Source organism: Bombus vancouverensis, chromosome 18 (assembly GCF_051014615.1).
Source record: "Bombus vancouverensis nearcticus chromosome 18, iyBomVanc1_principal, whole genome shotgun sequence".
NCBI classification, from domain to species: domain Eukaryota; kingdom Metazoa; phylum Arthropoda; class Insecta; order Hymenoptera; family Apidae; genus Bombus; species Bombus vancouverensis.
In genome coordinates this window covers 5,225,617-5,333,468 of record NC_134928.1, presented here as the reverse complement: position 1 = coordinate 5,333,468, position 107,852 = coordinate 5,225,617, and the positions used below count along the sequence as shown (strand labels likewise).

At 36.5% G+C, this 107,852-nt stretch overlaps 4 protein-coding genes, 1 long non-coding RNA gene and 1 pseudogene across 15 annotated transcripts; 2 read left to right on the top strand and 4 right to left on the bottom strand.

The window, feature by feature from the left end:
* Positions 1-8,708: 8,708 nt before the first annotated feature.
* Positions 8,709-28,753, bottom strand: LOC143304009 (uncharacterized). 8 transcript variants are annotated; one of them, XR_013060689.1, is made up of 8 exons: positions 28,144-28,753; positions 27,695-27,943; positions 26,430-26,542; positions 25,391-25,529; positions 24,972-25,017; positions 24,808-24,896; positions 24,481-24,702; positions 8,709-24,379 (listed from the first exon to the last, which is right to left on the bottom strand). XR_013060689.1 is itself a non-coding variant. In XM_076626287.1 (7 exons), the coding sequence occupies exons 1-6, from the start codon at positions 27,744-27,746 to the stop codon at positions 24,530-24,532; spliced, it is 480 nt and encodes a 159-aa protein (XP_076482402.1). In that variant the 5' UTR covers positions 27,747-28,753; the 3' UTR covers positions 8,709-24,379; positions 24,481-24,529. The 8 variants fall into 8 exon arrangements, 1 of the variants encoding a protein (XP_076482402.1); XR_013060690.1 differs by having other exon boundaries at positions 28,192-28,753; XR_013060691.1 differs by having other exon boundaries at positions 27,699-28,753.
* A 317-nt stretch (positions 28,754-29,070) lies between these two features.
* On the bottom strand, positions 29,071-53,835 carry LOC143304008 (uncharacterized). 4 transcript variants are annotated; one of them, XM_076626286.1, is made up of 8 exons: positions 51,550-53,835; positions 45,323-45,461; positions 44,904-44,949; positions 44,740-44,828; positions 44,413-44,634; positions 31,284-44,311; positions 31,138-31,209; positions 29,071-31,060 (listed from the first exon to the last, which is right to left on the bottom strand). In XM_076626286.1, exons 1-5 carry the CDS (start codon positions 51,583-51,585, stop codon positions 44,570-44,572), a joined length of 375 nt encoding a protein of 124 aa, XP_076482401.1. In that variant the 5' UTR covers positions 51,586-53,835; the 3' UTR covers positions 29,071-31,060; positions 31,138-31,209; positions 31,284-44,311; positions 44,413-44,569. The 4 variants fall into 4 exon arrangements, with proteins under 4 accessions (XP_076482401.1, XP_076482399.1, XP_076482400.1 ...); XM_076626284.1 differs by lacking the exons at positions 44,413-44,634; positions 44,740-44,828; positions 44,904-44,949; positions 45,323-45,461; positions 51,550-53,835 and having other exon boundaries at positions 31,284-31,743; positions 31,957-34,231; XM_076626285.1 differs by lacking the exons at positions 44,413-44,634; positions 44,740-44,828; positions 44,904-44,949; positions 45,323-45,461; positions 51,550-53,835 and having other exon boundaries at positions 31,284-31,492; positions 31,957-34,231.
* A 4,590-nt stretch (positions 53,836-58,425) lies between these two features.
* LOC143304010 (uncharacterized) lies at positions 58,426-59,816 on the top strand. The gene is made up of 3 exons (XR_013060696.1): positions 58,426-58,756; positions 58,878-59,047; positions 59,178-59,816. It is a non-coding gene; the product is annotated as an uncharacterized LOC143304010 (long non-coding RNA).
* Positions 59,817-60,725: 909 nt separating this feature from the next.
* LOC117160451 (chymotrypsin inhibitor-like) lies at positions 60,726-70,060 on the top strand. Its single transcript, XM_033341176.2, has 4 exons — positions 60,726-60,892; positions 68,245-68,332; positions 69,298-69,395; positions 69,548-70,060. Exons 1-4 carry the CDS (start codon positions 60,845-60,847, stop codon positions 69,626-69,628), a joined length of 315 nt encoding a protein of 104 aa, XP_033197067.2. The 5' UTR covers positions 60,726-60,844; the 3' UTR covers positions 69,629-70,060.
* A 12,861-nt stretch (positions 70,061-82,921) lies between these two features.
* LOC117160453 (U6atac minor spliceosomal RNA) lies at positions 82,922-83,004 on the bottom strand (annotated as a pseudogene).
* An 11,155-nt stretch (positions 83,005-94,159) lies between these two features.
* On the bottom strand, positions 94,160-107,537 carry LOC117160450 (uncharacterized). The gene is made up of 7 exons (XM_033341175.2): positions 107,164-107,537; positions 104,803-105,037; positions 98,912-99,053; positions 98,076-98,387; positions 96,713-96,863; positions 95,882-96,156; positions 94,160-95,280 (listed from the first exon to the last, which is right to left on the bottom strand). The coding sequence occupies exons 2-7, from the start codon at positions 105,009-105,011 to the stop codon at positions 95,068-95,070; spliced, it is 1,302 nt and encodes a 433-aa protein (XP_033197066.1). The 5' UTR covers positions 105,012-105,037; positions 107,164-107,537; the 3' UTR covers positions 94,160-95,067.
* Between the last annotated feature and the right edge of the window lie 315 nt (positions 107,538-107,852).

Here is a 107,852-nt window from a genome sequence, read left to right as displayed (position 1 = left end):
AGTGACAAAATAGTGAAAAATACTGCATCGTCATCACCTCCATAAATACAAATAAGAACAAAAAGAAAATAAAATAAGATAAGACAAAATAAAATTGTATAAAAAGATAGAAGTTACCGATAATGAAGCCAAAAGCAACGAAACGGAACCCACCGTGGACCCAATAAAAAAAGCCATTAAGAGAAAAATAATCACACAAAAAACGGCCAACAAAATCAAGAATAATTTAAGACTTTCCGCTCAAAAGACGCGGAAACTCAACCCACAACCAAACCTGGTTGCCAGGACGAAAAGACTAGTAAACATCCTAGGAAACACAGTTGTAGATTATCACTCCAGCCAAGAAGAAAAGGCCAAAGAAATGAAAAACATGAAGCCCGTAAGAGCAACCTCGCCTCCAGCAATCATAACAAAAAACAGATTCAGTATACTAGAATCTGAACCAGAGCCTCATCCACAACCGGGACCATCAAACTACTCTACTTCGAGCTCAACGCTAGAACAAATAAAAAAGAAAAACGAAACATTAAGAGGCAAAATAGGAAAACACAGTCCCACCATACCACCAAAACAATCAACACTGCAGGGGCGACAGACCCCATCGCACAACCCAGGAGGCCCAGCGCCACCAGCATCGCCAAGGGGGGACCGAGCACCGGACGGACGCCCCACCGGATGCTCCGCGGAGGAACGCACGAGCACCCCACCCACCACAAAAGACAACAGGCCACCACCCATAAACATACTCCTACAAGACCCCAAGGACACGGTAACGCTCATAGAGAAAGTAGCGGGCATCAATCAGTTCCATATTAAAAGAATACACGCAGGTAAACATGCACTCTACCTCCGAAACCTACCCGATTTCCACAAAGCAAAACAAATACTCCTCTCAGCTAACACAACCTTTTACACGTACACACCCAAAACAGAGAAACACCATACATACTTGTTAAAAGGCTTAGACAATAGCTACACCGAAACAGAAATACTCACAGACCTACAAGCCTTGCAAATAGACGACGTAAAATTCACAAAAGTCACACGATTCACGACAAAAAGATCAAGGGAGAACAATATATTGCTCCCAATCTACATAATACAGCTATCCCCCAACAGTAATACAAGCAACCTACTAAAAATAAACTACTTTAACTACTACAAGATAAAATGGGAAAAAATAATAAAAAAAAAGGATGACATAACTCAGTGCCACAAATGCCAGCGAATAGGCCACACAGCGCAAAACTGCAACCTAAACTACCGCTGTGTTAAATGCAGTGAGCCCCATGGCCCAGACGACTGCACAATAAAAAAGGAAAACGCAGTAACCAAAGACAAAATATTCTGCGTCAACTGCAAAAACTATGGACACCCCGCGTCATACAAAGGTTGCCCCAAACTCGTAGAGCTCCGTAAAAAGGTAGCAGATAAAATAAAAAAAGACAAAGAAGCAAAGACACAACGAATTGCCCAAATAAGCCGCAAATACGTCCCAGAACTAAAGTTCTCTGACGTAGTGAAGCAGCAAACAACACTAAATCAAACAACCAAAATCTCCCCACAATCAGCAAACTTAGATCCGCGCTCAAGCCAAAGCCCAATCACAATCGATAACTCCCCCCATCTAAACATTATAAACGTTATCGAAGACTTTAAAAAAGGTATCCTCCAAGCGTTAAAAGAACAACAAATGCAACTAAACGAAATAAAAAACACTCTATTAACACACGAAGAAAGGATCGACGCCATCTTCAGCACTTTCACTAGTACAGACGACGAATAACCAAAACACGCCAAACCAACCATCACAGCAAAAGACAAATAAATTTAACCTAAAACATCTGAAAATAATCGCAATAAATGCTAACTCTCTAATTTCAAACCAAAAAAGATACAGTATGCTAACCCTATTAAATAAAGAAGCCCCCGATATAGTACTCATCTCAGAAACAAAGCTAAACAAAAGACACAATGTACACTTCAAAAACTACTCCATGATAAGACACGACAGACCGAACGCCAGTCAAGGAGGAGGAACAGCGATCCTCATAAAAAACCCTATAAAATACAAAACGATCCTAATTGATAAAATAACACGTTTCAGAACCTTAGAAACAACGATCATAAAAATAAAAATAAGCAATAAGGAAAATTTATTCATCACTGCAGCCTACGCAACCTACGGAAACCAGAAAGAATTTAACTACGAATTCAATAACCTTTTCGAACTCTTGCAGCTCAACAAACCGGAAAACTACTATATAATAGCAGGAGACCTTAACGCAAAACACACAAGCTGGAAAAACGAAATAAACAACACGAGAGGCAACTTCATTAGAAACTGGCTAGACAATAAAAGCATCCACTTCAAAACAAACTTGTACAGCTCCGAGCTACCCTCTTACCCAAAAGGAGGCTCATACCTGGACATATGCCTAGCAGATGCGCGACTAAAATTCCAAAACCTACGTCCAAACAATACCCTAAAAACCTTAGCCTATGACAGTGACCATAACGCCCTAGTATTTCAAATTAACAAAAACACATCTGACTTCCTAACTCTCGAAACCCAGACCGAGACACCCAGGTACAACTACAAAAAGACAGACTGGAAAAAGTTCCAAAACATACTCGAACAAAACTGCGACCTAGAGATCTACAACAACGTCAACCTAACAAACAGACAAATCGACTCATTCCTAGACGAAATAGAAAAACACACACAAATCGCCCTCCAAAAATCCGTGCCAATCATAAAACAAAAAAATTCATGCGAGCCCTATATAAACAATAAAATAAAAGATCTACAGCGAGATAAAAGCTACATACTGTCCAAAATAAACAATATAAAATTTAACTATTCTTACGACAAAAGAGAAGAATTAGAATTCCTAAAGTTCCTACTACACAGAATAAAAGCGCAACTGAAACAAGAATTCGCAATTTCTATAAACCATTACTGGACAAACAAAATAAAAAACATCTCCAAAAACGACTCAGCAAACATGTTCCCACAAATAAATCAAATCTTTAGAGCAAAAGAACAAAACCCCATCCCACCTCTCAAATTGCCCCCAGAAAATGCCTCCCTCATCCAAGAAGCAGGCATAACGATACACAACACCATCAAAGACACCGAGGGTAACTTCATAATAACTAAAACAACAGAAAAACTAGACATTATCGGCACCCACTTTTCCAAAATACATACTCAAAACGAACACATGGGCCGAGAACAACTAAACAGAATTATCATGGCCGAAACAAACAAACTCAAAAATGAAATGGAACTAGATAAAACGCTAAACAAAACAGTCTGCACATTCTCAAACGAAAACACCGCAGACAACCCCAAACAACCAGATCCAGAAATAAACTACTTCACAAATTACAATCAACTAAACACAACCCTCTCCAAACTAAACAACAAAAAATCCTCCGGCTTCGACGGCATCCCAAACATCTTACTCAAGCGCCTACCGAACAAAATAAAATGGTACTACACGGTACTCTTCAACAATGCTCTAAACAACACATACTTCCCCAGAAAATGGAAAAAAGCCAAACTGATAGCTATAACAAAAAAGGATAAAGACGGCTCATCGCCCGCAAACCTACGACCCATAAGTCTCCTCCCCAACATAAGCAAAGTATTCGAAATAATCATAAACAACCCCCTAACCTCCTTCTGCACAAAAAATAACATAATCCCAGAGAATCAATTCGGCTTCCGACACAAACACTCCACAATTCACGCAATAAACAAACTCACGTCGGACATCTGCTGGGCTCTAAACGCAAAAGAACGAGTTGCCGCCTGCTTAATAGACCTCGAAAAAGCCTTCGACACAGTCTGGATCCCAGGTCTCATATACAAACCGATCAAAAAAAAGTTCCCTAAACACCTGATTAAAATAGCCTGGGACATGATCACAAACAGAACATTCGTAATGACTGAAGGTGCACACTCATCAAGCAAAGAATTCTCCATAAAAAACGGTCTACAACAAGGTACAGTGAATTCCCCGTTACTTTTCAGTATTTACAACAGCGACTTACTAAACCTCTTTGAGCTCAATACATCCACCCATAAACGCTCCATAGCCTTCGCAGACGACCTAATCATATACGTAACAGGCCGCAAAACCAAAACTATAAAAACGGAACTCCAAGAACTCTTTGAGAAAATAAACGACTATTACCACGCATGGAAACTAAAAATCAACATAAGTAAATGCGAAACCATACTGTTTAGACCCAAGTCAAGTGAAATCGGCCCAATAGAAAGAGAACACTGCAAAAAATTTCAGATAAGAGAAAAAACAGACAAAGGGGCCCTCATACCACACAAAAATTGCGTAAAATACTTAGGGGTAAACATAGATTACAAATTAAACTACAAGCAGCACACCGAAATTCAACTTACCAAGGCCAATAAAGCATTCTGGAAAATGAAAAAACTATTCCACTCCAAACATCTCGACAGCAAAGTAAAAATTCTATGCTATCAAGCACTAATCAGACCGATCATAACCTACGGCTGCCCAATCTGGTACAACATATCAGCCTCCCAAATGGAAAAAATTCGCATATTCGAAAGAAAATGCATCAGGGCTTGCTTGAGCACTTACAGATCCGAACACAGCGGATTCAAAAAATACGTAAAAAACAAAATAATATACGACCTAGCCAATGTTCACCGCATAGACTGTCACATCCTAAAGCTAATACGAAATCACTTCGCGCAAGCGGCAAAGATAAAAGAAAATAGTTTAATCTTCAGCTGCTTATTTCCAAATGACACATATTACAAAAACACTCTGACAACAGGCTACATCCCGCCGGAAGCTTTCCCATACCTTGACGGAAAAAACTACCTACAAGACCAAAATAACATCCCGATAATTTATCATATAAAGAGAAAAATAGGGACCCAAACTATACCTTACGAGGAAAACCTAGACGGTCAGACCGCAGACACTAGATGGAGATACAACATGGCCCTCCCCCTGAAAGACACCAAAGACAAACATAGAAAAAATTCAAAAAAATATTGGTGGATACTGAACCCATAATAAAATAAGAGAGAAAATCTATTAAACCGATAAAAATCAATTCTGCCCCCGCACAACACAGGTGCAAACATTGAAATCTTCGCAATCCTCCTTCTTTTAAAAGAAACTTATTTATTTAACATCCCCCTCCCCCGCCCCCTCATCCCCCCCTCCCAAACTCCACATCACCCAAAAACATACTACCGAAGCGTCCTGTTTTTGCGACCCAGTTTCCAGGACAATAAAAACAAGTAAAAACAAAATCACATAGAAGCTCCGCTCCTCCAGCGGCTTAAACCAAAAGATATATTCAACACGAAAAATGTAAAGCGTCGACACATATTACAGCATGGCTACGTAGTACCGTTGCGTATCGGTACCTTTGCCTAAGATACCATTATATAAATTCACCGTTTATTGTGAACACTATAATGTATTTATAATTGTATATTGGGTTTTAATAAACAGTTAAAAAAAAAAAAAAAAAAAAAGCACTCGTTCTCGTCCGATCACGAAAGTTAAGCAACGTAGGGCACGGATAGTACTTAGATGGGTGACCGCTTGGGAACTCCGTGTGGTGTTGGCTTTTTTTAATTTTTTCCAATTCTTCCTACTTTTCTTAATAATTTATGGTCATGTACATCGTGTTAAAAATATACTTTTAGTATTACAGCGTATGTCAATGTCGTGGTTATTCGTTATACATTCAAGTACGCTTGTTTGAAAGTCAATAGACTATTGCTGAATCACGTACTACTTATAAATTGTTGTCTAGCACGTAAGTGTAATTTCATGTACATTATACACTAGTACTGTGCGCTATAATTCATGAACTGCACAATAGATTTAACGCACCAATTATCTATGCATCTATTACACTGATTCCTGCAGTAGTTTTTACTTTCCACACTCTATGGCCGCCGTTTGCACAAAACGGCTATTTATATTTATTCCAATTTTTATTCCACGGATGACGATGTAATAAATTTGTTAACATATAGCAAACTCGATACCGAATATTCATTACATACGTCTAATCCATTATGTCATTCGTGGTTTAAGTGAATATTTACTTTCACGTTAAAAAGACAAAGAAGGTGAAACCATACTAATTGCTGTACGTTCTGGTCGTTGTAAAAGATTTTGGATGGAAGAAACATAAACAGCTTGGTTTTCTTTTCCTAATCAAATCCAGTCTCTTTCTATGATAACGCAACGGATATCATAGAAAACAACGGATATAACATAGTTGATTAAATAAACCAGTAACACCATAAATTAGTTATGCGCATAAAGTTCATATTACTTGTCTACCAACCAACCAACCAACCAACCAACCAAACAGCACAAGTTATGTGATATAAATAACCTGATGAGATAATCTTTCAAGCACGAGTCCAAAATCTACAATGGCACAACTTTTCTTCGAAACAGAGACGTCCAGCTGTTTTTTCTACAACCCGTTTTCACTATGAATTCAATGGAACACCGTTTGGCCTAAAAGGTGTAGCCACCTGAGTAAAATTTCATACATTTAGGTGGACGTATGCACATCGTTCATCTTCACGAACATTTATACGTAAAGTCACATACACGTATTGTCTTCATAGTTGTTCGAAAATCGTGTCTCCTTGGCGATGAATTACAGTAGAGTTTTGTACAGTAGTGAATTACTTAGAGAAGACAGCGCAAGCGAAACAGGAAAAGGTGTGAGAGTCGGCTTAATAAGATACATATCGGTCAAACAATGTCGGCCTTTTTCATCCAACGCTTGCATAAAATGCTAACAGTTATTCTTTTCGTAAAACAATATCAATTATTTATTAGCATACTATTTTTATAATCAATTCGTTATATTTTCTGTATGATTGATCGCAATTAATCGGTCGTCATTCCCGTTACTGGGGGGAAATCAACCTACAGGGGCCCTAGCGTTCCCTTTAACACGCCACTAAGTTCGACGGTTGAGTAGTGTAAAATGATCCGAATTCAATCGTCCATGAAAGAATACTAATTATCCATCAGTCAATGGTTAAACCTTATGTTTAATTTTTTTTAATTAAATTTTTACTGACTTTTTTGTGAGATTTTTCTGATTAAAATGAGGCCAAACACGATATAATTTATATCACATTTATATGTATATGTCGGAGATAAAAGGACACCGAAGCCTTCCCTTTGGAATTTGGGAAAACCCCTTAACACATTAATCTAGATTCTACTATAGCCGCAATTAAGCAATTGTCGTTATTCAATCCGATTGTATTTGTTCGAGATTTGTGATAATGAATTTGGGCTCGAGGCGACAATCAGTCGCCGAATGTAGCCGCGGTCAAGGGATGAACGCTTTCTCTAACAGAGGTATAGAGAAATTCTATAGCTCTCCTTAAAAGAAATAATTGTAGCGGCACTCGACAGTAAACATTCCAACGGTTTCTGTCCCGTGGCTCGCCACACGCAGACCCTATTCTCCGGCTAAGATGATTACCAGATGTCGATGCATCTCCACAGTACATGTTCAGCAAGCTTGAGAACCCGTTATAAATTTTAAGATTCAGTTTACTAAAGTCCTTCAAACAGACAAACAGTTTTTGTCCCAACTACGTGAAGATAGGGGAAATGTATTTTTTTCACGAACGACGCTTCCCACTAGCAACCTTCCCTCAAGGGCGGCTAGCATCCTTTTCTCGATACCAACATGGAAATTGACCAATTGACAGCAACGTCAATTTCCCTCACTTTCCGAACAAGGGCTTTTCTCGACGAATCCGATGACCTCGTGTCCTTAGACACACCCCATCACAGTTTTCCTCTGCAGCATCACCCTGACGGAAAGTCATTCTCTCTCGTGATGTCTCAGTAGCGAGTTACATAGTGTCTTTACGCTTGGTGAATATTCTACGTTTTAACAAAAAGTTAGTTTAGTAATACTTGTACCGTAGACAAGCAAGTTGAGTACAACTTGGACTTTGGAAGGAAGCGCATTTTGTTATTCCGCTGACCGCGGATTCGTTATTGAACGTAGGATTATTGTCATTAGCATCTCGAGTATCTAATTACTACGGCTACTTGTCAAATTCTGTAATAATCATATTTGTACTAGTAAATATCTTCTCTGTTACATAACAACAATGGCTAATACAAATGAAGATTCGTTACACGCACCTAACCCTAATCATAATGTGAACCCGAAATATATATGCCAGAAATAATATATATGTCGGAGATGAAAGGAAAGCCGAAGCCTTTCCTTGGAAATTTTGGGAATATCCTCTAGTACTTTAGTCTAGATTTTATTATAGCTGTAATTGTTTAAAATTTGTGATAGCGAGATTGGGTTCGAGGTGACAATTGGTCGCCGAACGTAGCCACGCTCACGAGATAAGCGTTTTGCCTAACGGAGGTCTGGAGTAGTTGTATGGGTTTTCCGAGAAGTGAGATTGTGGCGGCATGCGGCCTCGAGAGCGGGCGCTACGAAACTAAAGGAAGGATTAACAAGGCGAGGGCAACTAATAAATCCAATCAGTATAAAAAAAAATAATAAATGAAACCAGCTAACGGATTGAACGAGTTACGAACCAAACAAATAAACCGGGAAATAAGAATAACTACAAAAGGGGAAATAATTGAAACACCAGATGTATATATATATGCATGTATATATAAATATATTTTAATCAATCAACTTGGAGAGTTACATATAAATATAAACATATATGCTAGACATGTAATGAACTAGTAAATACTAGAGTTAATGCTTATAATACTATGCAACAAATACAATATTATCAATTTATGAAATATAAGTATATACGAAGTTAAGACTTAATAATCAAACGAATACATAAAATATACAATATTGTATTATTAAAGAAATAAAAGTTACATTGTCAGAAACATATATATATGTGTGCGCATTCTATTAAACAGATACATACTTGAAACTAGCCTACATTCCGGTAAAGAATTATAAAATAAGAACTATGTTACGAAACATGCATGTCTGTATATATACATATATAAATTATATTAATGTATGCTCTTTCTACATTATTGATTCAAATCAACAATCTAAGATACATACTTAAAACTAGCCTACGTTCCGGTAAAGAGTTATAAAATAAGAACTACGCTACGAAACATGCATGTCTCTATATAAACATATAAATAATCTATTTTTCTAAACTACTACTAATCTATGTGCATTCTACAATCTAAGATACATACTTAAAACTAGCCTACATACCGGTAAAACATTATAAAATAAGAATTTGATTATGAAACATGCATGTCTCTATATAAACATATAAATAATCTATTTTTCTAAACTAAAACTACTATTAATAATCTACAAAAGAAATAGAACACACAACGCAACACTTGGGACTAAGCGACAACCTGTCGATAGCCCAAACGCTCAAAATAATTAACACCGCAACGATTCGAGGAATTGCATACAGAAATTCTATCATCAAACACAATTATGTAAACACACATTAAACGCACAATAATCTAGAAACAAAACCTTCAATACTATGTTGTCACAATACAAGATATATATGTATATATGAAATCAAATGATTGACACATAACCTCAAATACACAACACTATATCACTAAAGAATCTGAATGAAAATCACTTTGCCAGAAATATATACATATATACGTGTGCGTGTGCGTGTTCTATCTTATTAAAAGAAATTAATATAAAACAAATAATTAACATTTCACTTCGTATGAACACTATACGGGCAAGAGAAATAGGCATATAAATACGTATATACATATATATATATATATGTACGTGTGAGTGCATATGTTTTGTATTATCGAATGCTCTATAAAATAAACTACTCGAAACAATAAATAACGCGATCAAAGAATTACAAAACATTAGCTATACTGAAGTAACACACAACATAAACATATATATATACGTATATTCACACGAGATATACTACTGTCACTTTAAAATAATGTTAATAAATAAATGTTCTGATTGCGGTAGAATAAGGAAAAACGAGCGACAGACGAAAATTTACTTCGATATCAAACAAAACTAAAGACCCGCCACTAAAACTTTACTGATGACATTTATGAGCAGCCATGTTGGATTTATACGCGTCATGGCGACAGGAATATTAGGGATTAATGGAAGTCAGGCGCGAGAAACAAATCATGAAAACACATTGTTAACACTTTTCTTTAATAAATTTTGTGCGCAACTACAAATGTATAAAAAATATATATATATATAAAAGGGGGGCAATATAAAAATAAAAAAATAATATATATAATAAATAATAACAAACGTAAATAACCTAACACTATCAGATTTAAAATATATATATATATATATATACAACACAAAACAAAATATATCAAAAATTAATAACAATAAGGAACATCAAACAGCGAACCAACGAAATTGAAGCAGCTACACTAAATCAAAATCGAAACAAGGAGCTCCGGGATAAAGTTCGCTGAACTCACGCATACACCAATAGCGCACAACAGGGGAAATTCCCTTTCTCCCAGAAGCATGGTGACGAAGATGCGCCTCCAAAACCTCTTCGGGAATTTCATTCGCAAAACGAACTTTCACGCAACGATCAGTATCAACGATTTCAACCAGAGGGGGTTCCCCTCACAGGACTGATAGAAAACTAAGTTGAAATATGGAACTTACATTTTGTCACGTACGATTCCGAGAAGCCCAAAACTGCAACATCCCGATTCCCACGGAAGCGTACCCCCAGCGGACCACCACCCCGTGGGGGATGGCATTATAAATAAGCATAGCAACATAGCGCAGCGTTCATTAGTTTGTTCATAAATCTTGCGATCGTTTGTTATTACGGCTCATCATTCTTTGCGCCCATTACTGCGTTTAGAATTTGTATAAGTATTTTTGCGTTTCGGGGTCTTTAGTTTTTCGGTAAAGAAAAAGGAGTCGCGATTAAATAAAAGAAAATTTTAAGTCCTCATTACGGTATTAATTCAGTTAGCGAGTTACTCAATTTGTATCGAAATAGCTTAATAAAGTAAAGGTTGGTAAAAACCCTATATTCGAGATTAAATAATAAACCCAACAAACCTCGTCGATCACCGAAACACCTGGAGTAATGGCACCCGATAGCACCTTTTCCTCAAGGTAAGAGAATTAATTTTAAAAACTTTCTTCTTCTCTGGTAATCTCGTTGTCCTCGAGAATTGAATTAAAAACCTCCTATCATCGATTTCATTCATTTTCGCGAACGGTTTTAAAGATAGAAACATTGCTTAAATTTTAAACAAAGGTGTTGTCCGTTGTGTCGGCTTGTGCGAACGGTGTTTTCAGCTACTGAAACATCCTCTGATCTTCGCATTCCTCCTCCCATTGTTGGTAAAATATTACCCGTCTTTGAGCAAGGCTTGCGAAATCACACGAGTTCCACGCAGAGAGGATCGTTAGAATCATCCTCGTTAATTAAACTCAAAAGGCAAGAAGATCGTGGCGACAGACTTTATCGTGGTAAATGAATTGAGTTTCGGTCCTAACGACAAACTACTACGGCGGAATTAAAAGAGAAGAAGTCGAACGTAAAAATAAATTTATATAAAACAACGAACAATCTCATATTCCTATCTAATCCAGCAACGCTAAAATATAAATATCCAGCTAATAAAATATATATATATAATAATCTAAGCAATTCTACGTCAAAATAAAAATCCGTCCAACGAGGAAAAATATTCATTGTACCCAGCTTTAATCCTCTCCCGCGCTAGTATCCCTGCGCATAGCAGGTTAGCCGAAAAGTGAAATTCGTTTACCAGTTGCATTAAGCGTCAGTTAACGCTACCCTTTAAACGCAAAAGAAAATAATAAAAATAAAATATTTTGAAATAGTCTTTAGACTACTTCTGGTGGCAGCAACTACCGTATTAATTAATTACCTAAATCGGAATTAAATACACAATAATATCATTTCAACTTATTTCCCTTCAGATTACATACAAACTCAAACTATAAAAAAAAAAAAAATTTTTCAGTAAAATTTAAACTTAAGATTTGATCGATTTAAACAAACAAATTAATACGTAACATTTAGAGTAGTAAATTTTTGGTGCCAGCGGTGGGATCCGCTTCACGGAGGATTAAAGTTGGTTTAAACGATTTGACACGCTCCATAGTAGATTAAAGTTGTCACACCTGTTAATAAAATATATATTTAAAAAACAATGGCGACTGTAGTGGAATCGTTTGACGAAGAAATGGTTTTGACATTGTCGGAAAAGCTTAAAGCATGGGATGCGAACTTTCGCGATATGAGTGCAAAACTCGCCGAATTACAAAGCGGATTATTCGAACTTAAAACGAAACAGGAACCTCAAACACCCAAATCGCCGCCGACAGCGCAACAGGAAACGATCCAGACAGGTGGACATACCCAGCCAATTAAGCTAAAAGACGCGATCGAATCGGTGCCAGTGTTTGACGGATATCGACCATCGGTATTCCATTTTTTAAGAGCTTGTGAGCGCGCGCGAAATATGATTCCCAGATATCAAGAACCTCAATTGGTAAAATTGTTAGTAAATAAGCTTCGTGGACACGCGTTCCTCGCCATCGAAGACACGGAATTAATGAGTTTAAATGATTTCGGAAACAAATTAAAGGATCTATTCGGCCCAAAGAAATCTCTTAATGAATATAAGGGAGAATTAGGAACGATATTTCAACGACCCGGGGAAGATATATTAGATTATATGGATCGCGTTAGAAATCTTAGATTAGCAATAATGGACGGAGAAAGAGGCGACTACGGCATCATATCCCCCGACGTACAACATACTATAGATTGGGAAACGAGAGAAGCTTTCGTTAAAGGACTTCCGAACGAGGTATATGTACGAGTAAAAATAACAGGGTACCATACTTTAGAAGATGCGTATCGTCAAGCCGTTAAAGCAACACACGAATTGAGACAAATAACCGACAGAACGCGACCCCATCGACCGACACCCTCGAACTATTACAGACGCGATAACGCACGTCCCTCGAACACTAATAACAATATCAGAAACAACCGCCAAGATCGAAGATCAGTACCTCCATCGCAGAATTTTCCGAATACTAATAGACAAAATATCATGTGTAACTATTGTAAAAAAACCCGGACATTTAGTGAAGGACTGTTACAAATTTAAAGCCCGAGTAGACGCCGGATTAATCGTACCCTACGCTTCGAGACTGTCGGGAAACCAAACACGTCCTTCGGGAGAATGGGGCGAGCCACGAGGGAACGATACGCCGAATCGCCCGAGAGTACAAGCGGCAATCAGACGACCGGCGCCGACGGCAACAAACAGGACGAGGGCAGCCACCCACGCGAGATCAACTCCACCACCCATAACGAGAGACGGAGCGAACGCAATGCCGACTATAAGATCGAACGAACAGCCACTAAATACTGTGGGGGAGTCATCCCACAACCAAACAAGGCCACAGACAGAGAATCCAGAATCTCAAGACAAAAGGGAAAGAGCGAAGCACAAGCAACCGGCGAAGGAAAATCATCAAGAGTTGAATTCAGATTCGGAAGGCGACCTCTCCGAATTATTTCAGTAAAATTTAACGATTCTCCAACGACCCCAACTGCACGAATAGTTTCCCCAAATCTAAAAACCAAGACGAGTTTATTGTTAGACTCTGGATCGGAAATCAATATTATCAAGAAACCTGCTTTACCCGATTCAGCCATCATCGACGAGAAAGAATCAATTGAAGTGCAAGGAATTACGGCAACGAGCCTGGTCTCCCTAGGGCAGACGGTAATACAGGTCGCGGGCCATCCGGTTATTTTTCACGTAGTCGATGATTCATTACTAATCGATCAAGACGGAATCTTAGGATCCGAATTTTTTGCAGGTTGTAAAGCTCGTTTAGATTATGAAGAAAAACATATCAAATGGGGAAATATTTATATTCCCTTCGACACTAAGGAGAAAATAATTATACCGAAGCGAAGTTCAATAACGTGTTCAATTAATATCGCTAATCCAGAGATAAAAGAGGGATTTATTCCAAGAATCGAGCCGAGCAAGGGAATCTATTTCGGAAATGCAGTTGTGAGGAATCATAAAGGAAAAGGCTATATAAGAGTAATAAATACTACTTCAAGAGATTACGAATTTACAACACCGACGATGGTAATTAAGCAATTTGAAAATCCCTCCCCGCTTCCTAGGACAGCGTGTAATACAGTTTTAAAATCGAAGGAAAGTAGATACGAAAAAATAAATGAGTTACTACGACTCGAACACTTGAACGAAGAAGAAAAGGAAAATGTAAAAAAAATTGATTCGTAACAATCAAGATAGATTTCATATTCCAAGAGATACATTGGAGGCAACTGAAGTTCTGGAACATAGAATAATTACCACAGATAATATACCAATTAATACCAAACAGTATCGATATCCGCCAATACATCGAGAAGAGATAAATCGACAGATTCAAGAATTGCTAGATACGGACGTAGTGGAACCATCAATATCTCCATATAACTCCCCGTTATGGATTGTGCCCAAAAAACCCGATTCGCAAGGAAATAAACGCTGGAGATTAGTTATCGATTATAGAAAATTGACCGATAAAACGATTGGCGATGCCTTCCCATTACCCAACATCACAGAAATATTGGATCAATTAGGAAGTGCAAAATATTTTTCCACGTTTGACTTAGCATCAGGCTTTCACCAGATCCGTATGTCGCAAGAGGACGCCCACAAAACGGCATTTTCGACACCATACGGACATTTTCAATTCAAAAGAATGCCCTTTGGATTAAAAAATGCCCCAGCAACATTTCAACGTTTAATGAACTCGGTATTATCGGGTCTGCAAGGAATAGAACTATTCGTCTATCTGGATGACATAGTGATTTATTCCAGATCTCTCCAGGAACACGAAATTAAATTTAATAAATTAATGGAAAGACTGAGGACAGCCAAGTTACGATTACAACCCGATAAGTGTGAATTTTTACGGCATGAGGTGAATTATTTGGGACATATAATTAGTGAGGATGGCGTGAAACCTGATCCAAAAAAGGTCGAAGCCGTATCAAAATTTCCACGACCAAAGAAGGCGAAAAATATCAAACAATTTCTGGGACTAGCAGGATATTACAGAAGATTTATACCCGATTTCTCCAAGGTCGCGAAACCATTGACACAACTATTAAAGAAAGATACTCCCTTCAAATGGACGGAAAATCAAGAAGATGCATTCAATAATTTAAAAACAGCGTTAATGACGAAACCCATTCTACAATATCCAGACTTTTCTAAACCTTTTAACCTTACCACAGACGCATCAGGATATGCAACAAGCGGTGTACTGAGTCAAGGGCCAATCGGAAAGGATTTGCCGATTGCGTATGCCTCAAGACTATTAAATTCTGCCGAACAAAACTACTCTACTGTCACGGTGGTCGTGAGAACGCAACGAAAGGATGGTTATGCCTCACATACCTTGGTCAGCAAAATGATGGCTAAGCAGTAATAGAAACTGACAAGAGTACCGCTAAACAAAACGAACTAATCGCTACCCTGATTGAACAATTTGAAAGCCTAACTCACGAGTTTAGAAGCTTTAGAAACAGCACCGATCAAAACATTAAAAACATAAAAGAATTTGCGGAAACTAGCGATAGAAATCGCTCTAAAGAAATACGCGATCTTGCAAAAACCATGGAAATAAAATACGACACCGAGACTGACCAGTCGCAAATAAACGCCCATTTAGAAACCGCTGCTGATAACGTAACGGATGACGAAACTGACGGACCGAACACGTCACAAAGACCACGAGCCGCATCTAGCCGCGCCGCGATTAAACCAATAAACAACTACAACGAAGATCGAGGGCTCGAGGCAGATAAGGCCATACGAACTGTCGAGACACTACGAGGTCGAGATGACGTAGGCGTTGAAGATTTCATCTTATCGGTCCGCAAAGCAAGAGCTAGGTGCAAGGCAAGTGACAGAGAGCTATTATTAGATCTCATACTGATCGAAAAGATTACCGACAACGCGAAACGAAACATACGATATCTAAAAATCAACTCGTTCGAAGACTTATATTCATGCTTAAGACAACACGTATTAACACCAACAACTATTAGCAACTGTAGGGACAAATTAAAGAATTTAAAACAAGGGGCAACAGAAAGTGTACAATCTTTTAACTCCAGATTCCGACAACAGCTAAACGAATTAAATTATGCAGTCCAAAACGAAAACCGCACACCAACAGAACGACGCGTAGCTATAGATATTGAAGAACGCGAAGCACTTAAAACATATTTGCTCAACTTACGATACGAGATAGGACAGATGGTGGTATCTAGCGATCCAAAGAACCTGAACCTTGCCCAACAACTAGCAGCTGATAGAGAACAATGGTTACGAGATGCAAATCGTGTTGCCAACCGCCCAAAGAATCAATCTCACAACATTACATTAGTATCCAAGCGAACTACTACCGATTCACAGCCACAAACTTTTGCTCAGCTACCTAGCCGACCATTAGACAACCGCATGAAACCGAAGTGTCCAAAGTGTTTACGAATTGGACACACAGCCGAAAAATGCTACTCTCGAAATTTTCCATTCGCCAGCCAAGGAAAGATTCCACCTCGAGTAAACCAAACAACGGAGAACCCAGAGGAAGCTTACCTCGAGTTAACTGCACCACCACCGGAAGATTACTATCAATCGTACTGCAACGAAGAGACGGAGGAAGAGCCAGATTCCTCATCGATACCGGAGCAGGAATCAACCTTATAAAAGAAAAAGCCTCACTAAACGTCCAAACTTCTAACCCAAAAACCTTCCTAATGGGAAGTGACAAACATACCACTAACAAAATTTGCAATTTAACCATGCTCAAGAAAAATCATCAATTCTACGTAGTCCCTAACAACTTTCCCCTAATCGAAGATGGAATAATCGGACTCCCATTCCTTACAAAGTATCAATACAGCGTCACTAACAATAAACTAACCTTAGACGAAATTATATTACCATTCCAGGAAACCGATAGCAAGATAAGACCAGGCGAAACTCTAATCTCAGCCCAATACATCGAAGGAAAGCCCACAACAGTATGTTTCATCGACACTGGTAAGCAAATCTGTCACATTACAAACGAAATAGAGAAACCCGATAAACTAAGCCAAATTAATAAATTCGCACAAATAATACGTACCAAACATATTGATCCAGAACTTCGAGAACCCCTTGAGAAAATCCTCATCAATTACTTAGACGTTTTTAATATGGAAACAGACTCATTACCATGTACCAACTTGACAGAACATACAATCACACTCAAGACAGACAAACCTATAAACATCAAATCTTATAGACCGCCCGAATGTCATAAAAAGGAAATCGAGACTCAAATCAACGACATGTTAGACAAACAAATCATAGAACCATCGGACAGTCCATATAACGCACCAATTTGGGTACTTCCAAAAAAATTAGATGCATCAGGCAAACAAAAATGGAGAATCGTTATAGATTTTAGAAAATTAAACGAGCAAACAGACCAAGACGCGTATCCTTTACCAAATTCGGACGAAATACTCGAGCACTTAGGCAAAGCTAAATTTTTCTCGGCCCTAGACCTCTCGTCAGGATTTCACCAGATACCTATGGAGCAAAATTCCAAAAAATATACTGCATTCTCAACCCCACAAGATCACTTCCACTATAATCGCATGCCCTTCGGCCTTAAAAACGCACCGGCGACGTTTCAACGTATGATGGATACCGCGCTACGGGGGTTAATAGGAAATAACTGTTTCGTATACCTGGATGACATTATAATATTCGGGAGCACCATCCAAGAACATAACCGAAATCTAGCCATTATACTAGACAGACTACAAAATTTAGGATTAAAAATACAACCGGACAAATGCGAATTTTTGAAACCGGAATTAGAATACTTAGGACACGTAGTAACAAAGGAAGGAGTAAAACGTAATCCCAAAAAGATTCAAGCCGTGAAAGACTTTAAAACACCAAAGACCGCGACCCACATAAAGTCATTCTTAGGACTCGTTGGATACTATAGAAAATTTATACGTAATTTTTCTAAAATCGCAAAACCATTGACAGATCTCACAAAAAAGGACACTCCATTCTACTGGACCGATAGACAACAACTTGCATTTGACACACTAAAACAAAAACTCTGCGAAGCCCCTGTACTACAATATCCAGACTTTGACAAAACATTCACATTAACAACAGACGCAAGTAACGAAGGGTTAGGAGCAATACTCTCCCAAGACGGACATCCATGCTGTTATATATCCCGAACTTTGAACCCTCCTGAAAAGAATTATTCCACAACCGAGAAAGAGTTATTAGCAATAGTATGGTCAATCAAAAGACTAAGACAATACCTACTTGGTAGAAAATTTAAAATTCAAAGCGATCATCAAGCCTTGAAATGGTTAAAGAATGTTAAAGACCCCTCATCGAGACTCATGCGATGGCGTTTGAGACTCGAGGAGTACGATTATGAAATCGAATACAAAAAAGGAAAAGAAAATACAGCTGCAGATGCTCTATCCCGATTGTATCCTATCACTAATGAAGAAATCCAACCCAATGTAGAAAACCCGGACTATTATGACGAGTATATAGACTGGAAAATCAATATCACCCCAGCTCCGATAACCCAAAAACCTAACAGACCACACTTTAAACAAATTACAAAGACCGAACTGGGAGACTTTAACGAACAGCATTGGTTGCGTCAATTAACCAAACACTTTATTAAACACCGAACCGGACGCTTACAAATAGGAATAAACGACAATAGCTTCAGCACGTTAGAAAAGGTAAATATTCAACTCATGCTAAGGTTTCTAACAACTAGATTCCCTCAAATTAAATTAATATTTGGACAAGATCCGCCAGTAGACTACGATAACGAACAAAAACAAACGATACTACGCGAAAATCATAACGAATTAGTAGGACACTTAGGTATACACCGCACCGTGAAACGAATACAAGAGCACCATCACTGGACAAACCTAGAACAAGACGTTACAGAATTCATACAAAACTGCGAAACCTGCCAACGAGAAAAGCTAAATCGTATCAGGGCCAAGGAACAACCTATGATAACTGACACACCCCTTAATCCTAATGACAAAATCGCAATGGACATATTCGGACCTCTCACCAAAACCAAACGGGGCAATCAGTTTATCCTGTCTATCCAAGATCAATTAACCAAATATCTCATCCTCATACCCTTAAAAGACCAAACAGCCAACTCAATCATTAACGAACTTTTGGATCACTATGTGTACATATTTTCCGCACCAAAAAGTATTCTGACGGACATGGGACGAAATTTCGTATGTAAATTGATGGACACATTTGAAAGGGCTTTCAAAATCCGACACATAAAAACCACTTCTTTCCATCCACAATCTAACGGATCCCTTGAACGAACGCATGCCGTAGTAAAGGACCTTATTCGAACTTGTACGACCGACCGACAGAACGACTGGGATGAAAACTTAAAATTAATATGCATGGGATATAATACTTCAGTACACGAGACGACCGGACATACCCCATCCGAACTAACATTTGGACGACAAGCTAACATGCCATCCTCAATATCAACCACTCCTAGCCTAACCAGAGAACAATTGTTTAACCTCTGGAAAAATCGACACAACGCCTATATAGCTAAAGCAAGACGAGTTACCGAATCTAACAAAAAGCGATACCAGAGGGATCAAATGCGAAAAATTATTAAAACACAGACGATATTCCGAGTAAAAGATAAAGTATGGGTACATAACGATCACAAAACTAACAAGCTAGACCACGAATGGCTAGGACCTGCAGAAATCCTCTCATCCAATCCACCCACCTATCTTATCGAATATTCCAACGGTCACACGCAAAGAATCCACGGTAACAGGCTAAAACCCTACCTTTCAGGAAGAAGACCATAATATGGATCATCATAACACTCGAGTACATTAGAAGCGATCTAGAAGTAAAACCATTGAATTACGCCAACATATTCCTGGAACACATTGACAATTGCTATCTGTACAACGAACAAATAGATATCACCCTTATAGTAGGCCTTAACGATCCAATTGACCAAGTTAATAGATTACAACGCGTAATAGATTTAATAGACCGTCAATGTAAACCACCTTGCGCTTACATACCAGAAATAAGCAGCCTAAAATTTAAGTACAGAAATCTTCAAAACCTGACTCGGCAACTCAAATTATTATTGCGTTATAAAAGCAAACGCGGATTGCTCAATGTCATAGGCTCAGTATCCAAAACTTTATTCGGAACTCTCGACGAAAACGATTTAGAACTCATTAACAAGAACATCGATACATTATTTGATTCCAACAATAAAATAAAAACAATTCTTAGTAACCAAAACGCACTCATCAAACGCGTGCTAGACAATACCAAAACAAATCAACTTGAAAACTTAGCCAACGATATACACAAGATTGAAAACCACAATGAAAAAAACGAAATATTAGTCTCCCTATTAATTCAAACCGAATCTACCATATCAGAACTCCATATAAACATCGACGAAATTTTTAACACTGTTATGTTAGGGAAACAAGGAATCATAAACCCACAACAATTCTTAAAAACACTTGACCAAATAACGAGACAAAACTTTATGACTAACCATATCGAACCTTCAGTTCAAAACTTTCAACTAATTCTAGATCTAAGCAAACTAAAGGTATGGATAAGAGATAACAAACTTATATATACAATAACTGTGCCGCTTTTGGAAAACAATGAATGGAAAATAACTAAAATTTACCCGATACCTTCCAAACAAAACTCTGTATTCATTGCGCCTGTAATAGAAACTGATTTGATACTAACCGACTCAGAACAATACACCTTTGTCGATAGTCACTACTTAAACAAATATTGTAAACGAACGGCAATCATCCACATTTGTAAAAGAACTCAACCGAGTCACAATAGAATCAATTCACCTGAATGCAGATCAGAATTAATTACTAATCGACAGACGGTCAAAACTTGCCCGACTGCTGTCTTCAAGCTGGAAGAATTGACGTTCGTACCTTTGCAGACGGAAAACCATTATATTATTATTCCTGCGAAAAATGTACAAATCGACGTGTTATGTAAGACACATAAAATCCTAGAAATTAGACAACCAAGCTTAATTAGCAGTAAAACCGGGTGCATAATCACATACGATCATAATATTATGAAAATAGGAGGATCACATAAAAATATCTCTTACGAAACCAAATTTAAGAATAGCATATACAGCTTCGAAGAAACAGATGTTCCAATATTAGAGAAAATATTAGAAACAGCTCCAAAAGTAACTCACAATTTTAACCAATATAAAGCCAACCTCGACACATTACAAACACAAATCAGTACCCTGGAATTTGAGCGACGCATAAATTCATTGAAGGAATATGGCATATCCACACTACAAATATTAGGAATCATAGCCCTAGGACTAGGAACAATATATGTAATGTACAAATGTAAACTTTTCGAATGTCTACGCCGATCATTTCCTAAAAATGTACGTATCAAAATACTCTGCCCTACCGCTCGCGTAAACAGGATCGATCAAACATCAACAGTACCAAGGACGGTCACCTTCCAAAATATCACCGAAGACGAAGATGAGGGGATCATTCATCTTAGAAGCCCCACCAGAGCCTTACGCTTTAGCGGAGCAAAGCGAAGCTAAGGAGGGGGGAATGTCACGGTGGTCGTGAGAACGCAACGAAAGGATGGTTATGCCTCACATACCTTGGTCAGCAAAATGATGGCTAAGCAGTAATAGAAACCCTATGTGACCGGCATCCAGCGATAGCCCCTCCACAGGAGCCGGGTCCTTGATATAAAAAAGTACCTCTCGAGTCGTTGTAAGAACATTCTTTTCTGTGCTGTTTGACCATTCTGTATCGTTACTCTGTCAGTGTTCAATAAATTTTCTAATAACAATCAAAATTTAAGTACGAATTTCTCACCTTGCGTGCGGAACGTGAAATTACCCCGAATCGACGTGACACTACCATAGAAAAGGAGTGTCTGGCAATTGTTTACAGCGCAATGCACTTCCGACCGTATCTTTACGGAAGAAAGTTTACTATCGTAACCGATCATAAACCTTTAGTGTGGATGCATTCTATCAAGGATCCTACTTCTAGAATTTGGAAATGGAAATTCAAATTATCGGATTTTGAATTTGATATTGTATACAAAGCAGGCAGAGCGAACACAAACGCAGACGCATTATCTAGGAACCCTCCAGAAGTTTGTTTACCAATCAGAAAGAGAGAGGAAGTCTCACCGATTCGCTATCCTGTCCCAAAAAGATTCGAAATAGACACGTCAACGGAAGACTCTCCCGTATTCGAAGCCAAACCACGCGTCTTGCCTCAACCCAGTGATTCCAAAAACCAAGGAAAGGGTTTTACCCGAAAACATTTTACAATAGAAGAAACCCCCATAAAATATTTAGACCAAGCACTAACAGAAATCAATGTAAGTACAGACAGAGAAATAACCAATCGAGAAAAGGAAGACACGGACACGACAAGCGAAAAAGAAACCTCCACTGTAGTTCCAGAACTAATTCAACAACAAGAAAAGGACACGAGACCTACGATAATTGCGGAACTAAAAATTTCGGAAACCCGAGACTCAATTGCAAGAGTAAGTGACCATAAAGTAGTATTTATAGATATACACGGCAAACCGATAGATAAAGGAGCCTTAGAAATGAAGGAAACGGGAAAATTGCCTCGTTATGAAGATTTAATGTTAGAAAAAGCAAGATTGAATTACGATTCCGGAAAATACATTGTATCCCTACCGATAAAGGAAAATAGAAATATTCCAATAACACCAGACAATTTATTAAACTCGCTAAGATCTCTATTAGACGTAGTAAATGAAAAACAGTTAACTTCGTTTAGCATTAGCAAAGGAAACTTGGAGGAAATACCCTGGCGATATACAATCAGAAAATTAAAGGAAATATTTATGGAAAAAACCTTATCCATCACCATTTGCACTGGAGAAGTAATTACTCCACCTGTGGAAGCGCGGAACAACATAATACGAGAAAAACATGAATCAAGCGTAGCAGGGCACAAAGGAATTACCAAAACTTATCAAAGAATACGACAACACTACTATTGGGAAAATATGAAAAAGGAAATTCAAGATTACGTAAGAACATGTAAGGAATGTTAATTAAAGAAACTCACAAGAATAAAAGCAAAACAACCAATGGTACTTACAGACACACCAGGTAAAGCATTCGATAAAATTAGTATGGATATTGTAGGACCATTACCAAAAACTCAAAAGGGAAATGAATATATATTAACCATCCAAGATTTATTAACAAAATACTCAATTGGGATTCCACTAGGAGGAATCTCGTCAGCCGAGATAGCGGACGCTTTTGTAAAGCGATTTATTTGTCGTTTCGGATCACCGAGAGCTATTCTCACTGATCAAGGAACGAACTTTACATCCTCACAAATGAAGAAAGTAGCAAAGAGATTCCGCATCAAACAATACACCACGACGGCATATCATCCACAAAGTAACGGTTCAATCGAAAGATCTCACCACGTACTGATTGAATATCTCAAATTATACATTGAAAATTCCAGAAATTGGGACGAATGGGTAGAATTAGCTATGTTTTCTTATAATACCTCTGTACACGAAGGAACGAAATTCTCCCCGCACGAATTAGTTTTTGGACATTTAGCCAGAGAACCTACTGGTGAAGTAATAATCGAAGAGAACATGGAACCAACATACGCAGAATATCTCGAAGACCTGTTCGATAAAATTAACACCGTACAACGAATGGCAAGAGAAAATTTAATAAAATCCAAACTAAGATCAAAAGAATATTACGACCGACGAATCAACCCCCAGGATTTTAAAGTAGGAGATTCGATATATTTACTAAAAGAACCCAGTAAAGGAAAATTCTCCGATCAATATACTGGACCATATAAAGTGCTAGAAATCCTGCAGAACCAAAACGTCAAGATTGAAGTAAAAGGGATTCCGCGAACAGTGCACTTAAACAAGCTAAAACTAGCGCATAATCGAAATAAACAATGAATAAAGTGATTTCAGTGGGCAACGTAGTGCAGCAGTGTATGTTGTAGTGCTGTTCGTCGAATAATACAGATATCGAACACCTAAAAGGAAAAAGGGAAAATTATTATATGTGTTTCAATTATTGCTTAAATATAAAACGTGTTAACTCAATGAACAATTAACTAGTGAAAGTGAAAGTTACCTTGTGAACAAGTGATCAACATACAAGAAAGTGTAAGTGCAAGTATAGGTTATGGATCGTTGTTCGTGGAACATAATGTATGACAGCTACCTAAAATAAATGAATAAATTAGTCTCAATTGTCTCAGTGCAAAATACGAGGTTACTAAGTGTTATAACTATATTGTGGATAAATCAAAAGGAAGTGTGACACTGTTTGTCGAATAATACAGATAGCGAAAACCTAAAAAAGAAAAAAAAAAGGAAAATTATCATGCGTACTCCAATTATTGTTTGAATATACAACGTGTTGATTCAATAAAATTAAAAGAGTGAAAGTGAAAGTTACCTTGTGAACAAGTAATCATCATACGAGAAGGTTCACGTGCAAAATAGGTTATGGATCTCTGTTTGCGAAACACCATGTACAACAGCCAGCTGAAAAATAAATGAACCAATTAACTTCAATTGCCTTAATGCAAAATACAACAGTACTAAATGTTATAACAATACTGTGGAAGCATTGCACTGTTCATCGAACAACACAGATGGCGGAAATCTGAAAAGAAAAGAAGTTTATTACAAGTGCTCCAATTACTGTTTGAATGTGAAACGAGCTAGTTCAACGAATAACTAAAACGGTGAAAGTGCAACTTACCTCATGAACAATTAATCACCATACAAGGAAGCGTACATGCATGAATTTCGCAGACTAACAAGAAGAAATAAAATAGTTGATAAAGTATAGAAAGCGGTTAGAAAATAATCAAGATAGATTAATTGAGAGTTAGTAATAAATGTAACCGGAGTAAAGGGATATTTGGTTATGTATTAATCTACGTAGTATTGTGATGTTAATTTGTAATGCACAATAGTGGTCGCACATACAATGCATTATATGTATATATTAAATTAAATAAATTAAACACCACCTTTATGACCACAGATATAAGACGATTGAAGGCAGCCGTAGTAGAAGGCAGCCGTAGTAAGTATCCAAGGCATATCAAAGAATCGGATGATGTTGCGGGAACGATCCAGGTAAGTGATGCAGCAACGAAAGAGTAGAATCTGAAGAATTACAGACAGTGTTAATCTAACAAGTAGATTTTAATCACTAATAAAGAAACCAATTCATATCATACACAAAATAATAGCAAATAGCAAGTACATGCAATAATAAATTAATAGGGAAAATAAGAAAGGTTAATAAACACAGGAATAGGTTAGAAATTAATCAAGATAGACTAACTAAATATTAACAACATGACTGAACTCGGTGCAAAAGAATGAAGTTACGCTACACAAAATATCTGGTAACACAATACACAAAAAACATTAACTAAATTAAACAAGACTTATATAAATGCAAGTTACGTATAATCAAAACAATGACTATCGAAATTCGATAACAATACAGTCCATGCTATCACATTAAGGTAGCACACGGTATTGACACACACAATATCATGAAACACAAAACAATATTACAAAAACATTACTAAGTAAAATTATAGTGATTAACAATTAATTAACTATTTCAACGACACGCTACTGTTGACATTAAACCAACGCCATACCAAAGATACACGCGAGCGGCCATGTTGAAAAATTCGTCGCGCTCAAATACAAATAATAGCCAATAGAATGTAATACAGCATCATAATAGTTATGTTAGGTACTAATAAAAAAAAAAAAAAAACAACAACAAAAAAAAGGGGAGAGAGTTAAGGAAAATATATATATATATATATATATATATATATATATATATATATATTCAAAGACAAGCTATAATTGTAATAAAAAAAAAAATAATAATAAAAAAAAACACAAAAAAAACATATAAACTTTTTTTTATATATTAATAATAATAATAAAAAGTTACTCTTATTTCTAATAAACCCGAGAGTAAGAAACGATTTAATAAATTGTTGATAGGAAGATGAACTGCCTAGTCATCGTACTCACCCTCATCAAAATAACACACGGCCTGGTAGGATATGACTGCAATGGCAACCACCTCAATGTTACCACTATCTCTCTAAACTCCATCGGGGACTGCAGCATACAGCCTACATTGACTGAAACCCAAGATATTTATATACAATTACTTCAACTCTCAGAATTTGAATTTACCAACATAAGGCAATGCAAGGTGCAAATAACTCGAATTGTATATTACTGTGGCATGCACTCTCACACGTCGGCAGTGCATAACGGATTCGCCGAATACCTCCATGAAACAACCGCCCAACAATGCGCAAGGATGCACCAAGACGGCACGTTTTCACTCGGACCACAAAACCTTATAGTTGGCCTAAAGGATAATGCAACAGAAACAAGGTCGCTTGTCCTAGCCGGCAAGCTAACAGACGACGGCAGCTGCCAGGGAACACAGTATGTAGACCCATACGGGAGCTGGGAAAAGGTCGTCGTACAAGCAACAGTGAGGATAAGTTTAAAATCAGCAGTCGTGCCAGTACGGATCGAGGCGAACAAAATTCTACTGAAATCAGGAACGGTATGTACCTTTAGCGAAGGAAACTGTCTAGACGCTGAAGACGGATACACTTATTGGCAACCACAACCACCCTCACCATGCAAATTTGATCAGTACGATGTGCTATATGAAGGAATTGCTACAAAGATCCAAGAAATAAAAACCAACAGAGAATCAGCACAACCAGTTTACGCACTAACAACGCAGGAAGTAACATTTGCACTGACTAAAACCGGAGAACAGCCACTGTGTGGATATACCCTACTATCCACCGAACATCCCAAATTGTTCCTGTTAGAAACAACAAGAGGAAATACGTTCATCTCCAAAAGAAAGACAGCAGTCGAAAACTTGGACATATTCGCATACGTCAACTCAAAATTCATTTACGTAGAGAAACATATTAAACGACAAATGACAACATTGTACCATGATATATTGACACAAAGATGTACCACGCAGAAGAAACTAATAGAGAATGCTTTAAGCTTAGCAATCTTACTGCCCGATGAATTTGCATATACCATAACCAAAACCCCAGGACACATGGCCCTGATCGCAGGAGAAGCAGTCCACATAGTCAAATGCATTCCGGTACAAGTAAAGGTACGACATACAATAGAATGTTACTCGGAGCTACCCGTTTGGCAAGAGAATCGCACTGCATTTTTAACGCCAAAAACACACATTCTAACGCAACACGGAAACCACAGAGAATGTAGCGCGGTATTACCTACACTATACAATATCGACGGACTCTGGCACAAATTCGTACCAAAACCCATGGAAACAATTGCACCGCAGGAACTCCGCCCGGATGTACGTCAAACGTGGCAATATTCAGCACCATCGTCGTTGGCCACGAGCGGAATATACACCCAAAAGGACCTTGATGCACTTCGGGACCACGTCATGTTCCCGGCAGAAAAATCTGCAGTTTTGAACACATTGGCCAGAGGAGCAACAGGAAAAACAATCGTCCCTGGAACAGTAAACATTCTGGGAATGATGGACGAAAACACATTAACGACAATAGCAAAAAATACCATATCAAGCTTATGGATTGGTTTCATGGAATTTGGAACCGTCAGTGCAGCAATATTTGGAATACTTGTAATATTTAAACTAATCAAGACGATAATAGATATAGCCATACATGGATACCAGTTACGTGAAACTTACGGATGTGGAATCGCCCTATTAGGAGCAATATGCGGCTCAGTTACCCACCTGCTACTATACCTCAAAAGAAAACGAAATATCGATGATCAAACAGCACAACCTCAAGGGAGGCCGGCATTCGTGCGATTGCCTTGGAGAGTGACACCTCGAGCATTTTCGTCAATCGTATTTTGCGCCTAAGATTATTTTTACGCTTAGTAAAGAGTTATCTCGTTGGCCGTGGATTCGTTTGAACCCAACAAACACATTGTTAATAGTGTACATTAAATTCATTATTCGTAAATCATATTTTTCATTAATCTTACTATTCGTTAAGCTTATTATTCATTAGACTTATTATCTGTTAAACTTAATTATTCGTATAATTTATTATTTATTAACTTCATTGTTCATCAAATTTATTATTCATTAGACTTAATTATTTGTTAAGCTTTGTGATAGTCTTGTATATACGCGTACATATTGTCACGTCCCGCGCTCCGCACGCGCCGTAACGAGAACAAGAAAACTATCCCATGCAAAACGCGCGAATAAAGATTTGAATGCACAAACGAACACACGGCGCTACGAAACTAAAGGAAGGATTAACAAGGCGAGGGCAACTAATAAATCCAATCAGTTAAAAAGAAATAATAAATGAAACCAGCCAACGGATTGAACGAGTTACGAACCAAACAAATAAACCGGGAAATAAGAATAACTACAAAAGGGGAAATAATTGAAACACCAGATATACATGTATATATAAATATATTTTAATCAATCAACTTGGAGAGTTACATATAAATATAAACATATATGCTAGACATGTAATGAACTAGTAAATACTAGAGTTAATGCTTATAATACTATGCAACAAATACAATATTATCAATTTATGAAATATAAGTATATACGAAGTTAAGACTTAATAATCAAACGAATACATAAAACATACAATATTGTATTATTAAAGAAATAAAAGTTACATTGTCAGAAACATATATATATGTGTGCGCATTCTATTAAACAGATACATACTTGAAACTAGCCTACATTCCGGTAAAGAATTATAAAATAAGAACTATGTTACGAAACATGCATGTCTGTATATATACATATATAAATTATATTAATGTATGCTCTTTCTACATTATTGATTCAAATCAACAATCTAAGATACATACTTAAAACTAGCCTACGTTCCGGTAAAGAGTTATAAAATAAGAACTACGCTACGAAACATGCATGTCTCTATACAAACATATAAAAATCTATATTCTAAACTACTACTAATCTATGTGCATTCTACAATCTAAGATACATATTTAAAACTAGCCTACATGCCGGTAAAACATTATAAAATAAGAATTTGATTATGAAACATACATGTCTCTATATAAACATATAAATAATCTATTTTTCTAAACTAAAACTACTATTAATAATCTACAAAAGAAATAGAACACACAACGCAACACTTGGGACTAAGCGACAACCTGTCGATAGCCCAAACGCTCAAAATAATTAACACCGCAACGATTCGAGGAATTGCATACAGAAATTCTATCATCAAACACAATTATGTAAACACACATTAAACGCACAATAATCTAGAAACAAAACCTTCAATACTATGTTGTCACAATACAAGATATATATGTATATATGAAATCAAATGATTGACACATAACCTCAAATACACAACACTATATCACTAAAGAATCTGAATGAAAATCACTTTGCCAGAAATATATACATATATACGTGTGCGTGTTCTATCTTATTAAAAGAAATTAATATAAAACAAATAATTAACATTTCATTTCGTATGAACACTATACGGGCAAGAGAAATAGGCATATAAATACGTATATACATATATATATATGTACGTGTGAGTGCATATGTTTTGTATTATCGAATGCTCTATAAAATAAACTACTCGAAACAATAAATAACGCGATCAAAGAATTACAAAACATTAGCTATACTGAAGTAACACACAACATAAACATATATATATATACGTATATTCACACGAGATATACTACTGTCACTTTAAAATAATGTTAATAAATAAATGATCTGATTGCGGTAGAATAAGGAAAAACGAGCGACAGACGAAAATTTACTTCGATATCAAACAAAACTAAAGACCCGCCACTAAAACTTTACTGATGACATTTATGAGCAGCCATGTTGGATTTATACGCGTCATGGCGACAGGAATATTAGGGATTAATGGAAGTCAGGCGCGAGAAACAAATCATGAAAACACATTGTTAACACTTTTCTTTAATAAATTTTGTGCGCAACTACAAATGTATAAAAAATATATATATATATAAAAGGGGGGCAATATAAAAATAAAAAAATAATATATATAATAAATAATAACAAACGTAAATAACCTAACACTATCAGATTTAAAATATATATATATATTGAACACAAAACAAAATATATCAAAAATTAATAACAATAAGGAACATCAAACAGCGAACCAACGAAATTGAAGCAGCTACACTAAATCAAAATCGAAACAAGGAGCTCCGGGATAAAGTTCGCTGAACTCACGCATACACCAATAGCGCACAACAGGGGAAATTCCCTTTCTCCCAGAAGCATGGTGACGAAGATGCGCCTCCAAAACCTCTTCGGGAATTTCATTCGCAAAACGAACTTTCACGCAACGATCAGTATCAACGATTTCAACCAGAGGGGGTTCCCTCTCCAATATGACGGTCTCCGCATCAAAGAAATTCTCGTCGAAAGTAACCAAATCGTCAAAGCCCAATTTCGACACAGCCTCGGCACCAATGTTAAACAGTTCCTCCAACCACTCCGATACTCGTGGTCTATCACAGGGTCGCGTGCGTTTGATGGGTCCTCCCGAGTCGCCCATGGGTTCTTCGGAATCCCTCTTTCGCTTGGGCTGAGAACAACACGGTATATTTTAAATAAAACGAGACAGGACGAATCAAGCGAACTAAAACAAGACTAAATACGTACCAAGGAAGTCTGGAAAGGAACCTCTGATGGAAACGACTCAGCAAACATGGTTCGAACGTCGATCACCGAAGCCTAGGGAAATAGCAAAAAAAGGAAAAACAATCAAAATTACAAAACAATCATAATATGCAAACATCCAAACTTACGCAAAACAATTCGAAGGAGAAGGCCTTTGTTATGGGAGAGCAGCGGAGTTGCGCGTGTTGCCCGAGCAAACTTTGAAATAATAATGATGCTGCAGCCACCAGCCCTTCCATGCGCCGAAGAAAACACCGGTAATTCCCGCGGTACAGCACGTGGAAGTTTCTCGCGGAAAGGATTAGATCAGCGTGGAATGCTTCAAATCTCCTAGACGCTAGCTCAGCAGAAACACAGGACTGATAGAAAACTAAGTTGAAATATGGAACTTACATTTTGTCACGTACGATTCCGAGAAGCCCAAAACTGCAACATCCCGATTCCCACGGAAGCGTACCCCCAGCGGACCACCACCCCGTGGGGGATGGCATTATAAATAAGCATAGCAACATAGCGCAGCGTTCATTAGTTTGTTCATAAATCTTGCGATCGTTTGTTATTACGGCTCATCATTCTTTGCGTCCATTACTGCGTTTAGAATTTGTATAAGTATTTTTGCGTTTCGGGGTCTTTAGTTTTTCGGTAAAGAAAAAGGAGTCGCGATTAAATAAAAGAAAATTTTAAGTCCTCATTATGGTATTAATTCAGTTAGCGAGTTACTCAATTTGTATCGAAATAGCTTAATAAAGTAAAGGCTGGTAAAAACCCTATATTCGAGATTAAATAATAAACCCAACAAACCTCGTCGATCACCGAAACACCTGGAGTAATGGCACCCGATAGCACCTTTTCCTCAAGGTAAGAGAATTAATTTTAAAAACTTTCTTCTTCTCTGGTAATCTCGTTGTCCTCGAGAATTGAATTAAAAACCTCCTATGATCGATTTCATTCATTTTCGCGAACGGTTTTAAAGATAGAAACATTGCTTAAATTTTAAACAAAGGTGTTGTCCGTTGTGTCGGCTTGTGCGAACGGTGTTTTCAGCTACTGAAACATCCTCTGATCTTCGCATTCCTCCTCCCATTGTTGGTAAAATATTACCCGTCTTTGGGCAAGGCTTGCGAAATCACACGAGTTCCACGCAGAGAGGATCGTTAGAATCATCCTCGTTAATTAAACTCAAAAGGCAAGAAGATCGTGGCGACAGACTTCATCGTGGTAAATGAATTGAGTTTCGGTCCTAACGACAAACTACTACGGCGGAATTAAAAGAGAAGAAGAAGTCGAACGTAAAAATAAATTTATATAAAACAACGAACAATCTCATATTCCTATCTAATCCAGCAACGCTAAAATATAAATATCCAGCTAATAAAATATATATATATAATAACCTAAGCAATTCTACGTCAAAATAAAAATCCGTTCAACGAGGAAAAATATTCATTGTACCCAGCTTTAATCCTCTCCCGCGCTAGTATCCCTGCGCATAGCAAGTTAGCCGAAAAGTGAAATTCGTTTACCAGTTGCATTAAGCGTCAGTTAACGCTACCCTTTAAACACAAAAGAAAATAATAAAAATAAAATATTTTGAAATAGTCTTTAGACTATTTCTGGTGGCAGCAACTATCGTATTAATTAATTACCTAAATCGGAATTAAATACACAATAATATCATTTCAACTTATTTCCCTTCAGATTACATACAAACTCAAACTATAAAAAAAAAAATTTTTTCAGTAAAATTTAAACTTAAGATTTGATCGATTTAAACAAACAAATTAATACGTAACATTTAGAGTAGTAAATTTTTGGTGGCAGCGGTGGGATCCGCTTCACGGAGGATTAAAGTTGGTTTAAACGATTTGACACGCTCCATAGTAGATTAAAGTTGTCACACTTGTTAATAAAATATATATTTAAAAAACAATGGCGACTGTAGTGGAATCGTTTGACGAAGAAATGGTTTTGACATTGTCGGAAAAGCTTAAAGCATGGGATGCGAACTTTCGCGATATGAGTGCAAAACTCGCCGAATTACAAAGCGGATTATTCGAACTTAAAACGAAACAGGAACCTCAAACACCCAAATCGCCGCCGACAGCGCAACAGGAAACGATCCAGACAGGTGGACATACCCAGCCAATTAAGCTAAAAGACGCGATCGAATCGGTGCCAGTGTTTGACGGATATCGACCATCGGTATTCCATTTTTTAAGCCACCCATAACGAGAGACGGAGCGAACGCAATGCCGACTATAAGATCGAACGAACAGCCACTAAATACTGTGGGGGAGTCATCCCACAACCAAACAAGGCCACAGACAGAGAATCCAGAATCTCAAGACAAAAGGGAAAGAGCGAAGCACAAGCAACCGGCGAAGGAAAATCATCAAGAGATGAATTCAGATTCGGAAGGCGACCTCTCCGAATTATTTCAGTAAAATTTAACGATTCTCCAACGACCCCAACTGCACGAATAGTTTCCCCAAATCTAAAAACCAAGACGAGTTTATTGTTAGACTCTGGATCGGAAATCAATATTATCAAGAAACCTGCTTTACCCGATTCAGCCATCATCGACGAGAAAGAATCAATTGAAGTGCGAGGAATTACGGCAACGAGCCTGGTCTCTCTAGGGCAGACGGTAATACAGGTCGCGGGCCATCCGGTTATTTTTCACGTAGTCGATGATTCATTACTAATCGATCAAGACGGAATCTTAGGATCCGAATTTTTTGCAGGTTGTAAAGCTCGTTTAGATTATGAAGAAAAACATATCAAATGGGGAAATATTTATATTCCCTTCGACACTAAGGAGAAAATAATTATACCGAAGCGAAGTTCAATAACGTGTTCAATTAATATCGCTAATCCAGAGATAAAAGAGGGATTTATTCCAAGAATCGAGCCGAGCAAGGGAATCTATTTCGGAAATGCAGTTGTGAGGAATCATAAAGGAAAAGGCTATATAAGAGTAATAAATACTACTTCAAGAGATTACGAATTTACAACACCGACGATGGTAATTAAGCAATTTGAAAATCCCTCCCCGCTTTCTAGGACAGCGTGTAATACAGTTTTAAAATCGAAGGAAAGTAGATACGAAAAAATAAATGAGTTACTACGACTCGAACACTTGAACGAAGAAGAAAAGGAAAATGTAAAAAAAATTGATTCGTAACAATCAAGATAGATTTCATATTCCAAGAGATACATTGGAGGCAACTGAAGTTCTGGAACATAGAATAATTACCACAGATAATATACCAATTAATACCAAACAGTATCGATATCCGCCAATACATCGAGAAGAGATAAATCGACAGATTCAAGAATTGCTAGATACGGACGTAGTGGAACCATCAATATCTCCATATAACTCCCCGTTATGGATTGTGCCCAAAAAACCCGATTCGCAAGGAAATAAACGCTGGAGATTAGTTATCGATTATAGAAAATTGAACGATAAAACGATTGGCGATGCCTTCCCATTACCCAACATCACAGAAATATTGGATCAATTAGGAAGTGCAAAATATTTTTCCACGTTTGACTTAGCATCAGGCTTTCACCAGATCCGTATGTCGCAAGAGGACGCCCACAAAACGGCATTTTCGACACCATACGGACATTTTCAATTCAAAAGAATGCCCTTTGGATTAAAAAATGCCCCAGCAACATTTCAACGTTTAATGAACTCGGTATTATCGGGTCTGCAAGGAATAGAACTATTCGTCTATCTGGATGACATAGTGATTTATTCCAGATCTCTCCAGGAACACGAAATTAAATTTAATAAATTAATGGAAAGACCGAGGACAGCCAAATTACGATTACAACCCGATAAGTGTGAATTTTTACGGCATGAGGTGAATTATTTGGGACATATAATTAGTGAGGATGGCGTGAAACCCGATCCAAAAAAGGTCGAAGCCGTATCAAAATTTCCACGACCAAAGAAGGCGAAAAATATCAAACAAGTTCTGGGACTAGCAGGATATTACAGAAGATTTATACCCGATTTCTCCAAGGTCGCGAAACCATTGACACAACTATTAAAGAAAGATACTCCCTTCAAATGGACGGAAAATCAAGAAGATGCATTCAATAATTTAAAAACAGCGTTAATGACGAAACCCATTCTACAATATCCAGACTTTTCTAAACCTTTTAACCTTACCACAGACGCATCAGGATATGCAACAAGCGGTGTACTGAGTCAAGGGCCAATCGGAAAGGATTTGCCGATTGCGTATGCCTCAAGACTATTAAATTCCGCCGAACAAAACTACTCTACTGTCACGGTGGTCGTGAGAACGCAACGAAAGGATGGTTATGCCTCACATACCTTGGTCAGCAAAATGATGGCTAAGCAGTAATAGAAACTGACAAGAGTACCGCTAAACAAAACGAACTAATCGCTTCAATCGCTGATTGAACAATTTGAAAGCCTAACTCACGAGTTTAGAAGCTTTAGAAACAGCACCGATCAAAACATTAAAAACATAAAAGAATTTGCGGAAACTAGCGATAGAAATCGCTCTAAAGAAATACGCGATCTTGCAAAAACCATGGAAATAAAATACGACACCGAGACTGACCAGTCGCAAATAAACGCCCATTTAGAAACCGCTGCTGATAACGTAACGGATGACGAAACTGACGGACCGAACACGTCACAAAGACCACGAGCCGCATCTAGCCGCGCCGCGATTAAACCAATAAACAACTACAACGAAGATCGAGGGCTCGAGGCAGATAAGGCCATACGAACTGTCGAGACACTACGTGGTCAAGATGACGTAGGCGTTGAAGATTTCATCTTATCGGTCCGCAAAGCAAGAGCTAGGTGCAAGGCAAGTGACAGAGAGCTATTATTAGATCTCATACTGATCGAAAAGATTACCGACAACGCGAAACGAAACATACGATATCTAAAAATCAACTCGTTCGAAGACTTATATTCATGCTTAAGACAACACGTATTAACACCAACAACTATTAGCAACTGTAGGGACAAATTAAAGAATTTAAAACAAGGGGCAACAGAAAGTGTACAATCTTTTAACTCCAGATTCCGACAACAGCTAAACGAATTAAATTATGCAGTCCAAAACGAAAACCGCACACCAACAGAACGACGCGTAGCTATAGATATTGAAGAACGCGAAGCACTTAAAACATATTTGCTCAACTTACGATACGAGATAGGACAGATGGTGGTAGCTAGCGATCCAAAGAACCTGAACCTTGCCCAACAACTAGCAGCTGATAGAGAACAATGGTTACGAGAAGCAAATCGTGTCGCCAACCGCCCAAAGAATCAATCTCACAACACTACATTAGTATCCAAGCGAACTACTACCGATTCACAGCCACAAACTTTTGCTCAGCTACCTAGCCGACCATTAGACGACCGCATGAAACCGAAGTGTCCAAAGTGTTTACGAATTGGACACACAGCCGAAAAATGCTACTCTCGAAATTTTCCATTCGCCAGCCAAGGAAAGATTCCACCTCGAGTAAACCAAACAACGGAGAACCCAGAGGAAGCTTACCTCGAGTTAACTGCACCACCACCGGAAGATTACTATCAATCGTACTGCAACGAAGAGACGGAGGAAGAGCCAGATTCCTCATCGATACCGGAGCAGGAATCAACCTTATAAAAGAAAAAGCCTCACTAAACGTCCAAACTTCTAACCCAAAAACCTTCCTAATGGGAAGTGACAAACATACCACTAACAAAATTTGCAATTTAACCATGCTCAAGAAAAATCATCAATTCTACGTAGTCCCTAACAACTTTCCCCTAATCGAAGATGGAATAATCGGACTCCCATTCCTTACAAAGTATCAATACAGCGTCACTAACAATAAACTAACCTTAGACGAAATTATATTACCATTCCAGGAAACCGATAGCAAGATAAGACCAGGCGAAACTCTAATCTCAGCCCAATACATCGAAGGAAAGCCCACAACAGTATGTTTCATCGACACTGGTAAGCAAATCTGTCACATTACAAACGAAATAGAGAAACCCGATAAACTAAGCCAAATTAATAAATTCGCACAAATAATACGTACCAAACATATTGATCCAGAACTTCGAGAACCCCTTGAGAAAATCCTCATCAATTACTTAGACGTTTTTAATATGGAAACAGACTCATTACCATGTACCAACTTGACAGAACATACAATCACACTCAAGACAGACAAACCTATAAACATCAAATCTTATAGACCGCCCGAATGTCATAAAAAGGAAATCGAGACTCAAATCAACGACATGTTAGACAAACAAATCATAGAACCATCGGACAGTCCATATAACGCACCAATTTGGGTACTTCCAAAAAAATTAGATGCATCAGGCAAACAAAAATGGAGAATCGTTATAGATTTTAGAAAATTAAACGAGCAAACAGACCAAGACGCGTATCCTTTACCAAATTCGGACGAAATACTCGAGCACTTAGGCAAAGCTAAATTTTTCTCGGCCCTAGACCTCTCGTCAGGATTTCACCAGATACCTATGGAGCAAAATTCCAAAAAATATACTGCATTCTCAACCCCACAAGGTCACTTCCACTATAATCGCATGCCCTTCGGCCTTAAAAACGCACCGGCGACGTTTCAACGTATGATGGATACCGCGCTACGGGGGTTAATAGGAAATAACTGTTTCGTATACCTGGATGACATTATAATATTCGGGAGCACCATCCAAGAACATAACCGAAATCTAGCCATTATACTAGACAGACTACAAAATTTAGGATTAAAAATACAACCGGACAAATGCGAATTTTTGAAACCGGAATTAGAATACTTAGGACACGTAGTAACAAAGGAAGGAGTAAAACGTAATCCCAAAAAGATTCAAGCCGTGAAAGACTTTAAAACACCAAAGACCGCGACCCACATAAAGTCATTCTTAGGACTCGTTGGATACTATAGAAAATTTATACGTAATTTTTCTAAAATCGCAAAACCATTGACAGATCTCACAAAAAAGGACACTCCATTCTACTGGACCGATAGACAACAACTTGCATTTGACACACTAAAACAAAAACTCTGCGAAGCCCCTGTACTACAATATCCAGACTTTGACAAAACATTCACATTAACAACAGACGCAAGTAACGAAGGGTTAGGAGCAATACTCTCCCAAGACGGACATCCATGCTGTTATATATCCCGAACTTTGAACCCTCCTGAAAAGAATTATTCCACAACCGAGAAAGAGTTATTAGCAATAGTATGGTCAATCAAAAGACTAAGACAATACCTACTTGGTAGAAAATTTAAAATTCAAAGCGATCATCAAGCCTTGAAATGGTTAAAGAATGTTAAAGACCCCTCATCGAGACTCATGCGATGGCGTTTGAGACTCGAGGAGTACGATTATGAAATCGAATACAAAAAAGGAAAAGAAAATACAGCTGCAGATGCTCTATCCCGATTGTATCCTATCACTAATGAAGAAATCCAACCCAATGTAGAAAACCCGGACTATTATGACGAGTATATAGACTGGAAAATCAATATCACCCCAGCTCCGATAACCCAAAAACCTAACAGACCACACTTTAAACAAATTACAAAGACCGAACTGGGAGACTTTAACGAACAGCATTGGTTGCGTCAATTAACCAAACACTTTATTAAACACCGAACCGGACGCTTACAAATAGGAATAAACGACAATAGCTTCAGCACGTTAGAAAAGGTAAATATTCAACTCATGCTAAGGTTTCTAACAACTAGATTCCCTCAAATTAAATTAATATTTGGACAAGATCCGCCAGTAGACTACGATAACGAACAAAAACAAACGATACTACGCGAAAATCATAACGAATTAGTAGGACACTTAGGTATACACCGCACCGTGAAACGAATACAAGAGCACCATCACTGGACAAACCTAGAACAAGACGTTACAGAATTCATACAAAACTGCGAAACCTGCCAACGAGAAAAGCTAAATCGTATCAGGGCCAAGGAACAACCTATGATAACTGACACACCCCTTAATCCTAATGACAAAATCGCAATGGACATATTCGGACCTCTCACCAAAACCAAACGGGGCAATCAGTTTATCCTGTCTATCCAAGATCAATTAACCAAATATCTCATCCTCATACCCTTAAAAGACCAAACAGCCAACTCAATCATTAACGAACTTTTGGATCACTATGTGTACATATTTTCCGCACCAAAAAGTATTCTGACGGACATGGGACGAAATTTCGTATGTAAATTGATCGACACATTTGAAAGGGCTTTCAAAATCCGACACATAAAAACCACTTCTTTCCATCCACAATCTAACGGATCCCTTGAACGAACGCATGCCGTAGTAAAGGACCTTATTCGAACTTGTACGACCGACCGACAGAACGACTGGGATGAAAACTTAAAATTAATATGCATGGGATATAATACTTCAGTACACGAGACGACCGGACATACCCCATTCGAACTAACATTTGGACGACAAGCTAACATGCCATCCTCAATATCAACCACTCCTAGCCTAACCAGAGAACAATTGTTTAACCTCTGGAAAAATCGACACAACGCCTATATAGCTAAAGCAAGACGAGTTACCGAATCTAACAAAAAGCGATACCAGAGGGATCAAATGCGAAAAATTATTAAAACACAGACGATATTCCGAGTAAAAGATAAAGTATGGGTACATAACGATCACAAAACTAACAAGCTAGACCACGAATGGCTAGGACCTGCAGAAATCCTCTCATCCAATCCACCCACCTATCTTATCGAATATTCCAACGGTCACACGCAAAGAATCCACGGTAACAGGCTAAAACCCTACCTTTCAGGAAGAAGACCATAATATGGATCATCATAACACTCGAGTACATTAGAAGCGATCTAGAAGTAAAACCATTGAATTACGCCAACATATTCCTGGAACACATTGACAATTGCTATCTGTACAACGAACAAATAGATATCACCCTTATAGTAGGCCTTAACGATCCAATTGACCAAGTTAATAGATTACAACGCGTAATAGATTTAATAGACCGTCAATGTAAACCACCTTGCGCTTACATACCAGAAATAAGCAGCCTAAAATTTAAGTACAGAAATCTTCAAAACCTGACTCGGCAACTCAAATTATTATTGCGTTATAAAAGCAAACGCGGATTGCTCAATGTCATAGGCTCAGTATCCAAAACTTTATTCGGAACTCTCGACGAAAACGATTTAGAACTCATTAACAAGAACATCGATACATTATTTGATTCCAACAATAAAATAAAAACAATTCTTAGTAACCAAAACGCACTCATCAAACGCGTGCTAGACAATACCAAAACAAATCAACTTGAAAACTTAGCCAACGATATACACAAGATTGAAAACCACAATGAAAAAAACGAAATATTAGTCTCCCTATTAATTCAAACCGAATCTACCATATCAGAACTCCATATAAACATCGACGAAATTTTTAACACTGTTATGTTAGGGAAACAAGGAATCATAAACCCACAACAATTCTTAAAAACACTTGACCAAATAACGAGACAAAACTTTATGACTAACCATATCGAACCTTCAGTTCAAAACTTTCAACTAATTCTAGATCTAAGCAAACTAAAGGTATGGATAAGAGATAACAAACTTATATATACAATAACTGTGCCGCTTTTGGAAAACAATGAATGGAAAATAACTAAAATTTACCCGATACCTTCCAAACAAAACTCTGTATTCATTGCGCCTGTAATAGAAACTGATTTGATACTAACCGACTCAGAACAATACACCTTTGTCGATAGTCACTACTTAAACAAATATTGTAAACGAACGGCAATCATCCACATTTGTAAAAGAACTCAACCGAGTCACAATAGAATCAATTCACCTGAATGCAGATCAGAATTAATTACTAATCGACAGACGGTCAAAACTTGCCCGACTGCTGTCTTCAAGCTGGAAGAATTGACGTTCGTACCTTTGCAGACGGAAAACCATTATATTATTATTCCTGCGAAAAATGTACAAATCGACGTGTTATGTAAGACACATAAAATCCTAGAAATTAGACAACCAAGCTTAATTAGCAGTAAAACCGGGTGCATAATCACATACGATCATAATATTATGAAAATAGGAGGATCACATAAAAATATCTCTTACGAAACCAAATTTAAGAATAGCATATACAGCTTCGAAGAAACAGATGTTCCAATATTAGAGAAAATATTAGAAACAGCTCCAAAAGTAACTCACAATTTTAACCAATATAAAGCCAACCTCGACACATTACAAACACAAATCAGTACCCTGGAATTTGAGCGACGCATAAATTCATTGAAGGAATATGGCATATCCACACTACAAATATTAGGAATCATAGCCCTAGGACTAGGAACAATATATGTAATGTACAAATGTAAACTTTTCGAATGTCTACGCCGATCATTTCCTAAAAATGTACGTATCAAAATACTCTGCCCTACCGCTCGCGTAAACAGGATCGATCAAACATCAACAGTACCAAGGACGGTCACCTTCCAAAATATCACCGAAGACGAAGATGAGGGGATCATTCATCTTAGAAGCCCCACCAGAGCCTTACGCTTTAGCGGAGCAAAGCGAAGCTAAGGAGGGGGGAATGTCACGGTGGTCGTGAGAACGCAACGAAAGGATGGTTATGCCTCACATACCTTGGTCAGCAAAATGATGGCTAAGCAGTAATAGAAACCCTATGTGACCGGCATCCAGCGATAGCCCCTCCACAGGAGCCGGGTCCTTGATATAAAAAAGTACCTCTCGAGTCGTTGTAAGAACATTCTTTTCTGTGCTGTTTGACCATTCTGTATCGTTACTCTGTCAGTGTTCAATAAATTTTCTAATAACAATCAAAATTTAAGTACGAATTTCTCACCTTGCGTGCGGAACGTGAAATTACCCCGAATCGACGTGACACTACCATAGAAAAGGAGTGTCTGGCAATTGTTTACAGCGCAATGCACTTCCGACCGTATCTTTACGGAAGAAAGTTTACTATCGTAACCGATCATAAACCTTTAGTGTGGATGCATTCTATCAAGGATCCTACTTCTAGAATTTGGAAATGGAAATTCAAATTATCGGATTTTGAATTTGATATTGTATACAAAGCAGGCAGAGCGAACACAAACGCAGACGCATTATCTAGGAACCCTCCAGAAGTTTGTTTACCAATCAGAAAGAGAGAGGAAGTCTCACCGATTCGCTATCCTGTCCCAAAAAGATTCGAAATAGACACGTCAACGGAAGACTCTCCCGTATTCGAAGCCAAACCACGCGTCTTGCCTCAACCCAGTGATTCCAAAAACCAAGGAAAGGGTTTTACCCGAAAACATTTTACAATAGAAGAAACCCCCATAAAATATTTAGACCAAGCACTAACAGAAATCAATGTAAGTACAGACAGAGAAATAACCAATCGAGAAAAGGAAGACACGGACACGACAAGCGAAAAAGAAACCTCCACTGTAGTTCCAGAACTAATTCAACAACAAGAAAAGGACACGAGACCTACGATAATTGCGGAACTAAAAATTTCGGAAACCCGAGACTCAATTGCAAGAGTAAGTGACCATAAAGTAGTATTTATAGATATACACGGCAAACCGATAGATAAAGGAGCCTTAGAAATGAAGGAAACGGGAAAATTGCCTCGTTATGAAGATTTAATGTTAGAAAAAGCAAGATTGAATTACGATTCCGGAAAATACATTGTATCCCTACCGATAAAGGAAAATAGAAATATTCCAATAACACCAGACAATTTATTAAACTCGCTAAGATCTCTATTAGACGTAGTAAATGAAAAACAGTTAACTTCGTTTAGCATTAGCAAAGGAAACTTGGAGGAAATACCCTGGCGATATACAATCAGAAAATTAAAGGAAATATTTATGGAAAAAACCTTATCCATCACCATTTGCACTGGAGAAGTAATTACTCCACCTGTGGAAGCGCGGAACAACATAATACGAGAAAAACATGAATCAAGCGTAGCAGGGCACAAAGGAATTACCAAAACTTATCAAAGAATACGACAACACTACTATTGGGAAAATATGAAAAAGGAAATTCAAGATTACGTAAGAACATGTAAGGAATGTTAATTAAAGAAACTCACAAGAATAAAAGCAAAACAACCAATGGTACTTACAGACACACCAGGTAAAGCATTCGATAAAATTAGTATGGATATTGTAGGACCATTACCAAAAACTCAAAAGGGAAATGAATATATATTAACCATCCAAGATTTATTAACAAAATACTCAATTGGGATTCCACTAGGAGGAATCTCGTCAGCCGAGATAGCGGACGCTTTTGTAAAGCGATTTATTTGTCGTTTCGGATCACCGAGAGCTATTCTCACTGATCAAGGAACGAACTTTACATCCTCACAAATGAAGAAAGTAGCAAAGAGATTCCGCATCAAACAATACACCACGACGGCATATCATCCACAAAGTAACGGTTCAATCGAAAGATCTCACCACGTACTGATTGAATATCTCAAATTATACATTGAAAATTCCAGAAATTGGGACGAATGGGTAGAATTAGCTATGTTTTCTTATAATACCTCTGTACACGAAGGAACGAAATTCTCCCCGCACGAATTAGTTTTTGGACATTTAGCCAGAGAACCTACTGGTGAAGTAATAATCGAAGAGAACATGGAACCAACATACGCAGAATATCTCGAAGACCTGTTCGATAAAATTAACACCGTACAACGAATGGCAAGAGAAAATTTAATAAAATCCAAACTAAGATCAAAAGAATATTACGACCGACGAATCAACCCCCAGGATTTTAAAGTAGGAGATTCGATATATTTACTAAAAGAACCCAGTAAAGGAAAATTCTCCGATCAATATACTGGACCATATAAAGTGCTAGAAATCCTGCAGAACCAAAACGTCAAGATTGAAGTAAAAGGGATTCCGCGAACAGTGCACTTAAACAAGCTAAAACTAGCGCATAATCGAAATAAACAATGAATAAAGTGATTTCAGTGGGCAACGTAGTGCAGCAGTGTATGTTGTAGTGCTGTTCGTCGAATAATACAGATATCGAACACCTAAAAGGAAAAAGGGAAAATTATTATATGTGTTTCAATTATTGCTTAAATATAAAACGTGTTAACTCAATGAACAATTAACTAGTGAAAGTGAAAGTTACCTTGTGAACAAGTGATCAACATACAAGAAAGTGTAAGTGCAAGTATAGGTTATGGATCGTTGTTCGTGGAACATAATGTATGACAGCTACCTAAAATAAATGAATAAATTAGTCTCAATTGTCTCAGTGCAAAATACGAGGTTACTAAGTGTTATAACTATATTGTGGATAAATCAAAAGGAAGTGTGACACTGTTTGTCGAATAATACAGATAGCGAAAACCTAAAAAAGAAAAAAAAAAGGAAAATTATCATGCGTACTCCAATTATTGTTTGAATATACAACGTGTTGATTCAATAAAATTAAAAGAGTGAAAGTGAAAGTTACCTTGTGAACAAGTAATCATCATACGAGAAGGTTCACGTGCAAAATAGGTTATGGATCTCTGTTTGCGAAACACCATGTACAACAGCCAGCTGAAAAATAAATGAACCAATTAACTTCAATTGCCTTAATGCAAAATACAACAGTACTAAATGTTATAACAATACTGTGGAAGCATTGCACTGTTCATCGAACAACACAGATGGCGGAAATCTGAAAAGAAAAGAAGTTTATTACAAGTGCTCCAATTACTGTTTGAATGTGAAACGAGCTAGTTCAACGAATAACTAAAACGGTGAAAGTGCAACTTACCTCATGAACAATTAATCACCATACAAGGAAGCGTACATGCATGAATTTCGCAGACTAACAAGAAGAAATAAAATAGTTGATAAAGTATAGAAAGCGGTTAGAAAATAATCAAGATAGATTAATTGAGAGTTAGTAATAAATGTAACCGGAGTAAAGGGATATTTGGTTATGTATTAATCTACGTAGTATTGTGATGTTAATTTGTAATGCACAATAGTGGTCGCACATACAATGCATTATATGTATATATTAAATTAAATAAATTAAACACCACCTTTATGACCACAGATATAAGACGATTGAAGGCAGCCGTAGTAGAAGGCAGCCGTAGTAAGTATCCAAGGCATATCAAAGAATCGGATGATGTTGCGGGAACGATCCAGGTAAGTGATGCAGCAACGAAAGAGTAGAATCTGAAGAATTACAGACAGTGTTAATCTAACAAGTAGATTTTAATCACTAATAAAGAAACCAATTCATATCATACACAAAATAATAGCAAATAGCAAGTACATGCAATAATAAATTAATAGGGAAAATAAGAAAGGTTAATAAACACAGGAATAGGTTAGAAATTAATCAAGATAGACTAACTAAATATTAACAACATGACTGAACTCGGTGCAAAAGAATGAAGTTACGCTACACAAAATATCTGGTAACACAATACACAAAAAACATTAACTAAATTAAACAAGACTTATATAAATGCAAGTTACGTATAATCAAAACAATGACTATCGAAATTCGATAACAATACAGTCCATGCTATCACATTAAGGTAGCACACGGTATTGACACACACAATATCATGAAACACAAAACAATATTACAAAAACATTACTAAGTAAAATTATAGTGATTAACAATTAATTAACTATTTCAACGACACGCTACTGTTGACATTAAACCAACGCCATACCAAAGATACACGCGAGCGGCCATGTTGAAAAATTCGTCGCGCTCAAATACAAATAATAGCCAATAGAATGTAATACAGCATCATAATAGTTATGTTAGGTACTAATTAAAAAAAAAAAAAAAACAACAACAAAAAAAAGGGGAGAGAGTTAAGGAAAATATATATATATATATATATATATTTCAAATATATTTCATATATATATATATATTTCAAAGACAAGCTATAATTGTAATAAAAAAAAAAATAATAATAAAAAAAAACACAAAAAAAACATATAAACTTTTTTTTATATATTAATAATAATAATAAAAAGTTACTCTTATTTCTAATAAACCCGAGAGTAAGAAACGATTTAATAAATTGTTGATAGGAAGATGAACTGCCTAGTCATCGTACTCACCCTCATCAAAATAACACACGGCCTGGTAGGATATGACTGCAATGGCAACCACCTCAATGTTACCACTATCTCTCTAAACTCCATCGGGGACTGCAGCATACAGCCTACATTGACTGAAACCCAAGATATTTATATACAATTACTTCAACTCTCAGAATTTGAATTTACCAACATAAGGCAATGCAAGGTGCAAATAACTCGAATTGTATATTACTGTGGCATGCACTCTCACACGTCGGCAGTGCATAACGGATTCGCCGAATACCTCCATGAAACAACCGCCCAACAATGCGCAAGGATGCACCAAGACGGCACGTTTTCACTCGGACCACAAAACCTTATAGTTGGCCTAAAGGATAATGCAACAGAAACAAGGTCGCTTGTCCTAGCCGGCAAGCTAACAGACGACGGCAGCTGCCAGGGAACACAGTATGTAGACCCATACGGGAGCTGGGAAAAGGTCGTCGTACAAGCAACAGTGAGGATAAGTTTAAAATCAGCAGTCGTGCCAGTACGGATCGAGGCGAACAAAATTCTACTGAAATCAGGAACGGTATGTACCTTTAGCGAAGGAAACTGTCTAGACGCTGAAGACGGATACACTTATTGGCAACCACAACCACCCTCACCATGCAAATTTGATCAGTACGATGTGCTATATGAAGGAATTGCTACAAAGATCCAAGAAATAAAAACCAACAGAGAATCAGCACAACCAGTTTACGCACTAACAACGCAGGAAGTAACATTTGCACTGACTAAAACCGGAGAACAGCCACTGTGTGGATATACCCTACTATCCACCGAACATCCCAAATTGTTCCTGTTAGAAACAACAAGAGGAAATACGTTCATCTCCAAAAGAAAGACAGCAGTCGAAAACTTGGACATATTCGCATACGTCAACTCAAAATTCATTTACGTAGAGAAACATATTAAACGACAAATGACAACATTGTACCATGATATATTGACACAAAGATGTACCACGCAGAAGAAACTAATAGAGAATGCTTTAAGCTTAGCAATCTTACTGCCCGATGAATTTGCATATACCATAACGAAAACCCCAGGACACATGGCCCTGATCGCAGGAGAAGCAGTCCACATAGTCAAATGCATTCCGGTACAAGTAAAGGTACGACATACAACAGAATGTTACTCGGAGCTACCCGTTTGGCAAGGGAATCGCACCGCATTTTTAACGCCAAAAACACACATTCTAACGCAACACGGAAACCACAGAGAATGTAGCGCGGTATTACCTACACTATACAATATCGACAGACTCTGGCACAAATTCGTACCAAAACCCATGGAAACAATTGCACCACAGGAACTCCGCCCGGATGTACGTCAAACGTGGCAATATTCAGCACCATCGTCGTTGGCCACGAGCGGAATATACACCCAAAAGGACCTTGATGCACTTCGGGACCACGTCATGTTCCCGGCAGAAAAATCTGCAGTTTTGAACACATTGGCCAGAGGAGCAACAGGAAAAACAATCGTCCCTGGAACAGTAAACATTCTGGGAATGATGGACGAAAACACATTAACGACAATAGCAAAAAATACCATATCAAGCTTATGGATTGGTTTCATGGAATTTGGAACCGTCAGTGCAGCAATATTTGGAATACTTGTAATATTTAAACTAATCAAGACGATAATAGATATAGCCATACATGGATACCAATTACGTGAAACTTACGGATGTGGAATCGCCCTATTAGGAGCAATATGCGGCTCAGTTACCCACCTGCTACTATACCTCAAAAGAAAACGAAATATCGATGATCAAACAGCACAACCTCAAGGGATATCGATAACACCGGTAGTCACTCAACTACCAACGACATCTACGTCCGCCTTGAGCGAACTCAGAGATACCATCAGTCAAATTTCCTTTGGAAATTTGAACTCCAAGGGCGGGGATGTCACGTCCCGCGCTCCGCACGCGCCGTAACGAGAACAAGAAAACTATCCCATGCAAAACGCGCGAATAAAGATTTGAATGCACAAACGAACACACGGCGCTACGAAACTAAAGGAAGGATTAACAAGGCGAGGGCAACTAATAAATCCAATCAGTAGAAAAAAAAATAATAAATGAAACCAGCTAACGGATTGAACGAGTTACGAACCAAACAAATAAACCGGGAAATAAGAATAACTACAAAAGGGGAAATAATTGAAACACCAGATATACATGTATATATAAATATATTTTAATCAATCAACTTGGAGAGTTACATATAAATATAAACATATATGCTAGACATGTAATGAACTAGTAAATACTAGAGTTAATGCTTATAATACTATGCAACAAATACAATATTATCGATTTGTTACGACCGTTCGCGGAGAGACGCGGTCGCGAGGAAAACGCGTCAGCGAGAGGCGTAAATTCTCGCTACGATTCGGTGAATCGACGCCGCGAAGTAGTCGTTCCCCTGTTTCGATTAAGATAACAGAGGTGGTTAAATGAATATGACACAGTAGTAAGTTATATTTCACCGTTTATTCCAACAACTTATAACGAAGACAGTTACGCTGATGCGTATGTACGAGATGAGCGAGTGACTGATCTGCGGGTGTGTATACCCGGTGGAAGGATGTTGACCGTTCGAAGGATGTAAAATCAGTACTGTACTGGGAGACGACGATGTGTCGGAGGAAAGCTAAGGATGGGTGTGTCTAGCGCACGGGACCATCGGATTTGTTGGTGCCGATGTTATTTAGGAGAGTGAGGGAATAGGCTTCGTTTCTAATTGGTTAAACGAAGGGTCTTAACCGCCCTCGAGAGAAAGTGGTTAGTGGGAGGACACTTGCAGCGTACGTGCGAAAAACCAACTTTCCTTATTTAAGCCGTGGTGGACAATAGTCTTTGGAAATTCTTCCGAACCAGATGTTTATTTTGTTTGAAGGACCTTTCCTAGGAAATCTATGAGATTTATGGAAGGTCCTTGAAACTATGGAGGATACGCTGCGAGTATCCGAAGACATCTGGTTGCCACATTGCCCGCGGTGTGTGGCCTCGGCTAGGTAGAGTGTTACGCGACGTAACACAATTTATGAAATATAAGTATATACGAAGTTAAGACTTAATAATCAAACGAATACATAAAACATACAATATTGTATTATTAAAGAAATAAAAGTTACATTGTCAGAAACATATATATATGTCGGAGAGAACATTAGAATTAGGGTTAGGGGCGTGAAACGAATCTTCGTTTGGGTTACACGTTGTCGTTGTGCAATAGAGAAGACATTGACTAGTGCAAATACAATTATTATAGAGCCGGACAAGTAACCGTGGTAGTTAGGCACTCGAGAAACTAATGACAATGATCCTAGGTTCAATAACGAATCCGCGGTCGACGGGATGATAGATGAACGTACTCACAAAATCGAAGTCGGACGCGTAATATTCACTGGTCGTAAAGGGTTACTCCTTTCATCAATGAGATCGCGAGCGAGAATGCCTTTCCCGTCCCGATGATGCCACAGAGGAAAACTATAATGGGGTGTGTCTAAGGATACGAGATCATCGGATTCGTCGAGAAAAGCCTTCGTTCAGAAAGTAAGGGAAATTGACGTTGCTGCTAATTGGTCAATCTCCATATCGGTGGTTAGAAAAAGATGCTAGCCGCCCTCGAGGGAAAGTTGCTAGTGGGAGACGCCGCTCGTTGAAAAATATGTCTCCCCTATCTTCCCGTAGTTGGGACAAAGACTGTTTGTCTGTTTGAAGGACTTTAGTTAACTAAACCTTAAGATTTATAACGGGCCCTCGAGCTAGCCGAACATGTACTGCGGAGACGCATCGACATCTGGCAATAATCTTACTCGAAGAATAGGGTCTGCGTGTGGCGAGCCACGGGACAGAAACCGTTGGAATGTTTACTGTCGCGTGTCGCCACGAATATTTCCTTTAAGGAGAGCTATAGAATTACTCCATACCTTTGCTAGGCAAATCCCGCGACCGCGGCTACGTTCGGCGACTGACTGTCGCCTCGAGCCCAAGCTCATTATCACAACTCTCGAACAATTACAATCGGATTGAATAACTACAATTGTTCAATTACAGACTCCGGTGTTCTTTCATCTCCGACATATATGTGTGCGCATTCTATTAAACAGATACATACTTGAAACTAGCCTACATTCCGGTAAAGAATTATAAAATAAGAACTACATTACGAAACATGCATGTCTGTATATATACATGTCGGAGATGAAAGGAAAGCCGAAGCCTTTCCTTGGAAATTTTGGGAACATCCTCTAGTACCTTAGCCTAGATTTTATTATAGTTGTACTTGCTTAAGATTTGTAATAAGCGAGATTGGGTTACAGGTGACAATCGGTCGCTGAACGTAGCCACGGTCACGGGATGGATGTTTTATCTAACGGAGGTCTGGAGTGGTTGTATGTGTTTTCCGAGAAATGTGGTTGTGGCGGCATGCGGCCTCGAGAGCGGGCCTAGCCACGTGTGATGTTGCCTCGGAGGTGCCGATGCAATGGGACATACATTGTATTTAGTAACCAAAACTCCAGGCAGAAACTGCCTAGCAACGGCGTTTGGAACTCTCTCGATGCTTCCAACGAGTGTGCCTAGCAACGGCGTTTGGAACCTTCTCGATGCTTCCAAACGGGTATAGAAAACAAAATGCAATCGTACAGGGAGAAAAATCTCCACGAGGCTGGCATTCTTGCGATTGCCTTGGAGAGTGATACATCGAGCATTTTCGACGATCGCATTTGCGTCTAAGTTAGTTTCGCTTAGTAAGGAGTTATCCCGGTGACCGTGGATTCGTTTGAACTCAAACATTGCTAATAGTATTATTTAATTTAATTATTCGTAGATCGTATTATTCATTAGGCTTAGTGTTTGTTAGACTTATTACTAGTTGTACCTATTATTTGTTAAGCTTAGTGATAAACCTGTATATACGTGTAAATAAAATCTCGGCTTTGTGAAACGATGGCTAGTCACCTGAAGAGTCGTCGCGCGCCCAAAATTCGAATCGTGATCCGACATCAGAAGTGGGATTAGAACCGTTTAAAGTGCTACAAGAGCAAATGGTCCTTATGCGCGAGTTAATTCAGACGCTAGCGCACAAACCGGGGGAGCAAAGACCGAGTACGGAATCTAAAGATGCAACGTTACCACGTTTTGACCCCGAAGGCGCGGGCGCCGATCCATCCGCGTGGTGCTCTCATGCTGATCTGATTTTGAAAGACCACCCGATGCAAGATAGTGCGTTACTTTCCGCTCTAAATCGCGCCCTAAGGGGTTCTGCTGCGCATTGGCTTTCACAAATGGTGCGCGGTGGAAAGCTTACCTGGCCAACGTTTAAGGAACAATTTCTTTCGCGTTTTGGTGGCAGAGAGACAGCCGCTTCGGCGTTAATAAGGATATCCAGAGAACGACCGTCGGAGACTGAATCCCCGGGAGCGTACGGTAGTCGCCTCCGCTCCATGCTGCAGATGAAGTTGCAAGATCTAACGATGCCCAAAGTGATCAATGCCCTCGCCCTTTATATACTGAGTTCACAAGATCGACGCTTTCGGCGACTAACGCTCGCGAATAATATCAGGACGGAGGATGAATTTCATGATGAAATGAGGATTCTCCCTTACAACGATCAGCCGACACTTTCGCCAAGAAATTCACTAACGGAACCTGAAGCTAAACGAAGTAGGCTATCAGTTCCTCGGATTAAGTGCTACCGCTGTGGTGCTCACGGACATAGGAGAACGGAGTGTCGCCTGCAAACACAAACGGGGAAGGAGCAGGATATACGAAACCCGAAGGAAAAACGACCAGCCGCATCGTCGAAGGTGACCTGCTTCAAATGCCACGAGGAGGGACATACCGCGCCTAATTGCCCATCATCGCGGAAAAGAAACTACGATTCCATTGACGAACGCCGGATCGACTCCTGTGTAGTGGAAGCTCCGGCTGGTAGATTAAGCCATCTGGGTGAGTCGTATCCATTTTACTTTGATTCTGGGGCCGAGTGTTCGTTAATCAAAGAGTCCCTAGCCTCGAAATTTTCGGGTAAAAGAATAACCGATGTGGTAGTGATGCGGGGGATCGGGAATACTTGTATTAAGAGTACACTTCAGATTTTGTCCACTGTTTGTATTAACGGTCTTACATTGGAGATAGTTTTTCATGTCCTTGCTGACGATTACCTAAAATACGACGTCATGATTGGTCGCGAGATTTTGAGCCAGGGATTCGACGTAAATATCACGCAAAATAGCCTCGTTATTTGTAAAACAAAGGTCGTTAACGCTTGTGGTAAAGTCGCGGAAGATGCGGTCAACATTAACGAGGTTGACACTGATGCGATCGGTAACTATAAAGATCGATTAATCTCTGTTCTCGAAAAATTTAAAGAATCATTCATTACGGGTTTCCCCCGTACTCGCGTCAGTACGGGCCAGTTGGAAATACGGCTAATTGATCCCAACGTCACCGTGCAGAGAAGCCCTTACAGGCTTAGCGAGGAAGAGCGAAGAATAGTACGCGAGAGAATAGACGAATTAATTAAAGCACAAATTGTAAAACCTAGTAATTCGCCGTTCGCGAGCCCTATGATACTCGTGAAGAAGAAGGACGGCTCAGACAGATTGTGTGTAGACTTTCGAGCGCTGAATAAAAATACGGTCGCGGATCGGTATCCCTTACCCCTTATTGCTGACCAAATCGCGAGATTGCAGAGTGCGAGATACTTCATTAGCCTGGACATGGCTAGCGGATTTCACCAGATTCTCATTCATCCTAACTCGACGGAATATACTGCGTTCGTTACCCCCGACGGTCAATACGAATACATGACGATGCCGTTTGGGTTGAAAAATGCACCAGCCGTTTTCCAGAGAGCCATTTTCAAGGCCTTAGGCGACCTCGCTTATTCGTATGTCGTTGTTTATTTGGACGACGTTCTAATAATCGCCGACTCAATAGATCAAGCTCTAGAAAGGTTGCACACTGTACTAAACACTCTCGTAAACGCCGGATTTTCTTTCAATTTCGCTAAATGTTCTTTTCTGAAGACGTCGGTACTTTATTTGGGATATGTAATTCGTAACGGAGAAGTTCGTCCAAACCCGGGAAAAATACAAGCTTTGAATTCTTTACCTGCACCGTCGACCGTCACACAGCTTAGGCAGTTTATACGTTTGGCCTCTTACTTCCGAAAATTTATTCCTAAATTTTCACAAGTGATGAAACCCTTGTACGCACTCACTTCTAGTAACAAGCGCATAACTTGGACGGACAGGCACGAAAAGATGGGACAACGGATGATTTCCGTTCTGACCGACGCGCCGGTGTTAGTGATATTTGATCCCAATCGTCGCATAGAGCTACATACCGACGCTAGTTCGGAGGGGTATGGAGCTATTTTAATGCATAGAGTCGAAAAGGAAAACAGAGTCATCGAATATTATAGTAAAAGGACCAGTCCCGCGGAATCTAGGTATCATTCGTACGAACTGGAGACACTAGCAGTAGTAAGCGCCGTCAAGCATTTCCGACACTACTTACATGGACGGAAATTCTTAGTAGTTACCGACTGTAATTCTTTGAAAGCCTCCAGCAACAAAGTAAACTTAAACGACCGGGTTTATAGGTGGTGGGCTTATTTGCAAACATTCGATTTTGACATCATGTATCGAGAGGGTAAACGAATGGCCCACGTGGATTTCTTTTCGCGAAACCCCGTAGACTTGAATCGCCGTATGATAAACAAGGTCGCAGAGAAAGAGATTAATCTGGCCGAGATCTCCGAAGATTGGCTATTAGCGGAACAACGTCGCGATCCGCAAATCTCCGAAATCGTTAATAAATTACAGAACGAAGAGCTCGCGGAAGATATCGCGAATACTTACGAACTGCGATCCGGTACACTTTACCGTAAAATACAACGAAAGGGCAGAACCCTTTGCTTACCCATTGTTCCGAGAGGTTTTAGATGGTCCGTCATCAACCATGTGCATCAGTCAATTATGCACTTAGGATGGGATAAAACGCTCGAGAAGCTCTATGAGTATTATTGGTTCGAGGGAATGGCGAAGTATGTTCGCAAATTTGTCGAGAACTGCCATGCTTGTAGAGTTTCGAAGGCTAGTTCAGGTAAAATACAGGCTGAACTGCATCCTATACCTAAGACCGGCATACCGTGGCATACGGTGCACATGGACATAACGGGCAAGCTGAGTGGCAAGAATGACTCGAAAGAGTATGTCGTCGTCTTGATCGATGCCTTTACGAAATTCGTGCACTTACATCACACACGCAAATTGGATTCGCTTAGCGTTATCAAGGCACTTAAGTCCGCCGTGTTTTTGTTCGGTAGTCCCTGTCGGATAATAGCAGATCAGGGTAGATGTTTCACGGGCCGGGAATTTCAAGAATTCTGTGCAAGCAAACAAATCAAAGTTCATTTGATGGCGACCGGTGCAAGTAGGGCCAATGGGCAAGTAGAACGTGTTATGAGCACGTTAAAAAATATGTTCACAACGGTGGAAACGACCGGGCGCTCATGGCAAGACGCGATCGGGGAGATGCAATTGGCTTTGAATTGCACCATCAACCGCGTAACCAAATCGAGTCCTTTAGAGTTATTGATTGGTAGAGCAGCAAGACCGTATGACTTATTACTACCTGATAACATCGAGGAAAAAGAAATAGATATCTCCAGTGTAAGACAACAGGCAATAAAAGAGATGGAAACTAGTGCTAGGTATGACAAAGAGAGATTCGATAAAACCAAAGCTAAAGTAGTTAGGTTTAATCCCGGTGATTTGGTACTACGCCAAAATGAAGAAAGGAACCAGACAAAATTGGATCCAAAATTCAGGGGCCCGTTTGTGATATCGGAGGTCCTGGAAGGAGACCGATATACCTTGAAAACACTGGATGGGAAAAGGTCATACAAGTACAGTCATGACAGGTTAAGGAAAATGCCGGATAGTTGCATTCCTGCGGAGTTGGATGTCTGTTGTGATGACGAGAACAGTGACAATGGCGATGTGAGTACCCCGATCCCAGAGGATCGTAGAATTATATGAGCCCAGGTGCGGCTATGGGATGGAGTTCAGTGCGGTCAGGCACTGGAAGTGACGATGTCACGAAGCTGGGAGCAATTAATTCATTAATAAACCATCTAAAGAAATTTCTCTAATCGAAATAGTCCTTAGACTATTTCTGGTGGCAGCAACTACCGTGTAAATCGAAAGTTTCGATAAAAAAGAATTTTTTAAACTTTAGAAATAGAACTTAACCGGAAATCTTAAATCAATATCTTAAATACAATCATATCATTTAAATTTTCCCTTCCTATTAAATTCAAATTAAATCAAATCAAATTAAATTAAATCACCATAAACATCTAAAAAAAATGTTCCCACAAATAAATCAAATCTTCAGACCAAAAGGACAAAACCCCATCCCACCTCTCAAATTGCCCCCAGAAAAAGCCTCCCTCATCCAAGAAGCAGGTATAGCGATACACAACGCCATCAAAGACACCGAGGGTAACTCCATCATAACTAAAACAACAGAAAAGCTAGACATTATCGGCACCCTCTTTTCCAAAATATACACACAAAACGAACCTATGGGCCGAGAACAACTTAACAGAATTATCATCGCCGAAACAAACAAACTCAAAAATGAAATGGAACAAGTCAAAACGCTAAACAGAACAGTCCGCACATTCTCAAACGAAAACACCGCAGACAACCCCAAACAACCAGATCCAGAAATAAACTACTTCACAAATTACATTCAATTAAACACAATCTTCTCCAAACAAAACAACAAAAAATCCTCCGGCTTCGACGGCATCCCAAACATTTTACTCAAGCGCCTGCCGAACAAAATAAGATGGTACTACACAGTATTCTTCAACAATGCACTAAACAACACATATTTCCCCAGAAAATGGAAAAAAGCCAAATTGATAGCTATTACAAAAAAAGATAAAGATGGCTCATCGCCCTCAAACCTACGACCCATAAGTCTCCTCCCCAACATAAGCAAAGTATTTAAAATAATCATAAACAACCCCCTAACCTCCTTCTGCACAAAAAATGACATAATCCCAGAAAATCAATTTGGCTTCCGGCACAAACACTCCACAATTCACGCAATAAACAAACTTACGTCGGACATCTGCTGGGCTCTAAACGCAAAGCAACGAGTAGCCGCCTGCTTAATAGACCTCGAAGAAGCTTTCGACACAGTCTGGATCCCAGGTCTCATATACAAATTGATCAAGAAAAACTTTCCTAAATACCTAATTAAAATAGTCTGGAACATGATTACAAGCAGAACATTCGTAATGACCGAAGGTTCACACACATCAAGCAAAGAATTCTCCATAAAAAACAGTCTACAACAAGGTACAGTAAATTCCCCGTTACTTTTCAGTATTTACAACAGTGACTTACTAAATCTCTTACTACCACGCATGGAAACTAAAAATCAATACAAGCAAATGCAAAACCATACTGTTTAGACCCATGTCAAGTGAAATCGGCCCAATTGAAAGAGAATACTGCAAAAAATTCCAACTAGGAGAAAAAGCAAACAAAGGGGCACTCATACCATATCAGAGCTCAATTCTGCCCCCGTATAACACAGGTGTAAACATTGTAAATATTGTAAATTTTGTAAATAAACCTATTTAACATCCCCCTCCCCCTCCCTCTCCCTCTTCTCATCCCGCCCCTCCCCAAAGTTACACAGCACCCAAAAAGTAGACTACCGAAGCGTGCTGTTTTGCGACCAAGTTTTCAGGACAGAAAAAAACAACCAAAAACAAAATCACATAAAAGCTCCACTCCCCAACGGCTTAAATCCAACGAATAGATAAAAACACAAAAAATGTAAAACGGCGACACATAACATAGTATGGCTACGTCGTATCGTCGCGTATCGGTACTTCTGTCTAACACATCTTATCAAAATTCATGGTTTATTGTGAATACCCAAATGTATTAAAATGTATCTTGGTTTAAATAAACGTTATTAAAAAAAATATATAATAAATTTTACCACTATATCTAAAGTTCAATTCTTCAACTTATTTGTGAAATGTTCGAACTGCGACGCGAGGAGATTACCGGTAATATGTCAATTTCGTGATTTGTTGTGTCTCGTGTGTGGCAACAGCAACGACGGCGACGTCTATCGAGAGTAAAAGTAATATCGAAGTATACCTTACCATGACATTTTAAAATGTGTAATCTTTGATAAATGTATATTAATAAAATTTCATATGAAGAAAGTTTTTGGGAATCCGTATTATATCCATCGAGCAGAAAACGAAGACTTGACGGAAGTCGACGACAATGGAGATAAAAGTCTCTATCGTAATATTACTTTTATTGATTTTAACGTCAGATGGAACGGGTTTCGGCAGAAAACGATCCTCCAAATGTCAAAGAGGTAACGAGCAGGCTTCAAGTAAAAACGAGCAGAAGTCAACACCCGATTATTATTATTACTGTGACTCAACAGAGTTTGGAGTAGTACAAAGGATTCCGTATTTGCGTTCTTGTTCACCGTGCGACATGATAGAAATTGATTTCTCTTCCGCTTGTATCAGATACGGGATGTGCCTTGCCATTGCTAAAAAAGTTGATTCTTTTTCTCCGGTCTCGGTTATTCTATTTCTCTTTATTTGCATATTTTTTAAACACAAATATAGATGTTTTACGATTATTTATATTGTTGATGACATTATTTGACGAATTCTTCGAGAACTTCGCAAGGAAATCCAGACATAAATGATATTTAAAATGTTTATAGCAGTTCTGAAGTAAAGAAAAGCGATATGAATTTGAAATGATGGATCATTTCAATGACTTTATTATTTCCATTTTAGACATAACACAGGGAAACTTTATAATTTTTAAATCTCTTTGATTTAAAAATTGATTGATGGTTCGTTTACATTTAAGAGCACCTATGTGACTAAAGTCACCTAGTTCTTACATAGGCATGAGAAAAACAATAGACAACGTTAGATCAGAAGGACGGTTTCGTGTTTCAAGGGGCTAGACCGAGAGGTCAGAGTATGCGAGTCGAAAAGTGAGTGTGTTGCGAGAGTCAGAGTTGATCGAGACATCGAGGAGTAGAGTTGAGAGAATTGATCGAATTGTCAGTGTTGTAGAGTTGTTAGAGTTGCTAGTGAGAGAGAGAAAGAGAGAGTGTTAGATTCGTTGTGACGAGAGTTACCAAATAACTGTAAAGTTATTTGAGATAGATACGAGTATCGCATTTAGTTTCAGTTAAACAAACATCGTTTTCTGTCCAATTAACGCCTGTATATTCAATTCAATATTAATAAATTGTAAGTAATCGGAGAAAAATTTATATCTTTAATTTCTACGATACTACAGTATCTTTCTACATTTATTTTTCATTTTGCATATCTGTATGTTGCCTTAATTGCTGTCTACATATTATTTTAGTTGCATTTTTCTTTTGGATCGGAAATGACTAACCTGTGTTTCATCAATAATTTATCTTCCTTCTCTTGGTGCATTTCTAAATGAATTTTTTACTCCAAGAGTCAACATCACTTTTTTTCAACCTCTTTTTTAGTTGACAAGAGTACAAAGCTATATATAGGCCAAAACATGTATGTATTTTTCGATAAAAGATAAATCTTTATTCAAAATCTACGAGACTGCACGCAGATATTTCAAATTACAGCGAATATTATCACGAATACTTCGCGTTAAACATCTTACATCTTTTAACATTTTCAGAGACGCGTAAACATCCGCAAGCTATTTATCACTTTATCCATTGCATATTGTAGCGGCACATGAGTCATAGGACGATGCGAATCGAGAGTAACTCATGTTGTTGATTTGCCTCGGGGCATTGATACCGTCTCGATGTACGAAACTTGATAATAAACAAACTCCGGACAAAACAATATCGCCGCTATGCGCAACCGTCAACCGAAGTCGAATTTAAACTCGTTAGAAGGAGATCGTTAAAAGAGTACTGCCGATAGTTTTAAATACATTTGACTACACCAAATATTAACTTGTCTCATCACTATATACACCAACACGTTTAATCAACCTCCACATAACCGAGAAGTGATTTCAAATTTGACCCACGTTTCCATCTACTTCGCTTTCTTCTTTATTTTTGAAGAAATGCACTTTCACTATTTATCAGCTAAGCGAACTCGAAACAAATGAAAATTCCCAACCACCACGTAGATCAAAGCCTATCAGTCTTTTTCGAACCTGTAGGTTACAACGAGATTCTCATCTCGACCCGAAGCTCATAGTTAGAGTTCGAACTGGGCTATAAAGTAGCACGACCACAAGCAGCACGAACAGTCCGTAAAAATAGAGAACAGGATCAAGCGGTGCATCGGTATCGCTTATACGTACAATATTTCGTAGCACGTACGTCACGAGTGCGAGCTCGAACTCGCGGACCCGTTCGTTACGTAACAGCTGCAGTCTGATAATAAATGTAAAATACAGGCGGCCTGAGTTACAAGCCGTTGTGCAGGACCCGCAAAACGCCAGCCGAACTTTGAGCTTGTTCAACGAAGCGCTTCACGCGAGAAACATCGAGACGACTGGAAATAACGTATAGGCGAACCACAGCATGTAACCGTAACATGATCGATATAGTATATCGATGTCGATAAGGGAAACACGGCTTAGTTACTTATTTAAACGCCAATTTCCAAGCGCGCAAAGATCACATTTCAGAATGGCAGAATTTGAAGACCACGAGAAGAACGTAATTTGATCTTCACCTAACCAAACGTACGACACGGGACATTCCAACTTACGCGTCAAGTAACGTCCAAAATGCGACAAAATGAACTTGTTATGTTCCCTTGTGATCTTCGAATTCTATTCTCCTTGAGTGGATCGTTGGATATTAAGAAACAATCGATGCTCGAGGAACTAACGAGCCGCGTTCGTTTCGTCGAATTTATTAAATTACCAATTACGACAAGTTGAAATTATTGTTTAACGCATTTATACAACGTCAAAGATAAATTGTGCAAAACACAAAACGCGTGAGCCGAAGAGGAAACCTAGAACTGTCGGTGCAGGCGGTGACCATACAAATAGGTGTCGCGACGGTGCAGAGATAATCGGCTGGAAAGCCAACCAGCTGGGACCGAGCTATATGCTGGCAGCTCCGCCTCCTCGTGGCCGCCGCTGGTAACGACGCGACGCGATGCATGCATCGTGTGGCGTCGGCTAAGCGAGCTGCCGCCCGAAAGGGTAGGTTCAACTTGTCCAATGAGCCACAAGGAGAGAGCAGGGTTTTTTCAAGTCGTGTAGCGCCCATGTATGCGCGTCGTTCTCCGGGCGGAGGGCGCTAGAGGGTAGACGAGAATGAAAACGAACACCTAGATGCGAAGCCAGTATGAATTTTTACTCGAGGTATGGCGCAGTCGATCAAAAAGTCGGGCTCTGAAACGCACACATTACTTGTAAGTCTAAGTGAGTTAATTGTGAAGAAATTTTTTGTGAAGAAATTGATTTAAAGAAACAAAGCATTACGATAATTGCAGTAACCCCTAATAAATAATCCCTGATTCTCTCGTTTCCGTATGAGCGAGTTAGAAAAGGCGATTTATGAGGAAAACGCTGACCATGCTTTTGTTACTCCTGCATTGTTCCTGCTGACCGTTAAGGCAGGCAGTCAGATTCGTAATAAGACTAAAACGTATTTGCGATCCTTTTAATTAACGACACCGCCTTCTTCTTCTCTCGCGCGATTCCCTTAACCTTTTAACCTATGATTTACGTTCGAGAATTTTGGGCCGAAAACGTAGACATGCTATTATATATTATATTTGGCTCGATCATCGTATTACGGGCTATGCTTGTAACATTTACGTTTGGTCCGATCATATATTACGGGCTATGCCCGCAATATTTACGTTTGTCCCGATCCCGTTGTAGGTTAAGGGATTAATTAACTCACGTGCCCACTTTTCGAGAGGCCGAGTTAATTGCACGCAATAAAACTCGAAAATATGCGAACTAGCGAATTTATTTACGTCGCGTGTCGTTGTCACGATCATCAGCCTTTTAGGAAACAAATCTCTGACAGAGTTATTACGCTGTTTCACAGCTCTTACAATATGAAAAATTAATTAAGAATAATAATTAATTAATTAATTAATTAATTAACCTCCCTATTCTTCATTACCTTTTTCATGTTTACGTGTTTAAAATTTCTACATCATCGTAAGAAATATTTCGAATATTCGGGGCTCAAATGAAATTTCCACGGATTATCCCGCGAAGATATGTATGTCGGGTTTACATTAGAATTAGGGTTAGGGGCGTGAAACGAATCTTCGTTTGGATTACACGTGTCGTTATGCAATAGAGAAGACATCGACTAGTGCAAATACGATTATCATAGAACTGGAAAAGTTTTTTTTTTTTGTTATTTAAAATTTCACATTCACAATTTGTCCAGTAGGACATTTGGTAAAATATTATAGCGGTGTGCTAATATAACATGTGGGTGGCTACCCCCAGCGGGGTACCATCTTCGTGTTTGTTAAGATATATCCTTTGTGAGATCTGCTGGGTGTTTCCTTTTTAGTCTTCTTTCTATGGTTGTGTTGAACGTTTCCGCTGCCAGCCGATTCAGGTGCGTTGCTATTCTTTCTCTGTACCTTCTTGCGAATCTGCTAATTTCTTCCTTGACCGTTGGTATTCCAAGGTCTTTCCGTATGTCCTCGTTTCTAACGTACCATGGGGCGTTTACAATTGATCTAAGAATTTTAGCTTGGATTGTCTCTATTTTGCTTATATGGCTCATTGCTGCTGTTCCCCAAAGTGGTAGTCCAAATTGGTTTAATGATCGTTTTGTATATTTTTAGTTTGTTTTCTATGCTTAGTTTGGATTTTCAACTTGTTAACCAATACATTTGTCTCCTTGGTAATTGTATTTTGTCTATTATAGATTTAATATGCTGTTTCCATGTGAATCGTGTATCTAAGTGGAGTCCTAGGTATTTGACTTGCCTTGTTTGTATTATGTGCGTGCCGTTCAGTGTAATGTTTGGTGGTATCTGTTTTCGCAGTATGAATGTAATGTGGTTGCATTTATCGGGGTTTGCTTTAATTTGTTTAACTTGAAGCCACTTTTCTATGTTTGTAATATGTTCTTGTAGTAATGTGACTGCTGTTGCAGGGTTAGTGTGCCTGACTAGTACAGCTGTGTCGTCCGCAAATGTCAGTATTTTGCTATTAGTAGTTGTTGGCATGTTGGCCGTGTATAGTGTGTATAGAATTGGTCCTAAGACGCTTCTTTGCGGAACCCCTGCCTTGATGTCTTTAACTTCAGAGTATGTGTCTTTAATTTTAACTAGGAAGGTTCTGCTGCGTAAGTAAGATTTAATTAATGGTATATCTGCTCCGGGAATTGTTTTCTGATTGATTGAAGTAGACTTTCGTGGTTTATTTTGTCAAATGCTTTCTCGATGTCCATAAAGAAGGTTGTGCAGTATTGTTTGTTTTCTACTGCTAGAATTATTTCATTTGTAAGTCTGTGCATTTGCTCTATCGTAGAGTGTTTGTTTCTGAATCCAAATTGGTGATCTGGTATTAATAAGCGTGTCTATTATCTGGGCCTCGACAAATATTGGTGGTGGTTTTGTAGTGTTCGTTGATTTAGTTGTGTTTTTGGTTGCTGGGTCGTCGTCTATTTCTTCCGTAAGTGAACTGAAGGAGTTTCTTAGTGGTAATTCTTGCAGCCATCGCTGCTTTTCCGTATCTAGATTACCTGTTATTTTTCTTTTTTTGTTATAGCTGGCCACCTTCCATCTTTCGTCCTGTTGAGTTGTTTCTTTGTCGGTTTCCATGTCAACTTCAATTGTGGCTGAGCAGTCATGTCCTTGATTTGTTTGTTGACTTGTTTTTGATGTGTCTGTTGTTTTGTATATGTAGTACTGATCTTCTTTGTTTATAATTTTTATTGGTGTAATTTTTTTCATGGTAGGTTTGCTAGTCTTCTTAATAGAAGACACGGGTTTCCACCATTTGGCTATAGGCGTAGCCGTTCTTAACTTTCTCTTCCCCACTTGCCGCACTTTTCTGAAGCACTACTTTGCACGTCCAGTTAGCTCGGCTACTCGGGCAGTATTGTAATTACCATTAGGTGTTTAATGTTTTCCAGTCCAACTTATGATTCAAATGCAGTACAAGATATTTAACCGAAGTCGTTTGTTGGATTTTCTGATTTAACAATTTAACCTTAGAAGATTATTTCTTCTTAAAAATGAAGGCAATGTGCGAACAGTTGTTCGAGTTTAATTGGATTTTGTTATCTCTCGTTTAGCGTTCTATATTATATAGGTGCTTTTTAGGTTTCTTGTTGCTATTTTAATGTTTCCATGCTTGGATGGGGTATATTCAGATGTTCTTTTTCTTTTTTTTTTATTGTTCAATTTGTATTTACAATTTGTCCAGCTGGACATTCGGCAAATTTTTCTAGCTTATTTTCAAATGTGAACGTAGCAAAGGAATAAGTTTCCGTCTTCAGCGTTGTTAGCAATAAACAAAATAGAAAATGGGTTCGAGGACACTTTCTTGTGGAACCGTAAATTTCTTTGAGAGAGGACACTTACACTTCTAATTTTAACATACAAATACCTATTCGTAATGTGGGAGAAAATAATTCTAAATGTGCTATTCGGCAGAATTGTTTATAACTTCCTTAAAATCCTTCATTTTATCATATAATACGTAAAATCATTCAGACTTTAGCGGAGGCTTTTTCCACATTGAGAAACAACGCGGTGCAGTATTTTCCTTCTTCCATTGATTTAATTACGTCGCTTGTCATTCTGTGTATTTACTTTACTGTATTCTAATTCTTTCTAATCTAAATTGTTGGCCTAGGATTAGGTATTTAGCTATTGGCAGGGTAGGTAGCTACGCTCGTTAAGGCCCGAGACTGAAGACGACGCGTCGTGAGTTTCGAATCCTCACCCTGGATATATTTCCAAAGGATGAAAAACCCAAAAATCTCTCTTACAAGCCCAATATACAACAAGGCAAGCCAGAGCTCCCTTGTGTGGTGTGTTGGTACTTTCCGCGAGTGCTTGGTAGAGTTGGTTGGTAAGCACTCCAGGGCCAACGCGATCACTCGCACTTGATCCCTACCGTCCTGCCCGTGGGGGTTTTAGCCGGTAAGAGTGCTTGGCCGGCACTCTACCTTCTGCCGCCCTGTGTCCCCAGGCTCACAGGGCGGTGAGGGTTGTTAAGGTGTCTATGAGTATTTCCTCCACGAAAAAAAAAAAGAAAAAATAAAAAGCGCACAGGCCCAGCATTCAGAGAAAAGAAAGAAAAGAAGAAAAAAGAAAAAAGAGGAAGAAAAAGAAACAAAAAAAAATTTTTTTAATGCGGCGGGGAGGGTAATGGCGGTAAGGAGGCCCAGGACCGTCCCGCCGCCAGGTCGCGACTTACAGGGGAGGTGGCGCTAGAGGCAATGGCCTCCTCTAGCGCCAAATTAATCAGTTAGGAAACTTTTAGAATCGGCTCACCATAATGAGGACGCGGGGAGTGCACCGACAGTCATTCGCAAGAGGTCCCGCGGCATTCCTGTCACACGCGTAGGCAGGCCATCCTGGAGTTTTAGTCGGTAAGAGTGCGACACCGCTCTGCTGCTGCTGCAGTCCACGAGGATTTCTCCACGTACAAAAAAAAAGCTATATTATAATAAATATTATTATAATAGCTATTATTATAAAATAGCTATTTAGCTATTATTTCATCCATTCATCTTTTGTCAATTGTCTTCTCTATTATTTTGGATGGTGGATTCCATAGTATGAATCGAAGAATCGAATAGTTTTAATATTAACATATACATTCAAACTATAATATATTAGGTTGGCAACTAAATGATTGCGGATCTTGTCATTACCACTTAATGGCAAAATCCGCAATCACTTAGTTGCCAACCCAATAGTACAAGATTCCTCTTGTTTCTATCCTATTCGTGGCTTGCGGAGAATGTCTGGAAAAAGAAAGTTGGCTTGTCGCGTCGATAGCTGGTTATGGAATGGTTGGACGAGTTTTTGTAAAATTCCTGAGTGGGGAAAAATAAGAAAAGTTAAAAGCCTGATGCTGCTGGGGGTGTCTCTAGTCTTCGTCTCGTTCAACATTTACGTTCGGCTTAAAGCCATCCGTTCTTAAACAATGGCTGAAAAAATGATCCTGGTTAAGTAGCGACTCGACACGACACAACATACGATTAACAGATTCAAGGAAAAGCCAGAGTACAATATAGATATAATTGGAAGGAAAGTTACTGTTTACAAGCGGATGGTGGTTTTAAATTCTTATTTGCTTTTTATAACACTATCTCTGCACATTTCCATATCTGTGGAAAATTCTTTAGCCTGAAGATAAAAATCTTACTCCTTTGTCCGGAATTTCTTTTAATATTTTTGCTGTTATTATATCGTATTCAGATCTTTTCTTTTGTTTCTATAAGTTTTTGATTATTACTTTATTTTCTCATTTTTGCTTAAGATTTGTTACTCGTTAATGCAGTCGATATTTGGTTCTTATGTGTTTAAAGAAATAATTTTTTTGCAACTCCTTCCTTACAATCCAACGTTTGTAGCTTGCCGGATGATTGTTTCTGCAATTTGCACAGATTACCTTTTTTATTTTTTTACATATGAGCAATTAATCGAGAGATACATACCTGAACATTTGACACGAGTCGGTAATTTATTACAATAATTTTTCGTGCGTCCATGTCGTTCACACACTGTAGAATGTTATTAGCTCCTGGCGTTCCTACTTTTATGAACGTATCACATACCACATTGGTATCATAAATTTCCTTGTTGTGTTTGTCTTATTCAAGTTCAGAGAGAAACATTGACAATGGTGTTAATGCGACACTTTTGCTTAAGTAAATTATGTTGTGTAGCTTGTGTCTCCTTTGCAATTCTATGTTAAGTTTTGGGTGTTTAATTTACTTATAATTCTCAATGAGAATTGATTGTAAAAAGTCTACCAAATAAATCAATTCTCATTGAGAATTATAAGTAAATTATTCTGGTGTGGTACTATAACTTGAAATATAAGTGTTTATTGTATGTTTGATTCTAGTTGAATCTAATGCTTAAATCTAGAGAACATAACATGTATGTAGATTAATTATTTTTCAAAACGTACAATATGAATGTCGGTGCAAAATTTTTCATAATTATCTATGAATTAATATATTTTGAAATCTATCGGAATTCATTAAATATTTCTGCTCCTTCCGTATTTCTGTAAATGTATTAAGGGGATGTCCTGATTTGAATGTTCTAAAACAGCGTATTTTTGTGATTTCTTTTAGAAGGGAAAGAAAGAAACGAAGTTATTGAATTTTGAGGTATGGTTTTATATATATTTAACGAATACAAAAAAATTTTTTTTTAAGTAAAGAGAAAATTATAACAGATTTCTAAGCCTATTTCATGGGTTGCAGTTTTCAATCGGCGGGAAAGATCCACCTCGTAATTCTTGACTGAAACAAAAAACCAAAAAAGGATTAAATTATTATATACTTTTTTTCTCGATGAACTAAAAAAAAGGCAGAAAATAGTGTGAAATTAAACATTTTGGCGGGTTTAAGGAAAAAATGTGTTTTTTTAAAAAGAAAAAATAAACTTCAAGGTTAAACTATAACAATTATTTAAATAAACTTTTTGACGAAATTTTTTAGTTCATCGTGACAAGAAAATGTTAAGGAAATTCGAGGATTTGGGAATACAAATTATTGGCTATATTTCCCATACAACAGTTATACATCTATATTCCTCTCTAAGAACGTCTTGCACGCACGCTGGTTGCCAACCGACTCTACACTTCGGTGTCTCGATTAACTCTGACTCTCGCAACACACACACTTTTCGACTCGCACACTCTCACCTTTCGGTCGTCCCACCTTGAAACCGTCCTTCTGATCTAACGTTGTCTATTGTTTTTCTTCTAACATCTGGCAACAGTCTTTTGTTTCCACTGAGTCCTTGACGCCCTCTAACCCTTACACACACACTCTCATGTACAGTGTAAATGTATCACTTCCCTAACAGAAAAATATATAATAATTTAATACTTTTTTGATTTTTCGTTTCAGTCAAGAATTACGAGCCGAATCTTTCCCGCCGATTGAAAACTGCAGCCCATGAAATAGGCTTAGAATTGTTATAAATATATAAATAGAAATAGGCTTAGATTTGTAATAATTTTTTTTTAGTTAAAGAAAATTTTTTTGTAATCGTTAAATATATATAAAACCATACCTCAAAATTCAATAACTTTATTTCCTTCTTTCCCTTCTAAAAAAATCACAAAAAGGCGCAATTTTAGAACATTCTAATTCAGGACACCCCATTAAATAAACCTGTTTTGCTTTTCATTCTAATAGAATTTAGAAAACGAAACATATTTCTTGAATGAATGGCGTATTATTAGGTTGGCAACTAAATGATTGCGGATTTTCTCAATACCACCTAATGACAAAATCCGTAATCACTTAGTTGCCAACCCAATAAGTGTAAACAAGTAACTACGATAAAACTTAATTACGTAAATAATAAATCAACACGAAAAAACGTCAATATGTGTTAATACAGCAAAATGCTGATAAAATGCAAGCATTCCGTTTTTAATCTGTTATTCATTCTTCCACGACGTATTGTTTCGTCACCGTATAAATCTTATGTAAATAGTACCAAATGTAAAAATGTAAACAGGATATTTCAGGCTATATAAAACCAGCCACTGACTAAATGTTTATTACATTCAGACACACCATCCAACGAATAACATACATATAATCAAAATGTATCGCTTCCTTCTGGCTCTGTTCGTCATCATGGCAACCTATTTTGTTTGTAAGTATCTATTTTGAATAATTATTGAACTTGTTTGCATGTGCATATATAAGGCGTTTAGTTGTGTGTATTTTTCTTTTTTCTGTTTTTGTTTTTATTTAGAAGAATTTCACAATCAATTCTCATTGAGAATTATAAGTAAATTATTTTGTGTATTTTGAAAAAAAGCTTCTGCAATACCTATATTCAGTGAAGAAAGTATCTTAACTAGCGTTGTATAGTTTTATTAAAGAATATACTGGATAGATAATATTTGTTATTTTATTTAGAATTGTAATATTTATTATTGGTGTAAACAAACAAAATTTACATTTCTTGTTGCCAAATAATCTAAATAGAACTGTAGGATAGGAGAAACAAAATTACATACATAAATTTATTAATTATAAATTTATTAAATTTAAATTTATTATCGACTTCGTTCTAAATGAATCATCAATCAGAATTGCATTCCTTTTATAATCTTTATTATTCTTTTTTTTAATTTAAGATATTGTTCCGTTTAAATAAAATTCGCAGTTTTAGAACTTTATTCGTAACGTATGCTTTGTCAACTCATAACTGTTTCTATAATACTTTTCGACTCTTGTTTACATTTTACATAACTTTTAAATATCGTATAAATATTTAAGTGAACAAAGATAAGCGTGTAGCAGACTGTAGAAAATTTCTTATAGGAGTAGTGTTCAACATCGAGTCTGAGTCATTTATGAGAGAATGTTAATTTTAAATTAAAAATATTAATTTCTAGTATTATAAGCTTGAAAAGATTTATTAATTTAACAAGTTAAAAAATTTCTATTATCATTTAACAAATGAATAGTGTTCAACATTGAGTCTGAGTCATTTATGAGAGAATATTAATTTTAAATTAAAAATATTAATTTCTAGTATTATAAGCTTGAAAAGATTTATTAATTTAACAAGTTTAAAAATTTCTATTATCATTTAACAAATGAAAACAGTGACCCAGGCGAGCTGCCCAGTTAACGAAGTGTGGAATGACTGCGGTACTGCCTGCCCGCTAACTTGCGAGGAACCTAATCCCAGAATTTGCTCATTGGTTGGTATTTAAAGTCTATGGAAAATGTGTTAAACATATTATAGTCTCGTATAACATAAAATAATACTACAGTTCTATATACCAATAGTTATTTAATCATAAGTTACTTGTATCGAATACAACAATAGATTAAATATTATTTTATATTTTAGCAATGCGTTCCAGGCTGTGAGTGTGTAGATGGATATGTTAGAAACGAGTGGCAAAAATGTGTTGAACTAGATGATTGTTAATGACAAAAAAAACATTAATTTCTCTGGAGACGATGTAAAAGAAGGACTATTACTCTGACTATTATTGAATTATATTCACAAAAATTCCTTTTCATTGAATAGATGTCTATCTAATATTCTATTTCATATATGCAGAAATCAAATAAAAAAGATTAATTTATATGCAAATGGGTTTTACCTTCTTTTCTATAATAAAATTTTGGTTTAAAATAATATAGTATGGATACTGTAAGAAACTACAACTATTTTCAGAAGATTTGCAATAATAATTTAATTATTTACGAGAAACTACAAGGTAACTTTTGTTAGAAAAAACCTCCGGCTTTTCAACTTTGTAGTAGTTTGTAGACCTCTTACAGTTCTGTACAACTTCAATAAAAATATCAGGCAGTATTTTTCTTACTAAATTAAACTATCCTTTTTCATTATTTAATTTCACAATCCCTTTTTCTTTTTTTTTTATTTATTTATTAATATTTGCAATCAATTCCCGCATTAAGAATTTTCAGTAATTTTTCTGGCGTGGCTAATTATTTATAATAAGTTAATACTTATTATAGATAAGTATAGTTTATAAGTAAGTGTTATAGTTTCACAATCCTGTCTTCATCTTCGGTGTTCGTAATCGATACGTGTGTAGCGGCACTCGACAGCAAACTTCCCAACGGTTTCTGTCCTGTGCCTTGCTACACAAAGACCCTATCTTTCGGACAACATGATTGCTAGATGTCGAAACATCTTCATAGCATATTTTTAACTAGCCTAAGGACCCGCTATAGATCTTAGGATTTCTCTAACTAAGATTCTTCAAACGAACAAATAGTCTTTATCTTAGCATTCTCTAAATTTATTACCAACTACGGAAAAATACGGGAAATACGGATTTTCTTACGTATGATGCTTCTCGCTAGCAACTTTCTCTCGAGGGCGATTAGCATCTTTCCTCAACCTAGAGATTAACCAATTAACAGATTAATTCCATTTCCTTCACTTTCCTAACGAAGATTTTCCTCGACGAATCTAATGATCTCGTATCCTTAAACACACCCCATCATAATTTTCCTCCGTATACCTATTACGACCTATCCACTTCATGTGTTACTCTAAATGTCGAATCTTGGGTTTCTTGAATTATATTTAACACTAGGTTTACGGGCGTTTCGTATATACCTATCTATACGAGCACTCATCAAATTTATGGGGCTTATTCGGCATATATTGTATAAATCTGCACCGAGCTTTCGTTGGAAATAATTGCTCATCTATCGAAATATTTTCATATGGCTTATAACAAGCCTGACTATTATTTATAAACCTGTTCCATATTTCGGAAAATGCAAAATGGTTAAAATTAATTAAATGGTTTTTGAGACATTTCATTTCGAAGTTCGAAATCCGTCAAATTGGCGGGTCCCGTAAACCTAGTGTTAAATCAAAACTACCAGAAATAGTCCTTAAATTATTTCGATTAGTTGGATTCTTGTTCGTTAATTTTTGAAGCAACGCAAACGACTGAATGGAATGGTTTCAAAAACTTGTTGCATCCTTCTAAAGCGCGGCACTATTTTCAATTTCCAAACTGTTGTATCCTTGATGTTCTAATTTATTAATATAACAGTGTGGGTAGCGTTAACTAGCGTATCAATTCGACTGGTAAATAAGCTTTCACGTTCAAGTTTCCACGTTCAAGACTTAAGTTTTCCTGGAACAAATAAATAATTTCAATATCTTCTTGATTGTTGACAATAATAGTGAATGAATAATTTTATTCGAGTAGTGCATATGGTACAAGTCTGGAATTATTGAAAAAGAGAATGTTACAATTTTTAGATTTTTACCTTGTTTATATGTATGCATATACCCACTCTTGGAATGTCGTATTAAGTTAGTATAGTTGTTGAAAGACTAACTATATGAGTCGTTGACGATTAATAAATGCTCGATTTTGCTTCTTGACGTTACTCAAAAATTAGATTAAAAACAAGTCTCGGCTTCGCAAAGACTACTGTTCTTCAGAATTTGATATTAACTCTCGACCAATTCTTTACTCAACTGCAAAGAACTGATTGACTCTCAACTGAAAACTGACTGATTCTAAGTGGCTACGTTTATTTATACTACAAACTATCATGGGATAATTGTCATGTGACCGTTTATTCCACGAATACGCGGAGTTTCGACGCGTAATTATTTTTGCGGACGCTGCAATCTTCATTTTTGCTGGTGTCCTTCCAAAAGCGTTAGGATTTCTTTTCTCCGCTGATGTGGTTTTCGTGGATATGTTTTTTCAAGTCCTTGCTATTGCATTCCTCTTGCATTTTTAATTTCTGCTAATGATGAGTCGTATTTTCTTTGAGCCAAAGTTAATGGTCCCTTAAAAGATTTTGAACCCCACTCTCTACACAGTAGTGAGTATGACCTGTGTAAGTGCCCTGTTCATATGCCTGTGTAGGTGTCCGTGTGGCGGCACGTGCCACGGAACCCTCCAACGGATTCGCGATACGAAGCGCTATGCCGTGAAAGCGCAACACCGACGTGCCTAATGTGCCATCGATATCCTTACGCTTCTTTCGCCGAATTTTCGGAAGAACATACACGCGCCAGCCGCCGCGGTACATCTAATGAACGCACGCTAGTGGGGATATCAATCACCTCATCTGTATAAGATTAATATCGTTGTATTCCAACAAATATTAATACCAGATCACCAATTTGGATTCAGAAACAAACACTCCACGATAGAGCAAATGCACAGGCTCGTCAACGAAGTTTTACTAACAATAGAAAAGAAACAATACTGTAAACCCTCTTCATGGATATTGAGAAAGCATTTGACAAAGTGAACCGTGAAAGCCTCTTACAAACGGTAAAAAAACTCTTCCCGGAACAAATCCACCACTTACTGTTAATGTATAGAAAGGATTCGGAAATACAAATAGTTTACTTTATTTCACACACAACAGTTATACATATGTATAGCTGTATATAAATATATATATATTACACTCTGAAGACCTCGATAACCTTCTTGCACGCACGCTTGTTGTCAACCGACTCCTCTAGAAGCTTCTCCCATCTAGCAACAGTCTTTTGTCTCAACTAAGACCTGGACGCCCTCTAACGCTTACACACACATTCACATGTACAGTGTAAATGTATCATTTACCTAACACTTACTCAAATCATACTGTTACGTCGCGTAACACTCTACCTAGCCGAGGCCACACACCGCGGGCAATGTGGCAACCAGATGTCTTCGGATACTCGCAACGTATCCTCCATAGTTTGAAGGACCTTCCATAAATCTCATAGATTTCCTAGGAAAGGTCCTTCAAACAAAACAAACATCTGGTTCGGAAGAATTTCCAAAGACTATTGTCTACCACGGCTTAACTAAGGAAAGTTGGTTTTTCGCACGTACGCTGCAACTGTCCCCCCACTAACCACTTTCTCTCGAGGGCGGTTAAGACCCTTCGTTTAACCAATTAGAAACGAAGCCTATTCCCTCACTTTCCTAAATAACATCGGCACCAACAAATCCGATGGTCCCGTGCGCTAGACACACCCATCCTTAGCTTTCCTCCGACACATCATCGTCTCCCAGTACAGTACTGATTTTACATCTTTCGAACGGTCAACATCCTTCCACCGGGTATACACACCCGCAGATCAGTCACTCGCTCATCTCGTACATACGCATCAGCGTAACTGTCTTCGTTATAAGTTGTTGGAATAAACGGTGAAATATAACTTACTACTGTGTCATATTCATTCAACCACCTCTGTTATCTTAATCGAAACAGGGGAACGACTACTTCGCGGCGTCGATTCACCGAATCGTAGCGAGAATTTACGCCTCTCGCTGACGCGTTTTCCTCGCGACCGCGTCTCTCCGCGAACGGTCGTAACACATACCTAAGTAACAGAACCTTTGTAGTAAAAATACTTTGTTGTTTTTGGCTCGTTGAAATTCTATAAGGAACATTGGTAGCGGTGTCGATGTGCTGTTCTTGACCAGTTTAATTATATTATTTATTTTGTGTCCTTTTTCCATTAGGTCTGTCAATATATTTTGCGCCAAGTTTTGCGTGTAGTCCCTTTATCACTATCTTAAATTTCTTTTCAGTCTTTGGTTGGTAAGTGTAATAATTTGAATTTTTTATTTCAAGTGCTTCAATAACTGTATGCATCTGAACTTGCAGTTTGATCTGTTTATCTTTTAATTATTTCATTAAAAATTACTTGGGTCTTACAAGCTTGTTTAGTGTTTTCATTAGTGGGCCAATATTAGGAGTTTCTATGAAAAAAAGTGGAGGTTTAATCACTAAAGAATTAGCTCCTTCTATATCTTCGTCATTTAGATTTTGCAATACGTGATATCTTTTATTGCTGGTTGCGAGCCTTCTAACCACTTGTAATTAGATTTTACATTTTTATTCTTAGGTCACATTTTCGTACTTGCATCTTCCGGATCAGTAGTTGTTCTTCTCTTGTTTGGTTAATTAGTTTCCATTGCTCTCTGGCGATATTTTCCATTTCAATATCCTCACCCGAAATATCTGTAAAGCAGTTATAAGATTGTTTTATACTAGCCAATGCATTTTTTAATTCTCTACAAAAAAGAATTAAGGTGCTTGGATCGAAAAATAATTGATTCAAAAGATAGTGTAACTTTAAACTTATTAACCCTTTGTCCTACAACGAGTGAGGCTCGTGGTAAGAAATTTGGGCAAAAAATAACAAGCACGAGCCTAAATCGTGGTACTTGGTTTACGACAAACGTAAACAACACGTGTCAGACTCGTGGTTCAGTTGTTTTCGATATTTTCTTACTTTAGTTACGTGTAATTTTTTGTTACGTTTGTAATTTGTTGTTATAATTCCTTAAAAGAAGTAAACGATACTTATACCTACCATGTCAGTAAATAGAAAATCTAAAATTGATGATAGTAGTGAGAAGTATGTTATTATATTATTGAGATATTGTGTTTCCTATTGTGTTTCATTGTTTCGAAAAATATCACAAAGTTGAAGATTACTTATTTTCTACGAGTTTTCTCAAAGCATTATTAATTTAAACTAAGTATAAATTCATAAATTGTTACCGATACATTGTCATTGATACATATACTTTGAAATAATAAATTATTTTTCACTGATGAATCTATCATAATTACTTCCCAGACGTTTTAAACGAATTAGTTGTGCCCAAACGTGTTTATCATTTCACAGTTCCTTTCGTTGCGCAGAAATATACATGTCATAAGGCTCATACATTTTGCGCAAGTTCGAGCACACGACTAAACAGCTAAATGGCTCGACGCGTGACCGACCTTCTTGTTTGTGTGGTCCGAGTAATCGGGAGTTGGCAGGCAGAACAAAGGATTAAGGTATTAAAAGACAAGGAAAGGCAACACAGTGCTTTTATGTTTTCCTTGTTTTTCATGCGATAAGTTTTACAAGATTAAAGTTAAAATATTTTTTAGATTAATAATTTTTCGGCCTTAAGTATCTTCATTTTTGTAGAAAATTAAGTATTGCATCGTATAGGTTATAAAAAAGTGTATACGTTATATTTAAAAAAATTACATTGGCACTTAAATTTCTTTGAATGAGAATGTAAAAAGAATGGAAATATCTCATTAAGTTCCCCCATGAAGTTCAATAACCCCCATCTGAAAAATTTTTCACATTTTTGATATTTACAGAGATAATCACGTGTGCTCATTTGAAACGGGCGTACAGAATATAAAAAACTATGCCTTTTCCGATTATCTTTGTTAGCGCGTGAAATGACAAACAAAAAGCGAGTTAAGGTGACATATGTATTATATACAGGGTGGTTGGTAACTGGTGGTACAAGCGGAAAGGGGGTGATTCTACGCGAAAAAAGAAGTCGAAAATATAGTGTAGCGGCACTCGACAGCACAAATACCGCTACTCGACATAAACAATTAACGGACGACGGTAACGCAGTGGTTAGCGCATTAGGCTACGAACGTTCGGAACGCGGGATCGAATCCCGGCGACCGAATTCCGATTTTTATTCCACGATTCTAAATAGGAAGAAAATATAGCAGTACCCCCAGCAGCGACATCTACAGCCACCAGCCACAATCATCACGGACTCGACTCATCCTCTACAATAGAATAAATCTCCTCTCCAATCTTCCCGTAGCTGGGACAAAGACTGTTTGTTTGAAGGACTTTTTAGTCAACTAAATTCTAAGATTTATGACGGGCCCTCAGGCTAGCTGAACATGTACTGCGGAGACGCATCGAAGCTGCCTGTCCGTTTGCAAAACATCTTAATTGCCGAAAAACCCAGGTTTTATAGCGGGTCCTCGGGCTGCCGGGACTTGTGCTGTGTACGTGCCTCAACCTCAGGTATTACTTGTCCTAAGGAACCGTTAGCATGTTTTACTGTCCGATACCTCTATGGGTAGTTCCTTTAATGAGGGTCATAACACCGCTCCGCACCTTTGTTAGACGGAGCGCCCGTCCCGTTGACCGCGGCTACGTTGGGCGACAGGCTGTCGCCCCGAGTCAAAGCTCACCGTCACTAATCCCGGACGGTTACGGTTATCCTGAAGTTCCAGAGGGGCCCCGGCGTCCTTTCGTCTCAGACATATATTATATATGATTGTCATATAAATGCGTTAATCAGCCATGTCACTGCGCCACGTCAGAAAAATTACTGAAAATTCTCAACGCGAGAATTGATTGTAATTTTAATAAATAAATAAAAGAAAAAAATATAAATGCGTATATCATAAATCAAACGTTACTAAACGTTACTGTATGAAAAAGCATGAAATAGAATGTTAATTATTGCATTATGCATTTCTGCAATTAATCAATGAATTGAACTGAACATTTTCAAACCAGATAACTGTAAGAATTTGAACACTAAGGTGCACACGTATATATGCGTACATCAACAAACATAATTTCCTTAAGAAAATCTAGTATTTTAACAAATATTTTCAGCATGAACATATTGTTCATTATTATTTTAAAATGCGAATTTTAAGTATTATGTGAAGACAGATAATTACGAATTACAAATTGCTGTTACATGCGAAATATAAAAAATTGTATGCTTATTCGTACTATGTAACAGTGCATATACGTAATCTTTCTACTTACTATTTTGTTAATAGTAATATAAAGTAAAATTAAAATATAGTCCATCAAATCTAATATATCCACCATGAAATAAGATTATGGTCATATAGATAATTTCTAAAATTGTCTGACAAAGAGAGGTTATTGTATGATGCATTAAATCCATATACTAAGATTAATCTTTGGAAAGCGAAGGTAATATAACCTAAGAACTATGCACTAAATTTGAAACGAATGCGATGTATTGAAAGTTGTAAAACTACCTTTCAAGTTTCAGATATTTAATATAAATTAAAGATATATTAGTAAAACATGAAATGAAATACATGTATTTACGATATAATTTTTAAACATATTTGTATTTTTAAACATCATTAAGCAAATTTCTGAATAACTAAAAATACACTGCTTCTTATTAAATAATTACGAATTGTTTTTATTAGCGAGAAGCTATTAAAAGTGATGGTTGACAAGTTGTATCGATATACCACAAGTTGACGAAGTATACCAATAATAATTTAACAAAGCAAATTCTTCACCGCGATCTTCGAGAGAAATTCCTTGGAATGGAAATTGTTGTAACGAACGCAGCTGCATTTATAACATGCGACATAAGTTCACTCTCTTATATACCAAACTATTTGATTAATTCTAAGTATGTGAGGAATTTAAAAAGCTTTTAAAATCATATTAATCTCTAGGTTATGTCCTACTGGACAAATTGTAAAATCCAAATAAAAAAAAAAGAAAAAAAAAGAAAAAAAATCTCTAGGTTGGTGGAGACAAATAACGAGAAATTGCTGTTGCAACCCGTCAAATATATTTAGAATAAATTAAATAAATATGAATAAATATAAATACCATCGAGAGACGCTCCTATAAATGTATTCGCAAAGAGAAAGTATGATCGCTCGCGGATAACTCGATAACTCGTATATTCTATTAAACGTAGATAATAACTCAGACAAATAACTCGTGTGTTAACTCGAACTGTAACTCGGATAATGACTCGGATAATAACTGACTCGTTCGCGATCGCGTTCATTTATTTACACGCGTCGGGGGCAGGGGGAGTAGAAAAATTTGAATTCGTCTTAGATCGACGGTTGCCTATAACGGTGACTTTGTTTTGTCCGGAGTTTATCTATCGTTATGTTTCGTGCGTCAAGGCGGTGTCCGTGTTCCGAGGCACAACACAACACGAGTCGCTCTCGATCCGCATCGTCCTATGACTCATGTGCCGCTGCAGTTTTATATGTCGGAGATGAAAGGACACCGGAGCCTCCCCTTTGGAACTTCGGTAAAATCCGTAAAATTGTGATCTAAAGTCTACCATAACCATAATTACACAATTGTCGTCATTCTATCTAATTGTATTTGTTTGAGATTTGTAATAATGAGCTTGGGAGTGACGGGATGAACGCTTTGTCTAACAAAGGTATGGAGTAATTCTATAGCTCTCCGTAAAAGAAATATTCGTGGCGGCACGCGACAGTAAACATTCCAACGGTTTCTGTCCCGTGGCTCGCCACACGCAGACCCTATTCTTCGACTAAGATGATTGCCAGATGTCCATGCGTCTCCGCAGTACATGTTTAGCTAGCCTGAGGGCCCGTTACAAATCTTAAGATTTAGTTAACTAACGTCCTTCAATTACTGAAAATTGATTGTATGAGACTGAGATTGTATGTACTGAAAATTGATTGTAAATTTAACAAACAAAAAAAAAAAAAAGAAACATGTCCTTCAAACAGACAAATAGTCTTTGTCCCAACTACGGGAAGATAGGGGAAATCTATTTTTCTCACGAACGACGCTTCAAGGGCGGCTAGCATCTTTTTCTAACCACCGACATGGAAATTGACCAATTAACACTAGGTTTACGGGCGTTTCGTATATACCTATCTCTACGAGCACCCGTCAAATTGACGGATAAACGACGATACGCATTTTTCTTTAAAAAATCGATTTATTCAAATTAAGTCTGAAAGGAACAATATTAGGCTTCACGTTTAAATAAATTATTAATAAGTAAAAAGTCTTTTTTTTTTTAATTTTCAATTATCACTAAAAAAATAACAATAACATTAACACTAGGTTTACTGGACATCAATTTGACGGATTTCGAACTTCGAAATGAAATATCTCAAGAACCATAGTATTAATTTTAACTATTTTGCATTTTCCGAAATATGGAACAGGTTTATAAGTAATAGCCAGGCTTGTCATAAGCCATATGAAAATATTTCGATAGATGTGCAATTATTTCCAACGAAAGCCCGTTGCAGATTTACACAATATATGCCGAATAACCTAACCTCATAAATTTGGCATTAAATTGGATCGGACGGACCAGATCCGCAGGCTGAAGAGACACTACCCGCTAGACCTAAACGATAGATTCAACTAGTTATTTAAATTAAGTAACATCTACTTATTTACAATACTTACGTACAAATTATACTTATCTATAACAAGTATTAACTGATTATAAATAATTAGCCATGTTACTGCGCCACGCCAGAAAAATTACTGAAAATTCTCAACACGAGAATTGATTGTAATTTTAATAAATAATAATAAAAAAAAAAATTTTTGTTAGCAGTTGACGTCCAAACAAAGTAGATTTTGAATGATTTCCCTTATATGGGGAAAGATGAAACTCGATGCTCAATACCGAGATTTAAGCGAGTTTGTAACACTAAAATTAGCCGAACCATATTTACAACGAGGCAAACATATAAGGACAGACAATTTCTTTACAAGCATCCCGCTAGCTAAAAAATTGCTAGCACAAAAAACAACTTTGGTTGGGATCATCCGGTCGAATAAAAGAGAACTGGCAAAACCAGCGAAGGAAAAAAAGGACAAGATGACTTTGTTTTCCTCAGATTTATATAAATCAGAAAACTGTACACTTGCTGTGTATAAAAGTAAACCTAAAGTAGAAATCCTCCTTCTAAGCACCAAACATACAGGTGTACGAAGAGAAGATAATTATAATCGTGTTCCAGAAACCATTGCTTTTTACAATAAAACAAAGTTTGGTGTGGACGTCGTTGACCAAATCACCACGAATCCGATGATTTCGTACCATTAGACACACCCCATCATAGTTTTCCCCGACAGTGTCACGTAAAATAACACAAAAAACAGAAAAAAATGAAAAAAAGAAACTTTACTTTTTTTCTAACACAGTTCACAATTTTTACTTCCGAGCTCTAGACGCGACTTTTCAAGACTAACTCTTACGACTCGACTTCCGATCGGATTCGGTTATTTGTTTTTTGTCACTCCTTGATATCCCCACTATCCTTGAGTTTGTTAGGAGTCTGCGATCGCCGCCACGCACGCCATCTCCTGGAATATTCAGCGGAAGGACTGTTGGGATATTGATGGCTCATTAGGCACTTCACCGATATACATTGTTGCCGAATGCCAATACATCTTTATCTCCGATTTTAAAGTGAGCCGGTCGTGACAGCGGCCTGGTCTCTCATGTGGATTGACGTTACAACAGCGTCACCGTGACGGAGAGACACTCTCTCTCGTCGTCCTGTTTTGCAACCAAGTTTTCAGGACAGAAAAAGCAACTAAAAACAAAATCACATAAAAGCTCCCCTCCCCAGCGGCTTAAAGCCAAAGATTATATTAAAACATAACATAGCCATACATAACATAGTATGGCTACGTCGTAGCGTCGCGTATCGGTATTTTTGCCTAACACATCTTATCAAAATTCATAGTTTATTGTGAATACCCAAATGTATTAAAATGTATCTTGGTTTAAACAAACGTTATTTAAAAAAAAAAAAAAACACTCTCTCTCGTGTACGAGTTTATTGACGAATTAACTAATGCCTTACTATCTGTGATTACTCCACGTTTGATATAAATTCCAACTTAGACTTTGACGAAAAATTAAACCTACTATCCCGTTGACCGTGGGGTCGTTATCGTGTCTTAGATCAGTGTCACTAGTGCCTAATCATCGCGATTCTTTGTCAACTCTGTAGTATCCGTATTTGTATCAATAGATGTCACTTCGACTGTGTAAGAAGATGGATAGTTCGAGTAAAGGTTCATTACATACCCCAAACCGACGGTATTATGACGACGATACGACATATATATATTTAACGAATACAAAAAAATTTTTTTAAAGTAAACAAAAAAATTATAACAGATTTCTAAGCCTATTTCATGGGCTGCAGTTTTCAATCGGCATGAAAAATTCATCTCGTAATTCTTGACTGAAACGAAAAACCAAAAAAAGGATTAAATTATTATATATTTTTCTTCTCGATGAACTAAAAAAGTTCGTCAGAAAGTTTTTTTAAATAATTGTTATAGCACCTTAAAGTTTATTTTTTCTTTTTAAAAAACATATTTTTTCTTTAAATCTGCCAAAATTTTTAATTTCACACTATTTTCTGCCTTTTTTTTAGTTCATCGAGAAGAAAAAAAGACATTACCCTTTAGATTTAAGCATTAGATTCAACTAGAATCAAACATATGATAAACACATATTATTCAAGTTAAAGTACCACGCCAGAATAATTTACTTATAATTCTCAATGAGAATTGATTGTAAAATTCTTCCAAATAAAAAGAAAAGAAGAAATATCTTCGTTCTTAAATAATGGAGCAACTAGCGAAAAAAATGAAGAAAAGGCGAAGAAACGATGCAAAATATTCATGACGTGCACGTGATTCATCTACATGTTTCAGTTTTGTTGAATATTTCACAATCGAACATTTTCTTTCTTCTTCTATCGTACTCTTGTACCTTGTGACGTGACTGTTTCTCGTGGAAGATAAGAGCAAGACGAAATGCGGTCTCTAGCATTTCGCAAACAAAAAAGGACAAAACTGTTCGCTTTTCTTCTGTTTTCTTCATTTTAATTAATGTAGAGATTACAATCTCTTTAGTGGTGGAATATATAAACCGTCCATATTTTGGCAACAAAGGACAACCACTTTCATTCTGATTTGAAAATGTTATCAGTATCTTATCTTATAAGAAATTGTAAGTAATGACGTATTTAAGTATTATGGCAACATTGGTATTATAAACATAAAAAGAAGATTAAAAAGGAAACACCCAACAGATCTCACAAAGGACATAACAAACAAACACTCACCACACTAAAGAAATAAATCAATCAAATTCGAAGATGGTATCCCACTGGGGGTAGCCATCCACATGTTATATTACTATATCACTAAGCTATAATATTTTACCAAATCTCCTACTGGACAAATTGTAAAATGTAAATAAATAAAAAAAAAAGAAAAAAAACATTGGTATTACCTGAAAGAATATTCTCAAAAGCGGAAAACATTCTGAATAAAAAGTTTTCTTTTTTTTTTATTTAGTTGTTTACATTCACAATTTGTCCGATTTAGACATTTGGTAGAATTTTTTGGCTGTTTGATTATCATGTGGGTGGCTACCCCCAGCGGGGTACCGTCTTCGTGTTTCTTAGGTTATATGTGAGATCTGTTGGGTGTTTCCTCTGAATAAAAAGTGAAACAGATTGAAGGAGACTGTTGCGAATTCTCAACTAAATTGTTTTTTCTTTTTTTTATTTAATTTGTATTTTATGACTTGTCCAGCTGGACATTCGGTAAATTTTTCTAGTTTAGTTGCTGTTGTAGATTTCCTTATTGTTCGGCTTTTGTTTAATGTCTAGGAAGAATAAGGATAACGGGTCTTTCGAGACTCTATGCCTTATATTACTTACGATTATAGCGCTACTAATTCGAGCCCTCTTTCATTTCCTTGCATGTCAAACCTCCGAACAAAACCTCGTTGTTGAAATGGACCCTTGACTTTCTTGGACACTTAGTTAAATTGTAAATAATGTCAGTTGCATCGAAGCTAATGTAAGAAAACACGATATTTTAGCCACACACGAGGACGTGTGATAGTCAGGATGGCCGTGTCGGAGATGAAAGGACACCGGAACCTTCGGATAGCCCCGCAACCTTGCAATCTAAAGTCTACTATAACTGTAACTAAACTATTGTAGTTATTCAATCCGATTGTAATTGTTCGAGATTAGTGACGGTGAGCTTTGGCTCGAGGCGACAGTCTGTCGCCCAACCACAGCCTGTGGTAAGCATCGTGGCGTAACACCTACTTTCATGTCGATTATTGATAAAGATTATTCGCCACTGATACAATTTATATGTGTTCCCCCTTGTCTACGGGAATGTTAAACGTCTCTCCTTTCATACTACAAAAAAATTTTTTTTTTTTTTACGTGGAGGAAATCTTCATAGACACCTTACCACCCTGTGGGGACGGGCAGAAGGTAGTGCCGGATTCTTACCGGCTAAAACCTCCACGAACGGGACAGTGTACCAGTGCGAGTTTTTATCGTCGGGCCCCTGTGTGCTTAACACCAAGCACGTTTAAAAACCAAGTACTCTCAGAAAGTACATCCAGAACACACGCAAGGGAGGGGCTGGCCACTTGCCTGTTTGTATATTCTAAGAGAAATTTTGGTTTTTCCGTCCCTTTTTATTTATATGTTCCTATACCGAGGATTCGAACTCGCGACGCGTCACCTTCAATTCTCGACCTTAACGACCATAGCCAGCTGCCCCGCCGAGCTTCTAGCTCATTGGAAAGAATTTGATTCTTAATGTGGTAATGTACATCATAGGAAGTATTCTAATTAGCCTCTTGAAGGAGATGTACATTTTTCATAGCCCTCTCTAAATACAAAGGGTAAAGGTAAATAATTCCCTTAATTAAATCATTATTATTAAATCTATTATGAAGCTCTTAATAATATATTTTTGCTGCTATTATAATTCTTGTAGTAAGAGATGGCCGTTCTAAAATAATTGCTGCTTCTTCTAATGCACTTATTTTCAAGATGCCTAGCCTTGCGTTTACCACCGCACTGGCAGAAATTTTATAACATATGGGATTAGCATAAGTTATAAATAGGTCTAATTAATAATTTGTAACAGAAAATTTTAACCTCAAGATTTAGGTCAGATGCAAACGATCGAATTTGCAACAAATGACCGCAACGGCAATGGGTTGGAAGAGCAAGAAAATACATATGTATGTATCCCGTACTTTCGTTGCGCGAGGGATAGGAATTTCGTGATGAAACCCAGAGGCTGCCAAGTATCATTGACGCGTTGTTGGAGTACCGCTCCTATTGCGCAATCGGAAGCATCGACTACGAAGCTAACGGGCGCGCCTGGAATCGGATGCGCTAACATTGTTGCGGTAGCTAAGGCGCGCTTCGACTCGCGGAAGTTCTTTTCAGTTTGATCGGACCACTCAATAGTCGCATTGCACTTTGTTGTGCCTTTTAACAAGTCCTTGAGCGGTTGTAGAATTTGCGCTACCCCCGGTATGAAACGTCGATAAAAGTTGATCATACCGAAGTATCTTCGCAGTTCCTTAACAGTACCAGGTCGTGGTGCTTTGATTATCGCGTCAACGCGTTCAGCCAGAGGTTTTGTCCCCTCCGCGGTAACGGTATAGCCAAGAAATTGAATTTCGCGCACGCCGAATTCGCATTTTGCGAGGTTTATAACGATCCCGTATTCGTCACATTGAAATACTTTGAAATACTCCAACGCTTTCAATCGAAAACGCTAAGATCCCTAATTGACGCACCTTGGTATGTAACCAATGAAACAATACACCGCGACCTCAAGATACCCACTGTCAAAGAGGAAATAGCAAAATATAGCGACAGATATAGCAAAAGAATCAACAAACACCGAAACCCCCTAATCACTGGACTACTCGATACGACGGACCAGATTCGCAGGCTGAAGAAGCACTACCCGCTAGACCTAAACGTTAGATTCATTTAATTATCCAAATTAAGCATATGCACTTACTTATAATACTTATAAATTATACCTATCTATAATAAGTATTAACTTATTGTAAATAAACAGCCATGTCACTGCGCCACGCCAGAAAAATTACTGAAAATTCTCAACGCGAGAATTGATTGTAATTTCAACAAATAAATAAAAAAAAAAAAAGAAAAAAAAAAGTTTAGTTGCTAAATAACATGTGGATGACTACTCCCAGCGTGATGCCATCTTCGAGTCTCAACCAAGTGGCGATCAGTCAGGTTGCAACTGATCGGTTGATATCACGAACTTTGAACGAGATTAACGCTCAAGGTGGAAGTAAATTAAAGATGCCGAGTATGTTTAGGTTATTTACTTTCACTCTTTGGTATACACGAAGAGAATCACTAGCACTTTATGATACAGAATAATGTTATGTTTATTTAATACGGTTTAGTGTAACACGAAGAGTATAACGTTCTGATCAAGATTGTTGTAAGATTCTCTGTTAAGGAAAATATTAGGTTGGTATGATCACTAGTTCCTACATGCAAAGTTGGTACGACTTCTAACGACGCTCTTTTGTTTTGGCGTCCGCCATGTGTTAATTATCTGAGTGTATCCGGTGAATACAGAATATATTAATTGAATCTGTGTGAATCAATTAAATATCCAACTCCAAAACCTATTATTTCAAATCTTGTAGTTGTCTATTCTCATGGGCGCATATTCTCTGGTATTGCTGACTGATACCAGATATTTACTTTAGACCTGACCCATCGGGCACTTAGGGTGTTTATGAGCCACGTCGTAAGGTTTACAACTTGGTAGGTAGGAAAGTCGGAGTTTCCCAAGAAAGGCAGAGGTGTTATCCGAGTCATAAACGGGTAGGAGACAATTGTAAATGAAAGGCATTTTTGCAAATATTTTTTCTGAATGAATTCTTCACTACCAATAGAATCAAATTGAACTCTACTTACATAAATAACATGTTTCAGCGATTTTAGAAATTTGGTAAGAGGATAAAACAATCTTGAATGGATGGAATCGTTTCAACAGCCAAAAAGAAAGGTTAGGAGAATTGTATAAACATGAAGTTGGAGTTAATTGTAAATTTAGTATAGTTTAAGTTATTCTGCTGTAGATTTCTTTGGGCCTTTTTTATTTTCTGTACTTTTGTAATCTTTTTTATTTAATTTAATCTTGTTTGTAATCTTTTTTTAAATCTTTTTTATTCACTTCCAGTATTATTCAATAACCAACTGAAATACAACAGCACACCTTACAGAATTCATATTTAGTAATTCAAATTTTGAAGAAATGTGTAGAAGAAAATGTTTAATACGTTTGTTGCAATACAACGATATTAATCTTATACAGATGAGGTGATGAACGGATTCTTCCCTTCGTTGCCCAGCGATATCCCCACTAGCGTGCGTTCGTGAGATGTACCGCGGCGGCTGGTGCGTGCATGCTCTTCCGAGAATTCGGCGGAAGAAGCGTAAGGATATGGATGGCACATAGGGCACGTCGGTGTCGCGCTTTGACGGCGTAGCGCTTTGTATCGCGAAGCCGCTGGAAGGTTCCGTGGCACGTGCCGCCACACAGCATTTACACAGGTCACACTCATTACTGCATAGAGAGTGGGGTTCAAAATCTTTTCAGGCGCCATGGGTCAGTAAGTCAGTCAGTCTGAGAATAACTAGCCAATTGTCAACATTCCATAACACTCACTTATATTTTTGGTTCTGTAATTTTTTGTTTAATAAATATCACATAATATTATTTTAACATAAACATTGTGTTTTCCACAGATTATTAATCTTAATTTCAAGATTAAATTCTAACAACGTTAAAGATGAAAATTACCAACGATAGAAAAAGGACCCTAATGTTTGTAAGATATTATTTCATTGTAATTCTAGCAGTTGAACATAATTTTAAATAAAAAAATAATTATTTAATGCAATGAAATCACTAAACTGTAATTGAAGTGTAAGTCTAATTGACAAACCTTTGTATTTTGACGAATTAGAATCTATCAGCTATACAAAAAAAAAACAAATTTTACAAAGTGCTTCTCTGGGCACTAAAGGCATCCGTTATCGACTTATCGCTCGTAATATACAAAAAGGAAGTACTGTCTGCTTAGGAATGGAAAAATCTGTTTAATGCTCTTTACGTGCAATTTCATGCACGTTTACACCAACAGTTTTAAAAATGAAAATCTTGGAACAGGAGCCGCTGCCCTTACTAAAAACAAATTAATTAAATATGGATTCAGAAACGAGGATATACGCAAAGATTTAAAAGTTCCAACAGTCAAAGAAGAAATCGGCAGGTACGCGGAAAAGAACAAGGAAAGGACGGCAACACATCCAAATGAGCTGGCTGCTAAAGCGAGCAAAACTCTCATAAAAAAAGAGCTAAAGAGAAAACACATCACTGACCTCACTAAAGAAATAAAATAGACAAACTAGAATATGGTATCCCGCCATCCACTTTTTATTATCTAGTAATAAAGCTAGAAAAATTTACCAAATGTCCAACTGGACAAATTGTAAAGTACAAATTAAATAATGAAAAAAAAAAGAAAAAGGCCTGAATGATTTCAATAGTATTTGTACGATTGAAACATGTACATTGATCATTTTTTCAGATTTCCACTATTTTTCAAATCTAAGATGCGAAGCATGGCAATGTACATAGTAATTCACGAATTATATGACAAATTAGTCAAATGTGGGAAGATAGTAACAATAGCGTGGGTTTCTTCACATCTATGAATTCATATTCAGGGATTCATATCTATGAATCTTGGCGGTTAATCGAACTTTGACAACTTATAAAATGACGGTATGAGCAGTTTAATTGACAAAATGGTAACCAACAGTTAATACTTATAAAATTTTCACTAACTTGATTTCGATTTGACAGACGAACTGGCAGAATGATGGTGTGAACACTTCGATTTGACAAATTTTTTTTTTTTTTATTTGAATTTTACAATTTGTCCAGTAGGACATTTGGTAAAATATTATAGCGGTGTGCTAATATAACATGTGGGTGGCTACCCCCAGCGGGGTACCATCATCGTGTTTGTTAGGTTATGTCCTTTGTGAGCTCTGTTGGGTGTTTCCTTTTTAGTCTTCTTTTTATGCTTAATGTGTCGACCGTTTCCGCTGCCAGCCGGTTTGGGTGCGTTGCTATTCTTTCTCCGTGCCTTCTTGCACTTTTGTTAATCTCCTCCTTGACAGTTGGTATTCCCAGGTCTTTCCGTGTGTCCTCGTTCCTAACGTACTATGGCGCGTTTACTATTGTTCTGAGTATTTTCGATTGCGTTGCCTCTATTTTGGTTATATGGCTCATTGCTGCTGTTCCCCATAGTGCTATTCCGTACGTCCAGATTGGTTTTATGACCATTTTATATATTTTTAGTTTGTTCTCTATGCTTAGTTTGGATTTTCGACTTGTTAGCCAGTACATTTGTCTCCTTGCCATCTGTATTTTGTCTATTGTTGCTTTAATATGCTGTTTCCATGTGAGTCGTGAGTCCAAGTGGAGTCCTAGATATTTGACTTGCCTTGTTTGTATTATGCGTGTGCCGTTTAGTACAATGTTTGGTGGTTTCTGTTTTCGCAGTGTGAATGTAATGTGTTTGCATTTTTCGGGGTTTGCTTTGATTTGTTTTGCTTGAAGCCACTTTTCTATTTTTGTGATATGTTCTTGTAGTAATGTAACTGTTGCTGTAACTGTAACTTAGTAATGTAAATGTTGCAGGGTTAGTGTGCCTGATTAGTACAGCTGTGTCATCCGCGAATGTCAGTATTTTGCTGTTGTTAGTTGTTGGTATGTTGGCCGTGTATAATGTGTATAGAATTGGTCCTAGGACGCTTCCTTGCGGAACTCCTGCCTTGATTTTTTTAGCTTCCGAGTGTGTGTTTTTGATTTTTACTATGAAGCTTCTGCTGCTTAGGTATGATTTGATTAGTTGGTATATCTGCCCCGGGAACTGTTTCCTGATTGATTGTAGTAGGCTTTCGTGGTTTATTTTGTCAAATGCTTTCTCTATGTCCATAAAGAGGGCTGTACAGTATTGCTTTGTTTCCAGCGCCTGTAGGATTTCATTGACGAGTCTGTGCGTTTGTTCTATTGTGGAGTGTTTGTTTCTGAATCCGAATTGGTGATCCGGTATTAAGTGGTTCTTCTCTATTATTGGTTTTATCCGGTCGTAGATTATTTTCTCTAGTATCTTGGAGAACACCGGAAGTAGTGAGATTAGTCGGTAGGACTTGGTTTCGTGTGGGTCCTTGCCTGGTTTGGGTATCATTATGATTTGTGCCAGTTTCCAAGCTTTTGGAAAGTATTGTATTCTTAGTATTGCGTTTACTATTATTGTGATTTGTCTTATCGCTTTTGGCGGAAGGTTTTTCAAGATTTTGCCGTTAATTAGGTGGATTTCTGGTGCTTTATTGTTTTTTGTTTTCTCAATTATGTTTCTGATTTCTTGTGCTGTTGCTTTGGGTATGGTGTAGTGATTGTCAGTTGGTGTACTAGTAGTTAGCGCGTCCTCGTCCGTATGACTATTGTGGTTGCTGTTGTTGATGTTGTGTGGGGTGAATGTGTTGCATAGGTAGTTGGAAAATTCTTCAGCTTGCTCTTCGTTGCTTCTTGCTCATGTATTATCTGCTCTTCTGATTGCTGGGACTAGTTTTATTGGCTTCTTTATTTTTTTTGTGGCTTTCCATAGGGAGTAGTTGGAGTTCTCGTGCGCAGATAGTGACTCTATGAATTTTGTGAACTCATTGTTATTGTGTTTTTATTTTGTCTTTGTTATTTTGTGTTTGTTATTGTGTGTTTATTTTGTTTTTAATTTCCTTTGCAAGTTTATATAGGTGTTTTTTATTTTCTTTTGATCTATGTTTTTGCCATTTTGCTTTCGCTTTTCTTTTTTCTCTAATTTGTTCAAGGATGTCTGGCGGAATTATTTTTGTTCGTCTATTAGCTGATTCAGGTATGGTGGTTGCCCATGCTGCTTCCTGAATAGTTTCTGTAAGTGTTGTTACTGCTTGTTCGATGTATTCAGGTGTCTTCAATGGGATGTTACAATTGATTTTGTTCTCAATTATTTCTTTAAATGTTTGCCATTTGGTGGTTTTATTGCATAGTGTCTCTGAATTGTTATAAAGTATTGGTTTGTTTCTGTATGTAATAATTATGGGTGTATGATCGGAGCTAAGCTCAAGAATGGGTGCTATATATAGTTTATTTGCATTTAGTCTCTTTGTAACTGCAAAGTCTAGTAGGTCAGGTATTTTGCTCAGGTCTGTCGGCCAGTATGTCGGTCTTCCTGTGGATAATATATTGAGGTTGTAATTTCTGATGTATTTTTCCAAGGTTCTGCCTCGAGGTGTGGTGATTCTTGATCCCCATCGTGTGTGCTTTGAGTTATAGTCTCCCGCTGCAATATACTTGTCATCTAAGTGTCGGAAGTAGTCTTCCCACATTTGCGTTGTGATTTTGTGTCGCGGCGGTACGTATACTGCTGACAACTGCAGTTGGTTGCTGTTAGTTTGTACGGTAACGGTGGTTGCTTGGATATATTCCTTACAAACTTGGCTGTGTAAATGGTGTTTAATGTCGTTTCTTATTATTACTGCCGTCCCTCCGTGTGCTTTCCCTGAGGGATGCTTGGTGTCGTATATGGCGTAGTGCGGTATTTTTATGTAGCTTTTTATTGTGAGGTGTGTTTCTGAGATGAGTAGTATGTCGATGTTATTGCTGTACAGGAATGTTTTAGTTTCTAGGGCCCTTTGTTGTAAGCCGTTAGAGTTCCAGGCTGCTATTTTAAGCGTGTCTATTTTTATTTTTTGCTCATCATGTTAGTAAGTAATTGTAACATGACTGTTATCTGCTGTGTTTGCTGTCTGAGGAGTTTGTTTTGGTCGCTTATCATTTTTGTGAGTATTTCGGTGTTTTTTTATGGAATGTTTTATTAGCTCTTTGATTTCTGTAGCGTCGTTGCTGTGGTTGTTCTGTTCTTGATTAACTGGGGGTGACGGCCGATTGACTACTTGCGCGTAGCTTCTAGGTTTCTAACCGTGTTGGTGTTGGTGTGGTTATTGTTCATTACATACTGTGTATTTGGTGTTGGCATAGGTTTCGTGTTGTCCTGTTGCGTGTGGAAATTGTTGTGTGTCTTGTTTCGAATCAGCGGGAAAAGTTTGCTTTGTAGTTGTTTTCTGACTACGCAGCCTTTGTAGCTGGCTGGGTGATTTCCACCTCAGTTGTGACATTTTACGTCATGTATTTTTCCCGTGTGTGGGCAGTTCACTGTTAGGTGCTTCCCTGCACATTTGACGCACGCCGGGTTTCTGTTGCAGTAGGTTTTTGTGTGTCCGTATTGTTGACATCGCATGCATTGTGGTATGTCTTTTTTGTGTCTGGGTGGCTCGACTGTGATTATTGTGTTTGAGATTTTTTTAATTTCAAATATCTCTTTGTTGTTGCTTTTCGGTTCTAGCTCTATTAGGAATAGGGGTAGTGGTTGCTTAGTGTCAAATCTGGTTATGTTGTTGATCGTTCTTACCTGGTGTCCGATCTTGGCCAATTCCTCGCATATTTTGTTTGTATTTGTTTTATGGTGTAGACCTCTGATTACTGCTTTGTAGCTCTTGTCGGATTTGGGTTGGTAAGTGTGATACCCAGCGTTTTTTTCCTTTAGCGCTTTAATTACTTTTCTGTAGGTTTCTGGGGTATTGGTTTGTACTTTTACCTGGTCCAGTTTGAGCTGTTTGATAGTGTAGTTTTCTTTTCCTGCCGTGCTGTTTAGCAGGTCAATGAGGGGGTCTATTATTTTTGCGTCTATGTATATTGGCGGTGGCTTAGGCGTGTGTGTTCTTGGTTTTTCTGTGGGGTCTGTGTCCATCTCTTCTGTCAGTGAGCTGAAGGAGTTTTGTGTGGGAATTTCCTGTAGCCATTGCTGTCTTTCTGTTTTTGTGTTTGGATTTATTTTTCTTTTTTTGCTGGGAGTTACAGTCTTCCAGCTTTCGTTATGTTGTGGTAGATCCTTGTTGGTATTGCTCTTTACGTCGTCTTCTTGTATTATTTCCATTTCTATTTCTTTTGTATTTGAGCAGTCCTGTACTTCACTTATTGTTTTGATTGGGCACTGTTGGTCTACTGCCCTGTTTATAGTGTATGTTTCTTCTTTATTTAATATTCTTATCGTTGGAACTTTTTCCATCCTTGATTGGTTCACTTGCACTATGTCAGAAGCACTATACTTTACGTTCGCCTAGCTCGACTGCTCGGGCAGAACTGATGTTGAGGGATGACAAAAGAAAGTAATCGGATCCGATCGAAAGTCAAATCATAAGAGTCAGTCTTAGAAAGTCACGCCTAGAGTTCGGAAGTGGATTGTAAAGTGGATTATTGTTAGAAAAAAAATGAAGTTTTCTTTTTTTATTTTTCATCTCAAATTTCTTTTTTTTATTTTGTTATTTTACGTGACAATATCATCGATTATTGTAAGTACCTGGTGTTTTGTTACCTGTAGATTCTATTGAATATACGAATCAATATACGAGTATTAATTCTATTGACCATTCTATTGAAAATAAGAAGAAGTTTTAAAGAAATTAATTCGTTTGGCAATTATTACAAACATTATTTTAACAGGTGCAGAAGTTGTAAGTTCCCGTTACGATTAAATAATCGATGCTACGAACTGATCGATCCCCTTATTTCGATTATGATAATAAGGGTAGTTCAATGAAATTGCACAGATTTAACACAAATAAATTAATGTTTATTTCAACAACTTATTAACTAGAGAGATATAAATGGAACAAAAAGAAAATATAACTGCGTTTTGGTTGATAAGTAATGCGCGACGTATGATATGTGTTGACGGTTCGACTTCTCGAAAAGTTCTGATCGCCCTTCGATCTTTTTCGTCTTTTCTGGAAGACGATCCCCACTACGTTCGGATCACGCCATATTCTTTTACGCGAGGTAAAATAACGGCCACGAGTCGACGTTTCTGGAAGTCGCCCTGTTTAATGAACCATGCGCTTGCCACTACAATGTTTATTTGCCAGGCAGACGCGACGATCCGTCTGCGACATTGTAGTGCCACGATCGACGGTTAAGAATATGACCTATGGCAAGCCGCATGGTGTAACATACTGTTTAGCTTGGTCTTTGTATATTCCATTTTATGATCGAATTAGATTGGAATTTTCGAGTAGACAGAAGTAATGTTTTCTCTAATCGTTTGTCTCATAAATCAGATATAAACAATGTTTACACAAATTTCACACACGTACCGGAAATATTACTCAGGCTTAGAAAATAGTAAGTGTTTTATATTACTGTAAATATTCAATATAGCAACTATTTTCTTGCAAACAAGGTACACAATACGCACGATACATACAATACACACCGTGCACACTATACACACTACACACCCAGATCAGTCGCGTTGGAACTAGCTAAAAAAGATTAAAAAGCCAACAAAGAATACAAAAATAAAGGAAATGAGAAAGTTCAGAGAAGTAAACATGAAAAGGCTCAAAAAAGATATATAGTAGAATGACTTAAACCTATATCAAATCAACAATTAACTCCAATTTTATGTTTATACAATTCTAATGTTTCTCTTTGGCTGTCGAAATATTTCTGTCCTTCCTCAACTGTTTTGTCCCTTTATCAAATTACTAAAATCGCTAAAACATATTACGTAACAAGGTAATAGTGGAAAGTTCTCATTCAGAAAAAGAATTACAACGTTCTTTGTCAACGCTTTTGTTTTCTTTGTATAATTTTCTCGAAATTATCCAGAGAGTCACGATATCTGAGATCTATTCTTTCAACAACAAGTATGGCTATTAAGAAAACGAACAGGTAACACAACAGATGTGTCTAAAAATGGTTAGAAGCATTTTGCAAGCGTAGTGTCATTTCAGCAACGAAAGCGAAAACTTAAAAGAGCTTTTCAACGCGATAAATATAACTCTTAATTTGGCTGTATATTAATTTGCACTATTACACATTACCTACATAAAACCTTTATTAATCCTGCGAACATAAATTTGAACAATTTTCTTGTAGTTTATTTTCGTTTCTTCATATTTTATTTCCTGTGTATGTATATGAATATTGTAATATGCAGTGATTAGTAATTGGTATGCAAATAGGTGTCGACCACATTTAGTATCATCTCAGGAATACTTGATGCGCATGCGATTTTTCGACGATTTTGGTGCGTGTATGAAATTTGTATAAACATCGTTCATATGTGCAATTATTTATTAATTATTTATGGAGGCAAACGATTAGACAAACAAAATTAATCCTCTTTATTCGAAAATTCCATAAGACGGTTTTCGATATGCTTTTATGGATTTTAATGAATAGACAGGTACAATGCTTAATTTGCGATTTTTTTTACAAAACATGCTGCTTAGGCTGATCTACTTTCGTACATGTAAGGAGATCTGCTCGTGCACGGGGATATTTCGGCTAATTTTTAATTGTTAATAACTAAAAAACAAAGCCGAAAACGCAATTGTTTTATTCTTGATTTTTATCTTATTACATATATTTTTACACTTGTAGCCGGACAGTTTATACAGAGAAGAGATAGAGACGCAGATAGATAAGAGATTTTCATTTTATTTCGTTCATTATTCCCAAATTAATTTATTATTTATATTTTGTTTTTTGTACTCATTTCTTGTTTGAAGCTGCGCAAAGAATTAATATGAATCTTGATACCACCAATCAAAGTTCCTTGAATTTCTCCAAAGAATCAATAATGATTAAATCTAATATTGTTATAATATTAAACTTCAAAAACTTAATTTTAGATTTAAAAAAGTAGTAATATATTACTCTGAAATGATTAAAGTCAGATAACATAATTATATAATGAATAAGGAGATTTAAGTCATAGTAGTAAATTAACCTGTTAGTCCACATACTAACATAGGTTTCTACTTTACAAAATTTCACAAAATTCCTCAATTTTTAATTGACACAAGTAACGGTATAATGCAATTGACGTGTGCACATATACGTACAAGCTTGGCAGTTTCGCTCACATATATAAACGATACTGAAATATATGAAACAGCATTACAGAACAAATAGTCGCTGTTAAGCTTTGTTTGCTGCGTCCGATTTCGCAACTATGTCTGTTCATTCTCGTCTCGACACACGCTTTATTTCGTAAAGAAGTATGCGAAACGTTATCATCCTTCGACTTGTTTTATCTAGACTGTAGACATAGTGCACTGGTATTTCAGTGCTAAACAAACAAAGACGCTAAAGTGATCTTGAGCTTAATAGAACAGAAAACACAAGAAATATCATTGAACGCCAAGTAATAGCGAACTTTCAACGATTTCTATGCAAAACATTCGTTAATTAGAACAGCTCTGCTTGATTTCCGCGTTTAAGGCTTAACAAGGTTTACAATAACACACTACAAAATTTTCATCGTCAATTATGCGATATTGGTAGTTCTTGTAAGTGGTGAAATCCAATTCACGCATTTGATTTGAGTGATCGTAAATTTTTCGGATTACTGGTGGGAAACTCGCAGTATTCGCAGCCGCAGCTATTTCGTCGTAATACGCCCATTGCCGTTCCTTTAGTTTGGTGATATGTCTTAGCTGTAAAAATATTAATTTATTTTATTTCTTCGTTGTGTTTTGGATATTAAAACAATATTATGTTATAGTAAGTTGCGATATCGTTGTAATTATAGGTATTCTTCAAGTTAATCTTATTGTGAAAATAGTATAAAACGAAACAAAAATCTTACATCTGATTGCAGGACTATTTACTAATTTGAAAATTACTAATTATGGTTCCTAAAATTGACATGTGCCATTTAAGACAACATTTGATTACGACGTATTGTTTTCAATGGCTATGGATTAGTTATTGTTAATACAATAATACAAATTGTAAATAACAGATAATCAATGATTTAATATAATTTAATATAAGTATGACAGCGGTTTTCTTCATGATATCTGTGGAAAATGAAAATCTGTTACTTTGAATCTGTTGATGATTAAAAAATATCTCTTCGACCTCAAGTCGATATCTTATGACTTAAGAAATTAAAAATACATGCGACGTACGAAACAAATGAAAAATAAAGATTAAAATATCACCTGACGGATATACTGCAGTGATTTTCAATCCTTATCACAAAAAAAAGTATAATGGTATTGTGTATATTAGGCAAATTAATAAAATGTATACCGGAATTCCAAGGTCGAGAAGAGCTTCCTTTTCCATCTGATATTCTTCGCGCATTTGTTCAGTAGAAGGTAACTTAATGCGATTTTCGAGAATGCTTAAAATATACTGAGCTTGCAGGTGAAACATAGGAAATGGAATTACTATTGCAGGCAGTCCCATTACGAATAAATTCGGATAATCCATGTGTATTAGGTGTTTGTAAATCGGCTCGACGTGGTTGTTGTCCGTACGCATCTCAACTTTAGTCGACATAAAGGGATACGTAAATTTATAGCCTGAAAACATAAGATTTCGTTGAAAGGGGTATCAATTAATGGTCAGTTGAGAAAGTCAGGGTCCTACCGAGGGACTAAACAAATATATAAGGTTGGAGTAGTTTATTTTATTAAATTTTATAAAATAATTAAATTAAATGAAATTATTAAGAGAAAGGTACCAACTCAAATGGAAGAGTGGGAATTAATATTAGAATATATTGATAAATCTGATGATTTATTTGATCTGATGATTTAAAAATAAAGTATGATATATAGATTGAAGTATTGTAAAACCCTCTTTAATTGAAATTTACTATTTTGAAACTGAAGGCAACTGAAGTTTTATCACTTTTTTCTGCTATCTTTATTTCAAATATTTAATCATTATTTTGTAACAATCTGTATAATCTAATTTTACTTAGAAAATAGAAAGACACGAAGAATTTCAAATATTTGAATATATGTTAAAAAATGAAAATTCGACAGGGCCCTGACAAACTTCCACTTACTTATGTATAATTAATTTGGGATACCTCGATCACTTATATGTACGAAGGAGATCAAGTCATTTTACCGGTGCAATATATGAAGTTGTCTACTTCAGCCGTGGAACCATCGTGGAAGATGAATATGTTTCCTTGAATCGATTGAATTCCAGGCCTCTGTTCTACGTTTTTCGACATTCTCGAATCAACTGGTTCTGGTAGGTTGTGGCTTAAATACACCTGGATTGGTAAACATATAGGTAATTTCTCAACAATGTAGTTATAGAGAAAACGCATGCAGAAAAAGCTTATTTTAAGTAGACTTGAATTTTCAATCTTTCAAATATTGTCTTTTTGAAATAAGATAAAAGCTTACTGTAGTAACGTTTATATTTGGATATTATTGTATTTCACTTATATAAAAAAAAGATTTCGCATATAATATGATATAGGAACTCTATCTAAATCACTTACACCATGAAAATGATCTTTTCATTATTGGAATGAATTGAATATCATTTTGTTACACTGTATACTAAGTATAATATAATAATAATACATGTAATATATGTAATATATAATGAGCTAAATGTGAAACTATTTCTTACAATATTTTACTTAGATATATATACAATTAATAAAAAATCATTTTTGATTAATTAATCTCAAAGCAATTAACATTGTATTTGAGAACAAACAAATTGCATATTACAACACGACTCTTCAATCAATTAGCAGATACTGATAATGAGGAATAATTTTTTGCGAACGACGATGCCTTCTATCATGGTCGTAAATAACTTATTCATGTATACAGAGAAATCTTCAAAAACACAGAATCGCATAAGTTTCAGCATTGATGCAATTGAGAGATTCATAACAAAAACAAGGCAGATCAAATTTTTCAATTTTTAAAATAATAACGCATTAATTAAAAAATGATTTATATCATGAGCAATGAAAATTCATCGAATTTAGAAAAACAAGCTTTAGTTAGAGTAGAACTGTTTTTGTATTTCTGCTAGCAAGACATTCTATTTACGTGATTTACGATACGTGAAATGCATGAAAAATTTACGCGATTCAAACTAATAACACATGATTTAATTGGATACAGTCGAGACAATTATAATATAATCGCAGGTAACACCCACAACTGTTAATATATAATAGTAGAATTTAATGAATATTAATTACAAAATTGTAAAGTATTATTATAAAATAATTAAATGTATATAACAAAAATAAAACTAGTTCTCTTTTGGAGAGAAGTGAATCATCAAGAATAGTTTTTAACATATGCATGGAAACTTTTCAATTTAGCTCTTGTATATTACTTCAGGCGTTTAAAGCTAGAAACAAAACTGGAATAAATAAACTATTGTATGTCAATTGGCAGAAAAGATATGTGCATAGCTACGGTAAAGTAACACTTAATGAAATTCCGCGTACCTTTTCGGCGTATTGCGAGACTTCTATGGCGATATCAATACCAGACCAAGAGGCACCGAGGATGCAAACTCTTTTCCTAGTGTACACTTCCGGTACCCTGTACTGATGGCTATGTATAGATTCGCCGGGGAAACTTTCAATACCTGGAATGTGTGGAATATGGCCTACGGTATAGTGACCATTACACAAGACCACGGCGTCGAACGTTTTAGTTGTTTCTATTTTGCTTTCCAAATCCTCGTACGTGACCATCCAGATTGTTTGACCGTTTCTCAAAGTTTCTGGTTCCACGTGCTTTACCAGCGTATTTAACTGAAATATAATTTATAATATAATTAATTTTTTGTCAAAGTACCAAATATATGAAACTTAAAATTAAATATTTTTATGTTGGCAAAGTCTATAACGTTTCTGGTAATCGATATTTAAAGCTTCCATTATATTATTTACTACAAACTTGTTGAAATTACAAATTGTTGTTGAAAAACTCCTTTTGTATTGACACAGATACCAATTATATATTTTTATATGATAATTATATAATTATACATAGTTGAATTGGAATCTCTGCCAAATGATGAAATGCTAAATTTGGACACTGTACTAAATTGACTGGACTAAATTGAACAATGGAAACAATGGAAAAGGAATTTTTCAACAACAATTTATAACAAATAATTTGCTGTACAAATATTTATATTGCAAATTATTTATTTTATGGTATGCTAATCTTATGAATTACTTAATAGTTTAAAATATACTTTTCAGAATAAGATAACGTACATATATGTGAGATACTAAAATTTTGTCACTTAAGGATTGATCTGCCTCGTTACCTTTATATGCGGATATAAATTAAAATGTTTTACATAATCCGAAAGATATTCTCGAATTACGCTGTGATGAACAAATGATGGCCCTTCGTCATGTGTCATTGGAAAATCAGGTATTTGCATTATTTCCCGAGGAAGATTTGTTCTGTAACATATTACGATAGTTTATGAAAGAAATTATTTAACCCTAAAATAAATGAAACATTGTTACAAGTAATTAATTACTTAACATTAAAAATGTATAATTACTTAACAATTATTTTTAAATATATACTTTTATTTTTGATTATTACATTCTCGATACTGAGTCGATCGTAAAATGATTGTAAAATAATTGCAACAATTAATTCAGAAATTCCCTAATTTCTAATTTCTCTAGTTCTTAATCGATGAGACGTAATTTTCTTTTTTCTGTATCAATTAAAAATACGCAAAATTTACAAACATGTTACAAAAAGAAAAAAGGCGTTACAATGTCAAATGTCAAAGCTGATCGTCTGGGCTTATATAAAGAACCAGAAAAGAGATCTATTCAGGCAGGAATACCATTTACATAATTGCATTCTCTTCTAACTAGGTCGCTAAATGTAAGATCATTCATGCAGAAATCAATCAATAAAGGATGTGAACAAGCATTGAAGATAATAAGCCGAAGTAGCAGAAGACTGTCAATGAGATCATTGATAACTTTGCATAAAAAAATAATATCAACAATCTTCCTGCAGTATCAGCATATTCATTTTGTGCAGTACTGACACGTAGTTGCGATAACGATTGTGGATTGAACAATCACAGTACACAAGTATCACAACTATCATACGTCTCAGTACCGCATTTTTCTGTATTTATAAATAATCATTGACGCCTGATGTAAATTTATCACAGCAGGAATTTATACTGTTTTTATAATAAGCTGAATGTATATATTTGCTTTAATGAGGAACTTGACCGTATGATACCAACATATTTTAAGCAAGATACGACCAAACGATTATACAGAATTTTTAAAGCGTAGGGATTTCTGAAATCCCTAGAAAATCAGAAGATAAATCCAAATTCATTCATTTGCCTTGTCGATAATGTTAGTGATATGCTCGGTAAAACAGTCGCTCGTTATAGAGGAAGCCTAGGTGGCGCTCTTTATTTACCAGAAGATAGGTAAGAACAGTCAAGAATGTAAGAATAACAGAATTCTTCTCTTGTTTAAGAAACATTCTCGTCATTTGGTACTTGGGTATCTTTAGGTATAATTTGTTGCAAGCCTACCATCTTCATAACCTATTAAGGTCTTCTTGCAATAAATTCTATATTCCATACAGATCGACGAAGAATGTTTCTAATTATAATAAAACAAAAATCATGGAAACTGTATACGTGTAATTACATGTGACCCAAATATGTACATACTATCGTATGTTATCAAATTTTATATGCGCAATACACATCTTGCTTAACCTTTAATAATCGTCAAAATGTACAAATATTAATCACTACGAATGTATATGTGAGTCATAACTTTAGTAAAAAGGAACTTTGCTATGGAAATTAAAATCTCTGCATTCTACAAGAGAATATCTCTAATATATAAACAATAATGGTACGTAGATCAAGTTGTACAAAAGAAATTATTGAAACTAGAGTAATCATAATTTTAAAAAGTAATTTCATTTTAGGTAAAAATTAATTGTTTGAACTAAAAATAAAAATACAGAATACAGACATAAAAATAGTAAGATGTAATTGTTCATAAACAAATTTTTCTTTGACATATTTATTGTTCCAACACTGTGTCATCCGAGCTAGCATGTGATTTTATGATATGCATATGATATCAATACAAATATAATCGATACAATACGTAAATTACAAATCGCGAAATTTTGAAGGACGTTTTTGTGATAATTTATAAATAAAACATATACAGTTTTAATATATAAATATTATTTATATATAAATATTTAATTATTATTAATTATTTATATTATAAATATTTAATATATAAAATATTTCCTTTTCCTGTTCTTATTTCATCAGTAAAATAGTACAGTACATAATACGCTATGACATATGTTTTTAATTGGTATTAACACATTACATTGATTACAACATAAATGATAACAAAAGTTCGATTGACAGTGATTGGCAGTGACTTGTTCTTTTTAATGCAGAGTTTGTTTTAAAGTGTTGTATAATATACAGAAATCAATTAATTAACCAAGTTATTTATTAGTTTAAATATTATGTAAAATAAATACTTTATACGACTGAAATCGTAGAATAGCTGTAAAATATTCTTCTAACGAATTGTATGCATAATCGTGAAGTAATTGTTCTAGTAATTGTTCGTTAACTCTAAACGTGAAGATGACTTTTCGATTCATTAAGTCTGAATCATGGTGCGACTTCTTTTTATAGTTACGTTTAGATCAAGTATTGCTCTAAACGGAATGAACTGAAAGGAACGACTAGTCGCGATAATAGCAAAATCAATGAAGTAATATAACCATCAGTAGAAAACTACTTTATTGGGTTATGAACTTCCTCGATTGTAATTCTAACCTCCAATGTTATCTTCAGAAATGTATCCTCGAGGTTTCCTATGTATTTCACAACATTCATGTTTTGTTTCTTATACACATACCTATTATTATACTACTTTTCTAAAATTTACTATTTATTGCATTAACATAGACACTAATTTACTTAATTTCATTTTCAATCATTTCCAGTTTGTCATTTTCTAGATGCCAAGGGTTCTTAATTTTTTCATAAATACAGGCCACCAAAATCAAAATTGTAATATTTCAGTACCAAGCGGAAAAACATATTTTATATGTAAGAACTTCAAACTATGCACTTAATATTTTACTGCTTTATTACTATCACGTGTTTTTATTTCATTTCTAACAATTTCCGGAACAGCTTACCAAAGCGATTGTCTCATTACTATGTCAAGAAGTGTATCGCGTGTCAGCAAAGTTTATCGCAACCAGCTAGATTGTCTAGAACCATTTTACTGTATAAATGGCGTAAAAACAAATACGATCGATGATCCTGTGTTTGCATCGCTGATCGAATAACCCAAATTGTGAACGGTATTTGGTTTGCATTCGAATTTAATTCCGAAATTATTGTATTTTGCCATCTGAACTATTCCACCGTGACACATTATTCCATTCAAATGGAATTTTATCAGTCTAGTATCGTATAATATAGTAGCATAATATAGTATATTGTTGCGTAGTATAGTACAAATAAAAAGATCAGTATAAATAATATCATTTTGGAAATCGTTTCGTGTAAAAGCAATTATTCCAATTTCTATCAGTAAATTTTAAGTATTTCTTATTCTTATCTTAGATAAGATATTTTTCAATACTAATTATGCAAGCAATGTATAATAATTTTTGTGATTTGCAATGTATTGTAATGAGCGTAAAAACAATAAATATTTGCTACTATTAGATTAAAAAATATAACGATTATTCGATACTTTGTTTTATTATAACTGCACTAGTCACTTCTTTATTTTTGTTTCTCTCGTTTATTTTGTATTTTATGCATTATTAATTACATCTTGTTTTATGTTGATGTATTATGTTTAACAAACTTTTTTTAACATTTTAATATTTTAAAAGATTTTAAGGCTTTGTTATTAAATTTTCTTATGTAATAATATGCTCAAGCTTATATGTACTTTACAACAACAGTATTCATTTCAGCAATAAAAGATTATAATTCCTAATTTTTACTCATTTTGATTGTTTATATTTTTCTAAGACAATGACGTACGTTAAGTATTTCATATGTTATTACTACTTAATTATTTAAAATATCAAAACAGATAAAGCACAATTGTTTAAACTGACTTTATTACAGATTTAAGATATTATATAACCACATATTTCATTACAACGATATTGTAATAATTAGTTGAAATCTTTCTGTTATTGCACACTTCAACTATATAAAATTAATTGAAACAGTAAAAAAAATTGAAATTCAAATACTATAAAATATAATAATAATATAATATAATAATAAAATAATATAAAAATAGTATCTTTTTATTTTCCAATCTGAGTGTAGTTTAATTTTCTAATCTATGCACAATTCTTATACATACTTAAAGGTTATCGCCCATAGACAACTTTATTTTCTTTTCATTTATTTTTCACTTCGTAAACACCATTTTCTGCACTTTTCTTTTTTATTTAGTTGTTACTTTACTTTTTACGTTTTACTTTATTTTCTACTTTTTATTTACTTTTTGTTTCGCAGACATTCTTTCATCTTTTATTTATTTTTCCTGCCGAAATTATTTCAGTTTTTGTCCAAAATATAAAAAAGCTTCTCCAAAATATACGAAAACATCTTCGGCATAATTTTACAGTACAGCGAAATTGTACGTAATCTTATTCAGGGAAACGGTGCCGTTAAAAGATTTCATTTGGTAAGTTGTTTGCCAAACGATGTAAACGGAAACATCTTTGTGTTCTACCAAAGAAATTTTCATATTATCCATTAAGCTATGAGTTTTAACGCGAATATAGTTTAATTATTGCAAGTTCAATGGCATTAAACCTATCCAATGTTAAAATGTAACAATACCTTCAAGTTATGGTAATGTCTGCGAAGAATAAAAATTTTCTTTTTTATTTTTCCATCGAGACAACGATCTACAGTGAGATCCGTTATAGCGAGACATGATAAAGTGCACCCGTACCGAGCGAAAATTCAAAGTCGATTTTCTCGAAAAGAAAGCCTCAAACGAAAAATTTGTATTCTATATTTTCGACTTCTTTTTTCGCGTAGAATCGCCCCCTTTCCGCTTGTACCACCAGTTACCAACCACCCTGTATTTCTTTGACCAATATCAGAACGTATTAATTACGGCTATATAGTATTTATATTTATTGCAGTACTAATATCAAGGATAATAATATCTACATAATAACATGTAAATCATTAACTATCTAATAAATGTAATCTTGTAAACGCCATCTTTCGATGTAGACATATCACTGCTTCGTTCTTCATAGTAACAGAACTCAGAAAACGTGAATTTCAGTGGAGAGGCGATTCAAAATTTATAAAGAAATCTTCGTGAGACATTTTAACAATATTATAAGTTCGACTTGACACAAAATATGCTATTATTCTCGAAAGCAGTACTATCTTCCACTTATGGTATCATAAAATAATTGAAGATGAGTCAATGTTGCTGTAAAACTAAGCCCAGACTGATAGCGGCATAAATAACAATCTTACCTTCTGAAGCAAATCTGATGGAATTATAAATATTTACATGATGAGAGTGCAAACATAATGTAGACATTCAATAAAAGTAAATTTGAAATTTTTTGAGTTGTGCCACTATCATATGTTACTGTATGTGCGGGGTATGTAAACTCGACATAACCTGGGCAATGTCAGCATTACACACTACACACTGTTGCCTGGCAAAGTCCAAAGAAATTGTTGAATAGTGAACATAGACTACCCACATTGCCCACCACTCAGTCGACTGTCAGCAATTATTATTTCTTTTATAAATGTATATTATAATTTTATATATGTAATATAATATGATAATAACTTTCAATACATATGTATATTATGAATTTATATATAGATTACAAATTGATATTAAAACGTAAAAATTTTAATTTTTATTTAAAAACATATTATAAATTTAAGTAGTTACCTGGAAAATTTAATTTTGAAATTAACATAAATTGAAAGATTATAATTATGTCAAGACATTGAATGGCAAACTATTTACTTGGTAGATTTGGTCTGTCAAGGGTGCATCAATGAAGTAATTGACATTAAATTACCACAAGTAAAGCGAGAAATGGCGACTAGAATGTCAAATGAAATGTTGCACTAACCTTAGATTCTTATACATACTACTATGAACCGGTAGTCCATGCTTGTCGACATCGGTTTCATCAGTGTAAATCCATGTACCACCAACTTGATCGGTTTGCTCGAATAACGTAAGACTGTAAGTGTCCAATTTGGCGGCTGTATGACGAGCTACCACCAGTCCAGCTACTCCACCACCAATTATAGCGATTCTGGTTTTGCTACTCGGCATGTTTTCAACAGGAAATTCCTTGAAATCTATCGAAATGAAATACAAGGAAACGCTGGATAACTTTCAGTTTTAGTTTGTAATGAGTATTGTACAAATACAGGCCATGATATTCAAAATAGCTATTTTATAACTTTTTATTAAAAGTTCCCAGATTTACAACGATGCATCTTTCGATATTTGAATGGATTTATAGAATTTATAGAAAAGTTTATTTTTTTCTTTGCATTATATAATATATGCATAGCTCTTATTTTGATTTCGTTGGTATATTAGGTTAGGTTGGTATATTACCACTTAATGACAAAATCCGCAATCACTTAGTTGCCAACTCAATAGATTGATACTTTAGCCGTCGGTAGCTTTAGTAGCAATAGACACTATTGTGTTAACGTAACGTTTCATTTAGTATCTTTTTTCAGTAACTTTACATTATTAAATACTGTCTCTTAATATTTATCATGGTAAAGACTTCCAAAAATGTATACAATATCTTTTTTCAAATCGTAGAAATCTCTTCTGATTTTCGTAATAAAACGAAAAAATAAATAAAAAGATATTTTCTATAAAATATCTATTATTCTAGTACATTTTTGTAAAACAATATGTAAGTTACTTTATTTACACTTCTCAATAACATTACAACGCAATTGTACACATTGTTTCATGGCCTTATCATTAAAAGGTAATTAAAATATAGAATTAATTATATTAATTTATTATGGAAAAGGAAGAAAAAAGGAATAGAAAGGGAAAAATTAATCTGTTTGTGTTTACAAATCACTTGTTGTAATAATTAAAAACATTACTAATTTTAAGTTATTAAAAATGTATTATTATGTTTAAGAAAGCAAATTCTTAACGAGCAAAGAACACTTCTATTGATCTTTTTTATTAAATTTTTATTAATATTTTTATTAAATAGTTTTAGAAACATATTATAGATATTTTTTATATTAAAAAATATCATAAATAAGGAGGGAACACAGGAATTTGATAAAAAATTATACAGCTTTAATATGTATTTTTAAATTACTTTATATAATATTTTATATACAGGATGGTTGGTAACTGGTGGTACAAGCGGAAAGGGGCTGATTCTACGCGAAAAAAGAAATTGAAAATATAGAATAAAAATTTTTCGTTCGAGGCTTTGCTCTTTATCGCGTCTCGTTATAACGGATCTCACTGTAGATCGTTGTCTCGATGGAAAAATTAAAAAAAAAATTTTCATTCTATATTTTCGACTTCTTTTTTTGCGTAGAATCACCCCCTTTCCACTTGTACCGCCAGTTACCAATGACCCTGTATATTCTTTTTTCTTTATTACAAATTTAAATTTTATCGAAAACGTTATTACATTACCAATTATATATATATATGTTTGATATTGGTTAAGTGTTTGCAGATATCGCAAAAATTTCTGATTCGTTTGACGAATTGTATATAGTTTTGTATAGCTTAAAGTTTACCTAAGGTGTATATTCTTTTCGTTCTCTGTATGGATTTTAGCTGTGAAGATAAGTACGATGTATAATTCTTTGATACGAAGTTGTGCATAAAAAGAGGTTAAGATGTAGGCAGGAAGTTTTATAACTTCATAAAGAATCTAGTAAACTATTACGACTACTACTACTAATATGTTACATATGTACAAAGTACAGTGTGTTCAATTACTGTGACTGTTTACCATGATTTTTTAACAATTTAAAAATTTTGACATTCCTAGAAAACTTAGAAAACTGACAGCATTGCACCAGTCTTATATACGTATTTCAACATAAAATTTTTACGACATTAAAAAGAAATTATTTCTTCAATCATTACGTACGAATACAAAAACAGTAATTATCAACCCAACAACTGTTTGAGATTTAGGTAACTAATAATAGTTTTCCCCTCTATTATGTATTACAGCGAATATAGTGAATTATGATAGCTTGATCATGAATCTCATAAATTTATAAAAATCTGATGATAAAAAGCATTGATCCCAGTTCTAAAAAAAGTTTAAAGAAATGAATAATTATCTGCTAAACACATCAATGATGCAACCGCTACATAAAATTGACACGAACTTTGACATAACTCTTGGACATAAAATTGTAAAAGGAAGGATGTTGAAAAATATGAATTAAATAAAGTGAATACGTACATTGCGTAGAATCGTGTGTGCACGTTGATCGATTTCTTGTAGTCCAACAGGTATCGTTCGATTGGCAAGGCAAAAACTCCGCTTGCAACCAAAGTAAACAAACTAACTATAACTTGTCGAATATTAAACTAAGTACATTATCTTAATACTTGTCGTGACTTTCTCTTTTCGTTCAAGAAAAACTCTTGATAAGGAGGAAATAATAGATCTGTGCAGCTTTGACGTCGTGATTATGCGTGCAATGCTAAATCTGTCGAAGGAAACAGAGACGGAAAAAAGGAATAAATATGGAGACGTCACTGAATACGATGTACCAGAAGAAAACTAATGACGAAGCGACTCGCTCAGGAGCAGAATTAAGACTGTCCACCCGAAAGCAAGCCGCTAGATGCAACGGCGTCGATGCTCTATGGCCAGCTTCCCCTCCGATCATCGATGGCTTACGTAAATGCGGGAAACATTTCTTTCTAGAAATATACTTGTAACTTGTCGCGCGGCACAGCTCAACTAACAAAAAGATAAATAAACAAAAAAGATATGATTATAAAATTAATCTCCAAAATTATACAAAACTTGACATGATTACAGGTAACAATCTAAAAATTGCTTCTTTTAATTTCCATAGCAAAAAGAAGGATAAAATTGTTGAAAAAAAGATACAAACATTTATGTTTGAATTTTCATGTAAA

Excerpts from the sequence above, each read along its gene's own strand:
- LOC143304009 (XM_076626287.1), bottom strand. The coding sequence starts at position 27,746 with ATGGGTTTTGGTACGAATTTGTGCCAGAGTCCGTCGATATTGTATAGT. Across the intron at positions 25,018-25,390 it reads TTATATCTGTGGTCATAAAG|ATTTCCGCCATCTGTGTTGT; the intron begins GTGGTGTTTAAT and ends TTTTCTTTTCAG. Across the intron at positions 24,571-24,807 it reads GATGATTACTTGTTCACAAG|GTAGCTGTCATACATTATGT; the intron begins GTAACTTTCACT and ends CATTTATTTTAG.
- LOC143304008 (XM_076626283.1), bottom strand. The coding sequence starts at position 31,394 with ATGGAAGGGCTGGTGGCTGCAGCATCATTATTATTTCAAAGTTTGCTC. Across the intron at positions 31,210-31,283 it reads TCTCCTTCGAATTGTTTTGC|GCTTCGGTGATCGACGTTCG; the intron begins GTAAGTTTGGAT and ends CTATTTCCCTAG. Across the intron at positions 31,061-31,137 it reads TTCCTTTCCAGACTTCCTTG|CCCAAGCGAAAGAGGGATTC; the intron begins GTACGTATTTAG and ends TGTTGTTCTCAG.
- LOC117160451 (XM_033341176.2), top strand. The coding sequence starts at position 60,845 with ATGGCGCAGTCGATCAAAAAGTCGGGCTCTGAAACGCACACATTACTT. Across the intron at positions 68,333-69,297 it reads CATGGCAACCTATTTTGTTT|TGACCCAGGCGAGCTGCCCA; the intron begins GTAAGTATCTAT and ends AAATGAAAACAG. Across the intron at positions 69,396-69,547 it reads ATCCCAGAATTTGCTCATTG|CAATGCGTTCCAGGCTGTGA; the intron begins GTTGGTATTTAA and ends TTTATATTTTAG.
- LOC117160450 (XM_033341175.2), bottom strand. The coding sequence starts at position 105,011 with ATGCCGAGTAGCAAAACCAGAATCGCTATAATTGGTGGTGGAGTAGCT. Across the intron at positions 99,054-104,802 it reads AGTATGTATAAGAATCTAAG|AACAAATCTTCCTCGGGAAA; the intron begins GTTAGTGCAACA and ends AATATGTTACAG. Across the intron at positions 98,388-98,911 it reads ATTTATATCCGCATATAAAG|TTAAATACGCTGGTAAAGCA; the intron begins GTAACGAGGCAG and ends ATTATATTTCAG.